Here is a 144,179-nt window from a genome sequence, read left to right as displayed (position 1 = left end):
GATGGCCCTTTCACAGTTAAATGTGTTGTCTTTAATCTTCTGCTGCTATTTAAATAGCTTTATCTATAGAAAATTGTCCCTTTGGAGAAAGTCCTGCGATTTCCAGTTTGAGGGGGTAAGAGAGTACTTTAAGGCAATTGATCTCAAAGGGAGTACAATATTTCAGCACCCAAAAGTAAAAGCACACACTACCTTTCACAAAGATAGCTCTGGTGTGGACACGAGAGAGCCTGGTTTGAAGAAAACACAGGGAGGAAAGGTCAGCATGAAAAGGCACTAAGCACCCATCTTTGCACCAGATAGGGAGTTAAAATAACCCAGTCTCATAAGCAAAAGGAAAAACTTCAGGTTGTCAGGCCCAACTTTCCCAACCTGTGCTGCAGTGGTTTTTTCCTATAATAGATGTTCTCAGCAATGGGGCCAGATTATATTCACCTGGGAGCTTTAAAAAAGAAATCTGATGTCTGGTTCCATGCCAGATCAATTAAATAAAAATATCTGAGGTTAAGGGGCAAGCCCTGGGAAGTTTTTTAAAAACTAGCATCATGGGAAAGGGAGGGACAGGATCCACTGGACTCCAGCGCCTGCTTTGATCCAGCAGCTACATCAGGGGCACTTCTGGTGACAAAGAATTGACTACCTTCTGTACAAATTAATTCCTTTTAATGACCATTTTGAAACCATTCTGATTGCTAAAGGTTTTCCTTATGTTGTGGCTAAACCGGCTTTTCTATAACTTTCACCAATTTTTGCCTAGCTCTGCCCAAGAAATCTACATGATACATTTATCAAATTTGGAAATGAAACAAACCTGGAGGAAATTTTTTGATAACACAGTGAACAGTCTGAGGGCAAACCTGAGGTCAAATTTAATAAAAATCCAACAGGTATCTACATCCTATCTTCCTGTCTTTTACTTATGGCTAAGAAACAACGGCACCAAGGGAGGATGGGAGAGAAAGAGTTTTAGCAGCATGAGTTACATGATAGATTTCCAGGGTAGGGATGAAGGCTGCGTGGGCAGCAACAACCCATGGGTCATCAGGCTGATCTAGCCGCTGAAAACGCCCATGTTTTCCCAGCCTGCATTCACAGATGTGCCATCTCCAGAAGAGGCACGCACCAGAAACATACCTTCAGTAGGATATTAAGGTGACCATACTTCAAAAGAAAAAGAAAAAAACAGAGAAGAATGAACACAATGGTGAAGGGTTTTGAAAGATGTCAAAGAAAGAACTATTAGAGGAAAGGCAAATGAAAACATTAAAATGAGGAAGAGGAAACCAGTATTTGAGTATATACTCAGTGCCAGGTGTCTTTAATACATTAATTCAGGTAATCATCAAGACAGAGCTGGGGTTACCTAATTATCTAAAGAGGTGATGTTTAAACATTCTTAAGACATAAAACCAGGAAGAGGTGGGTGGACCTGAAGCTGAAAAGAGACATATACAGCTTCATCTTTTTTCTTTTCTTTTTGTGTCTCCATTGGAGAAGAGTAAGGCAATTATACTCCAAGCTGGAGTACAGTGGCACATTCTCAGTTCACGGTAACTTCCACCTCCCAGGTTCAAGCAATTCTCCTGTCTCAGCCTCCCAAGTACCTGGGACCATAGGCGCGTGCCACCATGCCAGGCACATTTTTTGTATTTTCAGTGGGGTTTCACCATGTTAGCCAGGATGGTCTCAATATCCTGACCTCATGATCTGCCCATCTCAGCCTCCCAAAGTGCTAGGATTACAGATGTGAGCCACTGCACCCAGCACCTATGTTTTCTTTTAAGTAATTTATAGTTTTATCTCTTACATTTAGGTCTTTAATCCCTCTTGTTTTTAATTTTTGTGTATGGTGTGAAGTATTCTTTGGCAAATGGATAAACAGTTGTCCCAACATCATCTGTGAAAGAGACTATTCTTTCCCCATTGACTGTACTTAGTAACCTTGCCAAAAATCAATTGGTTTCCACAAAAACTAAAAATAAAAACTGTTTATGAAAAATCAAGTATAGACGTATGGGTTTATTTCTGGACTCTCAATTTTATTCCATTGATCTATACGTATATCCTCATGCTGGTGCCACACAGTTTCGAATTCTATAGTTCTGTGGTAAATTGTGAAATCAGGACGTGTGACTCCTACAACTTTATTCTTTTTTTTGTTTTGGTTATTCTGGCTCTCTTGTATTTCCACATGAATTTAAGGATCAGTTCTCCATTTCTGCAAAAACAGTAGCTGAGATTTTGATAGGAGTTGCATTGAATCTGTAGACCAGTTTGAGACAGAAATATTGCCATCTTCATAATATTATATTTCAATCTGTGAACATAGGATGTCTTTTCTGTTACTTAGGTCCACTTTAATTTATTTGAATGATGTTTATTAGTTTGCACTGTACAAGGCTAGAAGTTTTTTGGTTAAATTGACTCCTAAGTATTTTATTCTTTTGTTGGCAGGTTTTTAATTAATTTTTATCAATTTTTTATTAATACATAATAGTTGGACATATTTTGAGCATACATATAATGTTTTGATACCTGTACATAATATGGAATGATCAATGAAATTGTTTTCTTAATTTCATTTTTGGTTTGCTCCTTCCTACTGTATAGATACAATTAGTTTCTGTATACTGATCTTCTATCCTGCAACCCTGCTGAACTCACTTATTAGCACAAATAGTTGAAATGAAAGGACCTGTTGCAGAGGAATGTGTTAAAATCTACAGCTACAAGTCCTGATTCATTATTTCTGCCTGAAATTCTGTCAGTTTTTGCTTTTATAGCTATGTTATTGAGTGTATATGTTTGTGGTAGTTAAAGCTCCTTTTCTCATCATTCTTTTACCAGAATACAACAACTGCCTCTGCCTTTAGTTTTTGTTTTGTCAAATATAAACGTTGTGACTCTCTTTCATTGTACATCCTTTTCCATTCTTTTATTTTCAAACTTTGTATTTTTTTAAGTGACAGAGTATTAGGGTTTTTTTTCAATCAAATTTGAGTTTATTGTCTTTTAAACGGTTAGCATCAACCATTTACATTTACTCTAATTACTTATACATTATGATATTTCTTTCATTGAATCTAATAGTTACTCTTTATCATACCTTCTTTTATTTCTCTCTTTTCCTACTGTCTTTTAAGCATTAAGTTTTTTCTGCTGATATAAAATTAAACGTCTACCTTAACAGGTTTTTTTGTTTTTTGTTTTTTGTTTTTTTAGATAGAGTCTCACTCTGTTGCCCAGGCTGGAGTGCAATGGTGCAACCTCGGCTCACTGCAACCTCTGCCTCCTGGGTTCAAGAGATTCTCCCAGCCTCAACCACATGAGTAGCTGGGATTACAGGTGTTTGCCACCACGCCCAGCTAATTTTTGTATTTTTAGTAGAGATGGGGTTTTGCCATGTTGGCCAGGCTGATCTCAAACTCCTGACCTCAGGCAATCCACCCGCCTCAGCCTCCCAAAGTGCTGGGATTACAGGAGTGAGCCACCACACCCAGCCATACCTTTGCTTTCATAGTGAATGCACTTAGCCTAAGATTCATCATTCACACATTATTTAAACCTACCAATTTATTAAAGTTACCAAAAACTATACCATCTCCTTCACAAGGCAAGTACTCATCTCCCTTTGTTTTCCAATACCCACCATTTATTATGTTGTTATTGCCTAGAATTTTAATCTAGGCTGTTACAAATATGCTTTTTCTCTTTCTCTTTCTCCCATATCTTTTGTAAGACATATACATTTTACCAAGCTATTTTATTACTTTCTTCTCTATCTCTTGCAGCATATTCTGATGTGTTTTTCTTCTAACTTGAGTAGTTCCTCCCCTAAATGTTTTCAGTGTACATGTTCATTCATCTGAGGACTTGTATGCCTGAAAATGTCTTTATCACACTTTATCACACTTTTAAATACATTTGGATAACAATGTATTTAAAGAGAGGGAATTTGATGAGGTTCAGAGGAGAGTCCCAGGCCTCACAGAAACACAGCTGAGCAACTTCTCCAGACAAGATTGCATGTGAAAATTCTTAGGGAAGCACAGCACATCAAGAGGAGGCAGTCTCCTGAGATTATATTCATTGGACCTGGGAGTCTGTAGGTTGAGAAATCAGAGTGATAAATGACCAAAGGCATAGGTCAGCACTGAAATATTTTTATCGACTATTTACCCCATTAGTGCTCTGGCATAGCCTGGATTTTGCTGTCCCAACACCTAAGATGTGACTTTGCTATAGATTTCTGCAATAAATCCCTATTTTTAGTTCGTGATCTTGAGGATATTCTTGATCCCTCTGTACTTCATCTATAAAATGGAGATATTATCCTTAAAGCATTACCTTAGGATCACATAATATATAGAAACACTTTGCTTATTGTTGAAATATTAGACCCTCTTCCCTTCATTTTAATTTGTATCCCACCTCCTGCCTTCCAATGTCTAAATTTTTTATATTCTCATTGCTTAAATATAATAAAGGTTTTGATCCCATATTGTAAAGCGCAAAGATTTTGGCCTGCTATGGGAAAAAGTAAGGATACCTTTACCTGGTTGGATAACTGTGTGTGTGTGTGTTTAACAGTGTGTGTGTATGTGTGTGTGTGTATCTATGTATATGTGTGTCTGTTTATATATATAACTATATATGTATGTGTGTGTCTATATATGTAGAGAGAGGGATATGGATATGGATAGATATATATAGATATAACTATACATTGTAAATAACTATATGTGTGTGTTTATGTTCTACAGGGTTAAAAACCAGCTCTCAGTTTAGCTAAGAGCTAGACTAAACTCTTACATTTGACTACATTTCTAATTACGGTTTATTGCTTGTCATTTATTTCCCATTGGTGTTACTGAATGGACTTTTACCCTGAAGCTTCATTTGTTAAAAAAAAAAAAATTAACATAAAAGAGTCTTTGTTAGCGCTCCAAGGAAGATATATTACTCCATTTTTTTCTAGACATCTTTAGCAGAAAGCATGTATTTTATTTAAAATGATTCAAAAGACCATTGTTTATAAAAATGACATGGAAATCTGATTTATGATTCATTTCTAAAGCACATGATGAGAAGAATAAGTCATAAAGTGGACATATGAAGAATTGAGGAATCCTTTCTTAGTTCATATCTGATTTTATATCCAGCCTTCTAAAAAGCAATTTGTGTGTTCACTATTTCAGAGCCATCATGATAGGGAATCAATTCAGCCAAAAAGGATGCTCGAGAAGGAATAATTAGTTAAGCATTTCATATACATAGCAAAAAAGTCATTTTAGAAAATTAAGTGCCCCATATCTTAAAGGCAAAGCATCTACAAAGTGATATTTTTAGTTTTAGATATGAGTTCTCCTTCATACACAAAGGCTCTCGTTTTCAAAAGCTTAGAGTGTCGCATGACATCAGGTTTTCTTGTTTGTTTGCCTTTACTTTTGTATCCTTTTATTCTGATGTAACCCTAAAGCTTACTTATTGTTCACATGAATTTTTCCTTGGAGAAACGGCGAGAACATTCTTACCCATTACCCACACATCACAACCACTTAACAAATGCTGTTTACACTGATGAAAGAAAACATTCATAGAAGTCCATATTCCAGTTGGAATTCCTTACATTACCAAATGAATCAACCTTAATGTGCAGAACAACATTACATGTATAATGATATGCAAAAGGGGTTTCATAGTTAATCCTTATGCCATCAGATTCCCCATCATGGACCTGTAATATAACTGATTCAAGGGTAAATGGCTAAAAATCCCATGACTTTTTTTCTACCACTAATGTTGTCTATGAGCTGGCCTGGAGATAAAAATGTGATTTCTGCAAATGGAAACTGCCTCTACTAAAATCCAACAATTTGATGGTAATCATCCATTCGTGTTTAATTTTATATGCTTCATTTTGATACAAAATTTTATTTACTATCATCAAATAAATTCCCTTTTCATATCATCAACTTGATAACCATTAGTCAGGTCTGTGTCTTGGTGTTTCTCAGAATTACTCTTTTCCCCTTTCCTTTTTAAGCCAGTACTTTCTTTCTTAGGTTCAGAAATATTTTATACAGGAGAGGAAAAATACCCCCCATTATTTTATGAAAAGAAATTTGTTGTTGGATTTGTGGCCAACTTCAGCCACCAAAACTTTTATTCACTCATTCACTACCTAAGGCTTATAAACCAAGCTCTAATCTTCACCACTCACCAAGAGTCCCGGAAATCCCAGGGCTATGTTCCTTTTGCTGGGATCCACTGAAGGCATGTATACTAGCATCTCCTAAACTTGGACATGCATCAGAATCACCTGGACACATAAAACAGACTGCTAATTCAGTAGTTCTGATCTTGGCACAAGAACATGCATTTCTATCCAGTTCCTGGATAATGATGCTGCTGGTTCTACGTCCACAAAGTCCTTCTAAATAGCTAAAACCTTCAAGAACACATCTGCAGCCTCTGCCAAATATAGAGGTCATGGATTTCATAATCACCTGTTAAAGTCACTGCTGCTGATCCCCTGGCCTTCTGGATTCCAGATCCTTCTCCCTTGCCTGGATTTGCAGAATTTTCCATATTCCCCCTGCTTCCCTACTAGACAATTGCTGCCCTTGACTCAGGATCACAGTATTATTATTGTATAATTTCTGACTCAGATGAAAGCCTAGTGAAGAAAAAAATAACCATACTTTCTAAAGGCAGATAAAACTGCTCACCAGGTCATGATTCCTCTGTAACACATGCCTTTTAAGAGTTCAACACTAATTAACAATTTAGTAAGTCCCTGCACATCTTAAAACATCTCCAAAACCGTAAGGGGAAGTATCTGATATTAGCTTTCACCACTGCAAATACTTTAATAGCTTGTGAACAATTCAGAGAGGCTACAATGTGTCCTCAGTGAGCTGATGCCTGAAATGGAGACCACAGAAGGACAGGAGTATGGATAATGTGGCTGAGATGCATGTCTCCATTACAGCCAACTTAATTTATCCCTTCTCATTTCAAGCCATTTACAAGTACACCTAAAACATAGCTTAGGCTCTGTTACAGTCCTTGGCACAAAGGACATTTTGTATGAGACACTGTTCTTTTGGTCATGAAGCAAAATTATGTAGATTACCTTGTGTCTAATACTGCATGTGAGATAGCTCAGGTAGTAGTCATGGGTAATCTTTATTTTAAAAAAAAATCCTTTCTGGAACTAAAAGTAGATCCATCATTCAACCCAAGAATCCTACTACTGGGGGTATCTACCCAAAGGAAAAGAAGTCATTATATAAAAAAGACACAAGCACACTCATGTTTATAGCAGTACAATATCCAATTGCAAAGATATGAAAACAACTTAAGTGCCCAGCAGCCAACATGTGGATAAAGAAAATGTGATATGTAACACCATGGAATACTATTCAGCCATGAAAAGGAATGAATTAATGTCTTTTGTAGCAACTTAGATGGAGATGGAGGTCATTATTCTAAGTGAAGTAATTCAGGAATGGAAAACCAAATACCTAATGTTCTCACTTCTAAGTGGGAGCTAAGCTATGAGGAAGCAAAGTCATACAGAGTAATATAATGGACTTTGGGGACTCGGCGTGGGGATGTTGGAAGGGCACCAAGGGATAAAAGACTACATATTGAGTACAGCCTACATTGCTTGGGTGATGGGTGTGCTAAAATCTCAGAATTCACCACTGTAGAATTCATTCATGTAACCAAAAACCACTTGTACCCCCAAAGCTATAGAAATTTTAAAACTCTCTTTCTGAATGATCTTCTCACAACAGACACAGCTTGTTAAGACAATATCAAAGCACGTTAACAATTACAGTTAATTTATGGCAAAGAGCAAGGATTTTAAAACACAAGCACCTGCATTAGGAATCATAGCTCAGCTGTTTTATGCATGCAACCCCCCCAGTCTCTATATGACAGAGCCAGACAGAAAGACTCAATTGCTACAATATCCAAATGAGGTAACCAAAGTACAAAGAGAACATGTGCCAGCCTTCCTAATTTACACTCACCTTCTCCGAAGCTCTGAGACTCCCTTCCCAGTTGCATTTGGAGAAGGGAAAACTTCACACTCCAAAGCAATAAAATTGATTTCCACAGGCAAATATAGCAAGGATCCTCTGTGCTTCAAAAGTACACCTCAGGCTTCCCCTCAGATCTTCTTTGCCTTAGGCAAAAGAGGCCAGAATAGTGAGAACAGCCTTTGCGAGTCCACACGGAGGAGAGAGTCAGAGCAGTCTCTTCTGCTTTGTCGAAGAAAATCCCAGCACCATCCCCACCGGTTTCTTTCCTTGTCATTAGGAGAAGCTCTGATATCACCACTAAACACTTGAGGACTGATTAGCTCTCAGGGCAAAGGGATTCCAATGGTTCGTTTCCACCAGTGATTACTTTTATATATTTCAACATTGATCGCAAATTGAAATGTGTTCTCTCCTTACAGGCATTTTGCCCATCAGCAAGTAGATGAAGGGAAAATGTGTAGGGAGCACTTACTGATTTTCTGGAGATGGAGGGGCAAATGGTGGTGGAAGGCATGAGCCAGAGGAAAGTGGCATGCCATAAACACAGCTGGAGGGACTGAAACCCTTCGTTCCCCAGCATGAGGATCCCGGCTTTCATGCAGGCTGTCTGAGTGCAGAGAACTGCTCTTTCTTTCCCACCCTCTCAGCCCCACCCACCCCAGAACTAGCTACCCACATGCCAGGGGCCTGGGCCAATTTGGACATCTGGGGGTCATTCTGGTTGTCACAAAAACTGGGAAGTAGTGCTGGCATTTATCAGGCTTCCCTAGGTCACTCTGCCAATGGCCTTTGCTAGTGACACAAATGCCCACTGATTTCCCTAAATGAGGGGCTCCTGGTAAACAGCATTGGAAACCACAGCTTAGGTCTAAGGCCATAGTAGGGACTTTTACCTAAATCTGCTATGTCCTGGAAGTCAGGGTGTTATGGAAGAGAATATAGTGTTAAATTGTAGATATCAAGAGCCTGGGTGATGGGAACCTAAGAATTAGGCTGAGTAAAAGAAAAAAGCGAAAAAAAAGAGCCCGGGTAGAACATCCCTAAGAAGGGACTATGGGAGAACCAGCAATGACTGTCATCTTGAATATAGGGGCCATGACTGGAACCTTATATATCCATGGATTAGATCCATGCTTTACAATGTAGCATGCACAGATATGAGGGGGCCAACTTTTTGTTATAAAATGTTCAAATATTCACAAAAGTAGAGAGAGTAGTATAAACAATGTCATCTCTCTTCAACGCTATATAATTCAGTGTGCATTTCTATAACATGAAGATCTTTTTACATAATTAGAACACCAAAATAAAATAGAATTTTATTACTATACTTAATAAAATTCCTTGATATTATCTATTACCGAGTCCACATTCAATCCTGAATTGGAGAGAAATGTTTTTATTTTGTATGAATAAAAGAAAAATTGATAATATTGAAAAATTATAGTAATGCCGATTATAGATACTGAACACCTATCAAAGAGAAATAAATCTTAAACATTTGATTTGCTGAGCTGTGTAGAAATACCACCAATTAAAACAGCTTATTCAACTGTTTGCCATTTTTCTCCAATGACCACATTCACAATAACAATTACGCATGTCATTAAATGTGTGCCAGATTATAGCTGGAATCAAATAAGTTGTACAAAAGTAGTACAGAAATCTGCTTGCAACTTTAAAAGAAAATTGTTTACCTGCAAAGAAATTGCACTGACCTAGATAATTTACATTCAGACTCCAGGAACTGTAGTTGATATCAAGAATACAAAAATATTTGAACTTCATCAAACTCATGGCAACCTTGTCTCATTACCTTTACAATGATATATTATGCTCTTAGGTAGGTAGAGAAATGCTGAGATGAAACCAGCACAATTACAGAAAATACAATTGTTCTGGGATCTCTGAGGAGGAACTCTTTTCATATGAAAATGTTGGAGCCTGAGAAAAGTTTTGCACACTCTAGCTCTTTAATAACTCTTCATCCTTCTCCTACTACCCCCTAAGCTCACCTCAACTTGCAGGACTGTACATAGATGGGGGTTCAGAAAACTGAGATTCTATTCCTTGAGACCTTGAGACCTTGAGGCCTTGAGCAAGTTCCTTTTTGTGACTCAATCTGTCATTTTGGGAAACACTGATCAGAGGCTTTCTGCAATGTTATTGTACTAACTTCACAACAAATTAGCACTAACTCCTTTCTAACTGTAAAAATAAAAAGGATGTACTTGGATCAAAGGAAAAAGGATTAAACAGAAGGTGAGGGGGAGCTCTGTGCATGTAAGTCTCCAGCCACTCTGGCAATGGTGGTTGCCATTAAGGTAGCACCAGACATTTGTTCTCATCCCTGCCAGACCTGTGGACAGATGGTTGGTTCTTTGGACAGATAATTACTGAACTCAAGGACTCCTGCCTGCCTCAAACACCTGCCCTGCTGTCCAAACAGACTCACTTAGAATACCTCTGGGAAAACTAACCTCTGAAGTGTTAACCTCAATTCATTAGTGAGGTTGTAAGCTTTTGTTAGATTCATATTGGTCTCAGCCTCCTGCAAAAGGGAAAGGAAGGAAGGAGGGAGGAAAGAAGGAAGAGAGGGAGGAAAGGAGGAGGAAAGAAGGAAGAGAGGGAGGAAAGGAGGAAGAAAGAAGGGAGGGAGGAGGAAGGGAGGGAAGGAAAGAGATTGGGGGAGAGAGAAATCAGAGCTTTGCTTGGAAATGGATTCTGAAACCAAAGCGCTGGTGAACTCATTAAAGATTTGAAGTCTGACAGCTCAGCTTTCCCAAACCATGGCAGCTATAAAGGGGATATAATTACATTTAACAGAAGCCACCTGCATTTTGAAGTTCCCTAAATTTAAAGCTTCTGGGAGACTTAATTAAATTTAATGAAAGCCATAGCAGCTAAACAAAGATGTATTGTACCTCCCACTTTGTTATTCCTGAGGAAATTAAGTCAAACTCACACAGCCCCACCTTCGCTTTCACATTTAAACCTCTGGATATTAACGCCCAAAGTCTATAAATAAGGTAATGTTCTCTTTTTTTTCATTAGCTAATAACATTGTCAAACTACTCATCTGTTCCTGTGAGAAGAAAGAAAAACACCACTAGAAGGAAAAAGAAGAGAAAAGAAGAAAGTATACAGGAAAGTTATCCTGTGTGTGAAACAGGCTATTATCCTGACTTCCCACCCTTTGTGCCCCCTCACCTCAACTCCAACATCTTCAGTGGCATTTCTTTTATTTTTGAAAGAACTGTATGTTATTTGCCATTGCAGTATAAGTTCCCAGTTAATTCTGATCAGGATGGACATCTGTAAATTACAGCATCAAAATATGTGGGTCAACATGCCCCTGTGCTATTCTTTACCTAGACTATTTACTTTTCTTTTTATGATTATTTTTTATTGTTGTTAACTTAGGCTATTTATATATAGACACAGTGGTGATCCTTTTGATGGATTTTAACAACAGGCTGGTAGAAATGCAGTGCAAGCTGACACCAAGCAGAAACCCTTCCCTGTGACTAGAACAGGGAGAAGGAGGAGGTGATACGGCCTAAATTGCCGGCACAGAGGGCAACCAGACAGTACAAGACAGCTCTCAAACCTTAATCAGCACTGGAATCCTCTGAAGGGCTTGTTAAAACACAGACTTCTGGACTCTATCCCCAGAGTTTCTGATTCAGTAGAGCTGGACTGGGGCCCCAGAACTTGCCTTTCTAACAAGTTTTCAGGGGATGTCGATACTACTGATTCAGGGACTGTATTTTGAGAACCAGTGATCTAAGACATAGAGACTCAAAAGTATAAAAACCTGAAGCATTATTTAGAAAATGGTTTGGTATTAGGTGATGGTGAATCCCATCCAAAAGCAGAATATAGTGTTAAGAAAACTAAGCCATCAACAGGAGGTAGGCAGATAATGGTTGAGTCTCTGAAATCTGCTCCATAGGGCAGGCCCTTCACCCTCACATAGGTATTAAAGTCTCACTGCAGAAAAGGTGGACAAAACTAGGCAAGGTCCTATAGGCACAATCCACCTGCTGGAATCAGATCAGGACCACAACCCTTAAGGGAATCAGGCTAAGGAACAGAGAGCCTGAGGGCATGAAACCTGGGAGCATCACCCACGAGAAGGATCCGACCCATCTGCAGGTACACTGGAACATGTGTTCTGTGACAACCAGAACCCACCCCCATCCCCACACAGACAAACTTATGCCCGCAGTGTCTACGTCTTGACAATTTTTGTGTAATTAAAGTTTCTGAATTATTGAACTCTAGACGCATCTGCTTACATTTAGAGCATTGTCTGCACCAATTTTATGGACCATAAAGGATAGCTATCAGGTGGTGTTACTAAGACACTTTCATATTTATTCTCATTTGACTCTTAAAGCAACCCTATGAGATGAGCAAAGAGAAGAGCCAAGAGAACAGATCCTCAGGTGTCATACAACTGGCCCTGAGACCCAGAGTCTAACATCATTTCTATTGGACCACAGTCCTCCCTTTTAAAAGGGATTTAGAAACCAGGTATGGTGTCTCAGCCTCCAGCAAGTCAGGAGGCTGAGGCAGGAGGATCACTTGGGCCCAGGAGTTCAAGATTGTAGTGAGCTCTGATTGTGTGACTGCCCTCCAGCCTGGGCAACAGAGCAAGATCACATTTCAAAAATAGAAGGATTTAAACCAACTCTAGAGTGGGATAAATTTATTCTCCCCTGTCTCATTAAGCAAAATCCAAAATCGACAGAGTCTACCAGGAAACACATTTTATCACTGCACTGAATTTTCTAATACTCACAACAGCCTACTCTCCTATGACAGTCCCTCCCCTGCCTTAAGGAAATCAGAGTCCTCCAGCATCAGAGGGGACCAAGCAGAGGCTGCACAAACACATGCCAGGTACTTCAATAAAAGGGACCCAAGCATTCATTGGGATGGCCCCGATGCATTTGAGTCAATTGTTTCTAAATTTTTTTATTTCTCTGGTGGGCCACCCATTAAGATCAGACTCAAATTGCCTGTCACCCTTTTCTGTAATTTTTATGTGTAAAATGTTTCTGTGGACATTCTAATTTCAAAAGATGATAAAAACTCTGTATTTTGGTTGCAACATTTACATAATAACAAAAATGTGCGTTTTCATACTTGCCAGTTAATTTTTATCAAGTTAAAGCATACAGTAAGATGTTTCCGACCAGAATCAATGGGTTTAAAGTCCTGAAATTAGAATACTAGTACCTCCCAATCCCAGCTGTGTGTATTTCTTGCCCAGCGGTATTTTACTATCTGAAGGCATTTTCTTTCACCTTCTTTGAAGCATTCCTTCTCCTTCTCTTTCTATTGTTTACATTGCAAACTTAATGTCTTTAAGCATCAAATGTGTGATGTTTGTTATAAAATCTTGCAAATTTGCAATAAAATTATTATAAATTCTGCTTGCTAAACTCAAGTAAAAGATAGGTACATTAATATTTTCAGTGCAAAGCCTATCCAGGCTACATAGACTTTGGAGTTGAGTGAGCTGGGTTTGACTCCTCGTGCCATTACATTCTAACTTTGTGATTTGGAAAAGTTTCCTTTTCAGAAAGAAAATGATGAAAACTGCAAATAGCTCACAGGAATAAAATGTAATAATATATTGCCACACCAGCATAACAGAAAAAGCAGCATTTTACAGTGATTAAGCAAAAAGATTGCCTATATTCCGATTCCAGATCTGCCACTTACTAGTAATATGATCTCGAGCAAGGTAACCTCCCCAAACCTGTGTCCTTATCTTTATAATTGGGGAGGGGGGCAATTATTTACTCTACCTCATAGGTAGATTATATTGTTGAGATGATTGACTGGGATAATATTTGTAAAACCCTCAACACAGGATGCTGCCAGTGGTGGGAACTCAGAGACAGTATTTCCCTTCCCTGGCCTCCTTCTTTCCAAGCCACCTCCACGCTTCCTGCTCACTCCTTCCTACCTGCCATCCCATTTTCCCTAGAAAGAAAAAACATGTAACTTAGAGGTAGAATTTCTCATATGGAGAGAAACATCTTTGTTTAGTTATCTACATGTTGACATCATCGTCGGCTGTGAAAAGAAACACTCTGATGGCCTGGTTGAGAAACAGAGCTAACCGGTTATGCATAATAAAGTGGGAAAAGTTGGGAGCTTCTGAAGGTATGGGAGATGAGGAAGGCAGATGTGAGAGGGTTCTGTGGTTTGTGACTTTTCAGCAGTGGGATTGGCCAAGGCACTACTAAAGAATTAAAGTGCAAGCAGCCTGCTATATCAATGAAAAAGAATGCTATTCCACATTTGGAGTCAATGCAATGATGAAAGAAAGAAATAGCTGAATGAATTGAGATGAGAGACTAATAACTCCACGAAATCAGAAGTAAGAGCTTCAATTTCTCATGTAAGTAGGATAAGAACTCAAGCAAGCTCTTTTGATTTAAATATTGAATGGGAGGTGACCAGGAAGGCTAGAAAACTCGGGTTTCCACCACCTTTACCCCACCAATACTGTTAACATGTTAATCATACCATTTTCTCCTTTTAATCGCTTGCTTTTCGTTAGGTATACATATACAGTGTAATTCTTACTTTTTAAAGCAAAATACTTGATTTCAAAGCAAGGGTGAAACTTTAATGCTCATGGACTCCTAAAATCTTAAAACTAGAAGACCTTCTAGCCATGGCTTCATCCAAGCTCTTAAATTAATAGCTAGGAAGGAAGCCTGGAGAGTGAATTTCCCAGTTCTCATGGCAAGTTGCCAGCAGCAAAAGGACTTGAGTTTTCAGCCAAGGGAGACCATTCCCTTCCTTATCCTTTCAAGTAAGAAAGGGAATATATATAAGTCAGAGCAGGTAAGGTGGCTCACAAAACTAGTTAGTTATTCCTAGCTGTCTGCATGAGTTCTTGAGTTGAGACGCTCATTAATCCATTTTAGCAATGGACAATCTCTTTATATTAACTCTACCAATTGTGACAATACATTATTATATCAGATATATTTATAATGACCAATTAATGCCTTAGAGTGAAATATCATGATGAAACCCATTCTTTGACATATAAAAATGAAGTTAAGCATGAAAACAGATCCCATTGATCATCAGAACTTCTAATGTCTTCATTCGCTTTCCTGTGTTTTAAGCTGATTTTCAGGTGAGTTGAGTTGAAGGAAACTTCGAAAATTCAATGACTTTACAAACAATATGGAACTCTGAATAATTCATTTCTGTTGTAGTTTAATTGTTGAATCAAGTGATTAGACTAATTATCACTGAATTTATAAAATGAAAAGCAACTAAACATTTTAATTAACTTGGAGATTTGAAAACTGATTTTTTTTAATGGCTGAACTATAAAGTCATAATTCTATAGCAATTCAGTGTGTTTATAATGATAATTATTTTACTTTTAAGACCCACAAAGAAAATATAGATGAGCTATTGTATAGAAACCCAAGTAAATAGCCCATGTCTCACACCTGTAACTATTATTTTTTAAAATAGTTATTAGCAATTAAGAGCCTACCACCCAAAAAAAGCCCAGGCCCAGATGGTTTCACAGCCGAATTCTACCAGACATACAAAGAGGAACTGGTACCATTCCTACTGAAACTATTTCAAATAATCCAAAAAGAGGGAATCCTTCCCAAATCATTTTATGAGACCAATATCATCCTAATACCAAAACTCGGCAGAGACTCAACAAGAAAAGAAAACTACAGGCCAATATCCATGATGAACATAGATGCAAAAATCTTCAATAAAATACAGGCAAGCCGATTGCAACAGCACATCAAAAAGCTTATCCACCATGATCAAGTAGGATTCATCCCGGGGATGCAAGGCTGGTTCAATATACGCAAGTCTATAAATGTAATTCACCACATAAACAGAACCAAAGACAAAAACCACACGATTATCTCAATTGATGCAGAGAAGGCCTTCGACAAAATTCAGCAGCCCTTTATGCTAAAAACTCTCAATAAACTAGGTATCGACGGAACGTACCTCAAAATAATAAAAGCTATTTATGACAAACCGACAGCCAATATCATACTGAATGAGCAAAAACTGGAAGCATTCCCTTTGAAATCTGGCACTAGACAAGGATGCCCTCTCTCACCACTCCTATTCAATATAGTACTGGAAGTTCTAGCCAGAGCAATCAGGCAAGAAAAAGAAATAAAGGGTATTTAATTAGGAAAGGAGGAAGTCAAATTGTCTCTATTTGCAGACGACATGATTGTATATCTAAAAGACCCCATCATCTCAGCCCAAAATCTCCTGAAACTGATAAGCAACTTCAGCAAAGTCTCAGGATACAAAATCAATGTGCAAAAATCACAAGCATTCCTATACGCCAATAACAGACTTAAAGAGAGCCAAATCAAGAACGAACTGCCATTCACAATTGCTACAAAGAGAATAAAATACCTAGGAATACAACTAACAAGGAACGTAAAGGACCTCTTCAAGGAGAACTACAAACCACTGCTCAACGAAATAAGAGAGGACACAAACAGATGGAGAAACATTCCATGTTCATGGTTAGGAAGAATTAATATCATGAAAATGGCCATACTGCCCAAAGTAATTTACAGATTCAACGCTATCCCCATCAAGCTACCAATGACCTTCTTCACAGAACTGGAAAAAACCACCTTAAACTTCATATTGAACCAAAAGAGAGCCTGCATAGCCAAGTCAATTCTAAGCAAAAAGAACAAAGCTAGAGGCATCACACTACCGGACATCAAACTCTACTACAAGGCTACAGTAATCAAAACAGCATGGTACTGGTACCAAAACAGAGATATAGACCAATGGAACAGAACAGAGGCGTCGGAGGCAACACAACATATCTACAACCACCCGATCTTTGACAAACCTGATAAAAACAAGCAATGGGGAAAGGATTCCCTGTTCAATAAGTGGTGTTGGGAAAACTGGCTAGTCATATGCAGAAAGCAGAAACTGGACCCCTTCCTGACACCTTACACTAAAATTGACTCCAGATGGATTAAAGACTTAAACATAAGACCTAACACCATAAAAACACTAGAAGGAAACCTAGGCAAAACCATTCAGGACATAGGCGTAGGCAAGGACTTTATGACCAAAACACCAAAAAGCATTGGCAACAAAAGCCAAAATAGACAAATGGGACCTAATCAAACTCCACAGCTTCTGCACGGCAAAAGAAACAGTCAATAGAGTGAATCGGCAACCAACAGAATGGGAAAAAATTTTTGCAGTCTACCCGTCTGACAAAGGGCTGATATCCAGAATTTACAACGAGCTAAAAAAGATTTACAAGAAAAAAACAAACAAGCCCATTCAAAAATGGGCGAAGGATATGAACAGATACTTTACAAAAGAAGACATACATGAGGCCAACAAACATATGAAAAAATGCTCATCATCACTGGTCATTAGAGAAATGCAAATCAAAACTACATTGAGATACCATCTCATGCCAGTTAGAATGGCGATCATTAAAAAATCTGGAGACAACAGATGCTGGAGAGGATGTGGAGAAATGGGAACACTTTTACACTGTTGGTGGGAGTGTAAATTAGTTCAACCATTGTGGAAAACAGTGTGGCGATTCCTCAAGGACCTAGAAATAGAAATTCCATTTGACCCAGCAATCCCATTACTGGGCATATATCCAAAGGATTATAAGTCGTTCTACTATAAGGACACATGCACACGAATGTTCATTGCAGCACAGTTTACAATAGCAAAGACCTGGAACCAACCCAAATGCCCATCGATGATAGACTGGACAGGAAAAATGTGGCACATATACACCATGGAATATTATGCAGCCATTAAAAACAAGGAGTTCGCGTCCTTTGTAGGGACATGGATGAACCTGGAAACCATCATTCTCAGCAAACTGACACAAGAACACAAAATCAAACACCACATGTTCTCACTCATAGGCGGGTGTTGAACAAGGAGAACACATGGACACAGGGAGGGGAGCACTATACCCGGGGGTCTGTTGGGGGGGAGTTGGGGGAACAGCAGGGGGGTGGGGAGTTGGGGAGGGATAGCATGGGGAGAAATGCCAGATATAGGTGAAGGGGAGGAAGGCAGCAAATCACACTGCCACGTATGCACCTATGCAACAACCTTGCATGTTTTTCACATGTACCCCAGAACCTAAAATGCAATAAAAAATAAAAAAATAAAATAAATAAAATAAAATAAAATAAAATAGTTATTAGCTTAATTAAATTCAAGAGACAGTTTATCTTTGCCAACTGTGATGGTTAATACTGAGTGTCAACTTGATTGGATTGATGGATGCAAAGTATTGTTCCTGGGTGTGTCTGTGAGGGTGCTGCCAAACACGATTAACATTTGAATCAGTGGACTGGGAGAGGCAGACTCACCCACAGTCTGAGTGGGCACCATCCAGTCAGCTGCCAGCTCTGCTAGGATAAAAGCAGGCAGAACAATGTAAAAGGACTTGACTTGCTGAGTCTTCCGGACTTCATCTTTCTCCTGTGCTGGATGCTTTCTGCCCTTGAACATCGGAGTCCAAGTTCATCAGCTTCTGGACTCTTGGACTTAAACCAAAGATTTGCAAGGGGCTCTCAGGCCTTCAGCCACAGACCGAAGGCTGCACTGCCGGCTGCCCTACTTACGAGGTTTTGAGACTCAGACTGGCTTCCTTGCTCCCGGCTTGGAGACAGCCTATTGTGGGACTTCACCTTGTGATTGTGTGAGTCAATACTCCTTAATAAACTCCCCTTTATATATATACATTTCTCCTATTAGTTCTGTTCCTCTAGAGAACCCTGACAAATATACCAGCTGCAATATTTTATCAGTAAAAATATAAAATATATTGGTTTGCATATGGAGTATAAAAGAGGGGGATGGAGGTCTAGAAGAGATGAGTCCCTGAGGTGCTATAAAAAGACACTTAAGGAATGGAACTTTAATACATAAAGAAAGGAGCTAATAAGGTACAAGCTAGGGGCACATTTCAACTATGCAAGGAAAGTCAGAAGTTTAAAATGTCAAAGATAAAGGGGCCTCTTTGGTCCAAGAATACCACAAATACCAAGAAATACAATACTCAGTGCTCTTCTAGTTCACCTTTAGTTAGAGAATGTTCTAGAATTCCAAAGTCATGGAGTTAAAGTACAGCTAGCTTTTAGAGACAACACTCCCCACAGCACATTCACTTTAAGGAGAGATTTTAAGATAAAGCATACTATCCTTTAAACAAGGCTGAAAACATATGTTTAGAGGTACCACTTAGAATGCTTAGTAAAATCAACACAAACTGGGAGTTGAGTGACCTTATTTTTTGGTCTGACTCTGACACCTCTACCCCCCCCACTGTGACCTGAAACAACTCATTTAACTTCCCAGAGTTTCATTGCCATTTCCCAGATAAGATTTTTTTTTTTAATTATCAATTCTAAGAATGGAAAATGATAATTCACATGTGCAGAAACACATATTTCTTCAACAACTTTTGGAAAAGAATTTATTCTCTAAATAATTTCAAAATGCAACTTAAACCTGAAAAATCACCAAACGTCTGCTAAAAAGTAAGACTGTCTTTAAATGATCATAATCTTTAAGATACGACAATACAGTTGGATTCACTCATTCAATCAGTTGCTTAAAAGTAGATATTCTTTCTTCCTTATTTATACCTTAATTGCCAGGGCCTGTACACATTAGCTCAGTAAATACTTGTTCAATAAGTACTATCCATTGGCGGTCTTGAAAACTGCTATTTGAGAATCAGTACAGTCACATGGAGCACATACTCTGGTATAGCCAACTAGTTAAGCTTCAAGGTAAAGCATGAGAGAAAATGGTTGGTTTCCGTCTGTCCTAGCCTGCCCTCACTTGCCAGTCAAATTGTGTATTCCTAACCAGGCACAGGAAAAAGAAGAGACTATTTTATAGTGTGCAGTGGGCCAGAAAGTAGCAGTACCAATCACCTCTAATATGTCAATCTGAGCTCCAAGGTGAAATAACTCTCACTGTTCCGGTGTCCTCCCCTGAGACAAGAGGGTGACTTGCTTTGAGCTGAGGTTTGGTTGTCAGTGAGCCCCAGCTTCAGTTGATTGTTCAAAAGGGCCAAAAATTCAAGTCATTTCAACATAAAGAACTACCCATCTCCTTATACTGTATTCTGTGAGCAGGACAGTATATTCTGATAGTGTCCATTCCCAATCAGAAGCAGGAGTCCACCTAAGAATTGTCAATTGTAAGATGCAAACTAATTTCAGAGATGTTAGAAAGTGAAAAAATGAGCATCTTAGAATTTATATATACGATTAAGGGAAAGAACTTCTATTGTCCCTGGATGCTCTATGTTTTTCTCAAGAGTGTCAAAATCAAAATGCAAATAGAGACAAATCTCTAAATTTAATATTTTTCAGGGGAATCACAGAATTGCAATTCAGGGCATGCACAGGCCAGGCAGTCTTTGGCGTGCCCAAAGAACAAGAGAATATTAGGAGTTTTATTAGAAAGATCAATGTTATGTACTGTTTTGAAAGAAATCTCATCAGCACTGGAGAAGCTTTTGAAAGCTGACAAGCTCTGACTGGTGATTGACAGTAGTAGGTACAACCAATCTTAGACTCACACCCAGTTATTTCAGCAGCTGCAAGCCAAAACTGGTCTTTGGGTAACAGCAAGCTGTTTCAGCAGCTGGACTTAGGGAAAACTCAATTCTTGGAGCAGGTGCTCTGTGCCTCAAGTGCTTTCCTGCCTGACCTCTTGACTCAGATTTAGTTGGCTATGACAAGAATGACACAATTCATACTATCAACTTTCACAAGCGCCAAACAGCAAAGATATAGGAGGACTATTTAAAGAAACAGATGAATAGATGGAACAGAAAGGAAGAAGAAGGTTTCAACTGTCCTTGGAGTATATAGCTTCTTCCTAATTCAACCCACCTTTTTGGTGTCCTCTCTCCTGGCTGTTATTTTTTTGTTGTTATTTTTATTTCAAATGTTTTTGGAGTACAGGTGGTTTTTGGTTACATGGATAACCAAGTAACCATGTAGGTGAGACTTTTATCCCTCACTCACTTCCCAATATTCCCCTCTAAGTCTTCAAAGTCCATTATATCATTCTTATGCCTTTGCATCTTCACAGTTTACCTCCCACTTATAAGTGAGAATATATAATATTTGATTTTCCATTCCTAAGTTACTTAGAATAATGGCCTCCAGCTCTACCCAAGTTGCTGCAAAAGACATTATTTCATTCCTTTTTATGGCTGAATAGTATTTAACAGTGTATATATATATACCATATTTTCTTTATCCACTCATTGGTTGATGGGCACTTAGGTTGGTTCCACATCTTTGCAATTACAAATTGTGCTGCTACAAAGGTGCATGTGCATGTCTCTTTTTTAATATAATGACTTCTTTTCCTCTGGGTAGATATCCAGTAGTGGAATTGCTGGATCAAATAATCGTTCTACTTTTTGTTCTTCAAGGAGTCTCCATAGTGTTTACCACAGTGGTTGTACTAATTTACAGTCCCCGCAGCAGAGTAAAGGTGTTCCCTTTTCACCACATCCACACCAACATCTACGGTTTTTAGACTTTTTAATTACAGCCATTCTTGCAGAAGTAAAGTGATATCTCATTGCGGTTTTAATTTGCATTTCTCTAATAATTTGTGATGTTGAGCATTTTTTTCATATGGGTGTTGTCCATTTGTATATCTTCTTTTAATAATTGCTGTTCATGTCTTTAGCCCACTTTCTGATGGGATTTTTTTCTTGCCAATTAGTTTGAGTTACTTGTCAATTCTAGATATTAGTCCATTGTCAGATGCATAGTGTGTAAAGATTTGGGTTTTCTGTTTACTCTGTTAATTATTTATTTTGCTGTGCAGAAGCTTTTTAATTATGTCCCATTTATTTATTTTTCCTTTTGTTGCATTTGCTTTAGGGGTCTTAGTCACTAATTAATAGCCTAAGCCAATATCTACAAGAGTTTTCCTAATGTTGTCTTCTAGAATTTTTATGGTTTCAGGCCTTGGATTTAAGTCTTTGATCCATTTTGAGTTGATGTGAGTTGACATAAGGTGAGAGATGAGGATCCAGTTTCATTCTTCTAGATGCGCTTGTCAGTTTTCCCAGCACCGTTTATTGAATAGGGTGTCCTTTCCCTAACTTATATTTTTGTATGCTTTGTCAAAGATCAATTGGCTGTCAGTATTTGGCTTTATTTCTGTGTTCTCTATTATGTTCCATTGGTGTATGTGCCTATTTTTATACCAGTACCATTCTGTTTTGGTAACTATAGTCTTGTAGTATAATTTGAAGTCAGGTAATGTGATGACCCCAGATTTGTTTTTTTTGCTTAGTATTGTTTTGGCTCTGTGGGCTCTTTTTTGGTTCCATATGAATTTTAGGATTGTTTTTTCTCTAGTTCTGTAAAGAATGATGATGGTATTTTGATGGAAATTGCATTGAATCTGTAGATTTCTTTGGGCAATATGGTCATTTTTCACAGTATTGATTCTTCCCATTCATGAGCATAGGGTGTGTTTCCATTTGTTTGTGTCATCTATGATTTCTTTCAGCAGTCACTTTCCTTGTAAAGATCTTTCACCTTCTTGGTTAAGTATATTCCTAAGTATACTTTTTATAGCTGTTGTAAAAGAGATTGAGTTCTTAATTTGATTCTCAGCTTTGTCATTTTTGACATACAGCAATGCTATGCTTTGTGTACACTGATTTTGTATCCTGAGACTACTGAATTCATTTATCATATACAGGAGCTTTTCAGATGAGTCTTTAAGGATTCCTAGGTATATGATCATATCATCAGCACACAGTGACAATTTGACTTCCTCTTTTCCAATTTGGATGCCCTTTATTTCTTTCCCTTGTCTGATTGCTCAGGCCAGGACATCTAGTACCATGTTGAATAGAAGCGGTTGAGAGTGGGCATCCTCGTCTTGTTCCAATTCTCAGGGATAATGCTTTCAACTTTTCCCCATTCAGTATGATGCTGGCTATCAGTTTGTCATAGATGGTTTTTTATCACTTTGAGGTAAGTCCCTTCTATGCCGATTTCATTGAGGGTTTTTTTTTTTTTTTTTTTTTTTTTTTTTTGAGACGGAGTTTCGCTCTTGATACCCAGGCTGGAGTGCAATGGCGCGATCTCGGCTCACCGCAACCTCCGCCTCCTGGGTTCAGGCAATTCTCCTGCCCCAGCCTCCTGAGTAGCTGGGATTACAGGCACGCGCCACCGTGCCCAGCTAATTTTTTGTATTAGTAGAGACGGGGTTTCACTATGTTGACCAGGATGGTCTCGATCTCTTGACCTCGTGATCCACCCGCCTCGGCCTCCCAAAGTGCTGGGATTACAGGCTTGAGCCACCGCGCCCGGCCTCATTGAGGGTTTTTATCATAAAGGGATGCTGGATTTTATTTAATGCTTTTTCCACATCTATTGAGATGATCATAGGGTTTTTGTTTTTAGTTCTGTTTATGTGATGTATCACATTTATTGATGTGCATATGTTAAACCATCCCTGTATCCCTGGTATGAAATCATGATTTATTATGTATTTGATATGCTATTGAATTTGGTTAGCTAGTATTTTGTTGACAATTTTTGCATCTATGTTCATTGGGGATATGAGTCTGTAGTTTCCTTTCTTTATTCTATCTTTTCCTGGTTTTGATATTAGCATGATACTGGCTTCATAGATTGATTTAGGGAGGATTCCCTCTTTCTCACCTTTTGAAACAGTTTCAGTAAGACAGGTACCACTTCTTTAAATGTCTGATAGAATTCAGTTGTTAATCCATCTGGTCCTGGAATTTTTTTTTTGCTGGAAATTTTTTTATTACTGTTTCAATCTCACTACTTGCTGTTGGCCTGTTTAGAGTTTCTATTTCTTCCTGGTTTAGTCTCAGACAGTTGTATATTTCCAGAAATTTATCCATCTCCTCACTAGGTTTTCTAGTTTGTGCACATAAAGGTGTTCACAATAGCCTTGAATGATCTTTTGTATTTCTGTGGTATTGGTTGTAGTATCCCAAGTTGCATTAATAATTGAGCTTATTTGGATCTTCTCTCTTCTTTTCTTGGTTAATCTTGCTAATGGTCCATCAATTTTGTTCATCTTTTCAAAGAACCAGTTTTTTTGTTTCATTTATATTTTGTATTTTGTTTGTTTCAATTTTATTTAGTTCTGCTCTGATCTTTGTTATTTCTTTTCTTCTGCTAGGTTTGGGTTTAGTTAGTTCTTCTTTCTCTAGTTTCTTGAGGTGTGACACTATGTTATCAATTTGTGTTCTTTCATGCTTTTTGATGTGGGAATTTAATGCTATAAACTTTCTTCTTAGCACTGCTTCTGCTGTGTCCCAGAGGTTTTGATCAGTCATGTCAATATTATAATTGATTTCAAAAAGGTTTAAATTTCCATCTTGATTTCATTGTTAACCCAAAAAGCAGCCATGAGCAGAGTATTTAATTTCCATTTATTTGTACAGTTTTGAGGGTCCTTTTCAGAGTTGATTTCCAGTTTTATTCCACTGTAGTCTCAGAGGGTGCTTGGTATAATTTCAATTTTATTAAATTTATTGAGACTTGTTTTGTGGCCTATCATAAAGTCTCTCTTGGAGAATGTTCTATGTGCTGATGAAAAGAATGGACATTCTGCAGTTGCTGAGTTGAATGTCCCGTAAATATTTGTTAAGTCCATTTGTTCTAGGGTATAGTTTAAGTCCACTGTTTCTTTGTTGACTTTCTGTCTTGATGATCTGCCTAGTGTTGTTAGTGGAATATTGAAGTCCCCACTATTATTGTCTTGCTCTCTCCCTCATTTCTTAGGTCTAGTTGTAATTGTTTTATAAATTTGGGAGCCCTTGTGTTAGGATATAAATTTAGGATTGTAATATCTTCCTGTTGGACTAATCCTATTATCATTATATAATGTTTGTCTCTTTTTACTATTATTGCTTTAAAGTCTGTTTCTTCTGATATAACAATAGCTACTCCTGCTCACTTTTGGTTTTCATTTGCATATCTTTTTCCACCCATTTATCTTATGTTTGTGTGAGTTCTTATGTGTTAGATGAGTCCCTTAAAGACAGTAGACATCTGGTTCATGGTTTTTTATCCATTCTGCCATTTTGTGTCTTTTAAGTGGAGGATATAGGCCTTTTACATTCAATATTAATGTTGAGATGTGAGGTGCTATTCTATTCATCATGTTAGTTGTTACCTACTTTGTTTTTTTCATTGTGTTATTGTTTTATAGGCCCTATAACATTTATGCTTTCAGGACGTTCTGTTTTGCTGCATATCAAGCTTTTGTTTCAAGACTTAGAACTCCTTTTAGCAATTCTTGTAGTGCTGGTTTGGTAGTGACAAATTCCCTCATCATTTGTTTGTCTGAAAAATACTTTATCTCTGCTTCATTTATGAAGCTCAGTTTTGCTGGATACAATATTCTTGACTGACAATTATTTGATTTAATGAGGCTAAAGATAGGACCCCAATCCCTTCTGGCTTATACATTTTCTGCTGAGAAATCTGTTGTTATTCTGACAGGTTTTCCAGTATAGATCACCTGATGCTTTTGTCTCACAATTATTAAAATTCTTTCCTTTGTCTTAACTTTAGATACCCTGATGACTACGTGCCTTGGTGATGATATTTTTGCAATGAATTTCCAGGTGTTCTTTGAGCTTTTTGTATTTGGATGTCTAGATATCTAGAAAGGCCAGGGAAGTTTTCCTCAATTATTCCCTTAAATGAGTTTTCCAAACTTATAGATTTATCTTCTCTCACAGAAATACCAGTTATTCTTAGGTTTGGCCATTTTACATAATCCAATATATTTTGGAGACTTTCTTCACTTTTTAGAATTCTTTTTTCTTTGTCCGATTGGGCTAATTCAAAAGCCTTATCTTCAAACTCTGAAATTCCTTCTTCTACTTGTTCTAGTCTAGTTTGAAACTTTCTACTGTATTTTGTATATTCCTAAGAGTGTCTTTCATTTCCAGAAGTTCTGATTGTTTTCCTTATGATATCTAGCTCTCTGGAAACTTTTTCATTCATATCTTGGATTGTTTTCTTTTCTTTTCTTTTCAATTTATTTATGTTGGTTTTCACCTTTTGCTGGTACCTCCTTGAGTAGCTTAATAGTCAATTTTCTGAATTATTTATCTGGAATTTCAGAGATTTGTTCTTGGTTTGGATCCATTGCTGGGGAGCTAGTATGATATTTTAGGGGGTGTTGTAGGACTGTTTTGTCATATTACCAGATTGACTTTTCTGATTTCTTCTCATCTGAGTAGACTATTTCTTCAAATTGTTCTTGAATTTATTTTTTACTGGACTGTGTTTTTTTTAAGCATATGACTTTATGCTTATAGTTTATTTTAGCCTAATTTGATTCTTGGGGCCTTTAAGAGTGAAGATGCTATATGAATTACTTAGTTACAGAGAGTCTTGTGCGCTGGCTTTCCCAAATGCTGGTTGTAGTAGTTATAAACTTGGTGTGTGGGCAAGTTCACTGTCTCCTATAGGGTTGGAATGGCAGGGATCTCTTGAAGCTTAGCTCATTCTCTAAAGGTGTACACTTTATTTATTTATTTTATTTTTCCCCAGTATTTTATTTACTGAGGTGGCTGGGGGAGCTCCCAGTTAGATGTGCTAAGGTTTTATCAGGGTGAAGGGTGCGGGCTACCTTAGCTCCCTGCCAGGCCCCTGCTCACCATTATTAAATTGGTAGATATTGAAGTAAAAATAATCAAATTATTATGATACAGAGGGTTTCTGTCCATATGTTACAGAGGGACAAAGATTCCAAATGAAACAGGAATAAAGACTCAGAAGGGAAATGTAAGAAATAAAATCAAAGCAAAGAAGTTAAGGAATATGGTTTAGATGAAGAAAATAAAACCTTACAGATATACACTGAAATCATCTTTGACAACTTCTGCAGGCTCATTCACCAGAAGCAACCACTCTCATGAAGTAAGTGTGGATCCTCTCTAGTCCATGCTTCATCCCTTTATTATATGTAAATACAGCCATAGAAAGTACAATGTTTTTAAAATTCTACATGAATTGCATTGTACTAAACATTTCTGGAGTGATTTTTCTAATTTTTGCCACCATTTTTATGGTGAGGCTTTTGCCATCAAAAGAGATAATACAATCTTTTTTGGCCATAGCAACCTTTTTTCACAGAGGGCTATTCTCACTCCTAGTTCCTTCATGTATATAACCAACCACTAGCTGGTTATATATTTGGGATCACAAATGTCTACTAAAACTGGAATATCTGCCTTTTAATTAAACAAGAAATAACTATATAATAACTACCAGGATCAAGAATAATAGCAGATGGAGGTGACTGCTGGACCTCTTCCCAGCCTCTATCTTCCTAAGATAGGCACCATATCCAGAGACAGAGTCTACACAGGAAGGATCCTGAAGCATCTGAGAACACAGACACATCCTTGTCATGCCATTGCCCTTTTATTCTTTCCTTATAACATCATGTAAGAGGGCACAGCATGTTTCCCATGCTGGACCCTGCTCTGCTCACTCCACACACTTTCTGACACTCACCATGGACACTGTTCATCAGTTGGAAGAAAGATGGCACTTGATGGACAGCAAAGGCTTTGATAAAAAATAAATACATGAAGGAACTAGGAGTGGGAATAGACCTCTGCGAAAAAAGGGTGCTATGGCCAAAAAAGATTGTATTATCTATTTTGATGGCAAAAACCTCACCATAAAAATAGACAGCACTTTAAAACAACAAACTTTTCTCATACCCAGGGGAGAGAAATTCAAAGAAACTACAGGTGATTGCAGAAAAACTCAGACTGCACTTTTACAGATAGCACATTGATTCAACATCAGAAGTGGGATGGGAAGGAAGGCACAATAACAAGAAAAGTGAAACAGAAAATTAGTGGTGGGCAGCATCATAAATAATGTCACCTGTACTTGGATCTGTGAAAAAGTAGAATAAAAACTCCATCATCACTTTGGACAAGAATTGGTTACCAGAATGAACAAGCTCATTTCGATGGACAAATCCCCATACTACTGCTTTTTTATCATTACTGTGTTCAATTATCTTTATCAAAAACATTTTACATGAAACCATTTCAAAATGTTGGTTTAATTAGGATCACCCCTTTGATTAATAAATAATTGTGTTTGTGTAAAAGATAAAAAGACAAGACAGAAATACAGAAAAGAACGAAAAGAAAAGAAATCATGTAATAGAATGTTAGAATATTAACAAATATATCAGTTAGAACACAAACTCATGTGTCAGTACCCTAGGATATTGTTCAGTTCCTTGAACAATATCCCTGACTCAGGCTTTCCAGCATGCTTGTTTCCCTCGTGCAATCCCTGACCGATTTTAGTACACGTCTGTTTACATATATTTTTCCTTTCTCTTTTCTAGTTGTACTCACGCGTGCCACCAGGACAATGTTAAATAGTAATAGTGATAATGGACTTATCTTCCTGTCTATAATGAAATGCTCTTTGTATTTTACCATTAAGGGACAACAGAGAGATAGATAAATCACTCAACTTAGATTAAAGAGATATCCCTTTATTCCTATCATATTAAATACATTTATCAGCAACAATAAAAGACAACTTCAGGCCAATATCCCTGATGAACACTAATGCAAAAATCTTCCAAAAAAATACTGGCAAACCGAATCCAGTAGCACATCAAAAAGCCTATCTACCACAATCAAGTTGATTTCATCCCTGGGATGCAAGGTTGGTTCAACAGGCAAATCAATAAATGTAATTCATCACATAAACAGAACTAAAGACAAAAGCCACATGATTATCTCAACAAACACAGAAAAGGCCTTCAATAAAATCAACATCCCTTCATGTTAAAAACTCTCAATAAACTAGGTATTGATGGAACATATCTCAAAATAATAAGAGCCATTTATGATAAACCCACAGTCAATATCATACTGAGTGGGCAAAAACTGGAAACATTCCCTTTGAAAACTGACACAAGACAAGGATGTCCTCTCTCACCACTCCTATTCAACACAGTATTGGAAGTTCTGGCCAGGGCAATCAGGCAAGAGAAAGAAATAAAGAGTGTTCAAGCTGGGCATGGTGGATCATGCCTGAAATCCCAGCAGTTTGGGAGACCGTGGTGGGCACATCGCTTGAGCCCAGGAGTTCAAGACCAGCCTAGGCAACATGGCAAAACCCTGTCTCTCTCAAAAATACAAAAACTAGCTGAGCTTGGTGGTGTATGCCTGTAGTCCCAGCTACTCAGGAGGTTAAAAAGGGAGGATCACTTGAACCCAGGAGGCAGAGGTTGCAGTGAGCTAAGATCATGCCATTGGACTCCAGCCTGGGTGACAGAGTGAGATCCTAAGAAAGAGAGAAGGAAGGAAGGGAGGGAGGGAGGGAGGGAGGAAGAAAAAGGAAGAAAAAGAAAGAAAGAAAGAAGAAAGAAAGAAAGACTGATTTATGCAAATAGGAAGAGAGAAAGTCAAACTGTCTCTGTTTGCAGATGACATGAATATATATCTAGAAAACCTCATTGTCTCAGTCCAAAAGCTCCTTAGGCTGATAAGCAATCCCAGCAAAGTCTCAGGATACAAAATTAGCGTGCAAAAATCACAAGCATTCCTATACACCAAAAAGAGACAAGCAGAGAGCCAAATCATAAATGTACTCCCATTCACAATTGCTACAAAGAGAATAAAATACCTAGGAATACAGCTAACAAGGGGTATGAAGGACCTCTTCAAGGATAATTACAAAGCACTGCTCAAGGAAATAAGAGAAGACACAAACAAATTGAAAAACACCCCATGTTCGTGGATACAAAGAATCAATATTGTGAAAATGGTGATACTGAACAAAGTAATTTATAGATTCAGTGCTATTCTCATTCAACTACCATTGACATTCTTCACAGAATTAGAAAAAACTACTTTAAAATTCATATGGAACTAAAAAATAGTCCGTATAGCAAAGACAATCCTAAGCAAAAAGAACAAAGCTGGAGGCATTATGCTACATGACTTTAAACCACACTATAAGGCTACAGTAACCAAAATAGCGTAGTATTGATACCAAACAGACACACAGACCAATGGAAGAGCACACATCCACAACCATCTGATCTTCGACAAACCTGACAAAAACAAGCAATGGGGAAAAGATTCCCTGTTTAATAAATGGTGCTGAGGATGCTGGCTAGCCATATGCAGAAAATCAAAACTGGACCCCTTTCTTACATCTTATACAAAAATTAATTCAAGATGCATTAAAGACTTAAATGTAAAGACCATAACTATAAAAGCCCTAGAAGAAAATCTAAGCAATACCATTCAGAACAGAGGCACAGGCAAAGATTTCACAACAAAAATGCCAAAAGCAATTGCAACAAAAGCAAAAATTGATGAATGGAATCCAATTAAACTAATGAGCTTCTGCACAGCAAAAGAAACTATCATCAGAGTGAACAGACAACCTACAGAATGGGAGAAAATTTTTGCAATCTCTCCATTTGACAAAGGTCTAATATCCAGAATCCATAAGGAACTTAAGCAAATTTACAAGAAGGAAAAACCACCCCATCAAAAAACAGGCAAACGATATGAATAGACCTTCTCAAAAGAAGACATACATGTGGCCAAGAAACATGAAAGAAAGCTCAACATCACTGATCATTAGACAAATGCAAATCAAAACCACAATGAGATTCCATGTCACAACAGTCAAAATTGTGATCATTAAAAAGTCAAGAAACAACAGATGCTGGTGAGGCTGTGGAGAAATAGGAAGGCTTTTACACTGTTGGTGGGAATATAAATTGGTTCAACCATAGTGGAAGACAGTCTGGTGATTTCTGAAAGATCTACAACCAGAAATACCATTTGACCCAGCAATCCCATTACTGAGTATATATCCAAAGGAATAAAAATCATACTATTATCTATGCACATTTATGTTCATTGCAGTGCTATTCACAACAGCAAAGACATAGAATCAACCCAAATGCGCATCAGTGATAGACTGGATAAAGAAAATGTGGCATATATATACCATAGATTACCCTGCAGCCATAAAAGGAATGAGATCAGGTCCTTTGCAGGAACATGAATGGATTTGAAAGCCATTATCCTCAGCAAAATAACACAGGAACAGAAAACCAAACACTGCATGTTATCACTTGTAAGTGGGAGCAGAACAATGAGAACATCTGAACACAGGGAGGAGAACAACACACTGAGGCCTGTCAGGGGCGTAGGGGAAGGAGAGCATCAGGATAAATAGCTAATGCATGCAGGGCTTAACACCTAGGTGATGGGTTGATAGGTGCAGTAAACCACATGGCACATGTTTACCTATGTAACAAACCTGCACGTCCTGCATATGTATGCCAGAACTTAAAATTAAATTAAAAGGAAATGATGCTAAATTTCAATTGCCTTTTCCAAATCTATAGAAATAATATAAATTTTTCTCCTTTGTCTATCAATGTTGTGTCCCCAGTAGCTCTCCCCATGATCACATAGTGGTTAGTACTCCACACTGTGGTCTATTAATGTGATTAATCCTATTAATGGGGTTTCTAATATTGAACCAAAGAGGTACTCTTTTAATGTGCTATTAGACACTTTTTTTTAAGGTCATTAGTCCATACTTTCCTTTGATTCTATCACCTTTGAAGTTTTAGTATTGATATTATAGCAACTTAATGAACAAACATGGCAGCTCTCATTCCCTGCACTCTGAAACAATACAAGTAAGATTGGCATTATCTGTTCATTAAGAGTTTGGCTGAATTCACATGTGAATCTGAGGCTTAGGAACTCAGGGAGAATAGTCATTTCTCAAACTTTCTCAAATTCTATTTTTCTTCTTCTTCTTGAGACAGGGTCTCACTCTATCACAGGATGGGGTGCAGTGGTATGATTATGACTCACTGCAGCCTCCACCTCCCAGGCTCAGTTAATCCATCTGCCTCAGCTTCCCTAGTAGCTAGGATTACAGGCATGTGCCAAGCTGGCTAATTTTTCTATTTTTTGTAGAGATAGAGTCTCACTATGTTGCCTAGCTGGTCTTGAATTCCTGGGCTCAAGTGACTCTCCCACCTCAGCCTACCAAAGTTCTGGGATTACAGGTGTGAGCCACCATGGCCAGCCTCAAATTCTTTAATGTCAAACCATCTGTTTACGTTTTCTATTTTGTGTCAATGATGTAAAAAAAAAAAAAATCATTAATTTAATACAGCTTTTCAAATTCAATAGCATAGAGTTGAGCAAAATACTCTCCTTTTTAAAAATTAGGTAAGATTGTGACTTAGCTATTTATTAGACTTTGTAAAGAATCAGCCTGTTGATTTGTTCATTTAATTATTTATTTATGCTAGATTTTTTTATTCTCAACTGACTTCTTTTTCTGCTTTTATTAGAAATAATTCTTTTCTTCTGCTTTCCTTGGGTTTGTTTTCTAACTTCTTGAGTTGAATGCTTAATTCATTTATTTATATTCCTGTAGTTAGCATAAGAATTTTAAACTACAAAATTTTCATTTGTTTACTGCTTTAACTGTATCCTACAGTATTGTGCCATTTCCATATATTCCTATATGCAGACATAATTTTATTAAATAAATGTAATATACAAGCTTTGTTAACACACCTCTTTTTTCTTCTCCTTTTGCTTGGTCTCCTTTCCTCCCTCCAGTCCACTCCCCTCCACTATAATCACCATACACTAACTGCCACAGTAACCTTTGCTAACAACATAATGTGTTGGGACACATTTTTCCTATAGTGAAAAATCTTCCTCTGTCATTGTGCTTTAGGTGTGTATTATTTTATAGCATATAGCTGAATTTTCTTTTTTTATGTCACTATTGTACTTTCCTAACATTTAAATGTTTGAAAATACAACAAACTGAAAGAATTTTACACTAAGTACCTCTATACCCACCTCCTGAATAATTAACATTGTTGTAATTATGTATTTGTAATTATGTAGGTAATTGTTGCAATTATTGTAATAGTATACCAGTACTGTTGTTACCAGTGGAGGGTATCCAGGTACTTGGTGTTTTGAACAAAGAATTGGACAAAGTGCATGAAGAAAGCAAGGAAAGAATGAAGCAACAAAAGCAGAGATTTACTGAAAATGAAAGTACACTCCACAGGGTGGCAGTGGGCCTGAACATAGGGGCTCATGAGCCTCTTTACAGAATTTTCTGGGTTTTAAATACCCTCTAAAGGTTTCCCATTGGTTACATGGTGTGCATCTTATGGAAATGAAGTAGTGGCCTTGTAACTACTTAAGAGGCTGAAGTGAAGTTACAAAAGTTGCACCCTATGCAAGCATCTGATTGGTTGTGGAAAGCAACCAATCAAAGGCTAAAGTGAAGTTATAAAGTTATACTTCTATGCAAACAAAGACTTGGCTTGCAGTCAGTCCGATTGGTTGTGGAAAGCAACCAATCAGAGGCTGAAGTGAAATTACAAAGTTACACTCTATGCAAATGTCTGCTTGGTGGCAAAAAGCAACCAATCAGAGATACCTTCAATTTTCTATCTGCCACACAGAAAAAAGCAGGGAGGAGGGGTTGCTAAGGGAGTAGCCTCCAATTTTTTTTGCCACTTACATGTGGAAAGTTGGGGTTTTCGTCTGATTTAGTTCTAGGAAGTCAGCATGAATTGACCTTAGGTTCCCTGCCTCCAGACCCCATTCTCCTGCCTCATTATGCTTGTGCTATCACATCTGTCCATCTATCTATCCATACTTTTTTTAATGCATTTCAAAGTAAATTGCAGATATCAGTGCACTTTATCCTTTAGTCCCTGGCATGTATTTCATGGATGAGAGTTTAATATTTATTTATAGTTTTTTCTAATGAAAATTTATATACAATCAAAGGTACAAATCTTCAGTGTAGAACTCAATGTGTTTTGACAAATGTATTTACCTGTGTAATGCAAACCCCTATCAAGATGTAGGATATAACTACCAGAGTACTCTCATGTTCCTTCCCAAACAATCCAAACTGCCCTCCTCAGCACAAGCACTTTCTGAACTTTTCCACCATATTTTAATTTTCCTGTTCTAGAATGCCATTCACTCAGTGTTATATTTTTGAGACTTATCTATACTGCATAATGTAAAAGTAGTTCACTATTTATTTATTTTAGAGACACAGGGGCAGTGGCTATTCACAGGACTGATCATTGCACACTGCAGACTCAAGCTTCTGGGCTTAAGCAATCCTCTTGTCTTAGTAGTAGCTGTGACTAAGTAGCTCCTAAGTAGCTGTGACTACATGTGCACACCACTGCACCTGAGTAGTTCACTTTTTAAATGGTTGAGTGGAATCCCATTGTATCATATACCATAATCTGTTTATCCATTTCCTACTGGATGGACTTTTAGTTATAAAAAAAAAAACTGTTATAAAAATTCTTGCATAAGCCTTTTTGTAATATGTTTACATTTCTTTTGAGAAAGTAGCTAGAAATTGAATCAACTCACAGAAAAGTGTACATTAGTTATAAGAATACTGCTATAACTTTTTCTAAAGGGGTCGTACCATTTTACACTGCTACAAGTGTCTAAGACTTCCAGCTGATCCACATGCTTACTAAGATTTGGTATTGTCAGTCTTTTTCACTTTAATCATTTCAGTTAGTATGTAACGGTATCTTACTATGGTTTTAATTTTTCATTTCCCTGATGACTCACGGTGTTGAGTAATTCTAATGTGATATGTGACATGTCCTAAACATGTCTATTTTTAAAAATTGGGTTATTAATGAACCTTACTATTTTTAATATTTAAAAAACAAATGGGAGGAATGGGATAAATTGTACGCATAGTAATTCCGACATCTTGCCAAGAATCTCAAGTTGTATGCCAATCATTTGGTCTCATTAATATACTTCATTCAGTTTAAAGATTATAAGATAGAGCCTTAAAGGAACAGAAAGCATATGAAAAGACAAGTTAAATGATGACTAAAGTGACTTAAAATAGTTATTCTCTAATAGTGAAAATTTTATGTGAACATACTTAAATAAGAATGGCAAAAACAAAGCTCCATTAGTAAGCAAAATATAAATAAGCAACTTTTCAAACTATTTCTTGTTTCTTCACCCTAGTTCTGTCCCTTGCCATTCATAATTAATAAAATTTTCCTTAAAGACATTCATACTTTCATAAATTGTTTAAGGCAAATAAAGATGACAGTTCTTTCAGCTGGAACCACCATCTTCCAGTAGTTTTTGCCAAAATGACAAACACAAAGGGAAAGAGGAGAGGCCCCCGATATATGTGCTCTAGACCTTTTAGAAAACAGAGTTTTTCCTTTGGCCATGCATATGCAAATGTATAAGAAAGGTGATATTGTAGACATCAAGGGAATGGGTACTGTTCAAAAAGGAATACCCCACAAGTGTTATTTATCATGGCAAAACTGGAAGTCTACAGTGTTACCCAGCATGCTGTTGGCATTGTGGTAAACAAACAAGTTGAGGGCAATATTCTTGCCAAAAGAATTAATGTGCATATTGAGCACATTAAGCACTCTAAGAGCCGAGACAGCTTCCTGAAACACGTGAAGGAAAATGATCAGAAAATAAAGAAGCCAGAGAGAAAGGTACCTGGTTCAACTGAAGTGCCAGCCTGCTCCACCCAGAGAAGCACACTTTGTGAGAACCAATGGAAGGAGCCTGAGCTGTTGAAACCGATTCCTTATGAATTCATGGCATAATAGGTGTTAAAAAAAAAAAAAAAAAAAAAAAGACCTCTGGACAGTAAAAATGTTTCTCTTATTTAAATAGAAGTGTGATGTCCTCTCACCAAAATATTTAAAGCAAATTTTAATTGTGTCCTTATTTATTATGTAATGTCTTTACTATTCAAATTTATTTCTTGCTGAAAGATGAGGTGGCTTATTACACAACAAATTATTTAATTGGTTAGAAAATGGCCGGATATTATTTATGAAATATTTGTACTGGTTTGAAGATAGTGCCTCTAAATCATCATAAAAGAAATAATTTACAAAACTAAAAAATAAAAATTTAAAATTTTTTTAAAAAATAAAGATGACAGTTGAAATTTTTGTTTTCTAAAGCAGTGGCAGTCAGCACCTATATCCAGGTCCCACCCTACCAACAAAATCCAGTCCTTAGCCTGTTTTTTGTCCAGCTAGCAAACTAAGAACGGTTTTTTCAATTTTACAGTATTTTTTTTTTTTAAAGGAATATGCTACAGAGACCATAAGTGGCCCACGAAGCCTAAAACCTTTACTGCCTGGCCTTTTAAGGAAAATGTATGCTGACCCCTGATTTAACCCATCATTGTTCTTTACTGACACTCATGTAACTTCAAGAGATTAAGGTGTATAAAGCTGTTCGACCTCACTGCAAATGAAACTGCTTAGTCTGTTTTCTGGGTTAATTTTATGACTTCTTCCATGCTGCCTACAAAAACTACCCCCAGCCAATGCTCCCTGCAACAACACATGGTTCTTTCTACTTGTCTATTTTTCAGTTCTTGTCAGCAATGGGTTTAAAAGTTATATAACCAAGCTTCTTAAAAGATGGATTCTGAATGAAGCTACAAACAGACCTTTTATAGTTAAATTTTGAATTTTAGTGCCTCAACACTCTGCAATCTCAGGTATTTTTTTTAAGTTATGTTAACCCTGATGTCTAGAAATCACTTAATTGGGCAACTTCAGCCAATATACCATGTATAGATGTAATATAAATCTAGATGCATTTTTAGCCAAGGCTTGCAATTTCTGTATTTTGCCTATTTATGCATTGTAAAATAGGTTTTCTCTCCTCTCCCCTCATAAAAATAGCTTAGTCCACACTGACCTAAAATGTTCTTCTCTTCAGAAAATCACTTTCCATAACTGTCAGCTTTTAAAGTTTCAGAACTTCAGAATTTTTCAGTGGAAATGGATTATCATTTAGCTTTTCTGCTTTATTTGTTGACCTAACAGGCAAATTTGAAACGTTGGGTAATACTATTCAAATCTATTTATTTCCAATGGAAAAAAAAATACCTTTCTTAATGTTTGCTTTAAAATATATACAAAGTTCTGTGAGAAGTCAGAAATTATTCTACTAGAATGGATTGAGAACAGTCTCACGCAGGTAACGCTTGGAAGGCTTAATGATACATAGTTTACCTGATGTTAAGGTAAAGAAGCAAATTAAGAGAGCTAAAGAACCTGTGGGGTGGACATTTGGGATTTGGCTTTCCAGTCTTCCAAATTTCCTGATATCAGAACTGGTGTGCTCTCAGGTCTTGGTTGGGGTTGATCCTATCAGTGTACAAAAAGAGCTAACACAGCAGACCTTGAGCCTGCTGCCCTGGCTGGTATCTGGGAACTTCGATTTGGGGAAGTTTCCCACTATTCCCTCACTGAGTGGCTCTCTGTGCCCTCTTTGTACAATCACTGTGGTTTATGCTAAACACCTGCTTTCCTCCTGAGTCTGGAATCTGGGGATGTGTTCAGGGAGAGGAGCCAATGTGAATAAGGTCCCAGTAAAAACCTGGGGAACTGAATGTAAGTGAACTTCACTAGTAGTCAAAGGAAATCACAAAAGAGGCAAGTAGAAGTCAGATTAACAGATGCATTAAGAAGTTAATATAGGGATTTCCACCAACATAGTCTAACAGGAACAGCTCCAGAGTGCAGTTCCCAGCAAAAGTGACACAAAAGGTGAGTGATCTCCACATTTCCAACCAAGGTCAGGTTCATTTCAATAGGACTGGTCGGACAGTGGGTGTAGCCCAAGAAGGGCAAACCAAGGTAGGGTGGGGTGCTGCCTCACTCAGGAAATACAACTGGCCAGAGGATCAGGGTCTCTTCCCCTCCAGTACTATGGTTCAGATACTGCGCTTCCCCCATGGCCTTTGCAACCCATAGACAAGGAGATCCCCACCGGACTGAAAAGTGCCACAAATTCCAGCACAGATCTGAGCTGCAGCTCCAGTGGGTGCTGTGGGTTGTCAGCACAGATCTGGGCAGATGTTTCGACTAGCAACAAGAGCGCCTGCAGGATAGAACTTCCGACTCCCCAGAAACAGGGAGAGCTGAAAGCAGGGAGACAGGTGATACGGTTTGGTGGGTCCCACCCCCACAAAGACCAGCAATCCAAAGCCCTCTCGCTTGAGAGTTTCCCACAGAGCACATCAGTTTGAGCTCGACCCGGGACCACTGAGCTCGGTGGGGGGAAGGGCATCCACCATAGCTAATCTTACCTGTGTAAGCAAAAGCCAGAGGAGACTTATGCAGCATCTGGACAGAGCCTGAGGTAGCCAAGCAGCACCTCTGCAAGCAGACAAGGGACAGACTGCCTCCTCAAGCAACTCCCTGACCCCTGTATAACCAAAAAGATGCCACATACAGAAGAGCTCTGGCTGACACCTGGCAGGTATATTTCAGGGACAAAGCTACCAGAGGAAAGATCAGAGAACAATCCTTGTTGTTCCACAGCCCCTGTGGATGATTCCCATGCAAGCAAGGTGTGGAGTGGACCTCCAGCAGTTCTACAGCAGAGAGGCCTGACTGTTAGAAGGAAAACTAAACAACAAAAAGAAATAGCTTCAACATCAACAGAAAGGACATCCACTCAGAGACCCCATCTGAAATCACCAACTTCAAAAATCAAAGGTAGATATATCCACGAAGATGGGAAGAAACCAGAGCAAAAAGGATGAAACCATCGAAGACCAGAACACCTCTCCTCCAAGGGATCACAACTCGTCACCAGCAAGGGAACAAAACAGGATGGAGAATGAGTTTGAGGAATTGACCGAAGCAGGTTTCAGACGGTGGGTAATAACAAACTTCTCTGAGCTAAAGCAACATGTTCTAACCCAATGCAAAGAAACTAAAAACTTGAAAAAAGGTTAGACAAAATGCTAACTAGAATAACCAGCTTAGAGAAGAACATAAACGACTTAATGGAGATGAAAAACACAGCAAAAGAACTTCACAAAGCATACATAAGTTTCAATAGCCGAATTGATCAAGCAGAATAAAGGATATCAGTGACTGAAGATCACTCAAAGAAATAAAATGAGAAGACAAGAATAGAAAAAAAAGTGAAAAGAAATGAATAAAGCCTTCAAGAAATACGGGATTATGTGAAAAGACCTAATCTACACCTGATCAGTGTACCTGAATGTGACAGGGAGAATGAATCCAAACTAGAAAGCACTCTTCAGGATATTATCCAGGAGAACTTCCCCAACCTATCAAGGCAGGCCAGCATTCAAATACAGAAAATACAGAGAACACCAGAAAGATATTCCTCAAGAAAAGCAACCCCAAGGCACATAATCGTCAGATTAACCAGGGTTGAAATGAAGGAAAAAATGCTAAGGGCAGCCAGAGATAAAGGTAGGGTCACCCACAAAGGGAAGCCCACCAGACTCACAGTGGATCTCTTGGCAGAAACTCTACAAGTCAGATGAGAGTGGGGGCCGATATTCAACATCCTTAAAGAAAAGAACTTTCAACCCAGAATTTCATATCCAGCCAAACTAAGCTTCATAAGTGAAGGAGAAATAAAATCCTTTACAGACAAGCAATTGTGGTGAGATTTTTGTCACCACCAAAGCTGTCTTACAAGAGCTCCTGAAAGAAGCACTAAACATGGAAAGAAACAACCACTGCAAAAATATACCAAATGGTAAAGACCAACAACATAATGGAGAAACTGCATCAACTAACAGGCAAAACAACCAGCCAGTAACAAAATGGCAGGATCAAATTCACACATAACAATATCAACGTTAAATGTAAATGACCTAAAGCACCAATCAAAAGACACAGACTGGCAAACTGGATAAAAAGTCAAGATCCATCAGTGTGCTGTACTTAGGAGACCTGTCTCACGTGCAAAGACACACACAGACTGAAAATAAAGGGATGGAAGAAGATTTACCAAGCAAATGGAGAGCAAAGAAAAGCAGGGGTTGCAATCCTAGTCTCTGATAAAATGCACTTTAAACCAACAAAGATCAAAAGAGACAAAGAAGGGCATTACATAATGGTAAAAGTATTAATGCAACAAGAAGAGCTAACTATCCTAAATATATAAGCACCCAATACAGGAGCACCCAGATACATAAAGCAAGTTCTAAATGACCTACAAAGAGACTTAGACTCCCACAAAATAATAGTGGGAGACTTTAACACTCCACTGACAATATTTGACAGATCAACGAGACAGAAAATCAACAAGGATATCCAGGACTTTCAGATCTGGACCAAGCAAACATAATTGACATCTACAGAACTCTCCACCCCAAATCTACAGAATTTACATTCTTCTCAGCATCACATCGCACTTACTCTAAAGCTGACCACATAATTGGAAGCAAATCACTCCTCAGCAAATGCAGAAGAACGGAAATCATAACAAGCGATCTCTTAGACCACAGTGCAAGAAAATTAGAACTCAGGATTAAGAAACTCACTCAAAACTACAAAACTACATGGAAACTGAACAACTTGCTTCTGAATGACAACTGGATAAACAATGAAATGAAGGCATAAATAAAGATGTTCTTCAAAACCAATGAGAATGAAGACAATGTACTAGAATCTCTGGGACACATTTAAAGCAGTGTCTAGAGGGAAATTTACAGCAATAATTGCCTGAGAAGCGAGGAAAGATCTAAAATCAACACCCTATCATCAAAATTGAAAGAGCCAAAGGAGCAAGATCAAAAAAACTCAAAAGCTAGCAGAAGACAAGAAATAACTAAGATCAGAGCAAAACTGAAGGAGATAAAGACACAAAAAACCATTCAAAAAATCAATAAATCCAGGAGCTGGTTTTTTGAAAAGATCAACAAAATAGACAGACTGCTAGCCAAACTAATAAAAAAAAAAAGAGAGAAGAATCGAATAGATGCAATAAAAAGTGATAAACGGGATATCACTACTGATTCCACAGAAATATAAACCACCATCAGAGATTAATACAAACAACTCTATGCACATAAACCAGTAAATCTGGAAAAAAATGGGTAAACTCCTGGACACTTACAGCCTCCCAAGACTAAATCAGGAAGAAGTTGAATCCCTAAATAGACCAATAAGAAGGTCTAAAGTTGAGGCAGCAATTAGTAGCATACCAACCAAAAAGTCCAGGCCCAGATGGGTTCACAGCCGAATTCTACCATATGTAAAAAGAGGAGCTGGTACCACTCCTTCTGAAACTATTCAAAACAATACAAAAAGAGGGAATCCTCCCTAACGCATTTTATGAGACCAACATCTTCCTGAAACCAAAACCTGGCAGAAACATAACTAAAAAAGAAAACTTCAAGCCAATATCCATGATGAACATTGATGCAAAAATCTTCAATAAAATATTGGCAAACCAAATGCAACAGCACAGCAAAAAGCTTATCCATCATGATCAGGTGGGCTTCATCTGGGGCTGCAAGCCTGGTTCAACATACCCAAATCTATAAACGTAATCCATCACGTAAACAGAACCAAAGACAAAAACCACATGAACTTCTCAATAGATGCAGAAAAGGCCTTCGACAAAATTCTACAGCCCTTTATGCTAAAAACTCTCAATAAACTAGGTATCGATGGAATGTATCTCAAAATGATAAAAGCTATTTATGACAAACCCACAGCCAACATCATACTGAATGGGTAAAAACTGGAAGCATTCCCTTAGAAAACTAGCACTAAACAAAGATGCCCTCTCTCACCATTCGTATTCAATATAGTATTGGAACTTCTAGCCAGAGCAATCCGGCAAGAAAAAGAAATAAAGTGTATTCAGTTAGGAAAAGAGGAAGTCAAATTGTCTCTATTTGCAGATGACATGATTGTATATTTAGAGGACCCCATCATCTCAGCCCAAAATCTCCTGAAACCAATAAGCAACTTCAGCAGTCTCAGGATACAAAATCAATGTGCAAAAATCACAAGCATTCCTATACACCAATAACAGAGAGCCAAATCAAGAATGAACTCCCATTTACAATTGCTAACAGAATATAAAATACCTAGGAATATAGCTAATAAAGGAAGTGAAGGACCTCTTCAAGGAGAACTACAAACCACTGGTCAAGGCAATAAAACAGGACACAAATAGATGGAAATATATTCCATGTTCATGGTTAGGAAGAATCAATAACGTGAAAATGGCCATACTGCCCAAAGTAATTCACAGATTCAACACTATCCCCATCAAGCTACCGTCGACCTTCTTCACAGAACTCAAAAAAACCACTTTAAACTTCATATGAAACCAAAAGAGAGCCCACATAGCCAAGACAATCCTAAGCAAAAAGAACAAAGCTAGAGGCATCACACTACCATCATTCAAACTATGCTACAAGGCTACAGTAATTGAAGCAGCATGGTACTGGTACCAAAACAGAGACATAGACCAATGGAACAGAATAGAGGCCTCGGATGCAATGCCACACATTTACAACCATCTGATCTTTGACAAACCTGACAAAAACAAGCAATGGGGAAAGGATTCCCTGTTTAATAAATGGTGTTGGAAAAACTGGCTAGTCATGTGCAGAAAGTAGAAACTGGACCCCTTCCTGACACCTTACACTGAAATTAACTCCAGATAGATTAAAGACTTAAACATAAGACCTAACACCATACAAACCCTAGAAGAAAACCTAGGGAAAACCATTCAGGACATAGGCACAGGCAAGGACTTCATGACCAAAACACCAAAAACATTGGCAACAAAAGCCAAAATAGACAAATGGGATCTAATTAAACTCCAGAGCTTCTGCACAGCAAAAGAAGCAATCATAAGAGTGAACTGGCAACCAACAGAATGGGAAAAAAATTTTGCAATCTACCCATCTGACAAAGGACTTATATCCAAAATCTACAAAGAACTAAAACAGATTTACAAGAAAAAACAAATGAACCCATTCAAAAGTGGGCGAAGGATATGAACAGACACTTTTCAAAAGAAGACATATATGAGGCCAACAAACAGATGAAAAAATGCTCATCATCACTGGTCATTAGAGAAATGCAAATCAAAACCACAATGAGATACCATCTCATGCAAGTCAGAATAGTGATTATTAAAAAGGCAAGAAACAATAGATGCTGGTAAGGCTGTGAAGAAATAGGAACACTTTTGTACTGTTGGGGTAGTGTAAATTAATTCAGCCATAGTGGAAGACAGTGTGGAAATTCCTCAAAGACTTAGAGGCAGAAATACCATTTGACCCAGCAATCCCATTACCAAGTATTTACCCAAAGGAATATAAATCATTCTATTATAAAGGTACACATACACAAACGTTCACTGCAGCACTATTCACAATAGCAAAGACATGGAATAAACCCAAATGCCCATGTTATGAGACTGGATAAACAAAATGTGGTACGTATACACCATAGAATACCATGCAGCCATAAAAAAGAATGAGATCATGTCCTTTGCAGGACATGGATGGAGCTAGAGGCCATTATCCTTAGCAAACTAACACAAGAACAGAAAACCAAATACTGTATGTTTTCACTTATAAAAGGAAGCTGAATGATGCAAACACATGAACATATGGTGGGGAACAACACACAGTGGGAGTGTTGGGGTGGGTGAAGGTGGGAGGAGGGAGAGCATCAGGAAGAATAAGCTAATGGATCCTGGGCTTAATACTAGGTGATGGTATGAGCTGTGCAGCAAACCACCATGGCACATGTTTACCTATGTAACAAACCAGCACATCCTGCACATGTACCTCTGAACTTAAAAGTTTAAGGATTTTTACAAAATTTTTTAAAAAGACGTATTACCCCAATTGCTGGGTAAGCCAACTCCAGGAATTGCCCTGCCGCTTTGACTAAGGTCATGGCCCCACTGCAGAGCCGGTCATAACCAATGACTGGTTGCCTCAGGACAATTCTGAATGGCCATCCCAGCTTCGGAGTTCCCCAAAAGATCAGTCAAGGCCTTATCATAACTGCAACCACAGCCTAATGTCTCCGTCTGCCCTGTCCTGCTTCCTTTGCTTCTCCTGGCAGGTGCTGCTCCTAAAAGCACTCCCAAATCAACTTCCTGAACATGAATCTCCATCTCAAAGTCAGCTTCCTGGGAAACTCAGCTGTACTAGCCACCCACACATATTCTCCTCAGCTGTGTTACATGATTGAAATTTACTCCATCCCTGACCTTAGCATCCCACTTGCTGCTGGTCACCTCTGCAGACAACTCATCCAAAGAGCATCTCCCAGCACACTTCATCCAAGCTAAATGTTGAGGAAAATAGTGACGTGGCAGTACTTGCTAGTGACCATCTTTTTTATTTGAGACTGCTGATTATTCAAGAGAGCTATACCTGGTAGATTTATAAACATTATATGTAGTAAAGAATTTCCAGCAAAGGGAAGGGGAGAAGAAAGAAAACTATTTTGAAGCACAAAGACTTTTCTCTTGCTTTAAAACAGAATACTATCAGAACAAAGTGTGAAAAATGAGTACATACATGGAAATTCACATAAAAACTGGAGTATCAATAAATAAATTTTAAAAAACCAGAAAATCACAAAAAAAGGTATCAAAGGCCTTTACTGATTTAATTTTCCTTTCAACTTATCAATGCTATCGCAAATTCTAAAGAAACTGGACTTGGGTGAAATTTTTTTATTATGAAGATACAGATCTAAGAACAGAAGGATAATTAGGTGCTATCTTATAGTTCCTTGTAAAAATAATGATATGTGAAAAATTAGTAGAAAATGAAAATCTGAAAAGTTACCTCATATCTGAAAATGTTGAGCAATTTCCCCTGCATCTTAGTTCTAATCACTTTTGCAGAATAATCAAGCATATTTGGGTGAAGTGAGTATTTAATTACTCCATTTTTATTAATAGTGTAGTGTGCCCTTCAGAGTTTGGCATAGTCTTTAAGAATCATCTGAAGTTTCTGGCTCAGCATGATGTTCCCTTTGGCCTTCAGTCTGCCACTAAAGAATGCCTGCAAGGAGAGGAGGGAAAAAGAGTGCCAACTGTTACCATGTTATAGTTTATTAATTTTTTTAAGATCATTATTCAGGCTGAATACAACTGAGTTAATAATTCTAGACAACAAAGGGAACTTTTATTTCACAATGACAATTTAATAACTATAGATAGCATGTATTTTTAAGATATCTAAGAAAAAAGAAAAAATGATTCCTGTGTATTTTAGAATACTATACAATAATTTATCTGAACTCACAGATCTGGGAGTTCTGTTTCAACCTACGTTTCTGGCTTTACTTTATATTCTTACATATGAATTTGAGACCATATTAATAAAAGGCTATACTGTATTCCTCATAATAATATTCAATTCTGAACTTTTAAAAGCAGATTTAAAATATTTACATTTTCATGAACTAGAAAGCCGTGTAATGACAAATTAAAGAATATAACACAACAGTAAATAGATCACGGCTACAGCTTCAGAATGCCTGGGTTAAAATCCAGGCTTTGCCCCTTAATAGCAAGATGAGCTGGAGCCAATGCTTAGATACTTAGCCTCTCTGAGCTTCAATCTTCTCATCTATAAAAGGCATGACAACAGTACCTATATAACACAACTCTATTGTGTGAGTTAAATAAAATAATGTTTACAGTGGTTAGCTTAGCAGTTTGACATGTGATAGGGAGTCTTACTTCATCATTATTACTAAGCAAAAGCTGGTGTGTTAAAAAACAAAGAATTCCTGTACCACTTCTGTAGCAAACCTGATACAGAAATTTGTGCAAGTTGCTTAAATTCTCCTTCAGTGCAAATTCCCTGTCAGTAAAATAAAAGTAATAAACCATAAGTTTTTATAGCTTACATAAAATATGAAGTGAAAAAGCCTCTAGATTTCTAGCTAAATGGAGAAAATAGTGGTATCTATACACACTTCGCATTATAAAGCAGCTCCACAAATACAATCTCACTTAAGAATCACAGCTGTCAATTTGAAGTGGGCACATCAGCAGTTCTTACCCCAGCTGACATATGAGAAACTGAATTTCAGACAGTTTATTAAATAATCTGCTCAAGTCTACAGAGCCAGCAAGAAGTAGGGCTAGGGCTTAAACTCAGGTCTCTGCTCAGCAACGCTTGTTAACAATACTTGTTAACTAGCAGCACTTAGTCTCAGAAGCAAACCCTAGTGAACTGGAGAAAAGGCAACAACTTTTTATTTCAGAAATACTGAGAGAGAGCTCATTCAGTCACGATCAAATGCTTTCAATCAAGAGACCAGGATTTCAAAACTAAAATTTTTTTCACTATGCAGTTACAAAAACAAACAAACAAACCAATGGTCTGCAACTCATGCAGGGAAGGAGTCAGTACTTAGACCCTTAGGCTGCTAAGTACTAAACTCTGAAACGGATTATAACCTAAAACACGAACATCTAATTACTTTAAGTAAAAATATCAATTTTTGATAGTTATTTTTGAGAAGAATTTTGTACATAAATCTTTCCTTCTATTTTCTTATTTTTTAAAGTTCTTAACCATATATCCATATTGCCAGTTTCCCAACTCTTCTCTGCCATGCACCTGACATCACAGCAAACTCTCAGGGGCACTGTGGAATACTATAAATTTTGGAGGGAAATACAGTTATAATGGTCAAACACAAAGAAACTAATTGTTTCAAACTGCTTTATAAATAAAACTGTTGGGTAGATGGTTTGGCCTGGAGTGCCATGCAAAAAGTAGTAAGACTGTAAACTGCCATAAAGGAAGAAGGTCTGTAAGCACTGTGCTTTCCAGAAAGACTATACCAACTATTGATTGACTGACTGAGACAGGGTCTTGTTCTGTCACCCAGGCTACAGTACAGTCGCATGATCACAGCTCACTCTAGCCTAAATTTCCTTGGCTCAAGTGATCCTCCCACCTCAACCTCCCAGGTAGCTGGGACTGCAAGTGTGTACCACCACACCAGCCTAATTTAAATTTTTTTTTTTTTTTTTTTTTTTGTAGAGACAGGGTCTCTCTATGTTGCCTAGGTTCAAACTCCCAGACTCAAGCAATCCTCCAGCCTTGGCCTCCCAAAGTGCTGGAATTACAGGCATGAGACACTGTGCCTGTCCTATACCAATCTTATATTCCCTCCAGCAGCATGTGAATTATCTTATCCCAACCATAAAAATAGTATTTTCTTACACTTTGAAAATATGAGGCAAAAATAACATGCTTTAATTTGCATTTTTGGATACTGGGAAAAATCTTTTTTCTCTTGTATGTCAGTCATTTCTATTCATGTCATTAATTACTGTTCCATATCACCTTTTCTACTGAGGTTGTAGTGCTTTCCAGAATTTTTTATATATTAATAATATCAATATGCTATATATCATTTTATTTTTTTCCTTGATTTATGGAAATATACTATAGAATCTGACATGCAGAAATTTCTAATTTCTATATAGCCTAATCTACTGTTACTGAGCTTTCATTCCTTACTTCTATACTTGCTTTAATCTACCCAAGTATTAACTGAATGTCTACAGTATACTAGGCAATATTCTAGGCTAGGCTGAATATCCGTCCCTGTTCTCACAGAGCTAACATTAAACTAGGGGAGTCAAAAAGTAAAATGTAAACAAATAATTAAAGCCTGTTATAAATGCAATGAAAGAGAAAACAGGAAGCTATTAGAATATAACAGGAAGAAACTATTTTGGATGAAATGAAGCCAGCCATGCAAACAGCTAGGAGGAGAAATTCCAGCAAAGGCAAATGCATAGACATTGAAGGAGTAAAAGCTGATGGGAAGGAACTGAGAGGAAGGACAAAATAACTAGAATTACCATTGCAGATGATGAGGCAAGTGGCATGGGATGAAGCCGGGAAAATGAGCAATGAAAAGGAACATCACATACAATATGGTACCAGGTAGCTTGGATTTTATACATGTGCAAAAGGAAATCTTGGAGATTTTATTAAGTGGGGTGATAAATATGAACCAGCAATTAATGATAGTAGTAGAAATGACTAATATACATAAATAATCTGATTTACATTTTTAAAGGACTACTCTGGCTCCTGGGTGGAGAACAACAGACTGAATGGGAGAGACAAGCCAGGAAGAAGTAAGGCAGGTGAAAGATAACAGAGGCTAGGATCACGGTGATATCCCTAGAGAGGAAGAGAAGATGAATTCAAGATATGTTATGGAGAAAGATCAGAGAGAAGTAAGGATGAAAAGGATACAGAAGGGCAGAAGGAATTTAAGATAATTTTTACATTTCTGGGCTTATTAATTTGGGTAGACAGATGACGGTACCACTGATTAAGAAGGAAGAGACTGGGGGAGAAAAATAAATCACAAGTTCTATTTTGGTCACAGTAAGTTTGACATGCTGGTAAAATTTCCCACTAGAGTGGTTAAGTCAAGGGGTGGTTCTGTCACTACGGAGCTCAGAGAAGACTAAATGGAGCCAAGTTCCTCCTGCGGTGGCCTTTGTACTAGTTGTTTCCTTAGCCTGATGACTCATTCTGGTACTCTGTTCAGTCTCTAGCAGGCATTTCAGGTATCTCAGAAAACCCCCATCAGGACTTTAAACAACCCTATTTAAAATAGTTCCCTTGTCCTGTCACACTCTAACTCAAGGGTTGGCAAACAACAGCCAGAGAACCAGATCTACTCTGCTGTCTGTTTCTGTAAATAAAGTTTTACTGGAACACAGTCATACTCCATTGTTTACATATTCTCTATGGCTACTTTAAGGCTACAATGGCAAAGCTGAAGAGCTGCAACAGAGACTATCTTGCCCACAAAGCCAAAAATATTTACTATGTAACCCTCTGCAGAAAAAGTTTGCCAGTCATTGCTCTAACACTCTATTCTGCCTTATTTTTCTCTAACTTGAGATTTTATTTCCTTTGCATTAGTACACTAAAAGGAAGTTCTATACAGTAGGATTTTGTCATAATTCAGCCAATACCTAGAACCTGAATCAGAGTAGGAACTAAATAAATTCCTGGAAAGAAATTAACAGAGGGTTCACTGCATTGCCAAGCACTATACTAAGCTCTTCATACATTATTATTGGGTTTAGTTCTTACAACAAGCCTTTGTAAACATTACAGTTATTATACTCATTTTACAAATGAGAAAACTAAAGCTTCTGGATGAAGTGACAGGGCCAAGATTCAAATTTAGATTTTATCGGATGCCAAAGACTACTTTTTACCTACTATACTACTTACAATTCCTTTTAGTTTTTCTATACAAGAAAACTAAATATTTCCTCATTTATTCAAATTACTCCTATGCAAAAGCTATTTTTTAATAACTGCACTCATCCATTTGTTTGAACACCTTCATTCTAAGAATCAAAAAGTTAGTTCTCTTGGGATTTCCAGCTACATAATCACAAAATGAAAATATATTTTTCTCCTCCATTCTAATTGCCACATCAACTACTTTAGTTGATAAAATTTTGTATATTTACTTTAATTTTATATATTTGTGGATTGGCCAAAAGTTTCAGAATAATATTAACTAAACAATGGTCATAGAAGACGCTCTTGTCTTAATCTTGATTTTCCACTGAAATGCCTCTAAGATTCACCTTAAGTAAAACATTGGCTATTATGTTAAAATATTCTTCTATTTTCAATATTCAATGATTTCTTAATTTTATATATTGGGAATGTCTAATTTTATGTAGTATCTACTAATATGTGGTTTTTCACCTTTAAACACACAACAGAATATTATTTAAAAATCTAGATGTGGGTTCTACATTATTATACTGCATCCTGAAGAGAAATTTCACCACCCCCCAAAAAAAATCAGTCTTAAAAAGTGTCAGCTGAAACTCCATTAAAAAAGAAATACATGACCTGTCAACCAGAATATCAGTATCAACTGTGTCATCTTCAGAGTTCTAAGAAACCTGTCTTATAAATCAGAATTTGGGAGTCAGCTCAAAAAGTGCAATTGTCAAAGAGGAAGCAATAAAACAATAAATAAATGAACATTTGAGAACATCACCTTCTGAGGGTCAAGCCTGCCCAAGACCACCTCCATGAAATCTTCATCTGAAAGTATGATTGTTGTATCAGCAGCACCTTTTGCAGGGCCTTGGTACACTTTTCCAGAGCCACTTTTCAGGTCAATAGCTGGAAAAAATAGGAAGAAACGAATGTGTATCTTTTTCTCTCCACAAAATGAGGGTAAAATAAACCAACTAAAATGTTTCCAAGTTAATGTGACATTAATTCTATACTTATTCTATCTATCGATTATACACTATTTGTCATTTAGAAAAAAGCAAAATACAGAAATACAAGAATACAGAAATTTGAGGTGAAGATGTGGAACTTCAAACTCTGCAGTGGCTCAGGTCATGGTCTCCAACCACCACCATCACCTTGAGTTTATAGACACCTATAAGATCACACCTAATCTTATTGCAGAAGTGAAGAAATAGATTGCATTCATTTTCTCTTAGTGGCAGAATTCTTTATAGCCATCTTACTGTTGATTTTTAGCTCTGCATTTATGTAATTAAGCTTCTGAAAGAGTCCATAACAATTTCAGTCATACTTTACAGCATTTAATGAGGAAGGGGTGAGGTAACTTGGAATTTGAAATGAGAATATGACATTTGAAAACTTGGAGACCCCTGAGGATCTTATTAGGATATATACTTTACAAATCACAAAGGGCTACTACAGGAGAAAGAAGGAACTGTTTTTGTTTATGCCTCCTTCCCTTAATATTAGAAGGTCTTTGTTGGCATAAACATGTTTTGTCTTTGTATCCCCTATACTTCCTTGAAGAGAAAGTACTTAGGAATTATTTATTAAATGGAAAAGCACATGAAAGAAGGATATCTACCCTCCAAAAATATATATATAATATATATTAATAGTAACAAACTCAAATAAAAAAAACTAAGGTTAAAAATTAAAGTTAAAAAAATAGTCACACCAAGAGCATACTACTTTTGTGTTATTCTGCCAAAAGTTCATAAACTAAAACTACTCATAAAAAAATCAACTAAAAACAAACTAAGAAACATGCTATAAAATAATTGGTCTGCAGTCTTCAAATATCTCAAAATCTGGAAAAGCAAAGACTGAGGAACTCCTCCAGATTAAAGCAGACTACAGATCTAAGAACCAAATGTAATGTACAATCCCAGATTGGACCCTGATCAATTCTTTTTCTTTCTTCATTTAATAATAGAGGACATTATTGGGACAATGTTTGCTATAAAGGATATTATTGGGACAATGTTGAAATAGTAACAAGATCTGTGGATTAGCTAATATACTGTATCAATGTTTATCTCCTGATATTGATCATTGTTGTGTGACTAGTTAAGAGAATGTCAAAATGCTACTAGAATAGTCTCTTAGGCATAAAGGGACATCATGTCTACAAGTTACTCTTAAATGCTTCAGAAGAAAAAAACACATATGAAGGAAAAAATTAGCAAAGTAGATGGGATCAAATTTTAACAATTTGACAAAACTGGATAAAAGACAGACAAAAGTTCCCTGTAGTAGTTTTGCAACTTTTCCATAATTCTGAAATTGTTTCAAACAAAAACATTACAAAATGATGTTACTAAGATGAATAACACACAGAAGATAGAAAGTCAGAATTGTTTTAAATAATGTTGTGCATTTGTGTGTACTTTTGAAGATAAATGTACATGAGCATGCAGCCAGGAGCTGCTCCTGGAAGAGAAGAAGCAGTCAGTGTTGCTTAGGGAATAGAGTGACCCTGAGGCAGATATGTCTCCAACAAACAGGACCCCATTCCTAACAGGAGAACATATTTCTTTCCAAACAATATCTTTCAAGGCTTTTCTATAAATGAATGAGGCACTCATTTCAATCCAAATCCAAAATTTGGAACCAACACCCTTGAGATTTAGTTTATATCCAAGTTGAGAGACCTAAGCGGCAATCTGGTTTGACTGCTAGATGAGCACCAACCCAGGAGGTCACAGGTTTTAATAATCATATGGTATCCCCAAGAATTAATAATTCTGGTATCAAAAGAATGCCAATTCTCAAACCTCTGTATATTCTTATATATTATGGCAAATGTCTAGGATTAAAAATAGCTAAGTTCTAACATTAAAGAACATCCTCATCCAGTCACATCATCATATAGTACATACACAGTACATAATAGAGGCTTGGATTTAGTCCAGATATGCAGACTTAATTCTATGCAATTAATTATAGTACATATTTTTTTCAAACTCGGCTTATTTTATTATTTAACAAATAATATTCAAACAAAAATCCATAGTATTTGTACCATATTGCTATCTAAATGTAAATTCCACTTATGTTCCTATAATGGAAAAGATTACAAATATGTGAAAGGAAATCAAATTTAAATTCAGAAGGATAACAACCAAACTGCTCTATGACAAACACAGCTTAAACTATCATCCTAAAGAAAACAAAACAGATTTTGCTCAGCAACATTATATTTAGCACATGGAAATAAATCTTTGTAAAAAGTTTCAGTAATATTATTTTACAGGTATTGGATACATACAGACAATAGATTTCTATTTGAAAGTATAGGACTGTCGGTGCCTAGAATACCAATAAATTACATATTTAAAACCTGTAGGCCAAATTCTATGATATTCATCTTGTTTACAGACAAATGGAAACATTAGAACCACTATTCCGTAAAGTGAACAGCAAAAGCAGATAATCCTTCAGGATCAGCAAAGATTTTCCTTCCATTTTCTTCCTGCATGTCATGAAGCAAGGTGGTGAAGCTAACGTTCTTAATTCCAACTACTAATTCCTCAAATATGGTTTCCAACTCTCTGCCTCCAGCTATGAAGTTACTCCTAAATTCTAGGTCCACAGTCCCCACAATCTAGTCCAGATCTTGGTTGGCTACAGTTTTGGTCACAACTTAATCATCTTCTCTCCCAAACCTCCCTTCTCTACCTGTTTCTTACTTCTAGTAATGGAGCCAACATCCTCAAGCACACGTGCTCAAAACCACAGCATTAGTTTTGACTCTCTCATTCCTGTTGTTTTTTAGACATAATCAGTAGCTAAGTTAGTCAATTCAATCTTAGCAATAGTTCTACATAGGCCCTCTCCTGTCCTTTATTACCATTTCCTTAATTGAGGTCTTCCTTCCCTTTACTCTGCAATGCAACAACCTTTTTTCCTCAACCCCAGTATTTCAGCTTTCCTGACACACTGCCTCTAAATAATTATTCCTATGGATTTAAAAAAAAAAAAAGGCATCCTGTTTATGCATATTTGTAGTCTCCACCTAGCAGAGAACTTGACACATACTCAAATGTTTACTGAATGACACAATCCTCCCATTCTCTGAAAGCAGAGCACCCTTTTCCATGTCTCTCATCACTTGTGTTCTGTAAGAATTATTTATATACATGTACAGGTCCACAATTCCTTATCTGAATGAATTGCTTCAGGCTGGGTTTTGAAACTGGGAATCAGATTTTAGGAAAGAAATGTAATGCATAAAACATGTATTACATATTACAAAAGGCCCCCAATGATGCAACACTCTATAAACAAGTATATTACTTCTATACTTGACTAACTCACACTAGGTGAGTTAAAGACAATCGACAGCATCATGTAAGTTCAAGTCAGGCTTCACCAGCAGTTATGAGAAAAAAACTGTTCATTTCTAGAGCTTTTTGGTTTCTGGAGTTTCAGATAAGAGTAACTATGTTTTAATTTTCAGAAGGAGACTGTACTGTAGGCCACATAAATCCTCTGATTCTTTATCTTCCTTATGCCTTTATGTCATCTTTCATTTTCTCTGCATTTTTACTGTTGCTCAGAACAATAAAATAGTTTTCAGAGGGTTTACTAAAACAACTTCTGGCTAGTTTTAGAAATTAATAGCAATAAATACTATAAAATATGTCAGTTACTTATTGTTTCATTGGTATCATATTATACTTACATATTTCACTCATACTAAATAAAAAATAAACATCACTATCCATACAACAAACCTATTATTTTAATAGAAGGTACAGTATCAATTTCAGAACCTTTTTTTAAAAAGGCAGCCATACTATTTTCTAAAACTATGCTTTCTACACAGCTTTTAGCACTCATTCAACATGTACAGTCAGGCTAGTTACTATGTGTTATTGACCATATTAGAAGCTAGAAATAGACAAACTGCAGCCCTTTCTCAGGGTTAAGCCCAAGGTCAAATGAGAGAAAACATACAATTATAAATCACCAAAATACAGTAAGAAAACTGTGGCAAGCAACAGACTCTGTTGATTGAAAGGGAATTCAGAGACTTATTTCTCTATCTCCTATCCATTTTCATCTTTTCAAACTAATTGAAGAATCTCTAGGAAAATAAAGGTGTATTTCCTTTATTTTCTAAAATGAGGAATATTCTATTATTTTAGAATATTCTATAAATAAAAGTTTGTGCCATAATTAAGGATGTGAGTTATACAGCAGACACAAAAGATCTGATACAATATTTTTTCTTGGTTCTTTTTATCCTCTAATTTCTCTTTCTTTACAAAATGGTACCAGGGTCGATTTGGACGTCCATATTAGTGAAAAAGAAATATGACTGCTTTCTTTCTGCAGCAAGATGTTTTATACAAAGTGCATGGAACTCTAATAGATAATTTCCCTAGACTAAAACAAGTATCTTTGACTACAATCTGTATATAGCAAGAAAATAGTAATTTTATGCTGATAATTAAGATAATCCAAACTACTGTTTTGATATGAAGAAAATAATTTTATAACTGTCAAATATAATGACTTAAAAATACTTCATTTCGACTTGATCAATTTGCCTTATGTTTAAGAAGCTGAAGAATAGATAGATAAAGATGCATATAGCCAAGATGACTGTTTAAACTACTTTCAAGGCTTACGATGAAATCTTAAAATGGGTATTTTCATTTCAATTGATTCCCTATATGCTACACACACATATACAGACACACACACACCTTTGGGCATTCCCAAACCTGTCCATTCCCATGTGGGGGAAAAAACAACTTACCTGAAAAGGTAAGATTTACCTACCTTCAAAGGTCTTTAATTGTTAAAAAGATACTTTATTAACTAAGAGTCACCTTAGAAAATAATAAAATCACGGCTATTACTTACTCCACTTAGCTCCAACATTTCCGCCTTTAGTTATATGCCACTCAAATACAGCATTTACTTTCTTCACTACCTCATGCCCAACATCCTTTAGGCGGCGTCCTATTTCCTCAAATACAAGGGTACTCTGAAGCTCCTCGCCCTAACAACAACAACAAAAATTTTAAGTTCTTTAAAAATAACTCAAGGAGAAAAGTGATTACAAAATATATGTGGGAAAAAAAAGTGATTTTTTTAAAACTCTGCACATAGTTACAGTTTTTTCAAACAATGTGTCTTTTATACTTTATTTATATTTATATATGTCACTCAGAACCTGTCCTCTTAATAAGAGGATTTTACTTTTATTAAAATTCAGAAATAGTATTTTAAAGGAACTGGACAACCTACGTTTCAGTTAACTTCAGGAAGATCCTGATCAAATTAATCAACTTCTATGGTCTCATTTTTTTATTTATAAAATGGGACTAAATTACATGAAGTCTGAATTTCTTAACAACTCTAAAACTTCTTAGGTTTTTTGGATTTTTTTTTTTTTTTTTTTTTTTTTGAGACTGAGTCTTGTTTTGGTGTCCAAGCTGGAGTGCACAATCTTGGCTCACCGCAACCTCCACCTCCTGGGTTCAAGCAATTCTCCTGCCTCAGCTTCTCGCATAGCTGGGATTACAGGAGCCTGCCACCAAACCCGGCTAATTTTTGTATTTTTAGTAGAGACTGGGTTTCATCATGTTTGCCAGGCCGCCTTGAACTCCTGATCTCCAGTGATCTGCCCACTTCAGTCTCCCAGAGGGCTGGGATTACAGGTGTGAGCCACTGAGTCCGGCCTAAGTTTTTTTCCTTAGATTATTCTTAAGGGACTTTAATTTTCAGTCACCTATGTGGTTTATGATAGACAATTAAAGATCATGGGTATGAAAACCTCAACATTACAAAGTTAATATTTCAGAGATAGAATATAAACATTTTTATCAAAAGTCTCAGCATGCTAATAAAGAATAATACAATGTTTTGATAAGTTATATACACTATTGGTTAATATATTTGCAAACGAAGCTTTATACAAATCTTTAAATCAAGAAAAAGTACAGGATATTCAAGTTTTTAATCTACTTTTCTCCAAAATGTTGTTTGCTTAAGATTCTGATTAAACAACCAATCTATTTACTCTAAAACTAGAAAATCATGTTCTCTTGAAATATATCCCAGTATCCCGCAAAACAAATTGCCAGAGTATTCCTTTTATTCCAAGTAGTTTTGAATCAATGTCTTTCACTTCAAAAATTAACAATAGTTTCATGTTTGTTAATTTTCTAAAGTAGCCTAACCATTCTTAAAGTCACCTTAACTGAATTCTTAATAAGAAAGTGGCTTGGATACTAATTTTTATAACCTACTTCAGAGGGTGTCTTAGCTGAAATATCAGATGTTGGTGCAAGATCCACATATGCATTTGAAAGGACAATGTCTCCAGTTCCTTGGACCTTAAAAGGAGAAGGGAAAAAAAAGTTTATTCTGAATTACAATGGAAGTGCAATTTCGCTGTAAAATAGTACATTTAAAAGAAATTTGTTTGCCTCATACGAAAAAGAATATAATAATCCAAATAAAAGGCTGATAAAGTAAATGTCAAGATGAATAAACACAAAGGCTTTCTGATTTAATACAACTGATACTAGCCCTGGCTTCAGAATCAATTGGAGTCCTTTAAAAATATATATATATACACAAAAGAATGAAGTCCCATCTCCCAAAATTCCAATGTAAATAGGCTGGGATAGAGCCTGGGCCTTGGTATTTTGGGTTTTTTGTTTGTTTGTTGGTTGGTTTGTTTTGCAGGAGGGTAGTCAGGGGATGAACTCTTATAAATAGAATTCAGTCTATGCTGAATCCTTATAAATAGTAAAAGGCATAGAACAATAGCCACATGAGGGAGTGGTACTCAAAATACATTTTTTCTGCTAATATAGAATAAAATTGGCTAGGAACAAACAATAATAGTGTTTTTAAGTAGTAATTCCAGGTCTTATTTCAAGAAGACGTATACACAGCATAAATTAAATGCCTAAATAGGCTTTGATCAAAATAGTCATTAAAGGAATTCAAATTCAAATTCCTAATCCTTCATTTCAAATTATTCCAATGGCTATTCTTTCACACAAATTATGGTATTGCTACAAATGTATAGGATAAATTTCTAAAGTTTAAGGTAGCATTTATTAAAACTTTGATTTTTAACAATCAAGAAGATCATTCTCTTGACTACATCCCATCATATTTTGGAGAAAAAAAAAGATCTTTCAAGTAATTTGTTCATTTTACTTCAAATTATATACATTGAAAAGCATGGAAAGATATAATGAATGGACAAAATGCACTTTAGTAAATTACTTTATTGTTACCAAGTCAAGCAAATAATTTTAAAACACTGGCTTAAAAATGTTTCTTGTATCTTAAGAATAGAAAGCAAAGGAGGAATGGAGGAAGGAAGGGAGAAAGTGAGAAAAGGAGGAAGGGAGAGAAGGAGTACTAAAATTAATAGAAAAAGAGTATCCATAAGCTCTGAGGAAAAATATAGCAAATATGCTGGAAAGATAAGATGGCACACTTAGAATTTAACAAAATGGCAAGAATATATTATATCCAGACATTTAATCATTTCTCAGCCCTTCAAGTTTGTATCCATAGAAATTATTTATGTACTACTCATCACCAGAATTTCAGGAAAATAAACACCTGTAATACAGTCATGGTCCTCAACACTCTTAGCGTTCATAATCTTAATCAAAAAGCAAAACTTACTCATACAAAACAAATCAGAAAATGAGAAGGCTCCAAAATATGTGGCACATATATTAGCTGCAGAGGCTTTCAGAGAACACCAGTGTGAATGTATGTATGGGTAGGAAAGCAGGGAGTAGTAGTAACCGCCTGCCTCTTAGAGAAAGTGGAGCTTGAACTTAAGCCTAAAGGACAGGAGGAATTTGAAAAGTAAAATAAACAACATGTACAGATTAAGCAGGAAAATGATATTGCAACCAACAGAAAGGAATTAGGAGTAAAGCAACCATGTAAGAAGAATTTTGCAAAGTTATCTATTTGTGAAAGAAAACACGATACAGAAAAGACATTTAGAGCCTGTGATCAAAGTCCTGAAGCCATGCTGATCAGGTTTCTATCCGAGCTCAGCCACTTGCCGTGTGACTATGAGCAAGTTATTTAGGACACCTACATTAGATTTTCTTTGGAACCTAGATTTCTTATATTTACATGCAGATTTATTATGCATATTAAAGAAAATACTATTGCCAGTTTACAGGTTCTCAGTAAGGGAAGCTGTTACTATTATTGTTGGAGTTGTTTAAAATGCTCTATATAGCACGAAATGATCAGGCCAAAAATTATTAGCCTGGTCAACTGTGTTAACAAAAGCTATCTTTTAATTATTTTCAAAGAAAACTATGATTACATGTCCTTTTAGTATTTTTTTTTTTTTTTTTTTTGAGACGGAGTTTCGTTCTTGTTACCCAGGCTGGAGTGCAATGGCGTGATCTCAGCTCACCGCAGCCTCCGCCTCCTGGGTTCAGGCAATTCTCCTGCCTCAGCCTCCCGAGTAGCTGGGATTACAGGCACGCGCCACCATGCCCAGCTAATTTTTTGTATTTTTAGTAGAGACGGGGTTTCACCATGTTGACCAGGATGGTCTCGATCTCTTGACCTCGTGATTCACCCGCCTCGGCCTCCTAAAGTGCTGGGATTACAGCCTTTTAGTATTTTACTGGAGCGTTGCTAACAGCCTCACCCCAAAAACCTCACTCTATAGAGAGATATACCTTTATTTGGTTTGTTATTTACTATTCATTAGGCCAAGACTCTGTGATAAAACTTGTTAATTTGTGGATTTTTGTGTAATAAAGATGCATATGATTTCTGTCCAGAGAAAAATCACAAAGGATAAGATTTTATTTTCCTGTAGGATAGTAACTATTTTTGTCTCTAACATTGCAAAATTATTTTAGAATGCCTTTCGTGTTGGACCATATAAACAGTTGTTCTAATTGTCTTTTGAACATGTTTTATCATATTGCAAGATCCTTCATTAATGAGTCAAATAGATTGCTGTCATGTTTTCATTGTGTATCTGCACAATGCCTTTAATTTTTTTTTTCCTTTTTTCTTTTTTTTTTTTTTGAGACAGATTCTCACTTTGTCGCCCAGGCTTGGAGTGCAGTGGTGTGACCTCAGCTCACTGCAACCTCTGCCTCCCAGGTTCAAGCAATTCTCCTGCCTCAGCCTCTCGAGTAGCTGGGATTACAGGCATGCACCACCATGCCCAGCTAATTTTTTTTGTATTTTTAGTAGAAATGAGGTTTCACCATATTGGACAGGCTGGTCTCAAACTCCTGACCTTGTGCTCCCCCAAACTTGGCCTCCCAAAGTGCTGGGATTACAGGTGTAAGCCACCATGCCTGGCCTAAATTTTTTAAGATGCTATTTTTGACAATGATTTGGTTGACTGGTTGAGCCAAAAAGACATGGTTGGTTGACTTTTTAGAATAACTGGGCCACTGCTACATAGATAAGTACTAATTCAGTTGAAAAGAAAAGAGAAAATAAAACACCAGGTGCAAAACACTTCTATTTTATTTTTTTTAAGTGTTGCCTGATAAATAGAAATTTTGAAAATGCTAGACAAGATGTTTCTTCTTTTTAATTAAAATTTCCCATTACTTAAAAATAAACTTGCTAGGTTTTGTCTCAAATCCATAATACTAACCAAAAAAAAATGCTAAGATGGAACACAACGATAAAGCATGTGAGAGGGTAGCAAAGCAAAATTCATACCTTGGTTTGAAAATGAATTCTGTTTCCTTCCTTCCACATCTCAGTTTGTAGAGTTTGTCCTGGATATACTGGTTTTGCAAAACGAGCCTTTAAAAAAGAGTTGTAGGATTTTAAATGTTTTAAAAGGAAACTGTTTTACTTGTGGGAGAAAAAAAAATGGAAAGGAAGTTAGAGAGCACAAAAGAAAAAAAATGCAGGTTTAAAGATATTTAAATTCATAAAAGACCTAAATATAATGATACAATTAGTAGAATAAAGATATAACTAGTATAAGTAAGCTAATTCTTTGTCTTTCAAAGTATGGAATCAAAAAATAGTGTTTTTTTCCTTGACAAATCAAGAAATAAAACAATGATCATATTAGGTAGAGTTATATAGGTACCACCAGAACAACTTAAAGAAATAATTAAAAGTGGTACAAATTAAGTCTGAGGACTGAGGCCTGGGGTGCGTATACAGGGAAAAATAATTCCACTCTTTATTCATAATTTTCTGTATTATTTTCTCTGTGTACATATTATTGGATAATAAAAAATACCTGTAATAAAATGAAAAGCATGAGAGTTATCAGTGCTATCAAAGGCAATGCATCAGAAAATGCATTTTCATTGCTGCATGGAGGATAAATTAAAAGCTTTTGGAGTTATTTGATAATGCCTTAAACTTTTTCAGTGTACATCTTTTGGCTTAAACTTGCGCAAAAATAATGTCAGCATGGATATTTTTTCTTGTTATTTATAATGGATAAAAATTTGAAATCAACTAAAAAGTACAGAGTTAAAACAATATGCAGTCATATTGCTAGAGATGTATGTTTATCAGACTTCAAATCAGCCACTTAACATTTTTAATTAAATTAAGGCAAATTATAAAAGTTTTTTAAAAAATAAATCTTGAAGTTTCAAGGCATATGTGCTGATATGTGTATGTACCTAATTAATTTAAGAAGTAACCCAGTTAATCTGTTAAAATTACAACTTTACATCCTTCCTGGTGCATGTGCAACAGAGCTATTTATATCTACAAAAAGACAGTGTGCTGAATGTCAGATCAATAAAATAATAAAAATGTATATTGCTATAGTACAATATCTATTTTAAATTAAATCACTAAAATCCCTTTTCTTCTCTAAAGATAGAAAATGGAATTAATATTCAAATTATGTAATAATATACGTTTACCTTAATTGCCTTGAATCTTGACACATCATTATCTGCAAAGTGCCGTAAAACATGCCTGGCAGAAAATCCAAATGTACATAACCCATGTAATATGGGCTTGTCAAATCCTGGGAAAAGACAGAACACTGAGTTAGATACAGGCACCTTTAAAGTTTAAAAATCAAGTATAGTTAATTCAGGACTTTAAAAATGTCTTTAAACTGCATTAGCATGAATTATACCATCTATTTATAGAAACACAGAAGGTATTTTTTAAGGAGTATTTCCAGGAAAAAAATTATAAAATAAAGAAAGAAAAAAAAAAAAACAGGAAAAGAATGTGAAAGATCTGGAAACACAATTGTTTAGTTTTGGTTGTGACCATGAAATCATCCAAGGTACTCTCAATATCCACGTAGGCAGATGATCCTTCCCCAACCTTTCAGTTCCTTGCTCTCTCTCCAAGGACCTTGTCCTTTGTGATAACTCAGACGTCCACCCTCATGGTCCTATCCTAGACCTTGCACTAGAAGAAAATTCCCTCCATCATAATCTGAATTTCAAGTGCACTACTTTCTGAATACATTTCCTACCTTTCCATATCCTTTGCATAAATGCAATAAATAACATTTTTAAATGTTACTCAAACTACCAGTCATAAGTAGTAGTGTCTTTACATTATTTAGTTAATTAAATATCAAATAGCTAATATTTTTCACTGATACATATTATCAGCAACTCACCTGCTAGGCTAGCAAAGTTAGGATCAATGTGTAAGGGATTCCAGTCTCCACTGAGGCGGTACAAAGCAGCCTGTGGAGAAAGCATTAAAAACGTAGCTAGAACTTAGTGTTTTCTTAGAATACATTAAATGAAAAATAAGAAACATGGTTGGTTATTGTATAAGCACTGCATCGTAATGTACCTGAGGCTCTGATCTTAAAAATAGTTATTTTTAACAATAAAGATCACCTATAATGAAATGTTTTTGTAACACTTGCCACTAAAATCAGTGGGAGGGGAAAAAATGTAGAAAGGGAAGCCAAAAATTATATCTGGGTAAAACACTGTTACTACTGCCTAAGGAGAAATTCACAAAAAGAAGTCAATCGATTTACTCCCATTTATACACAGATAAAGTAAATGTTTATAGTCTATTCTAAGCAAGCAAAATTTATGCCAACTTTCTTACTGGGTTGTTTTAAATTGAAGCTTATAATGCAATATCAGACATAGAAACATCAAAGACTTCTCATCAACTCTCATTCTACTGGTATACTATATCCTGAACATTAGCTCATCCTGCAAGAAAACTGACTGAACTGATACCTTGCTATTATGATAAAAGTTTTGCTGAGTCTAGATTTTCATATCACTAGTTTACTTAGGTAAGGTAGGATTAGCAGCAAGGCCTGGATAACAATAGGGAAAAAGTCACCACACTTTCTGGCATTTAAATGATACATTCTTCCAAGTTAGAGGGCACTTACCAGCACTGAAAGGAAGAAATTCACCAAACAGCTAACAGTAAGTATATTTAATAAAACTGTACTTGACCCTTTTAGGTCAGCCTCAAGACTTCTTCCCTTTCTCATTAATTGCTGTGCTGTTTTCCAAAGACTACTGAAATGTTGTATAAAGACTAGCCACATCTTTCAAAAATTACTGATTTTTTATTACTTTTAAATTATTTATTTTTAACAAGTTTTATTTATAGAAAATAACATTTTCTGTAATTCATAAGAAAAATATCATTTTCTTTTTAATAATCTTTGCATAATTCCAACAAGCTCTTTCCCTTTACCATCACTCTATACAATGGTTCTATAGATTACTCAGTTTCTCAATGACTCAATATTCTTTCCTTTACATTTCTTCTTAATATAATGAAATCAAATAAACAATTATTGAATACTAATTACCTGAAAGATCCTATATGAGATGCTAAGATAGATAAATAATTTTTAAAAAGCACTTTATATAATAAAATGCTAGGAAATATATATCATGATGTTGTATACAAATGAAAGAAAGACACAATTCAAGGCCTCAACAGGAAACTGTCAAACACATGCTAGATCATGGGATTTGGTACCAGACAGATCTGGATTCAAAGCCAGCTCTACCATTAATGGGCAAGTTTCTTCACTATTCTAAGCCTCAATTTCTCATTTAGAAACACTTTGAGGCTAACAGAACTTACTCTCACAGAATAGCTGGAAAAAGATGGGATAAAGTTTACAAGGTATTATCTTTGATAAATAATAACAATAAATGTTAGCTATTATTTTTTAAAGATTACAGCAACAATATAAAAAACCAAGATTAGTACTAATATTCTTATCCCACAGATATCATTCCTATAAATGGAAACAGTGTTCTAAATAAATCATATTAACATGAAATATATCACATTATTTCAATGATGGCATTGCTTCCTATAGATAGTAGAGTTAGTTAAACAAAGACAAAAGAGGTTTGTTAAGGGAAATGACAAAAGCCAACTGACTGGATGTTTGGCCCATTCAATTATAACACAAAATAAGCATTGTTCAATTGATAATGACCACTACCAATGCTTATTTTCTAAGTATTTTGAAGAAATGGCATATTTCAGAAGGAAAGCTAAGTTTCTTGTTTTGTTTCATTTCTGCCTAGAAATAAGTCATTATAAATAACCAACACCAAAAAAATAAGAAAAAGAAAAATAGCTATATCTTTTCTTGCATATTAAAAGTAAGTAGGAAGATAATCTGTATACAAATAAACTATTTCTTAATTTGATTTTTTAAAATTGTACCATTAAGTCAACTAAATGCTAAGTAAACAGGCTCAGGAAACTAGTGCTTTCTAAGCCCTCATATCCGCCAAAAAAATATAACTACACAAATCTCAAGCCCATAGTGTAACTAGAAGACAACACTGTAAACTTGAAATTCCAGTAAATCTCAAAATAAACACCACTTGTCTATCAGTGCTAACTTTTGAGCACCCTCTGAAAGCTACATCAGAGAGTGGCAGGGCTGGGGGGTACAAAAGCAGTACATGGAAGAGGGAAAAGGAAAATCACTCCCAGATAAATCTATCTTAAGGGCAAAAATACTGAAATGAATCCTGGAAGATCAGAGTACTGACTACAGTGAGAAGAATTAATAGTACACTGGCCTTCCAGTGGTAATCCCAGAAAGGTACCACTTTTGGGGGAGAAGAGAATAAAACAAAGATATCCCCTTTGGAGACTGGATGGTGAAGAAAAAAAGAAGCAAGAGAGGAAATTAATGATCCTGCAAGATAATTTTTTTTTAATTTTTAAAAATAAAACACCTCCGCACATTGCCCCTTCTTTAAAGCCATCCACTAAAGAAACTGCATTTTGCTACACAGAGAGAAAAGGGCAATTTTGACCTAATAATCTTAGAAACCATCTCAAACCAAATAATGCACAGAGGTAAATATTCTTCATCTATACAACACTGCCATAAAACTAAAACTGAAAATACAAAACAAAACCTTTTAGTAAATAACTGCCCCCCTCCAAATAAACACACTATACCAAGCAGAAGAAAACTGTAACAAAACACTCAAGCATTTGGGGATATGAAACAAAAACTCTGAATCAAAAATCCAAAAACTAAGAATATAAATGGATGACGTACATGAAGAAATAAGTAAGTGATGATTAAGTTCAAGAAAGAAATGGAAGGAAAAAATCAAAATCATATAAGAAATGGAGACTAAATTATAAGATAACCAAAGGAGAACACATTCAAATAAAAATGAAATAAGGGGGATGGCAGAAAGGGAGGAAATGAGCCATGAGAAAAAAATGAGATTGAGAAGGAACTAAAAAAAAACAGAAGAAAAGTATTTGAAGGACATAAAAAGATCCAGCATACAGATAAATGGAGTGCCCAAAGAAAGAAAAACAGAACAATGAAAGAGAACTAATATTTAAATTTTTAATACTATAAAACTAAAAGATCTGAATATACATATTAAAAAGGCCCATCAGGTATATAGGAAGACTGATATGCAATAAGCAAGACTGAGACATATCCCAGCAAAACCATTAGACTTCAAAGATGAAAATAATCTTGAGGGCCTCGGGGTAAAGATCAAGTAACTTACAGAGGAAGATAATTAGATTGGCATCAGACTTTTCAAAAGCACCATACAACAATGATGCAGCATCTTTAAGAAATAAGATTTTATATCCAACAAAGCTGTCCCTTCAAGTAGCTAGGGTAAATAGTTTTAAACATATAGAAACCAAGGCAACACTATCCACATGAGCTCTTCTCAGGGAACCTTCCACAGAAGGTGTTTCATCCAACTAAGAGCTAAGAAGCTTTGGCAAAAGGGTTGATATATTCAATTGCAAATCTAAGACTAAAAGATGCAGAAAAGAGGAAATAACATATAAATGTTAAATGCTCTAAAACAGTAAAAATAATGCATCCCCCAAAATGGGAATAAGAGGGTGAAAAGAAAGTAAAATAAGCTTTTTTGACTGTTACATAAGAAACAAATGAAGTCAAAGGACAGCAATAAAAACTAAAACACTAGATAGTAGTAGATTAAATGGGAAAATGAGGCACTAAGGGCATTAAAAAACGTATATAAGACTCCTGCTTCTGGCCATAACGAAGGACCTGGAATGGACTTATTCCTCCATCATAAATAACTAGAATAATTATAAAGGAGAAAAAAAGATAGGGGTTACCACTGCTCCTAGACATTGGACAGTAGGCAATGCAGGACTACAATTCTTTACAGAAAAAAAAAAACAAACAAGATGAGCTCTACAATCGAACAGCTTCCTTCAGACAGCAGTTTCCAGACTGCAATGAAAGAAGGAAATCTTGAACGTAGCAAAGTGGTCTCACTGAGTTAAAAGATAGAGATTAGAATTCTTTACAGAAAAAGCAGCTGAATTTGTGTGTACTGAAGAGGAGGAAGTTACACAGAAAAATAACTCGCTAAATGGGGGGTTCTCACTGAGGGCCATTAGAAAACGGTCCTGGAAGATGATATACCACATGAACAAAGAGGCCACATTGGGAAGATTCGAAGCACCCCAGACAACAGCTAGCAATAAGACCCCAGATATGCAGAAGAAGCCATCTTGGAGGCTTCCAGCCCTGTCCAGCTGCCATCTAAAAGTAGATACATCATTTGTAGCAGAAAGATCACCCAGTCAACTCAGAGTCTTGGAAAATAATAAATCATTGTTTGTTTGTTTGTTTAAAAAAAAAACAGGTAGTAATAAAATGTGTGGTAATTTTTTTGGCTTCTCAGGACTTATTTTTGATTCCCAATGATTTATGTGAAATTTTCAGCCACAAAGAATCAGTGAAGTGAAGGTGACACGTATTAAAAACTAAAGGTGATGTGTGCTTGTGGCAGCCTTGAGAAAAGTTCAAAGGAGTCTTTTCTGGAGCTGCAAGTAGGGCATAGAACATGGCGGTCAGCGACATCTCTCAGATTATGAGACCAGAGGATGTACAAGAGGTTTATTTCTTTTAAAAATTGACAATTGGTTTATCATACTGTGATCATTTGGTAAAAGCAGAATTAATAAAAATTATGAAAATATTCTAGTGAAACTAAATTAATGCTTGGACTCTTCTAGATGAGATGAATGCTTGTGTTGCTTTGATTCTTAATGACTTTGCATGCATTATCTATGGTCCCAAAGGTCCAAAAAAAATAAGACAGAAAGAATACTCTAGGAGAGATGACTTGGTATTTGCAACATCAAGAATGCAATAAGTCTCTGCATGTAAAATACAGAGCTGATCAGCAGTTCACTTTAGATGATCTCATCAGGTAAGAAGTACTTTCTAGTAGGTATGTGCAAGTGACTCAGATGCTTCATCCATGATCTTTCTACAGCTTTGTGGCCCCACAAGGGGTGTTCTAAATGTGCAAAGATCTCCTACTAGAAGAACTGTTTTTGAGCCTATGTCTGTATTCAGTTCAACATGACATTAATTGTAATAAAGAATTATATTTTACTGGATACTAGAACTGATATGCCAAATATTAACTTTACTTAATAATAATGGGATATGTATAGTATAATATATGTATCTGGGGAAACGATGGATATTTGTTCTCATTTTCCTCAAAGCAAAGCCTGACATCTCGTAATTACTTATTGTTTGATCTTTCTAGATTATTGTAGTGGAATTGTCTGTCTATTAATAATTTGAAAAACTACGAAGTATACTTGTATTGTCATACTCGTTTGTTTTGTTTTGAGACAGGGTCTTGCTCTGTCACCCAGGCTGGAGTGCAATGTGCAATCATAGCTCACTGCAGCCTCAATTTTCCAGACTCAAGTGATCCTCCACCTCAGCCTCCTGAGTAGCTCGCACAACAGGCATAAGTCACCATGCTCAGCTAATTTTTTTTTTAATTACGTTTAGTGGAGACAAGGTCTTGCTATGTTGCCCGGGCTGGTCTCAAACTCCTGAGCTCAAGTGATTCTCCCACCTTGGCCTCCCAAAGTGCTGAGATTTAAGGTATGAGCCACTGTGCCCAGCCTGTCATACTAGTTTGAAGATGAAGAAACTCTCCTAAAGACATTATAAACAGACATTCCAGAAGTGATACTGGTAGATTTAAAAATATATAGTTTCCAGTTTTCTTACTGACTGAAAAGTTACTTAGTTAATATAAATACCTAGCATAAAGTTTATGTATAATGGCATCATTTTTCCTCATTTCCATTTATCTTTAAAGATTTTGCCCATGCACAATCATCCTCCACTAGTCTCCAATGTGAATGCTCTAATTCTTACCCCTTATACACACATCATGCTCTTCTCCTTTCTTACACTCCATCATTACTTTTCAACACTGCAAGCCCTACATATCCGGAGAGAGAACACCCATATGCCATCTCGGTTAAGTACCATTTTTACTACCGAACCCTTCTATGTGTCATTCCCTAATGAGTATCCCTTCTCTGAATGTCTATTACACATATACTACAAATCAAAACCTTATATTTAAACATTCATTGCTTGGAATAGGTACCCTAGTTATTTCAGACATCTATATTTTGAGTATCCAAGTGCTCTTTCCATTCCTTGACAATAGATGAAATTTCTTCTAACTGACTTGTATTTCTTATAGCATGGATCCAATTTCAGATGTCCCACAAATTCCCTGAAATTTAGGCAAAGTTTTATGCAAAATGTTTTTTGGGGAACTGATATGTAGCTTTCATCATATTCTCTAATTATGATATGATACAAAATGGCCAAGAACCTCCGCCAAATGATGAGTGCCCATTATTCACATAAAAAATATTGTTAACTTTAAAGCTATCCTTTGTCACACAGCAAAACCTACCTTAAAACTAACAAAAAGTTTTAGTCATCTGAAAAAAAAGTGACAAGAAAGAAAACTCCTCTACTTACTGTGTGTAGAAATGCAAACCTTGGAAACTATTCAGCTTTTATTTATAGGAGATACATTTTTTATCAGTATAATAAAGAAGCATTTCTTGGGTTTTCTGAACCATGAAACCATGAGCCTTTTCTGTTCTTTAGTACTACAACAGAATTAGTTTCTCAAGCCTTATGTAAACATAAATATGAGTACATTTTAAGAAATTGATAAGAAACAGTAATGGATAGGAAAAGTATTTAAAGGCAAGAACAAAGCAATGTTACCTCCATCACCTGATTATATGGTACTGAAAAAAAACACAATACATATATACCAACTTTAATTCTCTCTGGCTCATGAGATTACATTTCTATTTGCTGGAAAACATAAGTCCTGCAGAAGTTTTCATATCAAAGATACCAAAAATTTTTTTTTAACTTTTATTTTAAGTTCAGGGGTATATGTGCAGGATTTTTACACAGGTAATCGTGTGTCATGGGGGTTTGTTGTGCATATTACTTAATCACCCAGGTATTAAACTTCATACCCATTAGTTATTTTCTCTGATCCTCTCCCTCCTCCCATCCTCTAGCCTCCTGTGGGCCCCACTGTGTGTTGTTCCCTTCTAAAAAAATGACATTTTTTTTTTAAAAAGTGAACTTTATGAACAATTTGCTGTTATTACATGTTCACATTACTCCAGAGGTTTAAAGATTTTATGCTATATCAGCATGGTTAGTTTGCTGGCCATCTTAGAGAAGAACCTTGAGGTCTCTCAAAAATAAACTTGGTTTTCTCACTTTTATGGTTGTCTTTTCCTTCTTAAACAAATTTTTGTATGCTCACAGAATTTGTGAACTGACAGAACATTTTATCTCCTTCACTAGAAAACAAATTTTTTATGTCAAACAAAAAAAAGATTAAATCACCTACTGTTTCTAAGATGCTTTATTTGCCTGTTCTCTAAAGTTGGTGTAAAATAATCTGTTTCCAAGCAGTGTGGCATTGCTTTCGTTCCCAAAGAGGAAAGGATGACTAATACTTGTCTTTTAACTATTTTATCCTGCACTTGCTCTGAGGCTTTCATGAAATTCTTCACTATTAAAGTGGGCAGTCTCTTCAAAGAAAGCACTCCATTAACAACAATATGCAATGCTTTTTAAATTGACTAATAAAAAACAGTTTTATATTTTATTTTGGTATCTAGTGGGAAAACGTTAATAATGTAAAAATTTAGAAAGAATAGCTTGCAATCACAGGAAACATATCTTTATGTTTATTATGTTGAACAGGCACCACTTTTTATAGGGTATCAGAGTTATAAATAAAACAGTATCATCAACCAGGTAGAGTAATCACTTTTCAAAAATACAATCTTACCTGATTAAGAGAGGTGGTATCTGTAAGTACAGCATCAGGAGGTCTATTAGGTACAGCTACAGCTACCTGAAATCAAGACATTATATGTTAAATCTTAAATCCATATTATCATTGTTCTCTTTAACCAAACTAACATTTGATACATAACCATGTTTCAATATAATAAACTCTGCAAATTGGATAAAAGGGTTTTTTGAAAACAAAAATCATGTTCAGGAAATAATGATATTTAAAATTTCATAACTCTTATCTTCATCTACACTATGATTTACCTGAAATGGCTTTTTTAAATGTAAAGAATTATGTAATCAGATTCATTCTCCAGGTCACAATGAAGAAAAAGTTAAGGAAAGTTTTCCCCTATGTAAAAGACGATAACAACTACAAGAACTAAACATATAATTCACATCTAAACTGATTCAGTCTTTAAAACTGGTCTTTTAAGTCCTTGCATATTTTAATTTGCCATCTTAACAAAATAATACATTTTAAAGTCAGTTACCAAAAATATTTGAATTATTATGGTATCTTAATGCCAACACTTAAAACTACTTTTTGATGAAAATTTTGCAACATTTACAAAGTAAGTATCTGAGTGTCAGTTTATGGTTGATTTAAACCAAAGTAAACATAAAAAATTAAAGTGCTAATATCTACTTTTCAATAATTTATAACAGAAATAAAATTATATCACACATTTATTCTCAATTAGGTAAATTTTCCACAATAAAATAAACTTTCATTCTTTGAAAGAGTTAAGAAGAAATTAGTGATTTTTCATTACTAAAATGCCACGCTAAGATATATTCCCAAACTTATACTCACAAACCTCCCCCACAAAAAAAAAAAAAATAAAAAAGATCATGGGGGAAGTTGCTGCTTCTAAAAACAAACAAAAGGCAGGCTGCTGTTTTTCAAAAATCACTGCATAAATTACACTCCTTTGTTTCAGCTGCATCCAGTGTATTTTGCAGGATTTATTTATATATTTATTTTCAATGCATTCTACTAGGTTTTGGAGGACCTGACTTCAATCTACAGGTCCTGGGCAGTCTTTTAAAATTTTTGAGTTCCAAGAATGCTGTGAACCTGTCTTGATTCTGAGGGCTGCCTGATTAAAAATAAATAAAAATTTAAAAATTTTGAGTTCCCTTTATTCCACAAAATCCATTGTAATCCATATATACAAAGGGCATTTAAGATGGACAGTGTTGCCATGGTAGTTTAACTGTTAACAGACTGGCAACTCATTATGGCACAGGGCTTCACCATGACTTGGCATCATCTCTGATTTTTTCTCAAAGCAACAAGTGATACTTGTGAAAGTACTTAGAGAATGGTATCTAGTTTAGATTATTTTCTGGTCTGCAGTAATTCATTACTGCCCAATATTAAAAAGAACATACACGAGGGCTGAGGTGGGCGGGACACCTGAGGTTAGGAGTTCGAGACCTGCCTGGCCTGAAACCCTGTCTCTATGAAAAATATAAAAATTAGTAGGGCGAGGTGGCAGACGCCTGTAATCCCAGCTACATGGGAGGCTGAGGGAGGAGGATCACATGAGGCCAGGAGGCAGAGGTTGCAGTGAGCCAAGATCGCACCACTGCACTCCAGGCTGGGCAATACAGCAAGACTCCATCTCAAAAAAAGAAAAAAAAAAAGGAAAAAAAGAATATATAGTTAAAAAGGAAAAACAAATAGCATGTTATGTTTACTTCATCTAATACAGCCTAACTTGTATTTTGCCCTTTCTAAAATAACATCTTCACTAAAAGCTTGGAAGTTTCAAGAGTGAATATAACATTTCCAAGCTTTTCATTCAGACAATCCCACTGTATATACTTGTGTAGTGTGCAACTTGCCCTGGGGTTCTTAATAACTCATAATTTGCTACCTGTGAATAGATACAACCTCACATAAATAGTACTCATTTAATACTTGTCAAGGTAATTTTTTCACATCCAAGCAGTAAGTGAGCACAATGTTTTTTTAAATGTGGGCCCAGGACATTGTTTTCATATAGTATTAATCAATATTAATTTTTCAAACAGCTTTATTGACATAACACACATATAATTCACCCATTTAAAATGTGAAATCCAATGGTTTTTATTATATTCGCAGGGTTGCCCAACCATCACCAGAATCAACTTTAGCACATTTTCTGTCCCCAGTAGAAAATCCTATACCCATCAGCAGCCACTCTCCATTGTCTCCTTTCACCTCCAGCCCTTGGCAATCTCCAATATACTTTCTGACTTTACAGATTTGCCTATCCTGGGTATTTCATATAAATTTAGTATGTGGTCACTCACTATCAACCTGAAGAACTTTCCTTAGTATTTGTTGTAAGGCAAGACTGCTGTTCTCTCAGTTTTTGTCATCCACGAATGTCTTTATTTTGCATTCATTTTAGAAAGATCATTTTGCTGGTCATAAAATTCTTAGTTGATCATTATGGTGTTTGCTTTTTTCTTTCAGCACTCTGAATACATTAGCCCACTATCTTTTGACTTCCATCGTTTCTGATGAAAAGTCAGAGTTCAGCTCTTATTGGGGTTCCTTTGTAAGTAATGAGTCATTTTTTCTCTCATTATTTTCAACATTTTCTTTTTGTTTCTGGCTTTCAACATTTTTACTACGATGCAGAGAATACAGATCTCTTTAGATAAATAATCAATTTGGAGTTGATTGAGCTTCTTGGATGTATAGATTAATGTTTTTCATCAAAAGCCATTATTTCCTCAAATTTTTTTTCTGCTTTCTCTCTTTCTGATACACCTATTATATGAATGTTAGTGTGCTTAATGATATTCCACCTTTCTCTAAGGCTCTTCATTCTTTTTCCTTTTCTTCACGGAGGTTCTCTCTCTTCTTTAGTTTGTATAATCACTATCGATCTATCTTAAGCTTTTCTGATTCTTTCTTCTGTCAGCTCAAATCTACATTTGGCCCTTCAAGAGTAAATTTTTCATTACAGTTATTATACTTTCAGCTCCAAAATTTCTATTTGGGTCTTTGTAATAATTTATATCTATTTAGTAATATTTAAGCATGGTTTCCTCTAGTTCTTTGAACATATTTATAATAGCTGCTTTGAAGTCTTTGTCTACTAAGTCCTCTCAAAGGCAGTTTGTGTTGCCTGTTTTTTCTGTCCATGCTTCACACTCTCCTGTTTCTTCCATGTCTTATAATTTTTTGTTGCTAACTGGGCATTTCAGGTAATAGATTATAAAAACTCTAGGCACTGATCTCAAACCCCTTCCAGGGCTTGTTGTTACTGTTTATTTGTTTAGTGACTTGCCTAGACTCTTATATGTAAATCTATTCTCCCAACAGCATACAGCCTCTGATATTGCTCCTCAGAGGGCATGCCTTGAGTATGTGCAGTCACCCTAGGATGACACTGGTTCTCTTTTACTGTCTCTCCTTGATCTCTCTGTTAAACTGTCTGCTTCTTTTGGTATGATACCTAGTTGTTAGGTTCCACTAATTGCCAGATGACTGTTCCATTATTTTCAACAGTGTCCTGAGGTGTAAACTGTTCAACAATCTGAACCAATTAAATTCAAGCCTCTTTGCAAGGGTAGTCAGTGAGGCCAGTCTTTGAGGTTTGTTACAATCCCAGGAGGGATTTTCTTAGCTATCTCTTTTTATGGTTCTTTCTAGTAAATGTCTAGCTGGGCTATACTTTTAGCTTCCTTCCAGCCTTCTCTTAATTGCTTATCACTACAGTCACACCTTGTTTTTGATGGTATGCTTATGCTTGAACTTGCAAATACTCAAATTACAAGAAGTGTCTGTTTCCTTGAGAAGAGCATCAGAGCTTTGTGTTATTACAGCCTGCCTCTCTCTCTAGGCAGAACTTCTGCAGAAGTAGTGACATACTTCCCTCCAAGTGATACACTTGCTTTACAAGAAGGAAGCAGGGCAGGGGTGGTGGCTTCTGTTCTTCTCAGCTTGCTCTCCAACCATGGAACCTTCATGCTTTGGGAAAGATAGGGCAAGGGCAATCAGGGACCCAGTATTCGCGGCCTGTCACAGGTAGGGTAAAGTTTCCACTCTCTATGTGGGGCTGGATGGAAAAAAGAGGCTCACAAGTCAGTAAATTTTACCTGGAATAGAGCATCTGCAATTCAGAGCTAGTGCGAGGGAAAAGAAAAGTTAATAGCCTTCCCCTCCTGGGAAGGCAGCATGGCAGAGGGCTCCTACAGTATTGGCTGCAAACGCCTGGGGTACAGTTTCTGTCATGCTCGGTCAGGAGAGGAAGAACAAAGGGAGGGATTGTGGCTCAAATTCCACAGAGTCTCACTGTTCTTGCCAAAATGTAATAGATTTTCTTGAGTAAATGTTTCTCTGTTTGCTCTATACCGTTAGGACAATTTCCAGAGACATTAAATAGCTGCGTTTTAAAATAATTTTTTACAAGTCATGGTTGTTTCACTAACAAGAAAGTCCAAGGAGCTTCTTATGCCACCATTCCAAGTCTTCTCCCAATACTGCTTTAAATAATACTTTATTTACTACAGAAGAATATTCACTAAAGAATAATCTTATTATCACAAATAACTTAAAGATAAAGCCAGATTAATGTGAAATCCAAATTATTAAACACTTTTAGGAAAAATATGTTTTTATAATTTGAGAACAAAAGAATAACCAGAATTGTCTTATATAAGAGAAATACTTAGGTCATTTAATAAATGAAGATTTTAATCTGTACAAGAATCACTTGTGTTAGATTTTTCTAAAAATTTTTGTGTCTGCAAAGATTGTACAAGAAAATAACAAATATCCCCATTAGTATCTCAGATTCATTATACTTAACTCAATAAGGCTTTTCTACACATAAAACACCTTGTCTATAGAATAAATATAAACTGCACTTCAAATTCAAGGAACACACTCTAATTCAAAGTATTGATTACCAAGTCTCCACTCTATAAGATTATATATATGGTAACATGGCAAGGTCAACAAACATGTGACCTTTAAACAATGTGGGGCTTGGAAGCACTGACTCACTATGCAGTCAAAAATTCATGTATAACTTTTGACTCCCTAAAATCTTAATACCTAATAGCCTACTATTAACCAAAACCCTTACCAATAACATAAATCATCAACTGACATACATTTTGTGATATATGTATTATATACTGTATTATTACAGTAAAATAAGCTAGGAACCGTTTTCTACATTGGCTGCCACCTCGTCTGAAATCAGCACATTCCATGGAGGAAAGAGTCCTGCTTTGTTGCATCTTGTATCCTAGGGATTAATGTTGGTAAACGAGTAACTCTAGCATTTGTACAAGGCTCCCTAAAGACTCCTGCAGCACTCGACCAAGCCTAGGGACATAACTGAATCTGGAGATTCCTGGGGTCTTGTTTTGAAAAAGACTTGAAATACACATAAGAAGAAAGGCATAAAAATAAATGTTCACTTCTCTCTACCAAAAAAATTAATAATAATAATAATAAATAAGCTAGGAAAAAGAAAATGTCATGAAAATCACAAAAAAGAAAGAATATTTACTATTCAGTAAGTAGAAGTAGATGATCATAAAGGTCTTCATCCTCACCATCTTCACATTGGGTAGGCTGAGGGGGAGGAGGAAGAGGAGGGATTGGTCTTGCTGTCCCAGGGGTGGCAGATGTGTAAGAAAATGTGCCTGTAAGTGGACTTGTGCAGTTCAAACTCAGGCTGTTCAAGGCTCAACCATATAAGTAAGAATCCTTTACTACACATATATTTTGCTTATAAAGCCATGGCTTACCTTGACTTTGTCTGATGTTCGTTTTCCACCAAAGCCTCCAGAGCCAACAAGAAAGACAGAGAACTGATTGTAGCATGTAAGTTCCTTCTCAGAGTAAGAATAGACTGAAAAGTAAACAAAAGAAAAAAATAAAAGGAGTTACTACCAAAAGACATAACTAGTTAACCAAGATATGTTCAAGGTATGGTCAAGACATAACTAGTTAACCAAGATATGTTCAATTTCCTTTCAAGGTTTCAAAAACAAAATCCAATTACTGAAAGAGTTCTATCATGTAAAGGTGTCCAAGTTTGGATTACAAAGCATTCATTTTAATCCATTCACTATCTGACTCTGAAAGATAGAGAGAAGAGGAGCTTCAAAATCCTTTCTTAACTATGAAATAGCAGTTTTTCACGTCTTCTTAAGCCTCTCAAACTGCTATTCAGATCCCAATTCTTTCCACCTTAAACATTTCAAACAATCCCACTAGAAAGAACAGGTAACCATACTCGAACTTTCAAACATTCTGCCAACGCAGTCAAGAAAAGCATGGAGAGAAAATAAGTGGGAATGAAGGTATAAGTCACTTGATGGCAGGATCATGGCTGTTCTGCTCACTCTTATTCTCCCATCAACTAGACTAGTTCTTGTACAAAAAAAAAGGCACCTAATAAATGTTTATTAAATTAATTAATAAGTCAGTGAATATATGATATGAGTGAGCAAGTTAGCAAATAAGTGAGCAAGTAATGAGTAAGACAGCTGTCCCTCTATTAACTAACTTACTAGGGACAGATTAAGCATTATCTGTTTTATGTCTAGCTCTACAAAACTAGAAATATGATTTTCAATTGCATACTAAAGAAAAATCTAATTATAACCAAAAATTAGGAAAGGCATGTCAATGTATTTAAAATAAGATTTTTATTTTTATCACACAGGCAATTGAATACCCAATTTCACCTATAATTTGTCTACAAATTCGATATACTATTACCAAGTTGTATTTCAATAAATGGAGCAGATCAAGAAGAGAATAGTAAAGATTAAAGCAAGGTTTCTACAGGACTTTTGTTTTTTGGTATATTACATTTGGTACAATGGTGAGAAGACTGAAAGAGAACTGACAGAACAGTAGCCAAGTGTTGGCCAACATCTGGAATGACAAGTATGAAAACCTAAAAAGAGAAGAGAGAAGAGGAAAAGCAGGAGAAGGAAGGAAGAGAACATATGTAATATTTAAGAGCATCGGAAATGTTCTCAACAGATTATTAAGCAAAAGCAAAGCAAGTTCCAAAACAGCATATACAGTATAACCTCCCATGTATTTACAACAAAAATGATAAACTTATATTCTAAATATTAAATAATGTCCAATTTTACACTGTTCTTTGTTTCCCAAGTTCCTGACAATGAATATCTACTTTTACGTTCTTAAACTTCAAGATTTATAAATTTAAATTTAAGTTTTAAAATTTAATTTATAAAATTTACAAATTTTAAGCATCATATATTTACCTTATGTTTAATTACTAGTATTTCAACATTTATTAAACTACTATACTCTTTTTTCCCACTGCAAATAAAATGTGGCTGTGATGTTTAAACCACATCATAAGTTAAAGTCTAGAAACTTGTAAATTACAAGTCTAGGAACCTAACTACCATTTGTAAGAATAATTCAGTAGTCATATATGTTCAAGTTCCAGATAGCTAACACATTAAAGAATACCTAAAATATAGCCTAACTGTCAAGTGAGGACTAACTAATATTTCTTCCTGCTAAAAACAGATGCCAGAAAGCTTAATTCTCCTCTACATTATCAATACAAGCTACATTTTTCAGCTTTGTGCTTTGGTTATATTGTTTAAATCCAATGAAATGCCCCACCCTTCCCAGTCTGAGTTCAGAACTAATTCCTTCTCCCCCTCCTTTATTTTTCTTAAAGAGTTTTAAAACGTTTATCTTGTTTTCTTACAAACCAGAAGACAAATACGAACTTATTAATCAATTTCTATAGTGAGGTATTATGTCACACACAAAGCCTATCAATCTTACAATATTATTATAAGAGTTGTAGATTAATTACCATCAATAATAATCACTACACCGGATCCTTTATCTAGGACATCAGCAACAACTGCTTCACATTTTAATTTTCCTAGAATGAAAAGTAAAAGAAATACAGTGTCTTAAAAACCAAAGATTACTATAATAAGGTTTGAAAGAATTTAATAGCATTTTCACTGTAAGCTCAGCAAAACTGAAAAAACTATGTTTTGAAATAATGTTCCTGAACTCACTAGAAAAAATAATTCAACATTAAAAGCAGTCAGAATACCTGAATCACTAAATTTTAAACATCAACATTTGATACATTAGATTTTTTTAATAACTATTGTCAATGTCAAGGACTCCTGTTGGTCCTTTTTAATCCTGTTATTCAACAAACATTTGTTGAGTATACAACCAATACCATTTACCCCATTCTTTCTTAAATCTCTACTCCTGTTCAACACAGCACAAATCCTACCCAGAGCAATCAAGCAAGAAAAAAAAATTTTTTAAGACATGCAAATAGGAAAAGAAGTCAAATTATCTCTCAATGAGATGATTCTATACCTAGAAAATACTAAAGATTCCATCTACCAAAAGGTTCCTAGAACTGATAATGATTTAGGCAAAGTTTCAGAATATAAAACCAATGAACAAAAAAAAAAGTATCATTTTTATACACCAATAATATTCAATCTGAGAGCCAAATCAAGAATGCAATCTCATTTACAATAGCCACAAAAAAATAAAATGCCTAGGAATACATCTAACCAAGGTGGTGAAATATATCTACAAGAAGAACTATAAAACACTGCTGAAAGAAATCACCAGATGACACAAATAAATGGAAAAACATTCCATACTCATGAGCTGGAAGAATCAATATTGTTAAAATGACCATACTGCTCAAAGCAATCTGCAGATTCGACGCTGTTGCCATGAAACTACCAATGTCATTTTTTACAGAATTAGAAAAAAACTATTCTAAAAACTATTCTAAACTATTCATATGATGCCAAAAAAAAGGCCAAAATAGTCAAAGTAATCCTAAGTAAAAAAAAAAAAAAGCTGGAGGTATCACATTATCTGACTTGAAACTATACTATAAAACTACAGTAACCAAAACAGCATGGTACTGGTACAAGAAAAGACCAACGGAAAACAAAAGAGAACCCAGAATTAAAGCCACACACCTATAACCATCTGATCTTTGACAAAGCTGACAAACATGGGCAATGGGGAAAGGACTCCCTATTCAATAAATGGTTGTGGGATAACTGGCTAGCCTTACACAGAAAAATGAAACTATACTCCCACCTTTCATCACATACAAAAATTAACTTGAGATGGATTAAATATTTAGATGTAAGACCTCAAACTATTAAAATCCTAGAATAAAACCTAGGAAATACCATTTTGGACATCAGTCTTAGGAAATAATTTATGGCTACATCCTCAAAAGCAATTACAACAAACCAAAGATTAACAAGTGAGACCTAATTAAACTATGAACAGAGTAAACAGATAACCTAAGAATAGGAGAAAATATTCTCAAACTATGCATCCAACAGAAGTCTAATAACTAGAATCTATGAGGAACATAATTCAACAAGCAAAAGACAAAGACTCCCATTAAGAAATGGGCAAAAGACATGAACAGACGCTTCCCAGAAGAAGACATACAAGCCACCAACAAACATTAAAAAAATGCTTCACATCACTAATCATCAGAGAAATGCAAATCAAAACCACAATGAGATACCATGTTACATCAGTCAGAATGGCTATTATGAAAAGTCAAAAAATAACAGATGCTGATGAGAATGCAGATAAAAGAGAACATTTATACACTGTTAATGGGAATGTAAATTAGTTCAGCTACCATGAAAAGCAGTTTGGAGATTTCTCAAAGAACTTAGAACTATCATTCGACCCAGTAATCCCACTACTGGATATATACCCAAAGGAAAAGAAATCATTCCACCAAAAAAACACATGCACTCATACATTCATTGTAGCACTATTCACAATAACAAAGACATGGAACCAATCTAGGTGCCCAAAAATGGTGGAAACAATAAAGAAAATGTAGTATGTATATACCACAGAATACTACACATTCATGAAAAGGAACAAAATCATGTGCTCCGCAGCAACATGAATGCAGTTAGAGGTCATTATCCTAAGCAAATTAATGTAGAAACAAAAAAACAAATACCACATGTTCTCACTTGTGAGTGCGAGCTAAACTCTGGGTACACATGGACATAAAGATGGGAACAAGAGACAATGGGGGACTACTAGAGCAGGGACAGCAAGAGCTGAAAAACTACATATTGGATACTATGCTCACTACCTGAGTGATGGGATCATTCATATCCCAAACCTCAGCATCACACAATATTCCCATGTAACAAATCTGCACATGTACCTCCTGAATCTAAAATAAAAGTTGAAATTATTTTTTTAAATAATAAAAGAAAGCACTGCTGTAAGGTTTCTTTCACTCCAACTAGTGGTTATTTTTAACATGATGAGGATAAGTCAGCCTATGACACTACCACTACAACCAACAAATGAGCCATTAAGAGATGCTGATATCAGTCTCCTGATGCTTGATGCCCTGTGTCTTATCAATTGGTGTTTTATAAACAGCAATAGATTATAAACAGTAGTCTTGACCTTGGTATTCTGCAGTTTAAAAGGTTCAAAACCACAGGTATCTTGTATTTTGAACATTCACATTTACTAGACAGTAAATTTTAAAACTACTTAAAGAAAATGCACAGGTTCTACTGAGGAAAAATAATTCATGAGAAATGTAACTTGAGGCTAAGGAGGTAAAAAAAATTTAAGAGTTATTCTCTATACCTCCTTATTCATATCACTGCTCAGTTATTATCATTCTGGAGTATACATCTAATCTCTCTTTTCATATTTTAAAATCCCTAAAGGCAGAAACCTATCTTACACATTTCTACTTCTCTTATAACAATGGTTTCCAAGGGAACCCATCAGGCTGGTTATATATGAAACATGTAAAGAGCTTCCTAGCCACTGTCACCAACACCACTACCCTACCATATACATATATACATACATACATATATGCACACATGCACACACACACACACACACACACACACACACGATTTCCAGGGTTGGCATTCAGAATCTATATTTTACTTAAATTAACAGGTAATATAATGTAATAACTTGGGTGATTTTGATATGCAGCCAGTTTAGAAAATTACCTAATACCTAACAGTGTGCCTTGCAAATACTAGGTATCCAGCAGATATTTGATCAATGCACAATCCCCCAAAGTGTACTGTTTCAGATAAAAAGAGAAAATTTATGCTATAATACTTACACTGTTTTTGAAAACTTATGCTATAATACTTACACTGAAATAAAGCTATTAAGCTTCAAGCAATAAAAATCTCATAAATTTTTTAGAAACATAAAAAGGTTTAAGAAAAATATTCAAGTAGGATTCTAGCTACTTGCTGACCTCTACATTTCATAATGTGAAATGATAAATATTAACAAAACATTCCTTTTTGCATTCTACCATCTTATATGACAGTATATAATTAGACAACATCAAAGGAGAGAAATATATCAAATTATAGTAAAAAAAAGTAAAAAGAGATTTACTAAACAAATAAGATTATTAAGAAAAGTAAAAATGATTATTAAGGCAGACTTCATTTTATTTTCTCCAAAACAAAACAGAAGAAAAAGAATTATAAGAAATTCTATATCTTTTAACTTTAAAAGATATGAATAATTAGTATTATGAAAATCAATATTAAGATAAATACCTGAGAAAAGAATAAAGAACAATAATCATAAGAATCATAACAGATTATACACTGTCAATAAGTTTAGAGCACACACACAAATGTTCCTTTCAGTTGTTAATAACACATACATCAACAAATATATATTATGAAATGAATTTTTAAGACTACTAAAGGACAAAGCTTACGGTGACCAAAACAGGTATTAGTTAACATCAATCTACTCTAATGGTTCACATGCACATAATAATTTGTCATATGTTTTATTAGGTCACTCTACACCAGTTTAACACATTGATGTTGTTTAGAAGGTTAATCAGAAAATGAAAGTATGGTATTATGGAATTAGTATATCAGTAACTACCTGCTCTGGGAAGTGGTTTATATAACTCCAAGTATTGCTCTCCATGAAGAACCTATGTGAGGGTAAACAAAATTTTATTAGCAAACAAACTTTCTTGCTCCATAGGTTCTCCCTGTGGATACACTGTTACTTGCAAGTGACATTCTACTGATCATAGGCTCACATCTCTCCCCAAGTTATCTATCTTTGTTTGGTTTCTTCTTAATCATGTGATTCAAAAGTAATCAATCCCCCAGTCTAAAGACAGTCAGCTCTTCTGGAGCAGAGAAGATATATTTGTGTTCTTTCTTGTCATTCATAAAGTCTTGTTGACTGTTAATCACATGTTATTTACTAAAAGACAATAAACTAGGCTGTATTCCCAAAACTTATAACAGTGCCTGGAACATATTGGACATTCAATAAATATTCACTGAATAAAAATGAACAAATGGGGCAGTGCTAGTAATTTCAGGTCACACACACCAAATACAAGTGACACAACTAAAACACAAATAAAAACCTTACAACGATGTTCAAAATGAAAGCACTGTCAATGTGAATATTCCTTTCTTGTAATACTTTGTAAACTATTTACAGAATAGATACTAAGGACACCGTGTAACTTAATGGCCACTTAACCTCAATGTATCAAAGGAAGAATGCACCAAGGTATGTAGGAAAACAACAGGACAGGAAAACCAAAACCTGAGGCATACACACAAATGATCCCACTTCACTACAGAGGGATGGTTTCCCAGTGTTCCTCAGAAACCCAAAAGGGTAACAAAAAAAGAAGGAGAGGTGGTTGACAGAAAGACAAATGAGGTTGGGCTTACTGTGTCATACAGCCTGAAAAACTCAAGATTAAGAAGACCAGGATTCAAGTTCCAAAATGTATGAACACCATTTAAAATTTCCAATTGTTAGGGGGAATTTTGAAACATGTGTTTTAATTTTTTACACTTACATTGCTAAAGTATTTAGCAACTAACCATGGGAGTGTGAATGAAACAAGAAACTGCCTAGCACATATTTCTTGCCTTCCTCCCAACTTTATGAAACACTCTGATAAAATAAGTGGCCATGAACACACAGCACCAATGGGCTAACTGATCCACCAGTAAATAGGTTCTTTAATCAGTCAAAGTTACAGATATAAGCTCACACAGCCCCATGATTCAAAAATTATTGCCAGGCTCATAACCTGAACCTTACTCCAAGAAATAAAATATACCCTATCTCAAAGAACTTCTCACCATTGTTCATTCCTCCTTCTTGAAACACTTTCTTCATTTGGCTTCCCCAATATCACATTCTCCTGACATTCCTCATACCTCACCAACCATTCCTGCTCAGTCTCTTTTTGCTAGTTCCTCTGCATCTCTTCACCCTCTCAACATTGCAGGGCCTCTAAACGTAGGCCTCTTTTTTTTTTTTTTTTTTTTTTTTTTTGAGACGGAGTTTCGTTCACTCTTGTTACCCAGGCTGGAGAGCAATGGCGCGATCTCGGCTCACCGCAACCTCCTCCTCCTGAGTTCAGGCAATTCTCCTGCCTCAGCCTCCTGAGTAGCTGGGATTACAGGCACGTGCCACCATGCCCAGCTAATTTTTTGTATCTTTAGTAGAGACGGGGTTTCACCATGTTGACCAGGATGGTCTCGATCTCTTGACCTCGTGATCCACCCGCCTCGGCCTCCCAAAGTGCTGGGATTACAGGCGTGAGCCACCGCGCCCGGCCCGCCTCTTCTTTACTTACACTCATATAATAGATGACTTCATCTAATCTCCAGTCTTTAAATATCACCTAAATGCTAAGGACCCAGTTAGACCTCTCCCTGAACTCCAGACTCATATATTCAACTGTCCCTCTTACATCTCCACTTAAATGTAATAGGCATCTCAAACATATCTGAAACCAATTCCTAATCCACCACACCTTAAAATAAATGTGTATCTATAAATTATATATAATGCCATATGTAACTACTATACATATTAAATATACTGTATATAATAATTATACGTTGCATATAGATATGTGTATTGTATAATTATATACAATGTATATATATGCATACATCATGATATCATCCCAGTTATCCAGAACAAACATCTTCATCCCTGACTCCTGTTTTCTAAACTTCACATGCAGCACTTTTACTTGGATTATTATAATAGACTCTTCAGTGGTTTCTCCACTTTGGCTCCCATATAACCTATTCTCCAACAGCGGCAAGCTTGAGCCAGTGAGTGAACATACCTAGATCATGTCACTACTCAGCTCAGATTAACAAATAGCTTCCTATGTTCATCAGAGTATACACTGATAGCTTTACAATTACTCCATGGCCTTCTCCTACCATTGCCCCCCTGACAGCTATGCTGGCCCCCTTACTGTTCCAAAAACAAACCAAGTATGTGCTATTTGCTTTAACTATTCCTCCCTGGCTTGCTTCTTCACCACTGTCATGAGGTAAGGATTATCATATCCATTTTATAGATAAGGAAACTGAAGCCTAGAGATGGTACTTACCCTTGGTCAAGTATCAAGTAAATGGCAGAGAGAAGATAAATAACATCATGCCAGGTTATGGGACTACACATACTTGTTATTTTCTTCTTTTTGCTGGCATTTTAAACTAACTCTCTGCTCTTTTATTCTTAAAAAGATATGTTAAATATTTATTCTTGAACCACTATAAATAATTATATAAATATATAAACATACACTATACACACACATACAAGATATAACATTTATAATTAGTATTTACAAAAATAGAAGAAAAGCAAAATAAAGGTTTCTTATTGGGCATACCTTTGCAAAGTTGATTGAAAGCCCAGGAATTTCTGCTAATCCTCCACCCATTATAGATTTCTGACCTATGATAACTCCGAAGGTGGGCAAACAGGAGAAATCAGAACTTCCTTCATAAATAAATTTCAAATCTTTTGGATCCTTGATTGATGCTCCCACTCCAAGGGCGTACATAATAGCTTCCAGTTCCGTATAAGCAGAAGAAAATGAAGGGAGTTTCTGGCCAACAGCTCCAGCCTACAGGACAGTTGTAAAAAGTAATTTCTTTCATTGATATTTTTGTCAAATCCTTGAAATTTTAAATTTCCAAAACTAATAACTTCTTACATACCTAGTTTTGCTTTTGGATAGGAATAGAATGTCAGTGAATTTGATGGAGCATAATTATTGCAATTATTTTTGAATTTTTTTAATAAAAACTAATTAGATAATGTGTAGAAAAGAACTTCATTTGTAGATAATAACTTTTTTATTGCTTGCTTCTTGCTAACAATATGCCTCATATTCAACTTGCCTGTCTCTAATTCAGCAACTATTAACTACACAAAAATTCAAAAAATAATGAATTTGTTACTAAAGATAGTAAATTGCTCATACAATCTAATGTATAAAATACACTGTAAACAGATGAGCAAAAAACATTGCTTAATGCATGTAAATTTGACTGCCTCATAATGTTTTTAAGTAAAATAGAATTTAACTTGAATTTCCTTCCCAGTATATTCCCAGGAATATCCTTTGTGTAACTGGATGTTGTCTTTTTCTACTTAGTGATAATACACATAGTTAATAAGTACATATTAGGTTATAAAAGAATAATGTCCAATTTTTCAATCCTATTTATTGTAAATTAGAAGTTGGTAAACAAGGACTAAGAGCTAAAATGGTTTATACAGGTTGATTAAAAATAAGAAAAACAGAAAGAATATGTAATAGAAGCACTCTGTGTAGCCCACAGAGCCTAAAATATTTATTACATGGCCCTTCCTTCATCAAAAAGGTTTGCCAACCCTTATTTTAAGCTAAAAGTCACATTTATATATTGACCATATTCTCAGGCTTAAAATCAGAATTTTAATTTTCTTTATTACTATGCCTACCGTAGGTTACAAAACACTAGAATCTAATATGGCAAATGACTTACTTCTTCCTATTTATCCAGTACAGTTTTCTTAAGAAAGGATACAAAGAGAAGACAGTATATGGGCAAATTTCACAGGAGCTATAACCACAATTGTTCTCGAATTTCTGACACAATGGGAAGCATTTTACTTGCAGCCATGTTGAAATAGTTCTAAAATATAATATCGATGCTTCCCTTAAGAGAAATGAACCCAAAGAGCCACTGAAATAGATAGCCTTTTCTAAAAAGTTAGAAAATGTTACTACTTAATGATAACACCCAATAAAGTAGAATTATCGATGGTCAAAAAAAAAATTAACTGTACTGAAAAAGAAAAAGTTTAATATTTGAGCTTATGTTCACTCAAATTCTATTAATAGTATATATTGTATATAAAGTTTTATCATCACTTACTTAGCAATAAATTAATAGCTTAGAAAATAATTTTTGTATGTGAAAAAAGTTTCAAAATTATTTACATTTCAAACAAAATTGCTGATTATAGGCATTTTCAACATAGAGGTAAAAAGCCTTGTGTGTGTTAGGTAAAGGGGTAAAAAAAACACAACGAAGATCAGGGAAGATCAGGGAGCGTATAACCTTCAGAAGTCATGGTGTCATAGTCTACCCTCCCACACACAAATTCCCACACAACTCAAATCTACTTAAAATCAATTCATATCAATCCTTAAAGAGATAAAGAACTATGAACTTAAAATCAATTCATATCTATCCTTAAAGAAATAAAGAACTATGAACTATGGAAGGCAGACAGGCCTGTTATCCAGATATCAGGACTAGATACCAGTTTAGCCTCAAGTCATTTTTATCAACAACAGCTGAGATAATCCCTTTCTTCCTCTTCCATCCAGTACTTCCCTGAGTCAATTTCCAAGCAGCACTGCAGTGGGTAAAAACGAGGTTGGCTAACAACCACACAGGCAGCTAACTTGATTCATTACACTCCCCAAATGGAGCCTACCAAAAGTTATATGCAAGTAAGGAGTATCCCTCTGAAGAGTTCATGATAAGCTTTCAGTGGTTCTGTTTCCAACCAGGGGAAGAAGCTGAGTGGGTTACCTCCCTTCTTCAAGCCCCACTTGGCTACTAGGAAAAACCTTGGAAACTGATACCCAATTGCTCTGATCTCCTTTCCCATTAGGGAAAAGAAATGCATGGCACAGTCCAGAGAAATCTAAGAGATGGAAAACGAGAAATTAAAAAGACAAATAAAGTGCTCTGGACAGTGTTAGAATTCATCTTCAGCCATCTCTTCATGTGGCTCAACTGTCCTGAATTATCTGTATGTTGAAATCAGGCTGTATGTTATAAAGTCAATAGTTCATGATTTCTGAATAAATCCTCTATTTCAAATTATCTCTGCCACGGCTTCTCTCCATTATTAAAAACTGAAAGAAAGTAACCGTAACAAAAAGAAAGAAAGCAGTGGGGGAGGAAGAAAGCAGGGAGGGAGGAAGGGGAAAAAAAAGTCTCCAGAGAAGGCAAAAGCTTTAGGCTTTTTCCCCACTTACAAATCCTGATGTTGCTGTAGATGTTGCATGACTAGTATGATTTGCTGAAATTCCTCCTTCTGAATCTATTTTACTTAGAACTTCAATTATACTGCCAGTTGATTCTAAAATTAAAAATGAAAAACAAAAAAATAAAGCTTTGTTAAAGATGTGACTAAGAAGAGCTACAGTATGCTACATAATTATTCCTGTAACATTCAGCAAACCTGCTACAGAGCCTCCCTTGCCACTCACAGTTCTGAATGTCTGATGTCAGACTATTGCGGGAAAAAACTGTAAAAGACTGAAATAGGCCAAAAATAAATGGACATCCTCAATGAAAAACAAGACATTGTCTAGCATATCCTTCCCCGGTTATCTGATTCTAAGGGGCTCTGAGCTTTCCAATGTCTTTAAGCTTTTTACAACCTGTAAAGAGGGATACTTGTCTATAGACATGCAATTTGTCTGGTAGAGAGATCACTGATTTCTCTTCTCAACTGATTTCCATTCTCCCCAGATGGAAGAATGCCAAGATTACCTCCTCACACCCCCCCCCCCCGCTCTCTGTAATAGCTCTAAAGATAGAACCAAAAATTCTTCCAGAGAAAACTATCAATGACTCCAGACAGGGATCAAAAGCTGCTGTTTTGGGGGTCTAAAAGGTTAATAAAGGAGGCTCATGGGGCATCCACATATCCACAAGATATTCTGAAGGCCCTGGGACCTTTCTAACAAACTTTAGAGATATGAGCTTCCTTCTGAACTCAGACAAAACTATAACCAAGGCCGGGCGCAGTGGCTCACACCTGTAATTCCAACACTTTGGGAAGCCAAGGCGGGCATATCACTTGAGGTCAGGAGTTCAAGACCAGCCTAGCCAACATGATGAAACCCTGTCTCTACTAAAAATACAAAAATTAGCCAGGCGTGGTGGCACATGCCTATAATCCCAGCTGCTTGGAGACTGAGGTGGGAGAATCTACTTGAACCCAAGGGGCAGAGGTTATAGTGAGCTGAGATCATGCCACCGTACTCCAGCCTGGGAACAAGACTCCGTCTGAAAAAAAACATAAACATAAACTATACAGTCTGAGAAGACCAGAAATATCTGCCTGATGACACCAGTAGAGAGGTTTCTTGCCTATTAATCCTCCCCCTACCATCCCATTCATATTCCTACCTAGAGGGAAGGCTACTTAGCTGGAAGGCACCTTAGTACAGGCTAAAAGTACTCCTTTCAGAGATGAACAATCTGAATTACTTGTTGGCTCAAACACTGGCTAGTTTAGTTTTTCTGGGATTTAGTTCCATCACCTGTAAAATGTAAACACTAGAATAGATGCTCTGGAAAGTCAACTCTTACTGAAAAGATCACTTTTTAAAATTGTGCTTCAAATAGAGTTATCTTTTCATTTATATATTAGTTACTTATAATAATTCAATTAGTTTGCTTTTTAATAAATCTAACACTTTTGAGGTAGAAATACTTTTTGAGATAGATATCAGAGGAAAGTTTTTACTGTAATTCTTTTCTTTCACTTGTTTTTACGGATAGGTGACTCATTCATAGAATAAATTTCTCAAATGTCTAAATATAAAATACAAAAATATTACCATTTATGACATAACAATCATGACATCATCTGATTGAGAATAAGCATAATGAAAATTTCACTGAGTATTCCAGTAGGTAAGAAAGTATCATTAAGGAGAAAAAAAAAACCAGAATAGTCATTTTTCAAATATGTTCTATCAAACTTTAAGGAAAAAAATGTTTTTCTATAAAATTACTCTGACTCATCTTTTCAGAAAAGTATTTCAAATTTCATATATTACATGCATATATGAGTAATGCTAGAAAAAAAACCTGACTTTTATTTGGTTATCTATTTCTGTGGCATGTCATAGGAGATTAAACAATTGAAGTTAATAAGCAATTATTAAGTCTCTTCTATGAGTTCAGTACTATGCTAACACCAAATATACACAAGAAGTAAATACGAGATACAGTCTCTGCCTCAAAGGAACTTACCAGGCAATTAAGAAATCACACATTCATGAAACAAAAGAAGTAGAGAGCAATTATAATTAGATGCTCAAGTAGTAGGAGTTCAGCTAACAGAAGGATCAGTGTACCCTAGAATATCCGGGCAGGTTTTGTTGAACACTTGGGGCTTGAGTTTTTCTAAAGAAGCGTTAGGATTAGCAGAGAAGATAAAAGGTAGAAGTATGTTAGAAAAGCAAAGAAACAGCAGCGAAGACGAAGTGCTAAAACAAAGCCACATTTATGCACTAAACAGAAAAGAGCTAAGCCTACATTTTTAAAAAGGCTGAAATAATCTTTTTGAGAAAGAAAGAAAAATATGGTAAGATTGAGAGCATATGGGTAGATAATGGAAGACTTTGAAACCAACCATCAGCAAGGGTGTAAGTGCATTCAGCCCAAATGAGAAAACATGCCATCCATCCCCCAATCACACATAAATCAAAAAAACAGGATAATAACAAAGCTGAAAAACTCACAGTGAGAATAACATAAATATCTTAAATGTGAAAAGTTCTAATAGCTACTAGAGCAGAAAATATGCTATAGATGATTTAAGTGTCTTAGTACTACAGTCAACATAGAAGATAATTCCATAAGAGAAGAAAATGCTTGCTGCCTTTGTCAGGGCTGACAGGGACTCTCTTTACCTTGGATACTCTGAGGCTTGCTGGCATTCTCAAAGTCACAGATCTTCTTCCAGTTAGCCTTCACTGCCTCAGGAGTCATTGGGTGATTCTTTTGTCTTACAGTGGCTCCAAGCGTCCGCTCCCAGCGTACTGGTTATAGAAACAAAACTAACATACTGAGCATATAGTTGAGGGACAAAGTAAGATGCATAAGAACTTTCATTTTTTAACTTTAAGACAAAGGAAGTTCAGAAAAAAAAGAATTCTAACTCCTAAAGAGTTTTACTATAAGCCTTAAAATAAATTTTTCCTAACAAACCCATTAAGATAAGGTCAATTTAATGAAAAATTTGAAACTGAAGGGAAAAATTTCTCTTCTGACTACACTAGACAGTACTAAAGGTAGAATGTTATAATGTATGTGAAAAAGTTTAATTGTATAATAATCACACCAAAAGACTGAATTCATGACCACAGATTCCTCACATAATATACATCATTCCTCTTGTTTATAAAATGAAGATAACAGAATAGAGCTTTGCTGAGTTAGCATACTGAAGTCTAATGGTAATAATAGGTCAAAGACTTCAGTTAACAAAAAATCAGTGTAACAGGTGGCCCCAAATAATTCTCCCTTTCCTTCTCTTTGCTCTACCTCTATTTCCACAAGAAGTCAGTAGAATGCACAGATTCATAAAAACCATTACTGCTGCATAAGGAGGATTTTTAACATTGTTTTCTCTTCAAAAAACCAGAGGTATAAATAACTACTAATTACCATATTTAAACATAATAGTCAAACACTGATGATTGTTCAACTGAAGATTTGTCTTTGGGAATAACAGAAATGCCTGCGTCTATAGCTTTCCTATTAATAAAGTACCAGATATAGCTTTTATTGAAAAACCTTATATTCCTTTTTTAAATGGATATAATAAGACCCTCAAAAATGCCTGAAGAATATAAGCCACTTTAACAATTAAAGAAAATGTCCATTAATGCTAAAAATATTATACTATTAGAGCAATGACCTCCTGAGATAGCAACCTTTTAAATGATTCAGTTAATTGGATTAATTTTAATACCCATAGCCAACAAAATGTAAGTTTAGATACAGGAATTTTCACAACTTTTTGTAATTCCATAAAACAATTCTCAAATTTGGAGTTCACAAGGTTTGAGAGATGAGGTAGGAGAAGGTAGAAACCAAGCAAATTTACTATGGGGCTAAAGCAGAATAATTCCCATAGATCAGCTGCAATTTCTGTCCCAGAAAGTTGTCCAGTGTGATTCCTCACTCCTCTTGATGCCTCATGCTCCACGGAAGAAAATAATTACATGGGAAAATTGGAGAACTTGCCTGTTGCTCTAGAATAGGCTCAACCTGTCTTTTCCAAAACAGCTCTCCCTCCCACTCACTTCTCTGCTGAAACAGCAAGAACAAGCATGTGGGAAGTCAGAGACATGGGAGGATGAATATCAGTATATATTGTCTGAAGGAATAGCCAGTTCTGAATAAGACAGGACAAGTCCTGAATAAGGACTGCCTACAGGAAGAATAGATAGGGTCTTGAAAGGGCCACAGGCCTATAGGATAATCACCATGTTCTAAAATACCTATTTTGCTATAGCAATGTTTTAGGTTTAAAGATATGGAAATAATCTATGCAAATCAAAAACTGAGAGGGACTTACATTTTCCAATCCATCCTGCACCAACCTACCAAAAAGAGGAGGAAAACATTATACCATCTAATGTGAAATCACTAATACAACTTTTTTAATTAAAAAAAGGCAGCATCATTACTAGGAGTATTAAAATTCAACATGACTGTAGATGAAAATAATATAGCTCTATAAAAGTCCACTGGCCCCCATGACTTCGCACTGTTCACATTATCAGAGCACAAACATAAAACAACACAATGAAGTAGAAATGCATGTAACAGAAAAGAATGAATCTGATGTCAGAGACTAAGGCTTGACACAAATTTGTCTACTGACTACCCTGGCCAAATTATGTGACCTGCTTAAATCCAAGTTTCCTCAAATGTAAAATAAAAATGACAGTACATATTTCATGTGGTTACCATGAAGCAAACAATATAAATAGTACACTGTCTTGATATAGTTACACTAGACAAATCAGCAGTGGTTTTGATAAAAGGCAAAATAACTATCACTTTTTTACTGTATTTTGGAAATGAAGTAATAAGCTACAAGCTCCTCTCAGGTGCTAAAAACAACTGCTCCAGGTGAGCCAAAAATATTTCTTTCTGCCACTCTAGATACTGATCAGAACTTCAAAAAGTGGAAATTTACTTTCGAGGTTTAAGTCAGGATTTTATGCACATCTCATAGGATATTTTGCCAATCATGCATGCCAAATGTTCCTCACTAAAAACGTTCACAACATAGTAAAAGAAAACAGCAACATACAAAACTTCATATGCAGCATGATCCTAATTGTCTGTGTGTGTCTGAGTGTATAAAATGCATATCTAGGCCAGGCATGGTAGTTCACGCCTGTAATCCTTGCATTTTGGGAGGCCAAGGCAGGCAGATCATTTGAGGTCAGGAGTTCGAGACCAGTCTGACCAACATGGTGAAACTTCCATCTCTACTAAAAATACAAAAATTAGCCAGGCTTTGTGGTGGGTGCCTGTAATCCCAGTGGAGGCTGAAGCAGAAGAATCACTTGAACCCAGGAGGCAGAGGTTACAATGAACCAAGATCGTGCCACTGCACTTCAGCCTGGGCAACAGAGCGAGACTCCGTCTCAAAAAAAATAATAAAAATAAAATATAAAATGCATATCTAATAAAAGACTGGAAGGAAATACATAAAAATATTAATAGTAGTTCTCTCTCGATAGTGATAATGTAGGCAATTTTTATTTTATTTTTTATATGTTCTTATATATTTGAAATTTTCACAAAAAGCACATATTCTTTTTGTTCACAAACTTAGTAATAAACATAATTGTAAAAGATAAATAGTTTTAAAAAATTCCTTAGTGACGTAAAAGAAGGGCAGGCAAAATTTTGAATTACAGAAGGCTTGATATTATTAAATTTTCCTCTTCTAAGAAACAGAGTTGTTAAGTTCTTTCTACCTCTAATGTGCCACAATTCACATTCAATGGCTGTGATTAGGAAGGTAGAGGTGTGTATCTCTGCCTAGACATATGTAGACTGTTTTTTTTTTCTTACTTTACCCATCAGTTTTTCATTCAAATGAAATAAGCTAATTATCCTTCACTTCAAATTGAGCCAGGTTTACAACAGGTTCTGTATACAACAGGTTAATTATTACCACAGAGAATTTAAAATGGGGCAGGGTCTAATATACAACAGTTTAGGCTGGAAACAAGAGATCACACTCAAATGAGTGACCAAAAAATATATCAACTGGCTTTAAAAGGTCTAAAAGAACTTTCACCAAACAGTAAACAATGGATCTCACTACATGATGGGATTATGTATGGATTATTATTTTTATAATAAACATTTAAAACTTTGCAATAAAAAAACAGAAAGGTTTATTTTTTATGTAAAAATAAATAATGTTATATTTATTGACCCATCACAGAAGATGAAATTCCTGCTATATTGATAATTAAAATTGGCGGGTGAGTGCTATGTATTAGGCCCTATGCCAAGAGTTTAAAATATGACTTGTAGTTGTCACAAGAAACTCCAAGAAAACTAAAGCTCAGGAAGTTGGTCAAAGCAGCAATTCCCAGAATAAGAATTCAAAATCTGGCTTGGTTGACTCTAAACTCCAAGTTTCATCTTTCCACCTTATCATTCATGTTCTTAAATAATGAAACGGCCCACATTTTGACTGAACACATCAAACTAGCCACATTTTCATTTAGTAGGAATATTACAAATGTAGAACGAAGTAAAAAAATAATTTATAAAGTTGCTATTACTTTCCAAAAAAAGGGTATTAGTCAACACCTTTAATTATAACATAGACACAATACTTAAAAATATACAAGTGATGCCCACTGGTGAATATTTTCACAAATGTAAGCAACTGGAGAAAACTAGTAAGAGAAAACAGGAAGGCGCAAATACCTCAAACAAGCCACCATTCTCCTCACAGCTCTCGTGACAAAGCCAAAGGACAAGGGGTGCCACGTACTCTGGCTTCAGGGCTTCCACGAGATCTGAAATAAAGAATATACACATATCTTATCAATCACTTTACTTTCTAAGAATTTCTTGCTTATAAAATTATAGGTAATTCAGAGACCTTTAAAATAAAAACAAACTTAGTATGTACATAACTAGTCTAATATTTAAGGCTTTGGGAAGAACTTTTTTGAATCTTAACTAAGCCATTTCTAAAGGGCTCTTGAGCTTCTAAAATTGTAAGTACGAGACGCACCTTTCCAAGATGAGTAACATATTAATACTGTTCAGTAGAAGAAAAGTTAGAATTGCCCAGACAGGCCGGGCGCGGTGGCTCAAGCCTGTAATCCCAGCACTTTGGGAGGCCGAGGCGGGTGGATCACGAGGTCAAGAGATCGAGACCATCCTGGTCAACATGGTGAAACCCCGTCTCTACTAATACAAAAAATTAGCTGGGCACGGTGGCGCGTGCCTGTAATCCCAGCTACTCAGGAGGCTGAGGCAGGAGAATTGCCTGAACACAGGAGGCGGAGATTGCGGTGAGCCGAGATTGCGCCATTGCGCTCCAGCCTGGGTATCAAGAGCGAAACTCCGTCTCAAAAAAAAAAAAAAAAAAAAAAAAAGAATTGCCCAGACAAACATTGGTGAGCAAAACTGTATTTAACATGAGAATCTTGGGTACCATTCATTCCCAAAACTATTTTATTCTCACAGCTATTAACAAGAATCTAGAAAACCACAAAACAGCCTCAACCATTGTAATGGCAGATAACGATTGACAGTGCTGAATCCTGACCACTAGACCACCGGGGTAGGCAGATAATGATTGAAATGTACCGTGCAAACATCACTGATGAGTACACAAAGTATAAGAACTACTTTCCCATTACATACTTTACTTTTTAAAAATTAATATATAATAGTTATACATATTTTGGGGGTACATGTGATATTCTGATACCTTATACAATGTGTAATGACCAAATCAAGGTAACTGGTATATCCATCAACTCAAACATTTATCTTGTCTTTGTGTTGAGAACACTACAAACCTTCTCGCCTAGCTATTTTGAAATACACAATAAATTATAGTTAACTATAATTTTTCTATTGTACTATCAAATATTAGAATTTATTCCTTCTATCTAACTTCACTTTTGTAGCCCTTAACCAACTTCTCTTTCCCATTGCACCCTTTCTGTGAGTAGGTTGGTGAAGCAGAAAGGTACCACATAAGAAACACAAAGACTTGGATTTTGGTACTGACCCTGCTGTGTAAGCAACTTAGGAACTTCAGCCCATCATTCAGCTTCCCTGGGCCTGTATTTTCATCAGTAAGCTAGTAATTTAAATGCTTCTGCTTCCTATTCCACCAAGTTTTTCCAAGGCACAAATGAGATACAATTTGTATCTTATATATAATACTTTAAATACCATACAATTTTATCTGAAAGATCAAATAAATGCAAAAAGTGTGAAATGACAAAATACAATTTTGTATTAATGTGCTAAAGTAAAAAAGTTGGTATATATAGTCCCTGCAAATTAAAAAGCAGTTCCAAAAACTCTTCACTTTATAGCCTCTAAAAGCTCTCAAGTACATAAGCATTCCAGTGGCACCGTTTTCAAATTTTCATTATATGCATGAGGAAAAAAACAAAGGAAAACTCCAATCATCTCAAATTACACAATAAAACAAATTATTAACTTATATACCCATTCATCTCAATACACAGCATTCCTCTAATTTTCCATATATCCACTGGCAAAACTGAATGTTAAAGGATATTTATGTATAAGGATTCAGATATTTGAGTTGACTAACTTCAAACTGAATGCAAAATAAACACATCTATAAAATGCAACAAAGCATCTATTATGTTAGGTGAGAAAAAAAGAAAAGAACATAAGCCACATAGAAAAAATATGTGTGCCCTACAGTTTATTTTCTATATTATCACTAATAATATAAGCAAATATTCTTGCTTTCCAGTTCATTCTCAAACTCCTAGGTTAGCCAGACAAAGATTCAATAGATATTAACTCAATTTTATAAATGAAAACCAACCTCAAGAGAGTATATAAAAGATCAGAGAAGTCCCATAGCTATTAAAATATCAAGTTACATGAAATCGAAAACAGAAAGGTTTACTTACTCAACCCAACGTTTCTTCCACAATACTAGATGTCAGGATATCTAGCATTATAGTGAGCCAAGTACTCTGAAGAATACTTCTGTTTCCAGAAATGAGATTATTTTAAAGCACTACTGAGATAGAGAAAGTATCCTCCAATCAGAAAAAAAAAAAAAAAAAAAACAGAAGAGTCCCTAGTGCCATGCTGCAAGGAAGGGAGGGTTGCCCTGAGAATGACATGAATAACAATACTGACACCTCGATACTCAGAGGTAGGCCAGCATCAAGATGGGGTCCAAACCTACTACAGCGAACTTCAACTCTTAAGGAAAACTGAAGCAAACCAAAATTGGCTGTGCCTCCTGGTAACCAGCAGTAGCAAAGACAGATTTTCTCCGAAAAAAACATTGCCGTTCTCACTCATAGGCAGGTGTTGAACAATGAGAACACATGGACACAGGGAGGGGAGCACCACACTCTGGGGTCTGTTGAGGGGAAATGGAGGAGGGACAACGGGGAGTGGGGAGTTGGGGAGAGACAGCATGGGGAGAAATGCCAGATATAGGTGAAGGGGAGGAAGGCAGCAAATCACACTGCCATGTGTGTACCTATGCAGCAATCTTGCATGTTCTTCACATGTACCCCAAAACCTAAAATGCAATTAAAAAAAAAAGAAAACATTGCCAATTCAGAACACAGAATAAGATCAGGTAAAGAGCTGATAATTAGAAATCACCAAGCAAAAAAATGAAGGGAAGCCACTATGAGTAAAAGTTAAAAGAAACAACAGATTTAAACTACAATGGAATAGAAATGTTGGAATTTAAAATATAATATAAAGAAAAGTTAACTATTGATTAGCATTTGTACCCTCCCTGACTCACAATTTTACTTCGAAGTACATATTCTAGAAAAATTCTTGTTCTTGTGATCCAGAACACATGTACAAAAATAAAAGCAAATTAATTAAAAAGCAACCCATATGTTCATTAATAAGAATTAAATTCACATGCTAGACTTGCAGCAATAAAATCGAATGAGCTACAGCTATACATAAATCTTAGAGCCCTAAAATTTCTTGGAAAGACAAAGTGCAATTCCCAAAAAAAAAAAATTTTTAAATGACAATGTCAAAAAGATCAAAAACAAGAAAACCAAACAATAAAGTGTTTATCCATGTAATTCTGATTTAAAAAATTAAAGGTAAGGGAATGAATATTCTCTAAGTAATTACCTCTTGGGGGAGGAAATGGGGTGAGATATAAAAGATAACAAAAATAGACACGAGTTACGGAAATGCTCCAGTTTGGGGGCTGCATAACAGCAAGTCATTAAGATGATTCCCAATGACCCCCATGTCCTTTTTGTAGTCCTCTTTCACAGTGTCCCAAGGCTAGTCTGTGTCATCTACAGGACACAATAAAAGTGATGGTACGTATCTTCTAAAATAGGTTATAAAAGACACTGCAGCTTTTGTCTTGGTGGTTCTCTCTTTCAAGTCGTTAGCTCTGGGGAAAGCCAGCTGCCATGTCAAGAGCAGTCCTATGGAAAAGCCCACATGGTGAGAAACTGAGGCCTCCTGACAACAGGTAGGAAGGAACAGAGGCCTCTTGGCAACTGCTATGTGCATGAATGAGCTTGGAAGTAAATCATCCAAGCCAACCTTTCAAATGACTAGAGTGCCAGAAAACATCTTAACCAAAACCTCATTAAAGACCTAGAAGCAGAAGCTCCTAGCTAGGCCACTCTAAATTCCTGACCCCAGAAACTGAGTGAGACAATAAATGTTGGCTGTTTTAATCCACTAAGTTTTAGAATACTTTACTACACAGCAATAAATAACTAATACAGCTTGGAAAGTTAGTTCCTGGATACTAATTATAGGGTTGTATTTTATTTCATGTAAGAAACATGTAAGTTATAGACATTACTTTTCAAGCATCAAGTATACTGCAAAGGGGAAATGAAATAGCAAAAATGACTCCACACATTACTCATAATATCTGGTTCTTTAACAAATAATTCCTTTAATTGCCCATAAGGAAATAATTTAGAGGAGGAGAAAAAAAAGTTCTGGTCAAAATAAATTTTAAGATATTCTAAACTATAAAAGAGTTAAGAAAAAAGCAGAATTAAAATAACGGAATTTTAGGACTAGAAATAATAGTCCTAAAATTAAAAGTAATTTTAAAATGATCTACAACTCTCTTACTTTACGGAAGAGAAAACAGATCCAGAAGGATTAAGTCATTTGTCTAAAGTAGACTTTCTTATTTTACTAGAGCATGGTAGGCCTAACAGATTAAACATTTACCTAATGCCTTTAGTGGTCCAGAACTGTTCAAATAAATGGTAGCATACACCCAAAGGAAAACAAATTTAAAACCTAAAGTTTTAAATACTTTCTTGAAAATGTACTGCTTCCCAAAGAGTCTAGAATTCACAGCAAAAAGTGACTAAAGGCAGAAGTCTAACAAAGCGATGACAAGCACGAATTCTAACTAGTGATTTGTCTGTTGGTATGAGGGAGGTAAAAAGAGGTACAAAGTTAGATGCAAGTTACTGGCAATGTTCCAATTCTTGGGTTGAAAAGTGAGTTCAAGAAAATGCATTATATTTTTACGCTTTATTTCGTATCTATAACCTATACTGTTTTGTGTCTATATAGTACTATACTTAAAAGGAAACAAATAAATTGTATGTCTTTCACATAATATGATTCTTTAACAAGAATTCCTTTGACACAAATATGAGAACATAAAAAGTTTTTAAAGAACAAGGGACTTTAAAAATGGCTCTGCTAGCAAAGAAACGGGAAAAAATTAGATCTCAGGTCCAAATAGGTATTCTACACTAAAGAAAATTGGTTAGACACAGCACTTAGCAAAGGCTGCAAAGTACTGCTGTAGTATTACAAATCCCAAGTTCTAAAATGCATGTTAGTTCAAATGTGGAAAATAAATGGTGCTGCAAGTATTTGTGTTCTATGGAGTAGCTAACTTTAAAATAATTCCATCCATTATTTTGTACCATTTCACAGAGGCTACTTTTCAAGTATTATGTAGATTTTCTTTTCAGAAATATATAAAAATCAGGAATACCAAAAAGCACAGTTCTCCATAGCCAACTATTATATATATTATATAAGTAAATAAAGGTACGCTCTCAATTATCCATTTAAATTTTTAACTTTTATATTTTTAAAGAAAGTTGAAAGACACACACTACTCATTCCAAGACTTAGTATAAAACTAGAGTAATCAAAATATCATGATATTGCTAAAAGAACAGGCACACAGATCAATGGACTAGAACAGAAAAATCCAGAAACAGGCCCAGGTGTAAGTGGTTGATTGATTTCCACAAAGGTGCAAAGACAATCCAAATCAAGAATGAGGAACAGTCTATGGAACAAAGGAAATAGTTTCTTGAACAAACAGCTTTTTCTCTTTTTAAGGCAGGGTCTCAGTCCATTATCAGGCTGGAGTACAGTGGTACAACCATAGCTCTGCATCCTCCAATTCCTGGGCTCAAGCAATCCTTTCACCTCAGCCTTCCAAGTAGTTGTGACCACAGGCACAAACCACCCTGACCAGCGGGACTTTATTTAAAAAGGGAAGATGAACTATTATGTGTTAAAGGAAACTTAAGAGATATAAAAAATGCCTGTGGACCTTGTTTGGATCCTTAGTGGAATAAACCAACTCTAAAAATATCTCTTTCTAGACAACTAGAAAATTTTAATACGAATTTGGTAGTAGGTGATGTTAGCAAGTTATATTGTTTGGTTGTAATAATGGCATTGTGGTTATAATGTCCACATCTGTTAGAGATTCATTTCCAAGTGTTCGTTAGGTGAAATATAATGTCTAGGATTTACTTTGAAATATTACAGAAGAAAAGGTAGAAGGTGACAAAAAAATAAAACAAAATTGGCTAAATGTTGACCCTTTGCTGCAGCTGAATGATGGGTACAAACAGCTCTTAACTTTCTTTACTCTTATGTATATTGGAAAGCCACACAAAAAAAAGTCTTTTTTTTTTTTACACAAAGAAACAAATGACCATAAAAAGACTTTTATTTAATTAAATAAGGTAAAATGCAACCATTAAGAGATACTTGCATTATTAAATGGGAAAATGTTCATGATACAGGAAATAAAAAAATAATAACTAGACTTCCGGTTTGCAAAAGCTTAACAAACTAAAAATCAACAACTCTGCTTATCGCCACCAGAGAATTCAGGTCACGGAGCAAACCACCACCAGGAAAACTGAAGACACAGGCAAATTCAGAAAACCCAGCTTACTAGGAACAGAAGCTTCCAGAGCCCAAGCAGTTAGAACACTTAAACAGTAACTGACAAATTACTAGAAGCTGAGTATAGACTTGTTTTACCTTAGGAAGGCCCAATCTTAGGGGGCACTCCAACACTTTTGTAAGTTTTACCTACAGAATTCCCCACAACACAGGGAAGATCAGAGAAAAATCCCTTCATGCTTTGGACAAGAAAAGGGGAAAGAAACCATTTTGAAATATGCTCAGAGCATTTTGTTCTATTTAAGGCCTGCTCTCAAGAGAAACTACTTTGCCAGAGCATCCTCTGACCTAGGGGAAGAGTGATTAGACAACTGGAGCTTATCTACCTTTCCCATCTCAAATAAGGAAAGGAAAAGAAAAAAAGGGGAAAAAAGGCTAAAAAACTCTACTGAAGTTCCCAACCCAGGATTCTGACCCACTAAAAAAATGGAGATCTAATAATAAGAGTACAGATCATTTCCCCTCCCTAATACCTTACCGCTCCATCAACAGGGCTCCAGAATAATAACAATCACAAGTGAGAGAGCTTCAAGACACAAACTCTATTTAACAAAGAGTTTCTAAGGAAAATCAAAGACAACAGAGTATTTAAAAAAAAAAGAACAGAGAGGAAACAGAAATATCTGATACTCATAGCTATAGTAAATAATAAACACAGCCTAACTCCTAACAAGATAAACATAAAACCTCACGCTAAAGGCCTATTAATCTCATTTGCTATTACTCAACGTATTATTTTTGACTTTCCACAAAAAATTGAAAGCCATGCTAAAAGGCAAGAAAAAGCCTATGATTTTAGAGACAAACATTAGAACCAGATTCATATCTGGAGATTATCTGATAAAACAATTTAAAATAACTATGATTACTGTGCTTAGGGCTCTAATGGGAAAAGTGGGTAATACACAAGAACAAATGGTTATTGTAAGCATAGAGATAAAACTCTAAAAAAGAAAGCTAAAATAAAATGCTAAAAATCAAAACCATTGTAAAAAAAAAAAAAAAGAAGAATCAGAATAAGCTTGAAGACATGTCAATACAAACTTCCTGAACTGAAATGCAAAAAAAGAATGAGAAAAATGGAACAGAACATCTAAGAACTGTGGGACAATTACAAAAGATATAACATGCATACAATGAGAACCCTAGAAGAAGAAAAAGATAAATAAGCAGAAGAAATATTTGAAGGAATGATGGCTGAGGATTTTCCAAATTAATAACAGACACCAAACCACAGAAATCTCAGAAGACACCAGGCAGCATAAATAAAAATCTCCACCTAAACACATCATATGCAAACTGCAGAAAACCAAAGACAAAGAGAAAATCTTGGAAGAAGCCAGAGGGAAGAAAACACCTTACTTATAGAGGAACAAGGTTAAGAATTATGTCAGACTTCCTTTCTGAAACCATGTAACCAAGAGGAAAGTGATGTGACATACAGGCATATCTCATTTTATTACATTCCACTTTATTGTGCTATGCGAATATTGTATTTTTCACAAATTGAAGATTTGTGGCAACTATGCATCAAGGAAATCTATCAGCACCATTTTTCCAACAGTATGTGCTTACTTCATTTATCCATACTGGCATTTTTTAACAATAAAGTGTTTTTTAATTAAGGTATATATATGGTTTATATCTACACATGACGCTATTGCACATTTAATGAACTACAGTACAGTGCAAACATAACTTTTTATGCACTGAGAAACCAAAAAAATTATGTGACTTGCTTTATTGCAATTTTAGCTTTATTGTGGTGATCTACAACCAAACCTGCAACATCTCCAAGATATGGCCATATATAAAGTGTTCAAAGAAAAAAGCCACCAACCTAGAATTCTGTATCCAATGAACTTATCCTTCAAAAATAACGATTAAGAGAATAGAAAGACAAGCCACAGACTGAAAAAAAAAATTTGTAAAACATATATCTGATAAAGGACTTGTTTCTAAAATATATAAACAACCCTTAAAATTCAAGATAACAAACAATCCAATTTTAAAATGAGTGAAAGATGTGAATAGACATCTCAACAAAAAAGACAAATAAATGGCAAATAAGCACAGGAAAAAATGCTCAATACCATACATCACTAGGTAATTGCAAATTAAAATAATAAGATATCACTACATATCTATTAGAAAATCTAAAATCCAAAATGCTGACAATAAAAAATGCTGTCGAGGATGTGGAGCAACAAGAAGTCTCATTAATTGCTGGTGGGAATGCAAAATGATAAAACCATTTTGGAAGCTGGTTTGGCAATTTCTTACAAAGCTAAACGTAGTCTTATAATATCATCCAGCAATCACACTCCATGGTATTTACCTAAACAACTTAAAAACTTACATCCACACAAAAACCTGCACATGAATGTTTATGGCAGCTTTATTAATAAATGCCAAAAAATGGAAGCAACTAAGATCTCCCTCAATAGGTGTATGAATAAACAAATTGTAGTACAGTCATACCATGGAATGTTACTGAACAATAAAAAGAAATGAGCTTCAATCCCTGAGAATTCAGGAAGAAAAGGGAAGAGACAAACAGGTGAAGCACAGCGGATTTTTAGGACAGTAAAACTATTCCGCATGACACTGTAACAGTGGATACATAAGTTTACACATTTGTGAAAACCCATACCATTGTATAACACAAAGGATGAATCCCAGTGCAAACAATGAACTTTAGCTTATCATAATGGATCCATACTGGTTCATGATTGTAATAAATATACCACTCTGACCAAAGATGTTAATAACACGGGAAACTATGGAAGGTAAAGTATATAAGAATTCTCTGTACAATTTTTCTGTAAATCTAGAACTGCCCTAAAAAATAATCTATTTTTTAGATAAATACATAAAAACAATTATTATGAAACAGGAAGAACGTTATTACCCCCATTCTGTAAAAAATTATGAGTATCTATGTAAAAAAAATTATGAGTATCTATACAGAGAAAAAGAATGAAAGTTTTTATCAATGTGGTAGAATTATGGGTCATTTTTTTTTCCTTTGTGCTTTTCTAAATTTTCCACAATGAATACAATTTACACATAATGCTTTCAAAATTGAAAAAAAAATAACTTTTAAGTATGCAGAAAATTAAATACTTTTGCAAAGCTCACTCCACGTAGATTAGTAAGTAACACCACTGAAAAAATAAAAGCTTGCTTACTTACCTTCAGGCATAACTGTCTGAGTCATCCGTGATCCAGCATTAGGAGCAATGGTGTTACAATGAATGTTGCTTTTCCTGCCTTCTATTGCAAGAGTATTCGCAAGGCCCAGAAGACCCAACTTTGCAGCACTATAATTTGCCTGGCCAAAGTTGCCATATATTCCTGAAGCTGATGAAGTCATAATAATCCTAAAAAGAAAATCAATCTCTCAATATCATCTTTTCCATAGTTTGATAACACTGCAACTCTAACTCTGTTTTGGTACTACTGGACCTACCAAAAGCAACTATGTGTACTCTCATTAGCTTCTTACAATCATGATTCATGTATCTAAAATAATATTAATTTATAAGTAACCTCTCAAAATTCAACTACAAGATTTAACTGTTTCAAAAAGATTCTCTGGCCAGAACCAAACGATCTTACACTTATGCTTAAATGTAAGAATGTATATTCATTATCTATCAAAAACAATAAATATTTACAACTGTAAAATAACCCTTGTAACATCTAAGTTAAATTGTTAGCAAGAAATATTGGATCAAACAGTTTCAATTTTTCAGTCCTCACCACTTTGCCTCTCTCCCTTTCTGAATAATATTAAATGCCTCATTAAAACAATGCCATCTCAAAATCTGACCCAACCTTACTCACTCTACTTAGGCTAAGTAAAATAAATCATATCATTTATTTTCAGAAACTGTCAGGACCAGGATAAACTAGAAATCTCCAATAAAAACAGGCATCACAAGCAATTTGCTCGCATTAGGTATACATGAACCCTAAATTAACAGGAATGACCTCAACACTAGAGTGCAACAGAGGACATGGATTAAGAGTACTAGCACTGCCACAATGAGTTACTTATTTATGAGCAATCATGAGAGGTCCTACAGTTCTTAAACAGTTTATAAAAACTAACTCATGTCTGACTAGTACCAGCCAGCAGGACACAGCCATTCATCTCTCCCCAGTTGGGAAGATATGAAATAACATTCGAGTTATAGAATAAGCTACAGCCGAATCTTCAATGTGTGTACTACCTTCTAAAATGCCAGAAATTAAGGCAAGAAGATCACTTGGGCCCAGGAGTTTGAGACCAGTCTGGGAAACAAAATGAGACACCATCTCTACCAAAAAATTAAATCATTAGTCAGGCATGGTGGCACACACCTATAGTCACAGCTACTTGAGAGGCGGAGGTGGGAGAATTGCTTAAGCCCAGGAGATAAGGCTGCAGTGAGGTAAAATGCATGCTCATGCCACTGTACTCCAGCCTAGGCAAGAATGAAACCATGTCTCAAAATAAAATAAAATAAAATAAATTGCCAGAGAACAGCAAGAAAATCTTTAATAATAAAAAGAGGTAAAAAATAAATACAAATCTGTCCAGCTCAGCCAATCTGTGACTAAATGATACCAATTTAATGAGGGTATGTGCCAAAATCATCTGTCAAAATCATTTGACAATGATTTCCTCAATGTCAAAAATCATTTCACAACACTTCATATAATCTTTCCCTGTACACAAGAACCCCCCCACACAACATCTTCAATCCCCATTGACAACCACATGCAATTCTACCTTCCATATTTCTGTTTCTTCATGTGATCCCATGCCGCCCGTGTCACTTGGAATGACCCCCGCAAATGAACTCTGTGGATTATATCTAAAACAATAAATTATTTTTATTAAATATTTTATTAAAATTAGATAGGCATGTCTGAAAATTAATAAGCAATGTATTTATACAAAGATGTTCATTTTATACCTAATGTATAAAATCACCTACTGTCCCACCCCAATGAGTATTTTGCCTTTGTTCCAGTTACGCTACTAATCAATAGTTCACACCCAGACTTACAACAGCTTTCCCCATAACTTATAAAATAATTGTAATGCCTATGCATATCTAAATACTATTAGTTTATACCCACGTTATGTAAAAATGTGCTAATATAAATATCTAAGATTTTTACAAATATAATTGGCACTCAACACTAACATCAGTTAAAGCATAATAATAAACCACATCATTCATTAAGAAACACTTAGAAAATATTCACTAGTTCCCTATTGTTACCATTTGCAAATAAGTGCATAAAAGAGATGCCTGTTTTCAGATTTCCATCTAATGAACAGACCACTTATGAAAAATTTAGATAGACAACTCTAGATTTTAATTGTCAAGTTTTTAAGCATTCTTACTTATTTTCGTTAAAACAAATATTTTCATGTGTATATTAGAAGAAGAATCGAAGAGTGAAAAGAGGAACTTTAAAAAAAAAAGAAAGACACAAAGGTAGTCAGGAGTAGTGGGCTTAGTAGGATGAAATCAGAGAAGGAAATACCTCAGTCCCATCACAGCACCAAGAAAAGCACCAACATAAGCCCCCTTGCCAGCAAAGCCTATCTTTCTCAGCTTCTTTTCTACCCTAGTTGTTACAAGGGAAGCAGAAACTAAAAGCTCTTCTTAGTTTAATTCTAAATCAATGATATTAACTCTTCTTCCAAAAGACGGTCAGGCGATATTCCCCAGAAACCCACTCTATAAACAATGATACCATTGTTTGACCTCAGTTGCCATGCCTCCCAATGTCTTAGCCACCACTGTTCATTTTAGTTCTGATTGCCAATGAAAGTAAGGACAAAGAAGAGCAAAATTAAAAAAAAAAACTATTCTTAACTGTGATTTGTTCATTATCTAAACTCAATCTTTCCAATTCAGAAAGGTTGGAAAACTTTCCTATTTACTAGAAGCTTCAAAATTACATCCAGGTTTTGTCCTACACTGTTCTAAGATCTCCATCATTTTTAGTGCCCTAGACTTCCTTGCATATCATGCTCTTGCTCTTGAAAAAGATTCACACAACTGGATAAGCACGTTAAAGGCTGTTAGAGTTAATACTGCTAGAAAATGCTGACCACCTCTTAAGGAGAAAATGGAGGGAGAGGGAAACCTGAAGAAATAAAGTCCTTTTAGATAACTTCTGCCAAATGATTTTACATTTTTTAAATGTATTAAATGTTTTTTAAAAGAGGCTACTTCTAACTATTCATCGTTTTCAGTACACAGTTTATTCATTATTTATATTAGCAGCAAAAGTAGGTAGAAGCAGATTTTTCCATAAATGTATAAATTTATCAAATATTTAAAAGGCTAAATGGATAAGTATGTTCCACAGAGACATATTAAATACAACTTACCCCAGTCTTCATCACTTATCCTAGCAAAGGAACGATCTCTCAGAATTCTAAAAAAAATCGATGTTGTATAGGGTAAGAAGGGGGAGAGTATACACTTTAAAAAAATATTATATGCACATCACTAAAAATGAAAAAAGAAATACTCACCCAGCATTGTTGACCACAACATCTACAATATAAAAAGATGCAAGTCACATATAAAAGCAAGCATATTCATTTGCATTTGCTTACAACTCACATTTCTCTCAAAACTGGCTTTTTTTAACCATGAAAAAGTAGATATAATAAGTAAAGACTACTATCAAAAGTTTATATCTATATCAAAAAAAATATGACTCACAAAAGCCTAAGTATCACATTATATCAAGCACCTTCCTCTCAAACTAGTATCTGTAAATTTTCCCACCTCTCTATCAAAATTCTATCCACTTACTTATAGAATTAGCTGTAGTATAACTCTTAGGTTCTGAGGATTCAGAACCATAAGCCATTCTACACTTAACCTCAAAATTCACTTAACAAGTTAAAGTTGGATTTCCCTTGCCACTCAAAAGTAGAAAGAAAAACATTAGAATTACAAACTGATGCTTTATGTTGATACATAATTATTTTCTCACTATGAAAGAAAATAATTATTTTTTGAGGTTCAGCCTTCTTGTGGCTATTTTCACTCTCTGATTTCACATTTTTATGGTCTCTACCCCTGTCAGACGACATGGGAACATGGTTATTAGTTCAATCTAACATAATTAGAAAAATAAATATGCTAGACCAAACAAAAAAGGGGAGCGCATATTCAATTAACAACAAGTAATGTTATTCAGATTGTAAACATGCTGGGCTTATCTTCTGTGATGTCTCCATCTAGTAATCTAGTAACTTTTATTAAGTGTATGTGGGACTAAACTGGAAAGATTTGCTAGAGAAATAACAGACTAAACAATTAATTTGAAATACTTCTTAAAAATTAAGATTTTTATTATAGAGAAATCATCTTAAGTAATCTGCAAGACATTGGATTATCTTAATCCAAATCATTATAAGTATTCAAAAGAATCCACTGGGTCCTCTATTGCCAAAATACTGGTTTACTTTTTATCTTGTAAACACCTTTGAGGTTTAACCGAATTATTTTAAAAAGGGCACTGAGCAAACACTTGTAAGTTATTTAAAGCACTTAAGGTGCAGAAAAACAAATTCAATACATATATCCATAAAATTGCCACCTCAATTAAGCCCTTTATGAAACAAGTAAAATAATTAACTTATAAATAAAATTTTAAAATTTGATTATGAGGAAAGAGATATCTGTTTAGTAAATAAAAGGAAACTTAAAAATATTTTATTAGGAAGGTGGAAGTTGCTCCATCAGGGCCGTAACACAAAGAAACATCACCTATTCTTCCAAACGCATCCAGTGCTGTCTTCACGACCTTCTCTCCTTCTTCCACTGAATCTGAGGAAAAGGAAAATTTGTATGAAATTTCAGCCATCTCCCTTCCAAATGACTTCTAAATTCTGTGAGTCAGAGCAACAGAATCCTATTCACCCTACAGAACTTACAAGAGATATCCGTATCTGTAATAATTACTAATTATATCATATGCTCACTAATAAAATATTAAACAGAACAAAGGTTAGAATCATGAAACAGTCCGCATTAAAAGTTTTAAAAATTCTCACAAATATAAAACATGTAGTCAGAACTTTGGCAGACTTAGAAAATCATAATTACACTGGAATGCTGAGATATTTGCTCAAAGATTATTAATGTGACAAACAGCATTAGTTGAAGGAAAATAAACAGTATAGTTCTCTCAAATACCATACCATAGTTGGCCACTGCTTTTCCACCTTTCCTTCTTATTTCTTCAACAACCTTATCAGCAGCCAAGGAGCCTTTACCGACTCCTTTGAAGTCCCCTCCCAAATCATTCACTGTAATACAAAAACAAGCAAACAAAGCAAACAACAATTAAATTCTAGACTTCAAACTGTGTGTGTGTATAAGTGTGTATGTGTACGTGTGTGTATGTGTCTCTGTGTGTGTTTGTGTGTGTGTGTTGAAAATGAATTTCTAATTACTAGCACATCCCTTCAGTCATCTGCCCAATTCCTTCCTACCCTACCCCATCTTACTAAACACACCACATGCATTTTCAAAATATGCCTCTTCATTTTTGAATACAAACATAAAGAAACAGCAAAAATAGGTTCTTTTCATGAAAATTTTAACTATGTAGTGTTTTTCCTCTTTTGAAAATTAAAAAGGACTGGGCATAGTGGCTTACACCTGTAATCTCAGTACTTTGGGAGGCTAAGGTGGGAGGACTGCTTGAGCTCAGGAGTCCAAGACCATCCTCGGTAACACAGCAAGATCTCATCTCTACTAAAAAACAAAATAACAAAAAGCTGGGCATGATGGCATGTATCTGCAGTCCCAGATATTCGGGAGGCTGAGGTGGGCAGATTGCTTGAACCTGGGAAATCAAGGCTGCAGTGAGCTATGATCATGCCACTGCACTCCAGCCTGGGCAACAGAGCAAGACCCTGTCCAGAAAAAAAAAGAAGAGGTGGGAAAAAAAAAGTTAAAAAAAAAACACTAGGGGAGGAGCAGCATTAGGAGACATACCTAATGTAGATGACAGGGTGATGGATGCAGCCAACCACCATGGCACGTGTATACCTATGTAGCAAACCTGCATGTTCTGCACATGTACCCCAGAACTTAAAGTACAATGAAGAAAAAACATGATTTAACCCACTTTTCAGGAAAAAAAGAAAGACAAGAAAAATGTAAAAATCATTTTAAGATTAAATACACAGGATTTAACCCACTTTTCAGGAAAAAAAGAAAGAAAAGAAAAATGTGAACATCATTTTAAGATTAAATACACGGGAAAAAAACTATTATAAGATCGAGCAATCCCACTTCTAGGTCTTTATCTAAAAGAATTGAAACACTAGTCATATTCATAATAGCTAAGATGTGGAAACAACCTAAATGTCCATGTATGGATGAATGAAGAAAGAAAATGGGGTATATATATGCAATGGAATATTATTCTACATTTATAAAGAAGAAAACCTGCAATATGTGATAATATAAATAAACTCTGAATACACTATGTGAAATGAAATAAGTGAGTCACAAAAGGACAAATACTGCATGAGTCCACTTATGTGGGATATCTAAAATATCAAAACACATAGAATCAGAAAATAGAATAGTGGTTGCCAGGAACTACAGAGAAGCTGGAAATGGAGAGTTGCTAACCAATTAATAGAAAGTTTCAGTTATGCAAGATAGATAAGTTCTAGAGATCTGCTGTACAACATAGTACCTATAAACAATACTACATTGTACATTTAAAACCTTGTTAGAAGGATAGATCTCATAAGTATTCTTATTACCACGATAAAAAAAGTTTTTAAAAATTAAGCACACAATGTTGAAATAACTTCTTCATGATAAGAAAGACTTTATGTCTAAGAATGGTTATTTTAAAACAGGCATGAGCTTAAAATATTAGACAGAAAATCATATTTTCAGTTTTTACAACATACACAGTGTCCAGAATAAAAGAAATAAAAACGGTTTATTAAAAGAGGTCAAAAATTACATACAGAACCAATATATATTTGGTATCTAATTTATACCATAACTCCATGTTCATACGTTTAACAACCGATCACACTTACCATATAACATCTCCCTATATCCAATTATATATTTACCAACATTAATTAAGAATTTACTATTTGCAAGAAAATCTACAGAGGGACACACAAACGTGTAAGAACGGTGCTTGCCCTCAAAGAGTTTATAAACTATTGAAAGTTAAATATGTGATGGCCACAGTAATACACAGAGTTTAGCATAAAGTATATATCCAAGCCAACACAACCGAATAGAAACAAATAACAAAGTTAATTTACACAATAATTTATGAAAAAAATTACAAAATAACATGCAAAAACAAATAAAAAGATACATAGCTAAATGCCAAATAACTTGGAAAAACATAACTTAAGAGAATTGCTTGAAATGAAGAATTTGCATTGTGAAATGATCTTCTCCATAGGGTTATTGTATAGATTTTGAAAACTATAACAATAAAAAAGTTACTAATTAACAAATAGCATAATGGTATATGTGAAAATGTAATAGTTATGATCAACACAATTTTTAAAACACCATTTTTTTTCTTCTGAAAAATTGCTCTTTCTAAAATTGGGATGAAGGCTGAAAGTGGAATTGGATAAACAGGTAACGGGGTGATACAGAGAAAAAGCCAATGCCTAAAATCAGCTAAGGCATATATTTTCACTTAACTTTTTAAAATCAGGAAATCAGTTTTTCAAAATGTGAACTGAGATTTTTTTCTGACCGTATAAGTCTTACCGCAAATAAAAATCCTACAAAGACACAAAATAATGCTTTATTACACCTCAAGTGATAGAAAAAGTGTTAGGATTCTCAAAAGACTGACTTCTTATTAATTGTACATTTCAATGCAATTATTCAAATGACAGGAAACAACCAGTTGAAAAATACCAAGATTTTTAAGGTAGCTAACAGTCTTTTATGACTTTTTTTAAGCACAGGAAAGTTCAAAAGCAAATTAGAAAATGTGATACATAAGTGAAGAGAGAATTGTTTGTGCAATGAAACACTACCCCCAAGTGGAAATTTTATAAAGCGCAAGCAACCAAGCAGGCAAGCATTGAAAGCTGGATAAATAATTTATTAAGATCAATGATAGGCAGTTAAATAATACTGGGGTAAATATATCTAAAACAAATCTCTACATTAGAAACCACTAAATTGACACTGACCCATTTAGCCATCCCACTATATCACCAGAGCAAAATCACAGAGATTAAAACCTCAACTAGAATTCTAAATACTGGTTAAATGTCATCAAGATGGCCAACTAGAGGTGCCCAATGCTTGTCTCCACTGCAAAGAAGGACCAAAACAACAAATAACAGCACTTCAGGTAGAATGTCCAAGGGAGAACATAAAAATTCAGCAAGGAAGTGACAAAAACCCTCTGAGGCACAGAAACTCTGTATGGCAGCTTAGAGGAGGAAGTGAAGCATCCAGCTGGAATCAGCTCAGAGCTGACAAGGACTTCCCATTGTGAGTAGAAGGTTAAGTGGCAGATACCAAAGAGTCACCATTACCATCACAAATACCTACAATCTTAGCTACCGAAGAGTTCCACAGTTCATAGACCCTGAGGCTCAGTATAGGGACCTGCCTGGAGTATACACAGCTGAATTGCTCCTGAAAAGGAACGAACACATGCTGAGTCCTCCCATCCCATGAGACCCAAGCGGTTACAATATGACACCATTTGGGGAATGGAACCACTGCTGGTGTGTATCCTGACCCAGAGGCCAATAGCCCAGACATCTCCCCATCCTAGGGGTGCGATCTGCCATCATCCCACCATGCCCACACAGGAGGCTGCAGGATCATGACCTCAGCTAGTTTCAGTGATACCACTATGACCTCAGCACCTAAGTCCATGCAGCACCCTACACTCCAAAAAAAAAAAAAGACATTCAAGTACAATGGGGAAGCTGCCACTGGAAAGGGAAAGGCTGATATACGCATTCCCCAGGGACCAAGAATTAGCCTCGCCAGCATCTGTCACCTCAAGCAACCATGATCTATCTAGCAGTAGAGCAACCATGTGCCACTTGTGCCCCATATGGACCAAGACAACTGACACCAGCAACAATGTCATGGAGGATCTACCATGTACCATGGAGGATCTACCATGCATCATGCTCACCCACCAGGGACTGAGGGCTAACCCATCTGGCAATCCCTGTCCCCAGCAAAACTGTGCCACTGTCTCCACAAACACCAAAGTCAAGGCCACTGAGGTACATGCAGACATTGCTGATGTGCTAATGTTGATTATAGCCAAAGAAATCACAAGGCAAATACACTTCTGTGCCCAACCAGAAGCTAAACCAAACACCCAACCCAACTGATTTATAGAGAAAAAAGTCTTTCCCTACAAAAGTTACTGCATGAAAGTGAAAGATGCAACTCTTCTACTAGACACACAAATATCAATGTAGGAACAAAAGAATATGGGAAAACAGGCCAGGTGTGGTGCCTCACACCTGCAATCCCAGTACCTTGGGAGGCAGAAGCAGGTGGATCACTTGAGGTCACGAGTTCAAGACCAGCCTGGCCAACATGACTAAACCACATCTCTACTAAAAATAACAAAACTTAGCCAGGGAGGGTGGTGGGCATCTTAGTATTGGTAGTTCCGGTACTAACGAGGCTGAGGCTGGAGAATTGCTTGAACTGGGAGGCAGAGGTTGCAGTGAGCCGAGATTGTGCCACTGTACTCCAGCCTGGGTGACAGAGTGAGACCCGGTCTCTGAGTGAGTAATGAATAAATGAGTGAATGAATAAATATAAAAAGATACTTCTCTTTAAACAATTATTTTAAGTTAAAAAAAAAGAAACATGAAAAAACAAGGAAACATGACACCTCCAAAGAAACACAACTCTCCAGTAACAAACCTAAATAGAAGAAAAATCTACAAAACGCCTGAAAAGGAATTCAAATGATAATCTTAAGGAAATCCAGTGAGATACAAGAAAATGTAGATAGATAATACAAGAATATCAGAAAAACAATTCATGATCTATGAGACATTCAACCAAAAGATATATATATCATTAAATGATATATATTTTATGTATATATATATATCATTAAATGATATATATTTTATGTATATATATATATCATTTAAAAAAGAGTTTAAGAATTCAATGAATAAAGTGTGATGATAGGGTGTTCACATTCGTGTAAGACGTGGCTCCCTCAAACTTTGCCATGAAATAAGCACATTACCCATCTGATAGGGGAACAAAAAATAATTCAATGAATGAAATTTAAAAATATAATTGAAAACTTCAACAACAGACTACATCAAGCAAAAGAAAGAATTTGTAAACTCAAAGACAGTTCTTTCAAAATAACCCAGTCAGACAAAAAAAAAAGAAAGAAAAGAAGAAAACATTAAAAAGAATGAAGAAAGCCTATGGTAGAGACAACATTAACTAAACAAGTTTTTACATATTTGAGAGTTAAAAAAAGGAGCAAAGATGGGCATAGAAAACATTTTAGCTGAAAACTCCCCAAGTCCTGAGAGAAAGGTGGACATCCAGATTTAGGAAACTCAAAGGTCTTCAAATGGATTCAACCAAAAAATGTCCTCTCCAAAGCACACTCTGGTAAAATTGTCAAAAGTCAAAGACAAAGAAAGAATATTAAAAACAGCAAGAAAAAAGCATCAAGTCATATATAACAGAATCCCTATTAAACTAACAGCAGATTTATCTGCAGAACATTACAAGCCAGAAGAATGGAATGATACATTCAAAACGCTGAAAGAAGGAAAAAAAAAAAAAACCTGCCAGCCAAGAATACTACTCCAGCAAGTTATCCTTCATAAACAAAGGAGAAACAAAGTCTTTCCCAGACAATAAGAAACTGAGAAATTTATCACCACTAGACCAGTCTTGCAAGAAATGCTTATGGGAATCCTACATATGGAAGTGAAAGGATGAACTACCATCATGAAAACATGTGAAAGCTTAAAACTCAATGGCAGAACAGATACACAAATGAGAAAGAGAAAAGAATCAAATTTTATCACTACAAAATAAACCACCAAACTGAAGAGATATATAATAAAAGATGAAGAAAGGAACAAAGAACATACAAAACAACCAGAAAACAAATTAACAAAATGACAGAAGTTCTTAATAATCAATAATATGAATAATAATCTTGAATATAAATGAATTATATTTCCCAACTAAAAGATATAGATTGGCTGGATAAATTTTTTTAAATACTCAACTATATGCTACCTACAAGAAACTCAATTTACCTGTAAAGACACACACAAACTGAAAATGAAAGAATAGAAAAAGAAATTCTACATAAACAGAAACAAAAAATAAGCAGGATAACAACATTCATAACTCAGTATGCACAAGGCATTTGTTCCAGGACACTCCACACACACCAAAATCCGTGCATACTCAAATCCTGAAGTTGGCCCTGTGAAACTCATGTATACAAAAAGTAGGCCCTCCATATATGCAAATTTCACGCCCTATGAACACTGTATTTTCTACTAATATTTGATTTTTAAAATACATATGTATAAGCGGACCTGCACAATTCAAACCTATATTGTTCAAGAGTCAACTATATACTTATATCGGATAAAACAGACTTTAAGTCAAAAACAGTGTAAAGAGAAAAACAAGGTCATTACGTAAAGATAAAGGTATCATTGCAACAAGAGGACATAACAGTTTTAAATCTATATGCACCCAACACTGGAACACCCAGATATATAAAGCAAATGCTACCAGATCTAATGAGAAAGACAGTCTTCAATACAATAATAGTTGGGGACTTCAATACCTCACTCATGGCATTGGGCAGATCATCAAGAAAGAAAATCAACAAAGAAACTTTGGACTTAAACTGCTCTATAAACAAAATCGACCTAACAGACCATTGCTCTATAAATGAAATGGTCATAACAGATGTTAACAGAACATTTGATCCAACAGCTGCAGATACACATCAGCACATGGAACATTCTCCATGAAAGACCATAAGTTAGTCCACAAAACAAGTCTCAATAAATTTTTTGTTTGATATGATTTTGGTTTTCTAACCATAGTGAAATAAAACTAGAAATCAGTAACAAGAACTTTGGACCCAGTACAAATACATGCAAACTAAACAACATATTCCTGAATAACCAATGGGGTAGCAAAGAAATTAAGAAGAAAATTTAAACATTTCTTGAAACAAATGAAAATAAAAACACAACAAACCAAAGCCTATGAAATACAGTACTAAGAGGGAATTATAGCAGTAATTGCCTACACTGGAAAAGTAGAAAGAATTCAAATTAACAACCTAAAAATGTGTCTCAAAGAACTAGAAAAGCAAGAACAAACCAAAGCCAAAATCAGTAGAAAGAATAAAGATCAGAGGAGAAATAAAATTGAGACAAAAAAAAGTCACTGAAACAAAAAGTTGGTTTTTTGAAAAGATAAACAAAACTGACAATCCATTAGCTAGATTAAAAGAGAAGACACACAAATAAATAAAATCAGAAATGAAAAAAAAAAAGACATTTACAACTGATAAAGTCTTCCAAGAGAGAAAAGAGCAGTATCAGACAGCTTCACTGCTGAATTTTACCAAACATTTAAAGAAGAACTAATACCAACGCCTCTCAAACTATTTCAAAAAATTGAAGCATTGGAATGGATTTCTTCCAAACTCATTCTAAGAGGCTGGCATTACACTGATACCCAAACCAGACAAGGACACAACAACAAAATCCGATATCCCTGATGAACACAGTCACAAAAATCCTAAACAAGATACCAGCAAAGTGAATCCAATTAGAAGATTATATATCATAATCAAGTGAAATTTACCCAAAGATGTAACAATGGTTCCAGGTACACATATCAATAAATGTGATATATCATATCAACAAAATAAAGGAGGGAAAACCATCTGATCATTTCAAGAGACATAGAAAAAGCATTTGATAACATTCAATATTCTTTCATGACAAAAACTATCAACAAATTATGTATAGAAGGAATGTACCTCTATACAATAAAGGTCATATATAACAAACCTGCAGCTAACCATACTCAGCAGGGACAGTTGAAGGCTTTTCCTCTAAAAACTGGAACAAAATAAAAATGCCACTTTCACCACTCTTATTCAACATAGTACAGGAAGTCCTAGCCAGGGCAATTAGGCAAGGGAAAGAAATAAAGGGCATCCAAATTAAAAAGAAGGACATCTTGGTCAGGCTGGTCTTGAACTCCTGACCTCAGGTGGAAAAAAAAAAAAAGAAAAGAAAAGAAGGACGTCAAACTCTTCCTGTTCACAGATGACAGGTTTTATATATAGAAAAATCTAAAGACTCACCCAAAAAAAACTCTTAGAACTGATAAATGAATTCAGTAAAATTGCAGAATACAAAATCAACATACAAAAATCAGTAGAATTTTTATACACCAATGTGTCAGGCTGTTTCTGCATTGTTATAAGAAATATCTGAGGCTGGGTAATTTATAAAGAAAAGAGGTTTAATTGGAGCACAGTTCTGCAGTCTGCACAGGCAGGGCTCCAGCATCTGCTCCTGGTAAGGCCCTCAAGAAGTATCCTATCATGGCAAAGGCAGAAGGGAAGCAAGTGCATCACATGGCAAGAGTGGGAGCAAGAGACAGAAGGAGGAGGTCCCAGACTGTTTTAAACAACCAGCTCTCACATAAACTAACTGAGTGAGAACTCATTTATCACCAATGGTTTGGTAATAAACCAATCACATTTCAACATGATTTGGAGGAGAAAAACATCCAAACCATATCAACCAATAACAAACTAGCTGGAAAAGAAACCAGAAAGCAATCTTATTTACAATCACCAGAAAAATAAAATAAAATACCTAGAAATAAATTAACCACTGAGGCAAAAGATCTCTATAATAAAAACTATAAAATACTGATGAAAGAAATCAGAAGGGGACACAAAAAATGGAAAGACATCCCATGTTCATGGACTGGAATAATTACTACTGTTAAGACAGCCATACCACCAAAGTGATCTAAAGGTTCAATTCAATCTCTATCAAAATACCAGTGGCATTCTTTTGTTGTTGTTGTTCCTAGCCACTACACAACCAGGGGAACCAGTGACATTCTTCAAAGAAATAGAAAAAAAAATCCAAAAATTCACATGAAACCACAAAAGATCCCAAATAACCAATGCAATACTGAGCAAAAAGAACAAAGCTGAAAGTATTACATTACTTGACTTCAAAATATACTATAAAGCTATAGTTACCAAAACAGCATTGGTAGTGACATAAAACTAGATACATAGACCAATGGAACAATAGATAACACAGAAATAAATCCACACATTTAAAACCAATTGATTTTCTACAAAGGTGCCAAGAACATACATGGGGGAAAGGACAGTCTCTTCAATAAATGGTGATGGGAAAACTGGATATCCATATGCTGAAGAATGAAATTAGACCCCTATCTCTCACCATATAAAAAAAATCAACACAGGAGGCTGAGGCAGGAGAACCGCCTGAACCCAGGAGGTGGAGGTTGCGGTGAGCCGAGATCACGCCATTGCACTCCAGCCTGGGTAACAAGAGCGAAACTCCATCTCAAAAAAAAAAAAAAAAATCAACACAAAATTTATTAAAAACCTAAACATAAGACCTGAAACTATGAAATTACTAGAAGAAAACAGGGAAAACATTTTAGGACATTGGTTTGGGCAAAAATTTTATAAATTGACCTCAGAAGCACAGGCAACAAAAGCAAAACTAAACAAATAAGACTAGATCAAACTAAAAAGCTCCTGCACACCAAAAAAACAATCAACAGTGAAAGACGGCTTGTAGAATGGGAGAAAATATTTGCAAACTATTTATCCAACAAGAGATTAATATCCAAAATATATTTTTTAAAAAACTCAATACCAAAAATAAATAATTCTGTTTTTCAAATGGCAAATTAGTTGAATAGGCACTTCTCAATGGCCCAGCGTGGTGGCTCACACCTGTAATCTCAGCACTTTGGGAGGCTGAGGCGGGCAGATCATTGGTGGTCAAGAGTTCAAGACCAGCCTGGCCAACATGGTGAAACCCCGTCTCTACTAAAAATACAAAAACATTTGCCAGGTGTGGTGGCAGGTACCTGTAGTCCCAGCTACTCAGGAGGGTGAAGCAGAAGAATTGCTTGAACCAGGAGGCAGAGGTTGCAGTGAGCTGAGATCACGCCACTGCACTCCAGCCTGGGTGACAGAGTAAGACTCTGTCTCAAAAAACAAACAAAAAAAAGACATATAAATGGCCAACAAGTTTATGAAAAAATGTTCAACATCACTAATCATCAGGAAAATGCAAATAAAAATCACAATGAGATCATTTCAAGTTCGAATGGCTACTATCAAAAAGGCAAAAAATAAAAATAACAAATGCTGACAAAGATACGGAGAAAATGCAACTCTCACATATTATTGGTGGAAATGTAAATTAGTACAGCCATCATGGAAAACAGTACGGAGGTTATTCAAAAAAACTAAAAACAGAATACCACGTGAATTAATCCCATTGCTGGGTATATACAACCCAAAGTAAAGGAAATCAGTATGTCAAAGAGGTATCTGCATTCCCATGTTTACAACAGTGCATTCACAAGAGTCAAGTATGGAACCAGCCTAAGTATTCATGAACAGATGAATGGATAAAGAAAATGTGGCACACAATACATAATGGAATACTCCTTGGCCATTTAAAAAAAAAAAATGAAATCTTGTCATTTTCAGCAACATAGATGAGCCTGGAGGACATTATGTTAAGTAAAATAAACCAGGCACAGAAAGATAAATACAGCATGTTTTCACTCATGTGGAAGCTAAATAAGTTGATCTCACAGAAGTACAGAGTATAATACTGGTTACTGGAGGCTGGGAAGGGTAGCAGGTTACAGGGGAATAGGAAGAGATTGATTAGCCAACACAAAATAACAACTAAATAGAAGGAATAAGTTCTAGCGGTGTATAGGACTCTACGGTGATTACAGCCAACGATAATTTATACCATATTTTCAAATAGAAGAGAGGATTTTGAATGTTCCCAATGCAAAGAAAGGATAAATGAGGTGATAGATACACTAATTACTGATTTGATCATTACACACTGTATAGAGGTATCAAAATATCACACTGTACCCCATAAATACGTATAATTATTATATGTCAATTAAAAATAAGAAAAGAAAATCACTGGTTACATGCTGAAAAGCTTAGGTATAGCAAGAACATTAGAAATACTTTTTGCAACAATATACAAAGAGATTTGTACCCATAACATCTGACACCATTACCACTTAAATGCACGGCTAAAATTCTAGTAGTAATAATAACAACTTATACTGTTAAGTGTGTACTTCACATTTCAATAAAATCACAAGGTACATTGATGCATTTAAACTCCAGATAGCCTTTTAAGAGACTGGCAGTAACAATTGTTCCTACTTTCACAGATAAGAAAACAGTTTGGAAACAATTATCTTGCCACAGGTCTCTAGTCTATAAGAAATGGCAAAGCTCACACTAGAAACTGGACCTACTACAATACCACTCTGCTTCTTTAATGCTTTAAGCAAGATTCTTGTACCCTAAAAAGATCATTATTTCCACTAAGACAAAAGAAATCATATTTGTTGAGAAAGATACGAAGGAAAAGATAAACCAACCACCAACTCAAATAAATAACTTTCAAATAGGTAGCAAAAAAATGGTAAGACTATGATAGTCAAGGGACAAGTCTTTCCAGCTGAAATCATCAAAATATTCCAAAGTGTGATACATTTGTAAATTTTCTATACAAAATCCAGTTCATAACCCTGAAGGTTTCTTTTTAACATAAATCTTTTCCTCATTTTTGTCATTTTAAATAAATCAGTGACTCGGATAGTCTATTAACTACAGAAGATTTTTCCTAAAAAGCATTCCCAAAATTTTATCAAATACATGCTATATTGGAAATGTAAGAATATTGGTAAATCCTTTTTTTATTTTTTGAGACAGGGTGTCACTGTCACCCAGGCTGAGTGCGGTGGCACAGTGATAGCTCACTGAAGTCTCAAACTCCCAGGCTCAAACCATCCTCCTGCCTCAGCCTCCTGAGTAGCTAGGACTACAAGCATGTGCCACCACACCTGGCTTTGTTTTTGTTTTTGTTTTTGTTTTTGTTTTTGTTTTTGTTTTTGTTTTTTGGCAAAGACAGTAGGTCTTACTGACAGCAGGTCTTGCTATGTTTCCCAGGCTGGTCTTGAACTCCTGGCCTCAAGCAATCCTCCTGCATCACCCTCCCAAAGTGTTGGGATTAAAGACATGAGCCACTGCACCCAGCCAGGATCCAGGGAATTCTAAAAACACACTTAGATCTAATAAAAAGTATTCTCTAAGTAGGTAAATAAATACTAAGTACAAGGTACCAAATTATCAGGCACTGACAGCCCGAAAATGGAACCATGAACCATGTGTTTGTGAGAATGCCTGTTACCCCACATCCTCACAACATTGGTTATCATGGTCTTCAGTCTGACAATTAAATGATTCTAAGTTGTAACTCATTATTTTAGTTTACATTTTTTTGAGCACTAGTAAAGTAACATTTTATTTGCATGAGCTTATTGGCCATTTATATTTATTATTGTTCTGGCTGTTTAGTTCACATTTTATTTGGGATACTTGTCTTTCTCATATATTTGTAAGTGTCATTTATTTATAAAAGATTTTAATTCACTGTTACATATGAATAGGGATCATAAATTCCTTTACTGAAATGTTGAGAGAGTAATAAAGTTCATATCTGAGCATCAATATTACTTGACGAATATTATGTCCATTGTTTTTCAGTGTTTTATAGAAACCAGATTAAGAAGTCTGGATTTGTCCTTAATAATTCTATTTGCTACACAGGTCTTTATTCTTAGAAACTGGTTTTCTTATTCTTTCTCTCTGTCCTTGACCCTAGCCATCTATAAGGGCACCAAAGACAATAGCAAGAAATAAGCTTTGAGTCTCCTGATACCAGGGCTGCTAAACTAGCTGAGGGAATATATCTTATACTTTGCAGGCACATACCAAATTAAAAAAAAAAAAAAGCATCAAAGCAAACCAAACATCATCTTCCTCAAACTGACCCCATCCCCTTCTGTCACTTCTCTACTGGGTGAGACTTGTCCCAGGTACTCTTTCTCTTCTCCCTTTTCTGAAAAGCATGTGCCACTGAGTCATCAGATCTTGTCATCAATTTCATTAGGATTCTTCAAATATTTACTGTGTTGCCATTCTGTATCCAGCACTGTGCTGGGTGCTTTGGACTCTTAAATTAGACAGTTTATGCAGTGAGGATTTGCCAGTTCTTTTGAGAAATTAGCTATATCCATTTCTTCTCTATTCTGTAATTTCATTCCTAGATAACTGCAGTTGCTGCCTAGGTGGTCTTTTGCCTCCACTCTTAACCTCCCAGGTTATCAGCAGACTGTTGCTGGGGTAGTACTCTTTAGGAGGCCTTTATACTATGTCAGCCCCTTGCTCATAATTCGCAGTGGATTTTCCTATTATCCACAGCATAACTTTAAAGATATCTCATAGCCTAGCCTCGCTTTAATGCTTCAATTTAACACAAAGTTCCTTCTTTTTGCTATATATCAATGTGGAAAATTGTTTATACACCAATTTCTAACTTACCACTTACCATTATTACCAAGAGTAATAATGTTATAAAGCTTTACATGTGAAGAGTGTTTTATAACATTTATGCATATTTATGTTCATACATATACAGAGACACTCAATCCGAGGATCTGTCACCAACAAAGTCGTATCCATTAACAATGACATATATATAAACTATTTTATTTCCAAAGTAAAATGTTGCTTCCAATTCTACCAAACTGAAATAATTTTTATATGTACTAACAGTGACATTCTTTGTGCTGATTAACCCAAGAAGCATATAGAAGGATGAGAGGGCAATAAAATATTACAAATGTATTTCCTTTTTGAAGGGGTTATTTACCTTATATATATACTTTTAAAGAAATGCAAGTCATGTATATTCAAGAAGTCCTTTTTCACCCCTTGCCCTTATTCTACTCTCTCCCAGAGATATCTAGGTACCTGCTATTAACCATTTCTTGGATGTCCTTCCATACAGTTCTATTTTCTTTCTTTTTGTTTTTTTTTTTTTGTTTTTTTTTTTGTAGAGATGGGAACTCACAATGTTGCCCAGACTATTCTCAAACTCCTGGCCTCAAGCAATCCTCCTGCCTTAGCCTCCCAAAGCACAGGGAATCAGGCATGAGCTACCACATCCAGCCTCCTATTTCTATGCTTGATGTCTTTCCTTCCATTTTGATAAAGTTTCCTATGGCAGACAATAGGATTAAGAATTATTTCATTGATTTTAGAACTGTGGGCCCAATGGAGATTTTTATTCCTGTATTATGTTTACATCCTTACTGCTATCAAAACTATTTGAACTGATTTAAATTAAAAATGCATGTACAACAGGACTATTAAAGATGGGAAAAATTAAACAACATGTTATGTCAGGGAAAGACAAGCATACTAAAAGCATAAGCTAATGGTAGTTAATCTAGTTGAAGACAATGTCAGGTTTACCCTTAAGTTTCTTTACAGCCAAGGAAATGGTAAACACAGGGTTGTCACACTGTTTTCACTTTTGGTAGAAGGATACAATCATTTTAGTTCATCAGGAATCTTTTCCAGAATAGCCGTAACCGTATCTAAATATTTGAAAAAACTCCAACATATGATGGTAGTTTAGACAGCAGTATCTTAAATTAGGTCCCTTTAATTGACTTTGCCTCAACAATAAGAAGGCATCAAATGTATCCTTGAAGGGAGAAGAAAACTGAAAATGAGAGACTGGGTCATTCAAAGTTCAGTCTTTCAACCTCTTCCCCCGTTTATTTGTACTCACTACCCAGATAGTCTGACTTAGTCTCCTGGCTTTAAATAACATCTATAAACAGAGAATACTCAGATTTCTCTGTCTAGCCTCAACCTTTCCCCTCAACTACAGTGTCCTATATCCCACTGCCTACTTAATACCTCCATCTGAAAGTCTAATAGGATTGTCTCCTCTGTGCCAATCTGTTCCTCCTTCAGTCTTTACTGTCTCAGTAAATGGCCACTCTATCCTTCTAGATGTTTGACTTAAAAATCTTGGAACCATCTGGACTTCTCCTTCCCTTATAATCCACATAAAAACCATCAAAAAATTTTTCCATAACTGGGCCGGGCATGGTGGCTCACACCTGTAATCCCAGCACTTTGGGAGGCCAAGGCGGGCGATCACCTGAGGTCCAGAGTTCAAGAGCAGCCTGACCAACACGGAGAAACCCTGTCTCTACTAAATTTTTTTTTAATTAACCAGATGTGGTGGCACATGCCTGTAATCTCAGCTACTCAGGAGGCTGAGGCAGGAGAATCGCTTGAACCCAGAAGGCGGAGGTTGCGGTGAGCCAAGATCGCGCCATTGCACTCCAGCCTGGGCAACAAGAGTGAAACACTGTCTCAAAAAAAAATTTGACATAGCTTCCTTCAAAATATATCCAGAATTTAACTTATTTGCACCACTTCCATCCCCATCATATTGTCTAAACCACCACTATCTCTTATGTGGATTACTGCAAAAACCTCCAACTGGTCTCTCTGCTGCTGCTTCTTTTTTATGGAAAATTACAAAGCATACACAAATGTATTAATAGCTAATAAATCTCAACGTGCCCATCTTCTTTCTCCACTTCCATTCATGCTCCCCTACAATCTAGTCTCCAAACAACAACGAGATTGATCTATTTCACCCTTAAATCAGGTCATGTTGCTCTTCTATTCACAACCTCTAAGGGTTCCCCATCTCAGGGTAAAAGTCAGTCCTTACTCCGAACTAAAGGTCCTATGTGATCTGGCCTTCTGCGACCTCTCTGCCGTCATCTCTCACTTTTGTCCCCCTCATGACTCTGCTCGTGACAACCACGCTGGCCCCCTTCCTAACCCTAAAACATACCATGTCTGCTCTGGCCTTAGTAACCTGGTATCAGCTGCTTCTTCTGCCAGGGATGCTTAGGCAGCAGATCTCCTCAAAGCACACTCCTTCACTTTCTGCAGTCTCTCCTTAAAAGTCTTCTTTCAGCATTTTCTGTCCCATTCACTCATTTTTTTCTCCATAGCACCTACCTTTATCTATTTTTACATATGTGTTTGTTGATTACCTGCCCCTCTCCACTGCCCCCCACTAGAATATATGCACCATGAAAGCAGGGGCTCTGTTTTATTCCCACTATATTCCTCCAGCATCTAGAACAGTGTTTGCTACATAATAGATGCCTAACAATACTTGTTGGATGAATAAACGAATCTATTTAATGTTAAGTCTATTAACTTTAATACATTTGTAAAAGACTGGCAAATGACAAAATAACAAATTGTTAAGAGCTACTCTAGCTCTTAAAATGACAAATAACTAAGAGCTATTCTAAATTTATTCAAAGGTTTTCCCCCATAACTCAGGTTGGTGATAGTCACAGAGGTATCTAAGGGAGATGTGGGTATTTTATGTATGACTCATTTATTACAAGCTAGAATTCACATGTGCTTTCTTGTAATCTTTCTCCCTGTATTATGTAAGTTTAACTCATCCAATCAGTATATATTCTTGATTACTAAGTAAAGTACTATACTTATCATTGCAGAGAGTTTATCAGTGCCTAAAGCAGCCTGCTATAGTTTAAGCATTTCTCCCCTCCAAAACTCATGTTGAAATTTAATCCCCAATGTGGCAATATCGAGAGTTGGGGCCTTTAAAAGGTTATTGAGTCATGAGGGCTCTGCCCTTATAAATGCATTAATCCATTCATGGACTAATGGATTAATTGGGTAATGAATTAACAGGTTATCATGGGAATGAGACTAGTGGCTTTATAAGAAGAGGAAAAGAGACCAGAGTCACCACACTGAGTCCCTTGCCGTGTGATGCCTTGTGCCATCCTGGGACTCTACAGAATCCCCACCAGCAAAGAGGCCCTCACCAGATATAGCCCCTCAACACTGGACTACTCAGCATACATAACTGTAGGAAATAAATACCTTTTTTAAAATACACTATCCAGTTTTAAGTTTTCTGTTATAAGCAACAGAAAATGGACTCTAAGACATAAAATTTTACCCTAAGCATCTAGGAGAAACATGTATAAGGGGGCTGGGATGTGCCTTGAGTCAACAAGATCTCAGGTTCAATTGATATATCCAGTGCTTGAGCAGAGTGACTCATATACAGTAAGCAGGCACTGATACTGGATCCTTTCTTTTCTTCTCTTCCCTTTCCAAAACTCTTTAATTTTTTGTCATTTACCCTCACCATAATCCTGGAAGTTAGGTAAGACAGCTACAAACAGAGAGGTCATGTAATTAGGTAGCAGAGCCAGGATTTAAAGCTTGGCCTGACTTCAAAAGCAATGCACCTTCCCCACTACAGTTCACCTTCCAACCATAGTGGTTAAAAACACTGGCGCTAGCATCGGCACACAGGAAGTTAAGACTCAGCTTTACCATTATTATGGAACTGCAGCACAGAAAAGGCATGTCAATCTTACTTTAAAGGATTGTAATTTAATTTACTCAAAGGTGTTACTTCAGTTCAAGAGTGGAACTGCCTTTCTTACTAAGGGGTTCTTTTGCTCCTCCTTGTCAGTCCTTCTTGGGTTTATGTCCTCAAAATAAAACTTACTATTCAGAGAACTGGATATAGTTCATCTAATGAGGAAACCTCAAAACTACCAAATTCCCAATATCCTACTTAAGATATGAGCAAGCATTTCCCGAAAGATGTAATTTACACAAAAGCAAATGTCCCTTTTTACAGTATCAGCCTAAGGCTTAGCAGTTCTTATACCAAATTTCAATATTCCATAAGCTTTATATTATGGAATATACAACAGAGCAATCACATTAACACAAAATTGGAGAGAATCTTAAATGATACCCTAACTTTGGGCTTAGTCAGGTGATTTCCTTTGGCCAATGAAATGTGAGAAGAAGTGGCAGGCCACTTCTAAAAAGAAGCTTTAAGTAGATCCATTGTTATTTTCCCTCTGCCCCAACAATAGCAATGTCCCAGATAGGGGCTGCTTCTCCAGCTGGAATCCTGAAATTGGGAAGACACACAGAGAAGAATCACAGATGACCAGAAGCATGAAATAATCCTTTGTCATTGTAAGCCACTGAGATTTAAAGGTTGTTTTAAATGCAGCCATAAGATAGCAAAAGATGACATATAAGAAAAAAGCTACTTTATTTCTTAAGGCCTTACTTCTTACTGGCTTCTGAGCTAGTCAGGACAATCTGATTGGTCACTTTTCCAAAAGCAAGACACTCTGATGTCATCATAACATCCTAAGTTTGCTTATTCTTCTTTACTATTTTTTGCTTACCCAGGTAAAAATTTTGCTGAGCAGAAGAAATTTAACGTAGGAGAAATATTAGCGTGTGTGGGCCAAGCATGGTGGCTCATCCCTGTAATCCCAACACTTTGGGAGACTGAGGCAGGTGGATCACAAGGTCAGGAGTTCAAGACCAGCCTGGCCAAGATGGTGAACCCCCATCTCTACTAAAAACAAACAAACAACAACAAAAAAATTAGCCGGGAAAAAAAAATTAGCCAGGAGTGGTGGCGGGCACCTGTAATCCCAGCTACTCAAGAGGCTGAAGAAGAGAACTGCTTGAACCCGGGAGGAAGAGGTTGCAGTGAGCCGAGACTGTGCCACTGCACTCCAGCCTGGGCGACAGAATGAGGCTCCACCTCAAAAAAAAGAAAAAAATTAGTGCGTGTGAAGCAACCTGGAAACAGAGTGTCCATGGCGTACATGTAAAAAGGCTAACATAGAAAGTAATGTGGTAGGGAAGAAGACAATCCACTGGTGGTCTAGAAAGTTCCCAGTTAAGACACAGACTGAAAAGGAATAGAAAACATAGTCAAAATTTCTGCATTTCCACAAAGATTGAGTTCTCCCCTTTAACAGTAAACTAAATCTGGCTCTTCAACCAGGTTTAGGAAATATTTTTCTTCTGTATTCTGGGACTTTTACCAGGACTTGACGCAATTATCATCCCTACTATAGTAATGCAATGACAGAATAGATAGACACAGCCTCTCCGTTTAATTTTTTCTTAGAATTCAAACATTCCTAATCTGAATTTAAGAAATTCAGAAGGAACACGGAAATAAAGGAAAACTGATGCACACGAACACACTGTTAAACAAGTTTATAAACTAAGTTTATATTGTAGTCAAGAACAAAAAAAAAAAAAACACAAGAAATGTATTCAACCAATCTCAAACACACCAGCCCCTCCCCTAAAAAAGACTATTTCAAGAATAAAAGAACCAATGAACAAAGTACCTTCTTTGCACAAGGTAATATTCTAGGTCCTTTAGTAGATACAATAAAACAAGATCCTTGAACTTACGGAATTGAGCAGAAAAGATAAAAATAAAAACACATAAAGTAAAGCAGAAAAAATGAAAACATATAAGGTAAAAATACTAAGAAATAAATAGAAACAAAAAAAGAGAAGAAAAAGAAAAAACAGTAACAGCATGTGTCTTTAGGCCTCAACACAAGCTATTCCTGGGAAAATCTGACAAAGAGGGCCTGAAATACATACCTGCTGTCCAAATACTATAATGTCAAAATTTGTCCTTGCTATAAGAAGCAGATTGGATTAGCAGATAGTGGCTATGATCGTAAACAAGGAACATCCAAAGTGTCTGTGTTCCTTTCATAAAGATAAGCTACACATCCACACTGAAGGAGAAAAGTATATTAAATGCTCAGCTTAGGGCTCCTTTGTTTAGAAAACCTGGTTGCTCGCTTACTCTTTTGTTATATGTATCTCCCTGAACAAACTGATGAAAATTCATCTACCTGTATTGCCTCGTAAGATGTCAGAAAGCTGAAATAGAAGGTCATTGTGGGCCCACAATTTTATCCCAGGAAATATGCTAATAAATACTGGGTCCTATATATCCTTCTGCACTTAGTACTCATTTAATTATTCCCCACAAAGTCTCAGTTGTGGACAAATTCATTTCTCTGTCCACATCAACTGTCAAGCACATTAGGTCAGTCCAAACCATTTAGATTACTAAAACCTACCCCCTTTGGGATTCTTCAATATATCTGACCCCTCCACTACTAAACAAAAACTCATGTAACTGCCCCCTCAAGTAATTATTTTTTTAAAGCTTCCAGGTCAAAAGTTTCGATGAAAGAGACAAGAAACCTATATTTCAGATACCTTGACTCCAAGCTTCCAGTTCTCAAAATTCTGTTATTTCTTACTGGGCTCTCTTTTGATCTCATGCCAGTAGATGAATCTCCAGCCTCAAAAAATGACAGCCTACGATTTACTAAAATCAAGAATTTCCTTTTATACAATAAATGCTTGTCCCCACCCTTTTCTGTGAGGAAAAGGGTTTCGCACCATCACCCAGGTTGGAGTGCAATGGCATAATGATAGTTCTCCGTAGCCGAAAACTCCTGGGCTCAAGCGATCCTCCCACCTCAGCCTCCTGAGTCGACGGCACTGTAGCCATGAGCCACCATGCCCACCCTCTAGTCCTTATTTATCAATTCTGTTAAGTTGGGAAATCTGTGAAACTCATTAACTTTAAAAAGTAAGTTAAAAAGACAGCCTTAGTGGGGGTAAAACCTTCTGGCAAAAGTAAAAATTAATGATAAAATTCAACCTTGACAAATTATTTGATAGAAAAACAAAGGTAGCTTGTGAAGATTGTATTTCAGTTATCAGCTATGGATTAAAAAGAAAAACACACCAACTTACCGACAACAAATGCTCCTCTTTCTGCAAAAGCCAGGGCATAGGCTCGGCCCAATCCTAATCAAAAACAAAATAATCAGAAAGTTAAAGAAATGTCAGCATGGTTTTTTTGGTCCACTCAACTCAATCCCCATTTTAAAAAACTGGTGAGCAATTAATTATGCTTTAATGGTACTCTCAACCTATCCCATCATTGGCACTCTCAACCTAACCACTCTCTTCTGCTTGCAGAGGTTGGAAAACTTAAAACTGTATTTTTCCTATTCTACTACCATTTCCTACCATTCTACTTAGCTGCTAGGATGCTGTGGATTGGGTTCCACCATCTGATGCATCTGCATAAAATTTAGAAGGTGGAAGTGAGACAGAGGCCACCTTACTGAGAAGTCTAGCTGTTGCTGTTAAGAAGCTAATTTTCCTGAAAGTTCCTCAGTATTAAAAAACAATGACTATAGAGGCAACTTATTCATTCAGCTCCCTAATCCCCAGATGGTAGCTTCCATACTTCAGATCCCTAGTGCCAGTGCTACCTGGGCTGTGGCACAGCTCCAGTAACAGCCTCAGAGGTATTGCCTCCTCTAATAGATCAATTTCCTATTGATGCAGAAGTTATTCTAAGACCTCTCTAAAACCTAATTGTCTATATTGAATCCCTTACTGCTTAAAATATCTAGTGGTTTCTGTATCCTGCCCTGAACCTTGACTACACAGTTATCAAACATAAAAAATATTTAATTCTGACTCAAAGTTATAAGGTATAAGTTTATATATCCAAAAAGAAATAATATATATACACACACAGAGAGAGAGAGAGAGAGACGTTTTGGCTGGGTGGGATGGGGGGTTGTTTTTGTTTTTTTAGGCAGAGTCTCACTCTGTCGCCAGGCTGGAGTGCAGTGGCTCGATCTCGGCTCACTACAACCTCCGCCTCCCAGGTTCAAGCAATCCTCCTGCCTCAGCCTCCTGAGTAGCTGAGATTACAGGTGCCTGCCACCATGCCCAACTAATTTTTGCATTTTTAGTAGAGAGTGAGTTTCACCACGTTGGCCAGGATGGTCTCAATCATTTAACCTCGTGATCCACCCACCTCAGCCTCCCAAAGTGCTGGGATTACAGGCGTGAGCTCCCGTGCCAGGCCGAGAGAGAAGTTTTATAGGCATAGAGAGTCTCGAGAAGAATACATAAGAAACTGGCAATTAGTGGTTACCTCTGAAGAATAGAACTGTGTGGCTAGCAACAAGGGGTGTGTGGAAGGCTTACTTCTGGATTGTTTTTCTGGATTGTTTACATTTTTTAATATGTGTATATTTTTTATATTTTAAGTTAATTGATAAATTTTATTGACAGATGAATAAATTTAATTAACAATTTATATTTAGTATAAACTAATCTATAAATATACAAATAACAAACTGAGAACCATAAATTATCAGCCCCTTCCAAAAAGAACCCAAGGCCAGGCACAGTGACTCACACCTGTAATCCCAACACTCTGTGAGGCAGAGGTGGGTGGATCATTTGAAGTCAGGAGTTCAAAACCAGCCTGGCCAACATGGTGAAACCCTGTCTACTAAAAATACAAAAATTAGCCAGGTATGGTGGCAAGTACCTGTACCCCAAGCTACTTGGGAGGCTGAGGTAGAATCGCTTGAACTGGGAAGGTGGATGTTGCAGTCAGCCGAGATTGTGCCACTACACTCCAACCTTGGCACAGAGTGAGACTTCATCTCAAACAAACAAATAAACAAAAAGAACTAAAAACACAGAGTTTTCCAAAACTAGAAAATATCACCAAATAACTTATTTTAGAATTTAATCCAAGCAGAAGGATTGCTTGAGGCCAGGAGTTTGAGATCAGCCTGAGCAACAAAGCAAGATTCCATCTCTAGAAAACATTTAAAAATTAGCTGGGCATGGTGGCACACACCCCTAGCTAGGCAGGAGGCTGATGCAAAAGGATCACCTGAGCCCAAGAGTTCAAGGTTACAGTGAGCCATGATCAGGTCACCGAACTCCAGCCTGGGTTACTGCACTCCAGCCTAGGTTACAGAGCACAACTTCTTCTCTGAAAAAAAAAAAATTAATCCACTCTGAACGAGTAAGAGAGAATTTAACCAGTTTATGAACAGCAGGTGCTAAGTTCATAACTGTCTAGTCACAACTCATTGTTTCACAAAATCAATTTTGTGGGTTGCAATTAAAATTTATAAATAAAACAGAATAGAAAATAAATTTCAGGATACAGTGCAAGTACTACATATTGTATCATGAACTGGTTTTAAATACAGATGTGTGGGCATGTGTAAGTGTACTGAGTCCCGGTGTAAAATGTACTGCATACCATCTGTAAGTATGCTAACAGCATCAAAATAAGCAGTCCCTATTCTTGAATGGTTTTCAGATATAGCCCCTGAAAAGGAAAGTCCCCTTAGCAATGGCAAAAAATTCTCAGAATGTAATCCTTGGACCTTCTGCATGAAAATTATCCGAGAACTGTCAGGAAAGATTTAAAACACCAACCGTTTTAAAACACACTATTTCCATCAAAAGCAAAGTATAAACAAAATGTTTTCCTAAAAACATTTAGAAGGTATGGGTACACCCAAATACATCGAGATATAACCAGACAGCTATGGGTATAAAATACTTGGCTATTAATAAATACTAAAAGCATTTTGTGAAAGGCAGCATAAGAATCCACTTTATCAACATAGATATGAAAGTACATAGGAATTAACTGACAGAATTCCACAGTTTGTAACGTTTAATATATAACTCAAATAATCCAGGCATTAGGCCCTTTCCAGGTACAAGGCACTACCAGTGGAGAATCAAAGGTGCATATGTCAAGATCCCTGCACTTGGAGGTCACAGAGGTCACCCACTGGTGAGAAACTAGTGTAAAATCTCACTGCACAGCATCTATGCGGGTATGAGTGGTTTTCGTTTTTTGTCCTTTAAAAATGTTTTATTTCACAGAACAATTTTCCATTTTGCCACTCCTGAAATACAGGAAACTTTCCCACTGGCTGGACCACTTGGGTAGTCTCTGATTTCCAGTTCCTCAATGTCCCTCCACATTGTACTCACATTTGCTTTCTCCATCATACGCCTGACCTCTGTCCGCATTTGAGTTTCCAACCCTTGCCAAGACTCCAACTTCGAGTACAAACTCCTACGGGGAGGGCTCTTATCAGACGCCCTCTTTTAAAAAGGCCCTCTAAAGAACTTAAAGTCGTGTGACAGAGGGAAACCAACACTGAACGACTGACTTTTCAGGAGCTGAGGCGAATTACAGCCCCCGCCCCTCACGGCTTTTCAGTCCTTTAAAAGACTATGCAAAGATCTAAGAGAGTTAATTGCAGGAAAAGTAACGATCAATGCCCACAGATAAGAGTCAGGAAGAACTTTCACCCAGTTTTGCAACCAGTGCCCCAGCCTGGCCTCTCCCCGTGGGAAGCCTACACCGGGGTGCTGTACCTGCCTGAGGGACCAGATGTTTCGGGCTCTTTCCTCCTCAGCAGATTCGGTGCCTCAAGAACTGCCATTCCCCTCCCCACCACCACCACCCGGTGCAGCCGCTCGGTCCCCAAGCCTCCCAGTCACCACCGCCAACAGCCCCGGCGCCGGCACCTCAGTTGCGGCTGCGCGCGTATCCCGGGCCCGCAAAGGGCGGCCAGCAGCCCTTGGGAGAGCAAGGCTGGCCGCCTCCAACCTTCGCATGCTCACCTCCCCCCGCGCCGGTGACCAGTACCACCTGCCCGTCGAACCTCAGCGGTGAGCCCATGAGTAAGGCCTGCAGCGATACACACACAAGTAGAGCCGCTGAGCTCGGACTCCCGGACCGGAGGAGTGGGGGAGTGGCAGGGGCGGGACGAGGGTGAGTGACCTGCAAATTTCTGGAAGACGGCCGCCGTATTTTCCAAGTGCGCCTGCGCACGGCTCCCTTGGAATCCTGGGAAACGTAGTTCAGAGTGACCACTCGCTGGAAGGTCCTACCAAACAGTAGGCTTGAAAGGGCCATTTCTGCCGGGCGCGGTGGCTCAAGCCTGTAATCCCAGCACTTTGGGAGGCCGAGGCGGGTGGATCACGAGGTCAAGAGATCAAGACCATCCTGGTCAACATTGGTGAAACCCCGTCTCTACTAAAAATACAAAAATTAGCTGGGCACGGTGGCGCGTGCCTGTAATCCCAGCTACTCAAGAGGCTGAGGCAGGAGAATTGCCTGAACCCAGGAGGCGGAGGTTGCGGTGAGCCAAGATCGCGCCATTGCACTCCAGCCTGGGTAACAAGAGTGAAAACTCCGTCTCAAAAAAAAAAGGGGGGGGGGCCATTTCTGCGGCTGGAAGCAGTGGGAGTTGCTAGGACCTGTGACCTACTCACCTATCGTTTCGTCATTCACTCAATAAACGTTTTCTGAGTTTAGTTGCTGGCCTGGAGAAATGCATGCGACTCCTATCCTTAAGGGGCTTCCAGAGATAGACCCCGGGAAGGAAAGTCCCCCTTAGCAATGGTAGATTTATCAGTGTAATCCCTGCACTTCCTACATGACAAACCTCAGGGAACTATCAAAATGCAGCAGAGGGAACTGGACCCCCACTGCTGACCTCCCAAAACAGAATCTCAGGGGACAAAAACATTTTGACAAGTGTTCCTAAATTATCTTGCATTTGTACTTTGAGAATAGTCACAGGATGTCATTCATGCAACATTTATTGAACATCTACTGGGTTTTGATAGGGCCCTCTTTAGCTACTCAGAGTCAGATGGTAAATTTTCAATAACGGTGCAGTTTAAGACTTGTGACAAATGTGTGTAAGTATGCTAATGGTGTCAAAATAAACAGGTCCTATCCCCGCTGGGGAGAAAGGGAAAAAACATTCTGAAGGAGGTGAAGCAGGACCTAAAGTAGTGGCTCCTGCAAAGAAAGAAGGGCATTGCAGGCAGCACAAACACTAGCTAGGTTTGGGGAGAAAGAGGGTGAAGGTGCAAAAGTAAGCAAAGTCAACAAGATCATGTTTAGATGTTTGAATTTTGTGCTGAAAATGGTTTTAAGTAGGATTACTCCAGAGGCTGGTCAGAACACATTTACATTATGGAAAGATCACTTTGCCCATTATTCCCTCCATTGATGGGAGGTGGGCAAGGAAAACAGAAAACATTTGGAGGGAATTATGGCAGCTAGAAGTAAGGCAGAGGAAATGTTGAAGAAGGAAAATGTTGAGTTATATTGTATTTGGAAATGGAACTGATTTCCAAAAACAGGAGGCGGGGAAATTCTGGAGAGAAAAGGCCAGGTTCCCAGCTCCACCCTCAAGCCTGGAATGATGGCCCAAAGTAAGAACATGCATCCCTCTTTTCCCCCTTGAATGTTGCCTTTCCTAAAACCACCTATGGCCTCCCAGCCCCAGATCCTGTGCCCATAAAAAACCCTGGCTCCACTGGCAGAGAGGAGAGGAGAGAAGAAACAGCTTGACTTCAGAGGTATGGCCTGAAGGCATTGCTCCTGGGGAAGATCACCTTCCCACTCCATCCCCTTTACAGCTCCCCTTCCCACTGAGAGCTACTCTCGTCAGCAATAAAATCCTCTGCGTTCACCATTCTTCAATTTGTTCCTGTCACCTGATTTTTCCTGGATGCCAAACAAGAGCTTGGGTGCCACAGGTGTGACACTAAGTGCCACAGGTGTGACACTAAAGACTGTCACACTGACCTTCTACCCTCACTGGCAGAGAGCAACTGCCTCACACCAAAAAACAGAGGGCCCACTGAGCTATTTAACATTTAAGCCATCAGTGGATGGCAAAGCTAAAAGAGCACCATATCACACACCCTCTGGGGCTTCAGGGGTCGCAGGTACCCCCCCAGACACTGCCAAGGGCCACACAGTTTTGCTTCTGCACACACTGGCCCTGGCTCCTGCACCCACTCACCTGTGCTCCCCCTCCGTGAGGCAGCAGGATCCAGCGAGTGGAGTCCGCCCCTGCCAGCACCAAAGCGGCCTCCTAGTTCTAGAACCTGTGCACTCCAGTTCCTGTACCCACCCACAAAGGAGTCAGAAAAATTTCCTGCTTCAGAACTAATTAAATCTTTCTGATTAATTAGATATAGAGATGAGGAAAGAATTACTGAAATAATCCCATATTTCTGATTTGAGAATCTAGGTTATGACGGGTCGTTCATCAAAATAAATAGTGGAGAAAGAGCAGCTTTTGGAGGGTTACGGCTCCAATTTTAGACAAACTGCATCTGGGAAGGGGAAATGAAGCTATGGCTAGAGATGCCAGCAGCCGGCTATGGTTCTAGAGCTCTGGCAGCTTGGTTTCAATGCTCAGGTGTGTGTAGCAAGAAAAATCTCTCTGTAAGGCAGCCTAAAATTCCAAAAAGTACATCCTTCCATTGGCAACTCATTCCCTAAACTAGCACTTTGTTCTCTTAGCCATTTGTCCACATCTACCTTAGGTTTGACCCCTGAATTCTGATGCTCACCAAAACCCATGGAGACAAGCTCCAAGAGCACAGGACCCAAAGATAAGAAAGCTCTTGAGATAAGAGGTGCAGTCCGCCAAGGGCACACTCTGTGCTTTGGGCCAGGACCTCAACTCACTCAGCGCAGCCTCCAACTATGGGACGCAATGCCTGGAGGTGAGTCCCACCTCTTGATCCCAAAGCCACCCTGCCAGCACCCGACACACCTCTCTGCCCTTCGCGCATATACCCCTGCCGCTATCCCTGGTTTAAACGAAGGACGAACTTCTTTGCTTACTGGTCATGAGAAAGCCCCTGGCCATTTTGAATGCAAGATTAAACCGAAGTGTAAAAGTGAGCCTCCAGCACGGCCGCTTGTGAATCCACACGTCAAGGGTAAACCCGTACTGCTGCAACTCATTAAACTTTGGTCTTCACGCTCCAATAGTCCACTTCCCAGACTCAAAACTGGAAATTGGCTAGTCCTAGACCGTAGTCAACAGGAATAGGTAAATGCTAATGCCTAGTACAGTAACTACCCAAATAAATATGACTCGAATATACAGATTAGAAATTACAGTCATCAAAGTACAATGATGTGTGCAATTTAGCACATTACCAAAGAGTGTTGCTATAGAAGTGTGGATTCTTTTCTTTAATGGTCTTATCTTGCTCTCAAATTCTCTTTTTTGTGGACCCAGAGGCAGAAAAAGATTCTTAGAGTTGCCAGTTTAAAGTAACTCTGTTTAGAGGAAATATTCTCTTTTTGGATTTCTTTCTTCTCTCTCTTCTAAATGTCACCATAGCAGGTGATTTTTTTTTCTGAGACGGAGTCTCACTCTGTCATCCAGGCTGCAGTGCAGTGGCCTGATCTCAGCTCACTGCAACCTCTGCCTCTTGGGTTCAAGCAATTCTCCTGCCTCAGTCTCCCAAGTAGCTGGAATTACAGGCACACGCCACCATGCCCAGCTAAATTTTGTATTTTTTTTTTTTTGGCAGAGACAGGGTTTCACCATGTTGGGCAGGGTGGTCTCAAACTCCTGACCTTGTGATCAACCTGCCTCAGCCTCCCAAAGTGCTGGAATTAGAGGTGTGAGCCACCAAACTCAACCGTGATTTTTTTTTTTTACATTCACTAAGCTTGTGTAATAAATAGTTTATCAATAAATGCCTGTAAAATTTACAGGTTGATCTGGGGGACTGGAGAGTGATCCCATTAAGGCTCACAAATGGGTTTAAACACACACGACTTTCATCCATCAGCATTATACTCATTTGTTCTGGCTGCTGTGGTCATTAGAGAGAAACATTCATCTTTATCATTTCTTAACAGCCTCTGGACTTTCAGACCCAAAAATACTATATACTGAAGGTAGAGGCAGCCAGTGTCCACAGTGACCCAGGTTTTAGCAGCATGGTGCCCTTTAAAGACATGGCAACAGTCAAAATCGTCATTGAAGATGCTGATGAGCCCCCAGTCTTCTCTTTACCCCCTTGAAGTTCTTGAAAATGCTGCTTTAAACTGTGTTCGGCCAAGTGACCACTTGTGACCCTGATATCACCTCCAGTCCTATAAGGTATTTCTCTTTTATTTTTTATTTTTTTAAACTTCTGGTTAAGTTCAAGGGTTCATGTGCAGGTTTGTTATATAGGTAAACTTGTGTCATGGGGATTTATTGTACAGATTATTTCATCACCGAGGTATTTAGCCTTGTACATATTAGTTATTTATCCTGATCCTCTCCTTCCTCCCACCCTCCACCCTCCACCCTCCAGTAGGCCCCAATGTGTGGTGTTCTTCTCTATGTGTCCATGTGTTCTCGTCATTTACCACCCACTAGTGAGAACATGCAGTATGTAGTTTTCTGTTCCTGTTAGTTTGCTAAAAATAATGGCCTCCAGTCATGCTCCTGCAAAGGACATGACCTCATTCTTTCTTATGGCTGCATAGGGTATATGTAAACAGCTGACATGTTTGACAGGAAAGGTTTGGCAGGGTTAGTGGTGTTCTTTAAGGCCATGCTAGCCTCTGCTTCTCCCTCAGCTACTCCCCGGAGACTGAGAAAGTCTATGTTTCTCAGTAACTTCTCCCCAGCTACTGAGAAAGTCTGTGACAGATGAAATTTGTGCTTTATTCTCTTAGCATATTTGAGGGGTCTCAGGGGTCCTCAACCCACTGCATTTGTGCATTTGGCTCCAACTCAAATCTGTCTAGCCTCTCATTATATCTTCATCAGTATGTAGGCTTAGATAGTCCTAGAATCTACCGTGCTTTCTCTCTTTCTATACTATTTTAACAACTTCTATGTGAGTCTAACATCATTCCAAATAAAAAATTATTAAAATACAAATTTTAAACAAACAGAAATATATCTCTTCCATTCCATCTGGGAAGCAGAGGTGACAAGAGTAGGAGCTTCAGTTCACTGATTGCATAAATCAACAATATGGCCATTGCCATTCTGCTACAGTCAACCTGTGATACGTTAAGATCACCTGCAAGGCAATGTCTTCTCAAAGCCAAAACATTTCTGGTGTTTCTATCCTCTTCACTGCCCCATCTCTTCAGGCAGAGCTAGGAAAAAGAAGTGTTTGTTGATTCCCTGAAGAACCCAGGCAGATCACATCCCCTGTTATCCACCCTCCTAATCTTCATCTTTTTCCCAGTAAGAATTCTACTGATCTTTGCTGGTGGTTAGAACTCCTCCCATGTTTGTTCTCCTTGCTCCTGCCTTGTGAGTAGCTCCCTTCTGAAGAGTCACTCTTCTAAGGGAGACACTAGGCTTTTTGATTAAGTTCTAACAGTGTATGGAAAGCTGGGAGAGCGTGAAGGGATACTAGGATGAAACCGCATTCTTTTTCTTTTTTGCTACCTAGTGTCTAAACTACCTTCCCATTGTCGGATAATACCTTACTTGTGTCCTCCTTCAGAGTCTGAAAACACTGGGTACTCATCTTCCCAGCCTCCACTGCAGCCAGGCATAGCACATGACCTAAGTTCTGCCAATCAGATACTTCCTCTGAAGGAGTTGAATTGAGAATGAATGATTGATGAGGTGAATGACAAACTATACAGAATGCATTCTGGTGATGGATGGTTGGAGGAGAAATGGCATCAGTTCTAGCAGGAGTGAGCAGGATTTGGTGGTGGGAGTCTCAAGGCTGCAAGTGGCAGCATCGAGTATCCAGCTGTGAGGACGACAGTATCTTCATCACACCATCTCTGTGGCATGATTTAGACATAGTTCCTGTCTGCAAAGCCTCAGAATCTAGCTTTCTTACCCACACCTAGAGATTCTGGCACCCACCCTGTGTCCTTTTAATAATCTTTCCCTACTTAAATCAGCCAGAGTCCATTTTCCTTGCTTATAAATAGGAGCCTAAGTGATACAGTTATTTCCAAAATATTATTCTTGTCACATTGGTCATGGCTGAAGCCATAGTCCTTGTCATGATTTTAAGCAGATGCTATGCCTAGCACTTCCCTCATCCCTTGCACATTCTCGCTGGCCTACCAATAGCCAAGATTACATGGTTCTATTAACAGGTTTCCTCTGGGCACGAGGAAACCTTTACTTATTTTTTTTTTTTTACTATATATATATATATTATTGCATTTTAGGTTCTGGGGTACATGTGAAGAACATGCAGGATTGTTGTATAGGTACATACAGGACAATGGGTTTGCTGCCTCCATCCCCATCACCTATATCTGGCATTTCTCCCCATGTTATCCCTCCCCAACTACCTACCTCTCACAGTCTCTCCCCTAGTCCTCTCCACCAACAGACCTCAGTGTGTGATGCTCCCCTTCCTTTGTCCATGTGTTCTCATTGTTCAACTACCTGCCTATGAGTGAGAACATGCGGTATTTGATTTTCTGTTCTTGTGTCAGTTTGCTGAGAATGATGGTTTCCAGATTCATCCATGTCCCTACAAAGGACATGAACTCATCATTTTTTATGGCTGCATAGTATTCCATGGTGTATATGTGCCACATTTTCCCTGTCCATCTAGCATCGATGGGCATTTGGGTTGGTTCCAAGTCTTTGCTATTGTAAACTGTGCTGCAGTGAATGTACGTGTGCATGTGTCCTTATAACAGAACGATTTATAATCCTTTGGATATATAGCCAGTAATGGGATTACTGGGTCAAATGGAATTTCTATTTTCAGGTCCTTAAGGAATTGCCACACTGTCTTCCACAATGGATGAACTAATTTACACTCCCACCAACAGTGTAAAAGTGTTCCTATTTCTCCACATCCTCTCCAGCATCTGTCGTCTCCAGATTTTTTAATGATCGCCATTCTAACTGGCGTGAGATAGTATGTCAATGTAGTTTTGATTTGCAATTCTCTAATGATCAGTGACAATGAGCATTTTTTCATATGTTTGTTAGCCTCATATATGTCTTCTTTTGAAAAGTGTCTGTTCGTATGCTTTGCCCACTTTTGAATGGGTTTGTTTGTTTTTTTCTTGTAAATCTGTTTAGTTCTTTGTAGATTTTGGATATAAGTCCTTTGTCAGATGGGTAGATAGCAAAAATTTTTTTCCATTCTGTTGGTTGCCAGTTCACTCTAATGATTGTTTCTTTTGCTGTGCAGAAGCTCTGGAGTTTAATTAGGTCCCATTTGTCTATTGTGGCTTTTGTTGCCAATGTGTTTGGTGTTTTAGCTGTGAAGTCCTTGCCTATGCCTATGTCCTGAATGGTTTTGCCTAGGTTTTCTTCTAAGGTTTTTATGGTGTGAGGTCTTATGTTTAAGTCTTTAATCCATCTGGAGTTAATTTTAGTGTAAGGTGTCAAGAAGGGGTCCAGTTTCTGCTTTCTGCCCATGGCTAGCCAGTTTTACCAACACCATTTATTAATCAGGGACTCATTTCCCCATTGCTTGTTTTTGTCAGGTTTGTCAAAGATCAGATTGTTGTAGATGTGTGGCATTGCCTCCGAGGTCTCTGTTCTGTTCCATTGGTCTATATCTCTGTTTTGGTACCAGTACCATGCTGTTTTGATTACTGTAGCCTTGTAGTATAGTTTGAAGTCAGGTAGCATGATGCCACCAGCTTTGTTCTTTTTGCTTACAATTGTCTTGGCTGTGCAGGCTCTCTTTTGCTTCCATACGAAGTTTAAAGTGGTTTTTTCCAGTTCTGTGAAGAAGGACATTAGTAGTTTGATAGGGATAGTATTGAATCTACAAATTATTTTGGGCAGTATGGCCATTTTCATGATATTGGTTCTTCCTAACCATGAGCATGGAATGTTTCTCCATCTGTTTGTGTCCTCTCTTATTTCATTGAGCAGTGGTTCATAGTTCTCCTTCAAGAGTCCTTTACATCCTTTGTTAGTTGTATTCCTAGGTATTTTATTCTCTTTGTAGCAATTGTCAATGGCAGTTCGTTCTTGATTTGGCTGTCTTATAAGTCTGTTATTGGTGTACAGGAATGCTTCTGATTTTTGCACATTGATTTTGTATCCCGAGACTGCTGAAGTTGCTTATCAGTTTAAGCAGATTTTGGGCTGACACGATGGGGTCTTCTAAATATACAATCATGTCATCTGCAAATAGAGATATTTGACCTCCTCTTTTCCTAATTGAATACGCTTTATTTCTTTTTCTTTCCTGTTTGCTCTGGCTAGAACTTCAAATACTATATTGAATAGAAGTGGTGAGAGAGGGCATCCTTGTCTTGTGCCAGATTTCAAAGGGAATGCTTCCAGTTTTTGCCCATTCAGTATGATATTGGCTGTGGGTTTGTCATAAATAGCTTTTATTATTTTGAGATACGTTCCATCGATACCTAGTTTATTGAGAGTTTTTAGCATAAAGTGCTGTTGAATTTTGTCAAAGGCCTTCTCTGCAGCTGTTGAGATAATCATATGGTTTTTGTCTTTGGTTCTGTTTATGTGGTGAATTTCATTTACAGACTTCCATATGTTGAATGAGCTTTGCATCCCCGGGATGAAACCTACTTGATCGTGATGGATAAGCTTTTTGATGTGCTGTTGCAATTGGTTTGCCAGTATTTTATTGAAGATTTTTGCATCTATGTTCATCATGGATATTGGCCTGAAATTTTCTTTTCTTGTTGAGTCTCTGCTGGGTTTTGGTATCAGGATAAAGTTGGTCTCATAAAGAGATTTGGGTAGGGCTCCCTCTTTTTGGATTGTTTGGAATAGTTTCAGAAGGACTGGTACCATCTCCTCTTTGTATGTCTGGTAGAATTCAGCTGTGAATCTATCTGGACCTGGGCTTTTTTTGGTTGGTAAGCTATAATTGCTGCCTCAACATCAGCCCTTGTTATTGGTCTATTCAGGGTTTCTACCTCTTCCTGATTTAAGCTTGGGAGGTGTAAGTGTCCAGGAATTTATGCATTTATTCCAGGTTTGCTGGTTTATGTGCATACAGTTGTTTGTAGTAATCTCTGATGGTGGTTTGTATTTCTGTGGAATCTGTGGTGATATCCCCTTTATTTTTTTTTATTGCATCTATTTGATTCTTCTCTCTTTTCTTTTTTATTAATCTGGCTAGTGGTCTGTCTATTTTGTTGATCTTTTCAAAAAACCAGCTCCTAGATTTATTGATTTTTTGAAGGGTTTTTTATATCTCTATCTCCTTCAGTTCTGCTCTGATCTTAGTTATTTCTTGTTTCCTTCTAGCTTTTGAGTTTTTTTTGATCTTGCTCCTCTAACTCTTTCAATTTTGATGATAAGGTGTCAATTTAAGATCTTTCCTTGCTTCTTATGTGGGTATTTATTGCTATAAATTTTCCTCTAGGCACTGCTTTAAATGTGTCCCAGAGATTCTAGTATATTTTGTCTTCATTCTCATTGGTTTGGAAGAACATCCTTACTTCTGCCTTCATTTCATTGTATATCCAATCAACATTCAAGAGCCAGTTGTTCAGTTTCCATGAAATTGTGCGGTTCTGAGTTAGTTTCTGAATTCTGAGTTCTAATTTGGTTGTACTGTGGTCTGAGAGACTGTTATGATTTCCATTCTTCTGCATTTGCTGAGGAGTGATTTACTTCCAATTATGTGGTCAGTTTTAGAGTAGGTGTGACGTGGTGCTGAGAAGAATGTATATTCTGTCGATTTGGGGTGCAGAGTTCTGTAAATGTCTATTAGGTTTGCTTGGTCCAGGTCTGAGTTCAAGTCCTGGATATCCTTTTGCATTTTCTGTCTCGCTGATCTGTCTAATATTGACAGTGGAGTGTTAAGTCTCCCACTATTACTGTGTGGGAGTCTGTCTCTTTGTAGGTCATTAAGTACTTGCTTTATGTATCTGGGTGTTCCTGTACTGGGTGCGTATATATTTAGGATCGTTAACTCTTCTCGTTGCATTGATCTTTTTAGCATTATGTAATGCCCTTCTTTGTCTCTTTTGATCTTTGTTGGTTTAATGTCTATTTTATCAGAGACTTGGATTGCAACTCCTGCTTTTTTTTTTGCTCTCCATCTGCTTGGTAGATCTTCTTCCATCCCTTTATTTTGAGCCTATGTGTATCCTTGCATGTGAGATGGGTTTCCTGGATATAGCACACCAAAGGGTTTTGGCTTTTTATCCAATTTGCCAGTCTGTGTCTTTTGATTGGGGCATTTAGCCCATTTACATTTAAGGTTAATATTGTTATGTGTGAATTTGATCCTGCCATTTTGATGCTAGCTGATTCTTTTGACCATTAGTTGATGCAGTTTCTTCATTGTGTCAATGCTCTTTACCATTTGGTTCATTTTTGGAGTGGCTGGTACTGGTTTTCCTTTCTATATTTAGTGCTTCTTTCAGAAACTCTTGTAAAGCAGGTCTGGTGGTAATGAAATCTCTGAGCAATTGCTTGTTCATAAAGGATTTTATATCTCCTTCGCTTATGAAGCTTAGTTTGGCTGGATATGAAATTCTAGGTTGAAAGTTCTTTTCTTGGAGGATGTTGAATATTGGCCCCCACTCTCTTCTGGCTTGTAGGG

General features: G+C 36.5%; 1 protein-coding gene and 2 pseudogenes across 1 annotated transcript; 2 read left to right on the top strand and 1 right to left on the bottom strand.

Annotated features, from left to right (window-relative positions):
* Positions 1-27,692: 27,692 nt before the first annotated feature.
* On the top strand, positions 27,693-28,103 carry LOC135270554 (fatty acid-binding protein 5-like; annotated as a pseudogene).
* Positions 28,104-44,709: 16,606 nt separating this feature from the next.
* On the bottom strand, positions 44,710-133,607 carry HSD17B4 (hydroxysteroid 17-beta dehydrogenase 4). Its single transcript, XM_012448564.3, has 24 exons — positions 133,476-133,607; positions 129,750-129,803; positions 109,009-109,116; positions 108,575-108,634; positions 107,326-107,347; positions 107,179-107,225; positions 105,556-105,640; positions 103,971-104,158; positions 94,263-94,354; positions 91,873-91,897; positions 90,200-90,328; positions 87,524-87,627; positions 84,869-85,105; positions 82,069-82,120; positions 77,933-78,004; positions 75,861-75,964; positions 70,081-70,146; positions 62,043-62,112; positions 61,321-61,427; positions 60,140-60,226; positions 56,692-56,778; positions 55,301-55,439; positions 50,160-50,287; positions 44,710-45,136 (listed from the first exon to the last, which is right to left on the bottom strand). The coding sequence occupies exons 1-24, from the start codon at positions 133,531-133,533 to the stop codon at positions 45,047-45,049; spliced, it is 2,211 nt and encodes a 736-aa protein (XP_012303987.1). The 5' UTR covers positions 133,534-133,607; the 3' UTR covers positions 44,710-45,046.
* LOC135270588 (small nucleolar RNA U13) lies at positions 113,965-114,084 on the top strand (annotated as a pseudogene).
* Positions 133,608-144,179: the final 10,572 nt, after the last annotated feature.

This window comes from Aotus nancymaae, unplaced genomic scaffold, assembly GCF_030222135.1.
Source record: "Aotus nancymaae isolate 86718 unplaced genomic scaffold, 86718_ANA_hifiasm-v0.15.2.pri h1tg000064l_0, whole genome shotgun sequence".
In the NCBI taxonomy this organism is placed as follows: Eukaryota; Metazoa; Chordata; class Mammalia; order Primates; family Aotidae; genus Aotus; species Aotus nancymaae.
Note: the sequence above shows the minus strand (reverse complement) of the source record. Positions and strands in the feature narration are given on the sequence as shown.

Bases quoted from the DNA above. Each gene is read 5' to 3' on its own strand.
- HSD17B4 (XM_012448564.3), bottom strand. From the start codon at position 133,533: ATGGGCTCACCGCTGAGGTTCGACGGGCAGGTGGTACTGGTCACCGGC. The intron at 105,641-107,178 runs GTAAGTTGTATT...TTATTGTTTTAG, and splicing joins GATAAGTGATGAAGACTGGG to ATATAATCCACAGAGTTCAT. The intron at 82,121-84,868 runs GTATGCCCAATA...ACCCTCACATAG, and splicing joins TTTCAATCAACTTTGCAAAG to GTTCTTCATGGAGAGCAATA.